This window comes from Trematomus bernacchii, unplaced genomic scaffold (assembly GCF_902827165.1).
Source record: "Trematomus bernacchii unplaced genomic scaffold, fTreBer1.1, whole genome shotgun sequence".
NCBI lineage: Eukaryota > Metazoa > Chordata > Actinopteri > Perciformes > Nototheniidae > Trematomus > Trematomus bernacchii.
The window spans coordinates 1,770,555-1,879,990 of NW_022987581.1; the positions used below are offsets into that span (position 1 = coordinate 1,770,555).

General features: G+C 41.8%; 2 protein-coding genes across 2 annotated transcripts; both read left to right on the top strand.

The window, feature by feature from the left end:
• The first annotated feature begins 3,335 nt into the window (after positions 1–3,335).
• On the top strand, positions 3,336–84,052 carry LOC117479911 (microtubule-associated serine/threonine-protein kinase 1-like). The gene is given in 28 exon segments (XM_034127024.1): positions 3,336–3,453; positions 18,037–18,065; positions 44,186–44,280; positions 45,619–45,694; positions 48,322–48,394; positions 52,674–52,834; positions 53,680–53,755; positions 55,553–55,762; positions 57,473–57,574; positions 60,301–60,433; positions 64,214–64,278; positions 65,188–65,264; positions 66,478–66,686; positions 67,479–67,617; positions 67,704–67,836; positions 68,414–68,579; positions 70,764–70,865; positions 71,929–72,051; positions 73,081–73,190; positions 74,372–74,532; positions 75,376–75,608; positions 76,080–76,304; positions 77,675–77,904; positions 79,421–79,543; positions 80,552–80,682; positions 80,892–81,082; positions 82,403–83,451; positions 83,453–84,052. Coding segments are annotated over 28 exon segments (4,788 nt in total). The 5' UTR covers positions 3,336–3,414; the 3' UTR covers positions 83,780–84,052.
• A 7,133-nt stretch (positions 84,053–91,185) lies between these two features.
• Positions 91,186–104,328, top strand: LOC117480031 (cysteine protease ATG4D-like). Its single transcript, XM_034127186.1, has 11 exons — positions 91,186–91,309; positions 93,904–94,125; positions 95,198–95,281; positions 95,960–96,133; positions 97,758–98,055; positions 98,134–98,198; positions 100,017–100,144; positions 100,251–100,329; positions 100,973–101,049; positions 102,573–102,692; positions 103,885–104,328. Exons 2-11 carry the CDS (start codon positions 93,957–93,959, stop codon positions 104,050–104,052), a joined length of 1,362 nt encoding a protein of 453 aa, XP_033983077.1. The 5' UTR covers positions 91,186–91,309; positions 93,904–93,956; the 3' UTR covers positions 104,053–104,328.
• Positions 104,329–109,436: the final 5,108 nt, after the last annotated feature.

Genomic DNA, 109,436 nt, shown 5'->3' on the forward strand with positions numbered 1-109,436 from the left:
TTCTAGCCATGCCTCATATCCCTCTATTTCACTTCCTGTTTCAAAAGTGCTGATTTGGTATAAAGCTTTAAAAAAAAAAAAGAATTGATACAAATAAAAAAAGAGGGGGCTGAGCTCATGTGGGACCCGGCAGCTACTGTCTAAACTAAATACTGCCGTGATGAAACGCCATATCATGGATTATCAAGGATTATTTCTGAAACAGTATGGAGCTCAAAGGCTTTCTCTCTTGTCGGTTATACCACAAGGTGAGTTCCTTTTTATTTCCTGCTTCTTCACACACATGCTCTCCAGTACAGGTTAGCTCTGAGTGTTAGCGATGCTAATCTAAACACCGACCATATTACGTCCAAAACAGTCGGGCATTGTTTCTGATAGCAACTTTCTGATAGGGCCGTGGGTCCACATTTCAGATATTACGTCATATCGGACGCCAATCTGGATCAGCTCCGTTGTAGCCCGTTTTTAGAGATTTGGGTACGAAGGAAAAGAGAGAGGGTTTTATTTTCTGACGCTGCGTGAGTTCCCCGACACACCGGGGACACATATTTATGTATACAAGACATCAACAAGTGCATTTTGCATGATAGGTCCCCTTTAAGTATTTATTTAAACAAGGACCATGCATACAAATACATTAATCTCAGAAAAGTGAAGAGATTAATTATGCCAGATCTTAGCTAATAGCTCATTTCCATCAGGTGGTAGGTACATAACAATCAATAAACACTTAAAACATTGCATAATCTCTATCACACAAACAATTATAAAACATGATTAAAGTACAGGTCAATAAAACATTACATAGTACAGTTAAAATATAATATTACAATACAATTAGAACTCTGATTACAGTGTAATTAATGGCGGCATGACTGGTTGCTTAATATCAATTTTGTTGCACCATCATTTACTATCTCCAATAAAAATGTCCTTATGTGTTTATGCTATCAATTGCTATTTTTTAAGCGTTATTCAATACATCATGTATTACATGTATATACATCAAATGATGGTCAATCTAGATTTGGCAGTTCATCTTTTAATAAGTACATTTTGTTTTTAGCATGGTTTTTGCCAGAATTAGCATCCCAATTTATACAACAGTTATATAAATATATACATTTTACGTTTGCTGAGTAGCCTAATTAAGCTAGTGTTATGAATACATTCAAACCGTAGCAAGAAGCAGTGAATGTTTGTAATGGTGGTTATTATGGCAATATCTGGTTTGCTTACTGCACATATTTTACATTTTATTGCATTTTATTTCAATGTAAATACTGCTTTATTTTATTTTCTATTTTACTATATTTTTTCTTATTTTTTTGTAATGTTATTATAGTGTTCTTAAAATAGTTCGCTATCTGTGTTTTTCATTTTTGTTTGACTTTTATGTACTGTATGCACCACGACACCACAAGTCAAATTCCTCGTACGTGTCAACCTACCTGGTGAGAAACCTGATTCTGATTCTGATTCTGATTAAATCAACATTTTTTTTTGTGTCATTTTACTGTAATTTGGGGCACTTTCCCATCAATGACTTGCTGTATATGTCGCTGTCTGTGGTGCTGAAGCTCCAACCAGCCTCCATCCACACATTGTATAACAAGCTTGCATGTCATTAATGTGACCTTGAACTATCCCAACCCATGTTCAGGGTATAACATCAACATTATTATCTCCATGTTTAAAGGTCACCTATTATGCAAAATCCACTTCTTCATGTCTCTTCTACATCAACATGTGTCCCCTCTTCTTCATGTCTCTTCTACATCAACATGTGTCCCCTCTTCTTCATGTCTCTTCTACATCAACATGTGTCCCCTCTTCTTCATGTCTCTTCTACATCAACATGTGTCCCCTCTTCTTCATGTCTCTTCTACATCAACATGTGTCCCCTCTTCTTCATGTCTCTTCTACATCAACATGTGTCCCCTCTTCTTCATGTCTCTTCTACATCAACATGTGTCCCCCTCTTCTTCATGTCTCTTCTACATCAACATGTGTCCCCTCTTCTTCATGTCTCTTCTACATCAACATGTGTCCCCTCTTCTTCATGTCTCTTCTACATCAACATGTGTCCCCTCTTCTTCTACGTCTCTTCTACATCAACATGTGTCCCCTCTTTTTCATGTCTCTTCTACATCACATGTGTCCCCTCTCTCATTTACTTCAACATGTGTCCCCTCTTCTTCATGTCTCTTCTACATCAACATGTGTCCCCTCTGTGGAAAGAGACTCTGAAAGTTTCCAGCACAAAGATTCTCTCTCTTTTTGTCCTGATCCATTTATATAAAAACCTGTCTGAAAATGAGCTGATCAGATTTTTGGCCACTTTATGATGTCATAACGATGTTTTGGCTTGAGGAAAACCATTAGTTACCACCTTATCACACTGAATTCCTCCTAGAGCACCATTGTGTTCTTTGTAACCAAATATCTCTCAGAGGGGCGTGGGGAGGGGCTCCTTATTTTAATCTAAAGTAACAGACAGAGAATCAGCACTTTGGAAACAGGGCTGAAACAGAGGGGATTATGGGATGCTGCAATGATCTGTTTGGTGTTTCAGCCAATCAGAGACATGTTCTGTATATATCTGAGACCTGTAATATATTGATGAGAAACAGTATAATAGGGGACCTTTAACTGATCCCAGGTATCTGCTGGTTCCTCCCTCCTTTCATCTGGAGAGGAGGAGGGGCGACAGGGAATCCCAGGACGGGGAACAAATATCGCGTTACTGTGGCTCTCCAGTTCCTGAGGAAGTGGAGGAGCAGTGGGTGCATGAATGAAACAGATGCGAGTTTAACATATTTTTTAAAAAGGGACCAAAGGCAGCAACACACTGTTTTTACTCCTGGTTGTGTTTGCAGCAATGTCAGCCGGAGCGACGATCTCCAAGAAAAAGCCCGTCTGGGGAGCGTCAATTCCGGCGCAGCAGTGTGTGAAATCCTCGGTTGTTTTTCGCCTCCTTTGAGACACATCGTCCTTTGTGAGCCAAATGCGGGATTAATCTCACGTTTCCTGGGGATTTTCTTGTGGATAAACAGAAGGACTTGACTTCGGCTGGTAGTATATGAAACGTTTTGTGTGCATTTGCTTCAAACGGGCCCATAAAACGTCTGGCAAAATGTCAAGGATGCCCCGGGAGGAGAGGCTTTGCGCACCGCAGCATGACTGGCAACCCTGAAATCTGAAGTGGAGCTGGAAGGAAGAGACATTTATTTAAAAAAACAAAACATCCAGATATAATGGGTCTGCTGCTGGGCATGTGTGTGTTTTCCTGGGCTTCTTCTACGTGACAGCAGTGTGTGCAGTTCGGGTGTGGACGCAGGGTCAAACCCCAGATTACCGAGGGGTCAAGAGGTTGTTTTTTAGTAAAAGGAAACCCCCCCTCTTCATTTCACCATGGATGATTCGGGGATAATCCGGCGCAGGAGGCTGCAGGTGAGCTGGTTGGGCTGCATAGCATCACCCTGTTGTGTGTGTGTGTCTGGTTGTACAAAGAAAACCTAAAACAAACATGTCCCATTGTTTCCATCTGAAGGCCAGAGACACCATTAAGATAGTCTTCTTACAGTAGCATGTTATCAAGGCAGGTAAATATCACATACAGATATACATGTATACATATTAACAGTTATCAATATGCATGCCTTTAGAGTGTCTCCAGAATATACAATATGAAATAGACAGAGTCATTTAGAATACACCTTATTAAGCTGTAGACCACAAATTCAAAGACCATTTAGGTTTTCCAAATTGGAAAATAGTTGTGTTACAGCGGTATGTTAACAAGCTAGTTCAAATTAACTGTAGAGAATATACATGTCTAACGAGTATCCTTAGAGAACACAGTAGAAAATAGACAGAATGAGTTAGAAAACACCATCAAAACCAACATACAACTAATAAAATACTCACATAGGATACTAAATGCATTATGTCTCTTATTTATATTAAATGTCCCATTGTTTCCAGCTGTTACCAAAGTATGCTACCAAGACAGTTAAAAATGACATGCATACAAACAGTTAATATCTACATATCAACAATAGAAATAGAAATGTCTTTAGAGTATCTATAGAACACACAATATAAAATAGACAGTCACAATACACTATAATAGAAGGAACTACTACTAAAATATATAAAAATGGGACGCTAAATGCATTGAAACTATTCAAAGTAGTTGCATTTTCATTGCAAAAAGGCTTATTTGTGTATTCAAGTCTGTGTGATTTTTAGTTTTTAGCTCAACAATACAATAGGAAATCCTTTTGGTGCAAGGTGAAAACAATGTACTTTACTGTAAGGTATCAGTATTTATTATGGCAATATGTGCGCAGGTAGCTTATTCACTCTTAGTCAAGAACGAATGGATCCATCTGTCTGTAAAGAAAAGGACATACAGTATAACATTTAGCTTTTTAATCTACATGATCCACATGTAATCGATTCATCTGCTGACTATTTAACTGCATATTCAACGAGATCTTTGACCTGATAAACCTCAGGATACAGAGAGAAGTGAACATTGCTATTTTCCAGAACCTTGAGTGATGTTATACAACTGCTTCTCTTTGTTTCGTGCCAACAAATATTCACCTTACTAACTGGAAAAAGTGAAACACCCACACATAAGCAAAGCTGCAATCATGTAATATTTAGCATTTAAGCCTAAAAATGCACTGAATGGTTAAATTAATACATGACTAAAATAGCTGCCTAGTTATTTAATATACAGCCTGATTGATAAATTAAGCCAGCTCTAATTGCACAATTGTAGTTGCAGAGACAACAAATAAAAGGGTATTCCCACTGTATGTTTCCTGATGTGTCTCCTACAGTGTGTCTCAGGTCTTGACCCCCTTTTTTTTACACAAATCCACATCACACACGTCTAATATTCACACTCTAGCTTTGCTGTTATCAATATGAAGCATTGTTATTTAGTGTAGCTCACACAGACTCTGTTGTGTAGTGAATCGTGGTTCGTGCATAATAACATGACGTGTTGCAATGACTGCGTTCATCCATTATGAAGCAGCCCCTCCACCACGGGTCAAACCCCACCCTCCATATCAATCTGTGGTTCAGTGGAGTGAGAGATGAGCAGCCTGCAGGCGCCAGGTGCATTTGTTTTATTTAATATACAACATGATAGTAGTTTGTTGTCAATGCAAGTTTGAGTTTTCAGCTCCATGTGCAACGTCAACAGATAGTAAGAGAATAAACAGATATTTAACAGAACATTACAATCATCAAATACATTTCATTTGTGATTAAACGCTGTATTTAGTTTTAATATTGACTCATGCACATAAGAGTTCTTCGTTTAAAAAAATTGATTAAATGTATTTTAGTTGTGTATATAAAAAATGAAAAAAACACGAGAAGAGAAATATTAATATAAAAAAATAAAGAAATATATAATAATAATAAATAATATAAATACATTTCAAATAGGGTTCAGAGACATTGTTGGTATGTTCATATTTAACAATAGAAATAATATCAATAATGCTAATAACATGTCAGGCATATCCATAGTTTCTCAACCTATAATCTTTGAGCAGATTTTCAATTGGCGCAGTTTTTAAATTCAAAGCATTGGACAAACGCTTACTCTATAATAACGAGAAATGTGTCTACTGGCTCAGGCGGCAGAGAAAATACGTCCTTTGTTTGGTCGTTTTGCATGTGGTCTTTCCAGGATATCAGTGTGAATATGACGGTACCTGCTGGATGCTTTCATGATGGAGCACAAAAGGGGCTTTATGAGAGGAGAAATTGGGGCTAAATATGGAGAATTGTCAGCCGAGTTGCAGCTCAGGAGTAAATTGACCCCTATTACCGTGAAAAGAGAGAGAGGAAGAGGGTATAAAGGACTCTGGATTAGTACTGAGGTGTGTTTCATTTCCCATCATCCCCCCCGCTCACTGCCTCGCTGCTGTGATGTATGACAGGAGCTGCGAGGGAATTAATCATCGTAGAGTCAGATTCAGAAAGTAATTTTATAGATAAAGGGACGCCAGCTGAATGATTAGGTGTCTGTCTGTGTTTGGGAAGTAGTACTTCACTTGGGTATTTCCATTTAAAGGGGACATATCCTGCTGATGTCCAGGTGTATATCAGTATGTAGTATCTCTACTTTAAAGAGTCCTCTCCTGCTGATGTTCAGGTGTATATCAGTATGTAGTGTCTCTACTTTAAAGAGTCCTCTCCTGCTGATGTTCAGGTGTATATCAGTATGTAGTGTCTCTACTTTAAAGAGTCCTCTCCTGCTGATGTTCAGGTGTATATCAGTATGTAGTGTCTCTACTTTAAAGAGTCCTCTCCTGCTGATGTTCAGGTGGTATATCAGTATGTAGTGTCCTCTACTTTAAAGAGTCCTCTTCCTGCTGATGTTCAGGTGTATATCAGTATGTAGTGTCTCTACTTTAAAGAGTCCTCTCCTGCTGATGTTCAGGTGTATATCAGTATGTAGTGTCTCTACTTTAAAGAGTCCTCTCCTGCTGATGTTCAGGTGTATATCAGTATGTAGTGTCTCTACTTTAAAGAGTCCTCTCTCCTGCTGATGTTCAGGTGTATATCAGTATGTAGTGTCTCTACTTTAAAGAGTCCTCTCCTGCTGATGTTCAGGTGTATATCAGTATGTAGTGTCTCTACTTTAAAGAGTCCTCTCCTGCTGATGTTCAGGTGTATATCAGTATGTAGTGTCTCTACTTTAAAGAGTCCTCTCCTGCTGATGTTCAGGTGTATATCAGTATGTAGTGTCTCTACTTTAAAGAGTCCTCTCCTGCTGATGTTCAGGTGTATATCAGTATGTAGTGTCTCTACTTTAAAGAGTCTCTCCTGCTGATGTTCAGGTGTATATCAGTATGTAGTGTCTCTACTTTAAAGAGTCCTCTCCTGCTGATGTTCAGGTGTATATCAGTATGTAGTGTCTCTACTTTAAAGAGTCCTCTCCTGCTGATGTTCAGGTGTATATCAGTATGTAGTGTCTCTACTTTAAAGAGTCCTCTCCTGCTGATGTTCAGGTGTATATCAGTATGTAGTGTCTCTACTTTAAAGAGTCCTCTCCTGCTGATGTTCAGGTGTATATCAGTATGTAGTGTCTCTACTTTAAAGAGTTCTCTCCTGCTGATGTTCAGGTGTATATCAGTATGTAGTGTCTCTACTTTAAAGAGTCCTCTCCTGCTGATGTTCAGGTGTATATCAGTATGTAGTGTCTCTACTTTAAGAGTCCTCTCCTGCTGATGTTCAGGTGTATATCAGTATGTAGTGTCTCTACTTTAAAGAGTCCTCTCCTGCTGATGTTCAGGTGTATATCAGTATGTAGTGTCTCTACTGGGACATGTCTCCATGCTTTAATGTTCAAAAAGCTCTTTATTTTTCTCATACTGCCTGTGCTGCAGCACCTCTTTTCACCCTCTGTCTGAAACCAGAGCCCAGTCTGCTCTGATTGGTTAGCTGGCCGGCTCTGTTGTGATTGGTCAACTGCTTAGAGATGTCCCGCCCCTTAGCCTATCACATACAATGTGTTGGAGCGCTAGCCAATAGAAGAGCAAGTGTTACATAGTGATGTCATTAGGAGAGAAACATCCTCTGGAGGGAACGCACAGACTTGTATTATATTGCATTATGTTATATAGTATTTTATTTTATTTAATATACATTATTCATCTGAAATTGGGATTTTATTTTGTCAATCAACAGTAGAAAATATATACATTATTATTAAAGTATTTGAAGAATATACAACATAAAATAGAAAGAGTAAGTTAGATTTCACTATATTACTCCAACCTACAACTAAAACTAAATTATACAATCATAGGAATCTAAATACAATAAAAATGTGCGCAATAGTTTTTAAATCACAATTTAAATGCAGTGAGGAAATGTAAGTACAGAACAGGTTTATGAATTCATTTTATATTCATGGAGTTTTTTACCCATTTCATTATATTTCTGTGTGTGTGTGTGTGTGTGTGTTGACGTATGATTGGCTCTCTGTGTCCCATTTAACTGCCTGTCACTCCCCTGGGTCTCATCATCCCAACTGTCACTTTCTCTCTGACACACACACACACACACACACACACACACACACACACACACACACACACACACACGCTTGCAATCATTTTCTCAGCACCATATGGCGACACACCCCACTCCCCTGCAGTCAGGGTCAGGGGTCACACTCCCATGATGCATTGCTTCAACATGACAAATCAACATTTCTGTTTGCCTCGCTGGCACACAAATATGTTCTGTCATGTGTAAATAAAAAAGCAAGTATTTTAAAATTATATAAAGTGTATTAACTTGCTCGAAATTGCAACCAAATTATTGATTGAATATTAAATGATATGCCTTTCATGTAAGGAAAACTGCAATAAAATAAAACACTGAAATAAAAATGCAGCTAGTGTGCATTTGGTTCACCTTTTTTAAGAAGGATAAAGTTGTTTTTAAAACATATTGTATACTGATATACACCTGAACATCAGCAGGAGAGGACTCTTTAAAGTAGAGACACTACATACTGATATACACCTGAACATCAGCAGGAGAGGACTCTTTAAAGTAGAGACACTACATACTGATATACACCTGAACATCAGCAGGAGAGGACTCTTTAAAGTAGAGACACTACATACTGATACACACCTGAACATCAGCAGGAGAGGACTCTTTAAAGTAGAGACACTACATACTGATATACACCTGAACATCAGCAGGAGAGGACTCTTTAAAGTAGAGACACTACATACTGATATGAACCTGAACATGAGCAGGAGAGGACTCTTTAAAGTAGAGACACTACATACTGATATACACCTGAACATCAGCAGGAGAGGACTCTTTAAAGTAGAGACACTACATATTGATATACACCTGAACATCAGCAGGAGAGGACTCTTTAAAGTAGAGACACTACATACTGATATACACCTGGACATCAGCAGGAGAGGACTCTTTAAAGTAGAGACACTACATACTGATATACACCTGAACATCAGCAGGAGAGGACTCTTTAAAGTAGAGACACTACATACTGATATACACCTGAACATGAGCAGAATAGAGCCCCTTCAAATCTATATATTGATTCAGACACACCCTTTAGTTTTCACCAAATATGTCTACAAACAACATTATACTAAATTACATTTTTATGTCAGTTCTGCTTGGACTTTTCACCGTCAGTCATTGGCCATGACGTCCACATGAGTCCACATAAATAAGATAAATAGCTTCCTAAATATAAATAGCAGCAGGCCATCTGGTATGCATGACACTCATCAGCCTCTCCCTCCGTCAGACTCACTGCTGTCAGTCTCTGCTGGAGATGATGACCGTCTCTTGGCAGCTGGGACAGTCTCTGATTGATCCTATTGTTGGTCTGCAGGAACCCACTCCCCGACATTTCTCTCTGGCAGCGTGTCGAGGAAATGATTGGACTGGACGGCTCATCCCGACAGAGCAGCAATACGCTTTACAGACATGCAGCTCAGCTAATGCCATCCCATTATCACTGGGGATTTTCTATTACTTTAGTGCAGGCAGGATGAGCTGAAGGACAAACAGAGAAGGATGATTTTTATAGTGTTCATTATATGGCAGGAAACGTGTACCAGGAGCTGGACTCTGGTTTACTGACATGTTGGATGGATGGGTGGAGATATGGATGGAGAAATACAGAAAGGGAAAGATGGATGGATGATGGATAGGTGGATGGATGTTTGACAGACGATCCATGTATGGATGGATATATAGAAATATAGACGGATGGATGACAGATCAATGAATAACTTGAATTTCCTCATCCCTTTCATCTCTGTAGATTTCTGCCTAAGGTTTTTGTGCGTGTTACCATGATGTATCGAGAGTGACTAGAAACATGAGGCAACCATAAAAACACACACACACACACACACACACACACACACACACACACACACACACACACACACACACACACACACACACACACACACACACACACACTCCTGTCAGTGCAATAGCCTGGGACTAAAGTGGATCAGACAATTTTTAAAAAGCCTCGAACTGCAGCTCACTCCCCCAGAGGACGGAGCTGAACCTTGAGAAAAAGAGCAGGCGAGGAAATAACGCGGAAAGCTGCTTTCTAAGCTGTAGTCGGGGGGCTTGTCGTGTTTGTGATAGAAACCCCCCCATGTGTTGTCAGCAGTGGTGTAAAGTCCCTAAGTAGATTTACCCAAGTACTGCACTTAAGTACAATTTTGAGGTCCATGTTATGCTACATTGTACTTCTACTCCACTACATGTATTTAATACCTTTAGTTACTTCACAGATGTGGATGAATGATGTGAAATATAATCAAGTGTTAAATCAGACTTGAGTTCCACCTGGAGTAAATTCACAAGCTACCCTGCAGTATACAAAGTCATTCAAACTAGCTGCATCTTTACCAGCTTTGAGAACACTTTCATGATCAATCATTATAAAACATATCATATATATTATTCTGAAATGGACCAATCTGCACAATGACTACTTTTACTGTCGCTACTTTCACTATATTTTGATGATAATACTTTTCTACTTATCTTGAGGAACATTTTGAATGCAGGACTTTTAACAGAGTATTCCGACACTCTGGACTTCTACTTTTACTCAAGTACAAGGTCTGAGTACTTCTACTTTTACTCAAGTACAAGATCTGAGTCCTTCTACTTTTACTCAAGTACAAGATCGGAGTACTTCTACTTTTACTCAAGTACAAGATCTGAGTACTTCTACTTTTACTCAAGCACAAGATCGGAGTACTTCTACTTTTACTCAAGTACAAGATCGGAGTACTTCTACTTTTACTCAAGTACAAGATCTGAGTACTTCTACTTTTACTCAAGTACAAGATCGGAGTACTTCTACTTTTACTCAAGTACAAGATCTGAGTACTTCTACTTTTACTCAAGTACAAGATCTGAGTACTTCTACTTTTACTCAAGTACAAGATCGGAGTACTTCTACTTTTACTCAAGTACAAGATCTGAGTACTTCTACTTTTACTCAAGTACAAGATCGGAGTACTTCTACTTTTACTCAAGTACAAGATCTGAGTACTTCTCCCATCTCTGCTTGTCAGTCTGGTGTTTTTTTTTTCACAACATTTCTACATGCTGTGACGTGGGTCGTGCAGCCATGCAATGAGCAATAAGCGTGGAGCTCTTACACACTAATTAAACCACAGGAGAATTAAGAAACAGAAATCAGGCTTCAGAATATGTTGTAGGAGTAGGAGTGTAGAGCGAGGAAATATTTCATTAATAGGATACACTACAGTTTAATAGGATCAAATGAATCACCATGACGTTTTTACCCAGATTGCTTATATTAAGACAATTATTTGTTGTATTGCATTGTTAAATTCTTCTGAAATGTTATTAAATATGTGCTAATGGGCATACATTTCCATATCAGAAATCGAACAATGCAAATTCATTCTGTTTGACATATTAGATTCAAGGTTTAAAACAAATATATATGTTTTTATGAAACGGCCTTTAACCCTCCTGTTGTCTTCGAGTCAAATCTGACCGATTTACTACTTTCATCAATCATAACTTTTTTGTTTTACATTCGATTGCATTAAGGCTTTATGATATCCTTCACAGTAGACATTTGAATATATAAAATTGCTGATCACCACTTTCATTGCATTTTGGATGATTTAGTCAACTTTGTAACACCCATGGTGTGACCGCCATAAAGAAAAGGAATTAGTAACCATCCGGATCAGATAAAACACACACACACACACACACACACACACACACACACACACACACACACACACACACACTAGATGTCCCCCCCCCCTTATGTGCCCATCCCCCCATGTGAATCACACCTGGCACACAAACACACACACACAATTTGACACATTTCCCGCTCTTATGTGCCCATCCCCCCACATGGATCACACCTGGCACACGCAATACATGTTCAGTGTCTATTCTTTGTATATTTACTGCAGTTTTTCATGTATACCAGTAGTCTGATACAATATGTACAGTTTGAAAGGGTGTTAAATGAAATGTAGTGATGATTAATGGTTTTTGTGTTAATGTAATAGCAGTTAAAACAGGACCGGTCAAATTTGACCGCGAACACCAAAGTAAGGGGGGGAAACGAAGACAATAGGAGGGTTAAATACCATTTATTTATGTAAGACTCTACAGGTAAATATGGGAAACCTAGCTACTAGCACTAAGACAATATTTGTTGTTGTTTTCTGAAATGTTATGTTTGAATATCTAAATGAGGCATTATCTGAGCCTACATTTCTAGGAAATCTACAAACACAAATGGAAAAACTTAATGGCAAAATTCTCCAAATTGTCAAAATTGACCAGTGCATTAAACATAATTTTTGCCCTTAGTGTCTCGACTTATATTGTCTTCTTATGTATCTACTTATTTTCGGGAACACTGAGAGTCACAAAGGTAGATTTAGGAGCAAATCGGTCTCCTGCCACAATGACAGCTGACAAAGTCTAAATTGGAGTTGGGAATTGAGTTTCTCACCTTAACAGATTAAACTGGAATGGAGGATTAGGCGGTTAAATTCAGGCAGATACAACGTGACACTGATTACTAAGACTTATAATAAAGTCAGGGTGACAGAGGACTACTTTAATGGAAATGTTACTGGGTTAATGAAGGCCACATCACATGAGAATTGAATAATTGAGCTACAGTAGCACAGGGATGTATACAGTATTGCACAGCGTAGACTTTCACTTACAATTCTGCATTTACCTGTTTACTGTGTGCAACCGTGAAGCAGGGAAAGACATAATGTGAAGAAGGGAAGATGGAAGCATGCCCATTTATTATTTCAGGCACCGGTGGACGGCTGCACTTTGTTTAATGTGCCAACTGGCTGCTTCTTTTTTATTGTCTAGACATGCCTGAGCATTAAAGAGCCCCACAGAGGGACATCAGACAGACAGATAGGGAGCAGATGTTCACAGGTCTGGATTCAGATTCATAAACTGTCAGTCTGCTCCACTGCACCACTGGGTTTAATGAATTTTGATTTTCTTTGTGTGCTTAGCTCCTAATTGACTGCAAAAAACTAATGTTTATTATAAGACTACAACACTTCCTGAAGACATACACAAATACATGCATTTATACTTAGTGTCTCAAGGCCATAGCTAACACCAGATACTGGAGATGGAAAAGTGTACATGTGGTGATTTAAAGCCTTGTTCTTAGCATTTAGGCAGTCGTTAAAATGTTTTTTTTAGGCAGAAGTGACCATTTGGACGAGCTGGGGAAGAGCAAGGCCAGGTACTGTTAGCATAACAAACCCTAGGTTGACAGCTAATGCTAGTGCCAGCCAACTAGCTTAGTTGATAAGCTAGGTAGGCTACTGTTAGCATAGCAAATGCTACGCTAGGTCACCAGCTAACGCTAGGTCACCAGCTAACGCTAGGTCACCAGCTAACGCTAGCACTTATGCTGCGTTCACACCGGACGCGATGCGACTATTCGCTTCGCTCTAATCGCTCCTATCGCATCGCTCTAAACGCTGGAGGTTCACCGCGGCTGCCAGCTGTGTTTACTCGCATCATTCAAACAAGACGCGCTGGCTCGGGAGCTACAACTACAACAAATGAACATATTTTACCGTGATTAAATTGTAATACACGTTTCTAAATGATGCCGAAGTAACAACATACTGATACCGGTTAGTAACAACCATGAATTAAGGCTTTGACAAGTCTGCAGACAAGACGGCAGGCAAAACACCTTTTAAAATGCTTGTTTTCTGAATGAAGATCGGATCGACCAGGCTAAGCTAACGTTGTCTATGCTCATTCCACACTCACAACAACGGCCTACAGACATAAATAAAGCAGCGACTGTATTCACCATGACACAGACAGTCTGTGGTTTGTACTTGTTTAACTTTTGTCCAGTTTCTGAACAGATATGAGGAGCTGTGAGCTCTGTGTGCTAACTGCTAACAGCTAACGGCTGATGTTGTGTGGTTGAACGTCAGTGACGGCGGCTGAGATTCTCACCGCTGATTGGCTTCCGCGAGAACGCGTCACGTGAATTTGACGCTCAAGTTGAAAAAAATTGAACTCTCACGTTTAACGCGGCACCGTTCAATCGCCTCAATCGTGTGATTCGCGCCGCGTCCACCGCTTCATGCGCGCCGTCGGAGCGAATTCGCGCCTGTCCACGTCTCTGCATTGACTTTACATGTAATCGCGCCGCCCCCAAACAGCGCATCGCGTCCGGTGTGAACGCAGCATAATGCTGTGTCCAGTGTTACAAATGTATTGAACATGTACAAACTATTTACATAAAAAATTGACAAACATAACTTGAAAGGGATTAAAATCCTCTAGGGGGATTTTTTTTTTAAATATTGAAGTTAAAAGCATCAATCTGGTGCACTTTGAGAACAACATTAGGAGATCTATGGATACCTCTCTCAACATCCATATGAAACAGATTTTCTTTTTCTTTATGGATATTTTACAAATCACTCACCTAAAGGTGAACTGTATTCTTGTTTTACTGTCATATAGTATTTCATAACTATTTTTCATTTATTCTCTTATTGTTTTATACTGATCATATAAACGCGTGCCTCGGAAATAATTGTTTACATAAATGGTGTCCAAACCGTTTGAGACCCACTGAGATAACAACAACAATGCCAGGTACCTGCGCTCTCTCTCTCTCTCTCTCTCTCTCTCTCTCTCTCTCTCTCTCTCTCTCTCTCTCTCTCTCTCTCTCTCTCCTCTCTCTCTCTCTCTCTCTCTCTCTCTCTCTCTCTCTCTCTCTCGGAGCGGTGCTACGATGCGTACTTCTTTTGGTTTTCTTTTAGCTGATTTACCTCGTTAAAGTAAATAACTTTCATGGGAGCTCAGACTCTCACGCTCAATGCGTGAGGGTTGGCAGCCCTGATATATCAATATTTAAGACATTCTTTAGGTTGTTTGTTCAAAATCTCCTGTTTTCCTTTGGTGGACTTTGGCCTAATGAGCTCAGTAGTTCTAAAACCCTGGCTGTTGAACCGTTTATTATGCAATGCAAACATGAAAGAATACATTTAATTCTGAGTGACATGATGGGGTTTGATATGGCTGTGTTTACACTGTGAGTTTGTGGCTGCTGTGTCAAGTCTATTCCTGTTTTATGTGTTTAGTTAACCCTGCTCATCAGGGGGAAGCCTCTCTTGAAGCCGCTCGCTCTTGTAAGTCATCGTCTCCTCGGCTCTGACGGCTCAGGGTCAATTAGCCTGATCAATGGAGGACGAAGTGAAAAGGGATCAATAGGTTGAATATTCAGCTGTCCTTGTGAGGAGGGATTTGTCTCTGTTAACACGTAAAACCCTCGGGACATGCAGTGGAATAGCCTTGTGACTGGATTATAAGGAAGGCAGGATAATTATTTTATTTTCTCCCTATCGTATGAGTGTTTCGTGATGTGTTGCCTCACTCCTCGGCTTTATCCTCTGGAGGTTATTGTTGTCATAGAGTCAACCTTCTGTATGGTGGCTAGCAGCAACTAAAAACGCTCAACTGCTGAGTTGCAGACCTGTCCTTGTAGCACAGAGCTTTCAGGCACTATAATACATATTTCGTGCTTCAGTGGGGATCAATAGCAGCAGGTCCACACACACACACACACACACACACACACACACACACACACACACACACACACACACACACTCTTTATCTGAAGGTTAACCTAATAATTGCATTGAGTGTGGTTAGCGTGCGGTCGATGCGTCGCTAACAGCATTACCCAGCAGTGTGACAGGAGAAGGTGTGAGGCGGCTAATGCATTAATTATATCTGCTGCTGTATACTCTGTAGTGATGGCTCACATCTGAAACAGCATTTACTACACAGAGCACAGGTGGGAGAAGTACTCAGTCTCAGATCTTGTACTTGAGTAAAAGTAGAAGTACCAGAGTGTAGGAATACTCTGTTACAGTAAAAGCCCTGCATTCAAAATGTTACTCCAGTAAAAGTAGAAAAGTATTATCATCAACAAAGAGTTAAAGTACCAAAAGTAAAATAAGTCATTTTGCAGATTGGACTATTTCAAAATATGTTTTATAATGATTGATCATGAAAGTGTTCTCAAAGCTGGTAAAGGTGCAGCTAGTTTGAATGGCTTTGTATACTGCAGGGTAGCTTGAGAATTTACTCCAGGTGGAACTAAAGTCTGATTTAACACTTGGTTAGATTTCACATCATTCATCCACATCTGGAAAGTAACTAAAGGGATTAAATACATGTAGTGGAGTAAAAGTACACCATGTACCTCTGAACTGTAGTGGGGTAGAAATATGAATTAGCATTAAATGAATATACTATAAGTAAGAAGTTGAAGCCCAGAATACTCCAGGGTTTGGCTGATGGCATGATCCCGCTTCTCTCTCAGCTTCTACTCCACCCTTGTGTACACCCTGCTCCATCCCTCTCTATCGCAGTGTGCAGGGTTTTGTAGAGAGGCTGTGCTGGCATGAGATCTGGCTCGCCTCATGCTGTTTTCTATTCTGTGCACAGAGTGTCTGCTGTTGCTGCGCAATCTACTCCGTCCATCTGGACTCAGGAGATGGGAGGATAGAAAAAGAGAGAGAAATAAGGGGGGGGAGAGAGAGCTGGGGGTGCAGAGGCAGAAATGAACAGCCTGGCTCGTTTGTAAACAAACATGGATGCAAATACATCATACGATAATTTAAATTCTAGTTGCATGTGTTACCTCGTTAGCCAGCTGGGCATCTCCAGGGCCCAAAACCCCCAGGGGCCGCTAACAACCCCGGGCTCAGGTTGTAGTAATTACCCGCTCAGTCAGCCACACCCTGCTGCCTGCCAAGCTCCATAAGGACAGATTACCACTAAAAAACTAATTATTATTTTAAAGATGGTACCTTTTTCAAGCTGGAAACCTTAGATTTGATCAGCTGAAAGGACAACTGTCGCTAGCAGATTTGATCAGCTTTAACTAGTTAGCTTCAGTATTGATGCTAATTTCCACGAGTTGGTTGAAAATGTTATCTCTGGCTGACTTTGTAGGGTTTCCAGCTGACAAGGTTTGAAGAAAAGAGGCCAGTAAAAGGAGTTTTTGATTGTATCAGCTGAAAAGACAACTGACGCTAGCAGATTTGATCAGCTTTAGCTAGTTAGCAACAGTAATGATGCTATTGATGTGATGCTAACGTTATGTCCACGAGTTGGTTGAAAATGTTATCTCTGGCTGACTTTGTAGGGTTTCCAGCTGACAAGGTTTGAAGAAAAGAGCCAAGTAAAAGGAGTTTTAAATATAATTTGATGGTGACAAGACATCATTCTAATACAATGAGGCAACTGCAGTACTCCTGTCAAGGTCCATAAGGGAAGATTACAGCTAAAAAACTAATGCTTATTTTAAAGATGGCGCCTTTTACAAGCTGGAGACCGTAGATTTGATCAGCTGCGATGACAACTGTTGCTAGCAGATTTGATCAGCTTTAGCTAGTAAGCTTCATTATTGATGCTAATGTTTCGATGCTAACGTTATCTCCATGAGTTAAAATGTTATATCTCTGGCTGACTTTCTAGGGCTTTCCAGCTGACAAGGTTTGAAGAAAAGAGCCCAATAAAAGGAGTTTTAAATATAATTTGATGGTGACTTAAAAGAACAACACTAAGGCTAAAGCTAGCTACTGCTGCTACTCCTGTCAAGCTCCATAAGAATAGATTTGCCCCTCAAAAATGGATATATAATTTGATAAAAACAGGCTTCCCATTTCAAGGTGGAGAATGTAGATTTTCCCTAAAATCCCATCATCCTTTTTCAAGTCAAATATCCAATTTAAGAAGGAAGAATCTCTTAAAAGGTTTTTGGTGACTTTATTCAGCATTGGTTGTGTTAATGTCAAGCTTTTCTCATGTGAAAGTGTATTTCTGTACCTGATCTCTCTTTCTCATTCTCTTTTTTTCCACCAGGATTTGCCACTTCCTCGCAAGAACAGCAGGTGAGTGTTTCCCTGATTCATCTCAGCGTCTCTTTCCCCTTCTCTCAGGGGGGAGAGGGCGAGAGAAAAACAATCACACCTAGAGAAGCTGCTAAGCATGATTAGCACGTTGGGTTTCTGAAAGCTCTTAGGATGGTGCTTGTGGCGTGGAGTGTGCAGTCGTTGGATAGAGAGGGTTAGTCTGTTGGCGTCTGATTAAAGCAGCCGGAGCTCTGGAGGCTATCCATGGTGCTGAAATCCATTCTGCTCAGTTACTCCCTCTTCATCTCCCCCTCTTCCCTTCCATTGCTTAGTTATTCATCTGTTTCTCTCGTATTGCCACCCCTCTGGTTTTCAACACAGCTCTGTGATTTAAAGGTCTCCTATTATGCTATTTTTAGGCATATATTATCGGTCTCAGATATATACAAATATATAAAAAACATGTCTATGAAGTGTTTTGCTCAAAATACCAAACAGATCATGCATTCTAGCCATGCCCCATATCCCTCTATTTCAGCCCTGTTAGAGAAAGGATGATTCTGGGGGGGAGCTTGTGCCTGCTCAGAATTATTCGAGATACTCAGCTAAATGCTCAAGGATTCTTTCTGAAACAGTATGGAGCTCAAATGCTATTTCTCTTGCGGGTTTACCACAAGGTGAGTTCCTTTTTTTATTTCTTGCTTTTTTACACATACTCTCTCCAGTACAGGTTAGCTCTGAGTGTTAGCGATGCTAATGTGACACCGACCATATTATGTCCAAAACAGTCGGGCATTGTTTCTGATAGCAACTTTCTGATAGGGCCGTGGGTCCACATTTCAGATATTACGTCATATCGGACGCAAATCTGGATCAGCTCCGTTGTTCCCCCGTTTTTGGAGATCTGGGTACGGAGGAAAAGAGAGAGGGTTTTGTTTTCTGACGCTGCGTGAGTTCCCCGACACACCGGGGACACATCTTTATGTATACAAGACATCAACAAGTGCATTTTGCATGATAGGTCCCCTTTAAATCCCTTCTCTTGGCCTTTTTAATATCTCCATTGTACACACTTAGAGTTTGTCATTTCATCAGTATATACAGTATGTAAGCAGCTCCAGCCAACCCAAGGACAACAGTAATACAGAAAATAAACTACTACAAAACTGCAAGCATACAACGTGATTAAAGCAAATCACAGACGCATTCAGATGCCATTTATCTAAATTAACTATTGTGCTCAACTACATTAATTGATAGCTGTAGCTTCTTTGTAGACTTTTAAATCAAAGCATGTCATTAGAAAATGATGAATGTTCCTTTTATAAAGTTAGTATCACTCCCCACACCCATAAACTCATTATGAAAATCTTAAAGGTCCCATGACATGGCCATTTCTACTGATCATAATTCCATTGTTGAGGTCTACTAGAATACATTTAAATTGTGCAATTTTCCAAACTCACATTGGTTTCTCATACAGCATCTCTGTAAAGTATGTGTATTCACTCTCTGTCCTAAACGGCTTGTTGGAGCTCCTGCCCCCCCCCCCTCTCCCTGTGAGCCCAGTGGCCGTCTGCGAGACAGCGAGACACAGCGACACCCAGCCCGAAACACACACACACACACCCGCAGTCTGGCTGGGAGTTTGTGTGTGTGCTTAGGCTGAGTTCCGCGGTGTCTCGCTGTCTCGCCAAACCCAGCCAGCTCACACTGTCCCGCTCCACGCAGCAGCGAGCCTCGCAACGTCCCGTCGAGTGTGTGCATGTGTGTGTGTGAGGAAGTCCGCGGATTGGTCCAAACGTAACGGCTCCGTGGACGTAACGTAACGGCACCAATCTGCGGAGCCGTCACTATACCCGAAATACGTCACTATACCCAAGAAGTAAACAATGGAAAAAGAGAAATCTCCAACGAGGCGTTCTGGGGCAGCATAGACAGGTCTTTTCTGTGTTAGAGTTTTACTCGCTACAGGGTGTACTTTGAGGGTTTGTGACTCTGCAGACCGTTTACATGCAGAAAAAGCTACATAACACACAAGGGGACGGGTAATAACCAGACATGACATGGGACCTTTCACTGAGGTAATAAATCGAGTCATATTTTCATAGACTTCTATACAATCAGACTTATTTTTGCATTCAGTTGTTTAAATGTTGAACCAGTGCTTTCAGATTATATGTAGCTTTTATAAAGAGACTTTTAAATAATACCAGTAGCCCAACATCCATGAACTCATTATAAAATGCTTACTGAGGTGTATGCCAAGAGAGAAGTAGGGTCATTTTCTCATAGACTTCTATAGAATAAGACTTAATTTTGCAATCACTTCTTTAAATCTTGAACCACTGCTTCTAGTGTCTTTCTCTTTCCACCAGCACTTGAGACATCTCCCATTTGAATGTGTCCTCTCTTTCTCTCTACATAGGATGCTAGTATCATCTATTAGAGTTAGCTTCACATTCAATCTGCTTGCTTCATCCATTCACAAGTGCGCGTGTGTGTGTGTGTGTGTGGCGTGCATCGTCATCCGTGATGCTTTTCTTTTGAATGTTTGACTCCATTCAACATCTGTTTTAGTTATGTAACCGTCCACATGACCTCAGTCACGTCTTCAGCGGAGATAACTTACCTCCCCTTTTTCATTCATTTAGCCTGCAGTGAAAACGCTTTTAACTGCCTGTCGTGTTCTTTGAGTGCACGGACATTGAAAGAATAGAGAAAAAGTCACAGAAGGACACTGTGTACCGTGGCATCTTAGCCTTGAGAAAACGACCCACAATCTCCTGCCTCTCCCTTCTGTTGTTCCTTTCTGAAAAGGCAGACCCACCCTCCCTCCCTCCCTCCCTCCCTCTCTTTCCATCCTCTGGTGTTTGCCCACACTTTGCCCAGCTGACACTATCTCTCATTTGAAGCTTGTGGTAGCTTTTTATCCAAACACATTTCCCAGAAACCTGCTGCTTTCCGTCTGCCGCTCCCCAGACCGACGCCTAGATATCCAGCATGTTCCGACGCACTAAGAGGTACATGGAGACAGTGGTGATTTGTTGTGAGGTGTGGTTGCGCTGGTTTTCTGTTCATTCATCCTCCTCTTTCTCGCACTCGAGTGCCTGCAGTGTACTTCTCTGAGAGGCTCGTGCTGACAGTGTGACGGCTGTGTAAGGTCACTCTGTGTCTGAAAAAACTGAACCGTTGCCTTTAATGAAATGTATTATGTCTACAGATTTCACATAACTGTATTGGGTTAGTTGGAAGCAATACTACCTTACATTACATGTTACTTGTTAGACGCTTTTATCCAAAGCGACTTACATACTCAATACTGTGGACAATTCCCACAGGAGCAATTTGGGGTGAAGTGTCTCAGGGACACAACGACATGCTGACTGCAGTGGGGTTTGAACCTGTGACCCCCTGATCCCAACACCAACGCACTAGTCCACTGCGCCACACGCCTCCTCCAGATTACGTGTAAACAAAAAATATTAGTTTCAACGTAATAGTATTGCTTCCAACTAACCTAATACAGGTATGGGAAACTTGTTGACATAATACATTCAATTAAAGTCAAAATGTCAGTTATTTTCAGTGTGGTTTCAGTATTTTTGGTGTATTTTGTAGCTCTGGGTTTCTGTTCATTCATCTCCTCTCAGTGTCTGCAGTGTACTTTTCTGAGAGGCTCGTGCTGACAGTGTGACGGCTGTGTAAGGTCACTCTGTGTCTGACGTGGTTTCAGATGTCTGCTCTGCTGAATGTGCACGATGAGAGTCTCATACTGTTACTGTAACACTGAGGGATCATCAGTTTTTGAAGTCCCAGCAAAAGACGCATCGTGAAAGTTCCTCTTTTTTTAAATTGCATGATTAGCAGACACTATTTAAGGGATATGCGTTAAGGTAATGTAAAGTTATCTGTTTCAAACGATCACTATTTAGCTAGTAGCGTAGCTCTGTGATGTTTGGTACACACACTCCCCCTGGCTTAAGTAATTTAAAATAAATAAATGTTGACTTTGGGGCACATACAGCAATCAAGTGGATAAAAGCCCTGTGTTTGTTTGACTCTTCCCTTTGCAAACGTACGCAAACATTGATTAGAAACATTAGATAATGAAATTCAACACCAAGCGGATCCAAAAGCTTCCTCTGCACCTCGTGGTTTGGTGCTTATAAGCAAATGTTAGCGATTAAACACGCTGAAGATGCTGAGCCTGCGAAATATGAGCATCTTAGCATTGTCCTTTTACAGATATTAGTATGCATATGTTAGATAGATAGATAGATGGATGGATGGATACTTTAGATAGATAGATAGATGGATGGATAGATAGATGGATATATAGATAGATACTTTAGATAGATAGATAGATAAATACTGTAGATGGATAGATAGATGGATGGTTGGATAGATGGATGGATAGATAGATATATAGATAGATAGAGATATATAGATAGATAGAGATATATATATAGATTAATACTTTATTGATCCCAATTTGGGAAATGTTTGCGTTGCAGCAGCATTAAAAAACAAGACAATGTACATAAGAGAAATTAAGATACAACAAATATTTCTGAAATAGAAAGCAGTCAACTTAAAGCCCAATTGTTTCAAAACGTAGCCTCACAGAGCTGCTAGCATCTTAGTCTGTATATAAGAGATACCGTGGCCATTATTAAACAAGGACCATGCATAACAAAAACATTCGTCTGAAAAGAAAAGAGGTGATTTATGCCAGATTTAGATATGAACTCATTTCCATCTACACACAAAACAATAAACAAGTCAAATGTCCATCTTGTATCATCATACATGACATTTAAACTAGGGATGTCCCGATCACCTTTTTTTGCTCCCGATCCGATTCCGATCATTTGATTTTGACAATCTGCCGATACCGATTTTTCCCGATCCGATCTTTATGCAATGCATTAAGAGAAAAAAAAGGTAACAGATAACGGCTGGTCATCCAACGCGATGAATTCAGCTATCTTGGCTGTTATTTTTTTGGCCTTTTCACTGTTCTGGGGCAGTTTCTCTTTCCTTTTAAAAGTCTCTGAAAGTGTTGGTTGTTTCAGTGCCGTTACCTGAGTGGCCGCTGTGTACTCGTCGTGTTGTTGTTGGTGTTTGTTTCTCAGGTGGCGTATTAGATTGGTCGTGTTGAACGTAGCTCTGTTCTTTCCACCACGCGGAACCTCCGCCTTGCAAACATTGCATCTGGCTGTTACACTGCCTTCGCTTTCAATTTTATAATACTTCCAAACTCCTGACATTTTCTCTGTCCCGACTCCCGAGGCACCAGCTGAACGTAGCCTCTCGTTAGCTTACTGCTACTATTAGACACTGCGCCCACTCTGTTGCCAGATTTGAGAGAAATAAGCAACCAGGTCTATGAAAACAAGCCCAAAAGAAGCAACACATACATGATGTTGTGTAATTTTAAACCAAAACTAAGGCCTCAGGATGACTTTAAGACGTGAACATGGTCATTTTTGTTTTGTAACATTAAATAAAATAAGAAAAATATTTTATATAAAAAAAAAAAAAAAAAGATTCCGATCCCCGATTTTTTTCTCCCGATTCCGATCTTTTGAAAATCACGTGATCGGCTCCGATCCCCGATCACGTGATCGGATCGGGACATCTCTAATTTAAACCCCTGTAAACATGTCCAAAGAAACCAATGGAACAAGGTCTGTGTCTATTATCATGGTTTTGATGACGTGATATTAAGTTATTGAGAGGTGACTCATCGTAGTGACATTTCCAGCAGACCCGTGAGTGACTGATTCGCCCTCTGAAGTGGTCGATGAGTGCATGAGCCAAACATGAGTCAGACTGAAGAATATATATAATTTTTAGATTACTTTATTTTCCTGCAGTGTGATTCACTGGAGAGATGTTTTTACCCAGAGCTCAGAAATCCTACCAACTATTGCGTCTGCATTTTGATTGAATGAAAAGCATGGAGAGACTTTTCGCCGGTGATAAATAGAATATAAGAAACAACAACATGTTTTTTGTCGACCGGATATTTTGTCGGGGTCAATCTGAAACTGTTCTTGCATAGAAGCAGCTCCATTTGCAACATCAACAAAGATAAATGGAGAACCCTAACCCTGACCCTATTCGGCTTTTTGAGGTGTTGCAGTGTAATGTGTTATATAGGTTTTAATACATCAACATGTGTCCCCTCTGTGTAAAGAGACTCTGGAAAAGTTTCAGGAAAAAGATTAAAAAATGACTGCTATCGTTTATATTTAATAATTACAGGGTGTAGACAGAGGACAACAAGCCTTACAGGTCCTTTTTTAATAGAGCGGGGGTGCAGGGATGACGTCTGTTTGTTAGCAGACTCGGATGTTAGCATGTTAGCATCGCAATGGTTCCCTCGACTAAAAGTCAATGGGATTTTTCAAATTGGCTTTTGCACTATTGTGCACATATTCCAGAAAATCAGATCTGTGACGAACAAATGTTGATGATACTTACACGTTTTGTCCAGCAGGATAATCTCCACATATTAACACCACTTTTATAATAGTTGAGGCGTAAATGCTAAGCTAAACGCGGCTAATGTTGGGTGTGATTACGTTTAGTCCAGTGGCGTCGCCTGGCCTGGGCCTTGGGGTCTTTAGCCCCGAATGTTTTTTCTGTAGCCCCGGACAATTCTCCCTCAATAATATAATACATTAACCGTGCTTTACCTGAACCTCATCATGACACTAGAGAGGACGGCAGGATGGTAATTTCCCGTGTTCAGTGAATGCAACAGAGGCAAGACACCAGACCAATCAGAGAGTTGCATTCATAATTTGAAAAATGATTGATTCGAGAATAATATGCTACAGTACAAGTACTTCTGGGTCTCTGTGTTTCATTGAAGCTCGGCTCTGTGTGTGTGTAGCAATAGACAATAGCGCGCCGTAAGAAACTGCTTCTTAATTTCAGTGTCGTTGCTCCGCTCCGGGGCGGGGACTTTACTGGCATTGATCCGGACCAGTGACCTTGTATAAAATTCACAAATTCAGACACTTGCTGACAACCACTTTTCCTATGACACAAAAAGTGAAGTGGGGTATTTATTTACTGTGTTCGTTTATGTCGTGGAACAAAGCGTTAAAAACCCATAAGCTTTTGTGAACCAGATATTGTATTTTAGGCTTCTAACCAAACACACGTTCCAAAAACCAATGATTTGCATCCGAGGGAACCGTTAGTGGTTGAGTCATTGAGTGCTGACTCCTCACTCCTCTCTATTGACTATTAGGGGCTTAAATTGATTCACAACAACACGCCAGAAACAAGCTTTACCTAGTTTGGTCCAAGCCCCATTTTGGTCTTTATCTTTGCTCAGAAACTGACATCCATAGAAAGATTTGGTCTGTTTTTACCAAAGTGTCTTGTAGATTAACTCCATACCTGATTTGTTAAGATTTACTACATTTAGGCAGGATACTAGATGATTAAATCCCTATTTGTTGTCGTCTTGCTGCCATTTTGACTGCAAGGAAGCTTGGGAGGACACATTATATCATGTATTTAGCTGCATGCAGTAACTTTTTATGATCGGAGTACTTCTACTTTTACTCAAGTACAAGATTTGAGTACTTTTACTCAATTTACGAGTTGAAGAAGTTAGGTTTGTAATTCAATCTGGCTTCTTCCACCACCCAACGCAATTATAAAATGAGTTCATGGCATGTTGCTAGCATGCCATAAACTCATTTTATAATTGCCTTGGGTTCAAGCTAGTTAGCTAATGACATGCTAACATTTGCAGTTTACGTTACATAAAACTCAAACAAATGTAGATTTCCCTCACAATTTGACCCTTTTCTTCCCCTAAAAGTGATAAAACACCCTCCAAACTCTCCCATTAACCACTAACTGTTGCAGTATTTTAGCTTACTGGCCCTTATGATACTTATATACTTTAAATAGTACTGTATGTCCCATGTTAGACGCAGTAATTCAGAAGTATTGTGTTCTATTTCCATCTAAAGTAGCAGACAGAGAATCAGCACTTTGGAAACAGGGCTGTAACAGAGGGGATTATGGGATGCTGCAATGATCTGTTTGGTGTTTCAGCCAATCAGAGACAGGCTCTGTAGATATCTGAGACCTGTGATATATTGATGAAAAACAGGGGACCTTTAAATATTAAATTAGAGCAGGGGGGTTTCACCTCACCAGAAGCAGTAGTTGATGTCATGCTGAGTCTCCCAGAGTGACTTCATCCCCCCCGCTGATCAGGGATTAAACAGCTTCTGTTACAGCGGAGAGACTCTCACTCTGACACACCTGAGCCCTGAAAACAACAGGCACACAGAGGGAGATAATGGGAGTCACACCACAGAGGGAGATAATGGGAGTCACACCACAGAGGGAGATAATGCAGGGAGTCACACCACAGAGGGAGATAATGCAGGGAGTCACACCACAGAGGGAGATAATGCAGGGAGTCACACCCTGTTTAATGGCTGAAAAACCCAGGAGGAAGGGTGGTCAAATCCTTTAAATCAGGGGTCTCAAACTCAATTCAATTTCATCGCGGGCCATATTAGAATTATTTAAAGTGGACCTATCATGCTATATTATAATAATATAGTGTAGGACCATACCTATATAAGGCATATTTATACTTTTTTTTTTTCAAAATACCAAACAGATCATGCATTTTAGCCATGCCTCATTTTGCTCAATTTGACATTTTTTAGCTCTGTTTTAGCAAGGGCTGATTCTGTGAGCAACAGCACCATCTAGAGGCCTGGCATATGTACTACAGCGTCTCCAGCGCTTTCGAACGGCAATGGCCGTGGCTGTCTCCTCCTGATTGGTGGAGTTGGCCCAATAGCCGTAGCGCCACCGTCCTGACGTCAGGACAGTGTTCAAATCTGGATCAGTTTTTATCAGATCCGTTGCAGCCCCTTTTTTAGAGATTTGGGTATGGAGGAAAATAGAGAGGGTTGTGTTTTCTGACACTTGGTGAGTTCCCTGGAACACCGGGGACACATATTCATGTATAAAAGACGTACAAAAGTGCATTTTGCATGATAGGTCCCCTTTAAGTGTTTACTCGCATCATTCAAACAAGACTCGCTGGCAAGTGGGCTACAACTACAACAAGATGGACATATTTGACCGTGATTTAATTGTAATACACGTTTCAAAATGATGCCGAAGTAACAACATACTGATACCGGTTAGTAAAAACCATGAATTAATGCTTTGTCAAGTCTGCAGACAGACGGCAGGCGAAAAACCTTTTAAAATGCGTGTTTTCTAAATGGAGATTGGCTAAGCTAACGCAGTATATGCTCCGACCGTCCACACTCACAACAACGGCCTATACAGACATAAATAAAGCAGCGACTGTATTCGCCATGACACAGGCAGTCTGTGGTTTGTACTTGTTTAACTTTTGTCTAGTTTCTGAACAGATGATGAGGAGCTGTGAGCTCTGAGTGCTAACAGCTAACGGCTGATGTTTTGGTTTTCTGGTTCAACGTCAGTGACGGCAGGCTGAGATCCTCACCGCTGATTGGCTACCGCGAGATCGCGTCATGTGAATTTCACGCTTGAGTTGAAAACATTTTACTCGAGCGGTTGTCGCGGCCCCCTCCAATCGCGCCGCGGCATTCGCATCAAACGCTTCATGCGCGCCGTCGGAGCGAATTCGCGTCTGTCCGCATTCTGCATTGACTTTACATGTAATCGCGCCGCCCCAAACATCGCATTGCGTCCGGTGTGAACGCAGCATAAATCATTTTGCAGACATCGCGGTTGCCCCTTGGTTATTCTTTACATATATAACCATTGCTTTTGGTGCATGACATATAGATGATTATAAAGAAACTATTAAATAATACTATATGCATTTTATTAAGGCCTTTAATGTGTTTCATTATGATGTCTTTGCTCCGGTGTATTCACTATATTCCCCTCCTGTTATGGAAAATGGTATCATACTAAGGGAGCATTTAAAGTTCACCATCTGGTCTTCTTTTACAAGTTATTTCAGGTAGCAGCAATAACCTAAATGAGTGGTAACTGGGGTTAGAGCTGTTCAGTGTTGGAAGGTTAGGGTGTTGTCCTTTTGTGAAGTGTAGACGTTTCTCCATTTGCTAGAAGACGTGTTTTAAAGAATCCTATATATAGTATGATGATCTTTTCTGTTTGTCTCAGCCCCTCCTCTTCTATTCTTGGTGTGAATCTAAGACCCTCTGCAGACCTCCTGACTTTTGTACTTCGCAGCAGACTGCTTGACTCTCTGTAAAGGCCGCTACACACCCACCTGAGACCAAAGAACGCGTACCGAAGGCGTCCCGACTTTTACGTCAGCTTCGTCGCCTGCGTCGGCTACGTTGCCCGCTACGCCACCCGCCTACGAACACACCGCAAATACTTCAGCCGACGAGTGGCAATAACTGTCCTTACCAGCAGGCAGCGGTAGTGTGAACAGCCAATCAGAGTGATTGCTTGGGCCGACTTTCTCTGACCTCCCGCGGCCGATTCAACATGGGAGGTGTTAAAAGGTGCCGTTGTAGGTACCATATGTGTTCGGCCTACCAGATGTGTTCGGGGTCCGTTACGCTTACCAATGACGTCACGCATTGGCTGTACGGTAACCCAAGAGGACATTTTACACGGTCAAATTCCGAATGTATTGAAACTCCAGACTCAACGTAAGAGCTTGAGCCTCTTCGGGGGGTGCTAACATTTAAACATACACTTCATTCTTTACTTTGTCCGTTATTATATGTAGAAGATATTACTTTTTTCTCCGTCATGTTGTTTCCATAGCAACAACTTCAAAATAAAAGCATCTAAATAGATTTGTGTTCTACACACCAAAATACGTTATTTGAACACCCCTCTCGATCGATTTACAAGAAAAATTAGTATGGCCCGCCCTAATACACCAACGCAGTTTTTAAAGATATACATTTTTACCTACACCGGGCCTTAACGATTTACCTTCTCGCAAGAATAAACTCCCTAAAAGACTGTCTTATTCCAAGAATCTTCATTTCAGTATAACGGGAAGGTTTCCTCACCATTTTATTATTATTTAGTAAGTTTCCACCACACTCCCTATCAATCCCCTTCTTAAACGTGTTCCTGAAGAGTTAACAGCCAGAGTCACAGCAGGGGAAAGAGAACAAGTTCATGTGTGATATTAGGACGATGAAAGGGAAGGAGGTGGAAAGAAGAAAGGGAAAGTTGTGCAAGAGGGTGAAGAGAGAGCTCTGAGCCTGAGGTGTTTCTGTGTTTCTCCTCCATTAGGGACCAGAAAGCTGAGATTACGTCAGCAGGAAACACACTCAAACTAGCTCACACTGCCTCTATAACTATCTCACTTCTTCATCCTCTCTCGGTTTGCCAGGCACAGAGTGTAGATGTATTGGTACCACTTTACAATAAGACTCATAAGACTTACAAGGATTCATAAAGAGTTCATAAATTAGGTTATGAATTAGGTTGTAAACACTTTATTAATCATTAAGAACCATTTATAAACCAGTTCTAACATAGTTTGCATACATCAACACAGGCTCACTATTTGGCAAGATGACTAAGCCTTATATTGGCTACTTAGAGAGAATCAACTCAGTGAACAACAGATACCAAGGATGCTGGCTGATGAAGAAGACGAAGTAAGCTAGGTAGCCAATATAAGACTTAGCAGTACAGATACACAGGCTCACTATTTGGCAAGATGACTAAGCCTTATTTTGGCTACTTAGAGAGAATCAACTCGGTGAACAACAGATACCAAGGATGCTGGCTGATGAAGAAGACGAAGTAAGCTAAGTAGCCAATATAAGACTTAGCCGTACAGATACATTGGCTCACTATTTGGCAAGATGACTAAGCCTTATATGTGACCTGCTCTATCGAAATCAGTCGCATTGACCCGAAGACACATTTTGAGTTGTATACACTGTTGGAAAGAGGAGATTCCTAGCTTTCTAATGATATCAGGATTGTTGTTGTACTCCAAATATTAAGCAAAATATGTCACATTATATAATGACTAACACAGAGTCATCATTTTGAGAAAAAGGCCTTCAAAGTTTTCTCTTGTCTGGAATCCATCGATCTGATTGATTATTAGCGGAGCAAATTATCAAAGTACTACGGAGGGAAGATATTTTCGTTTTGATTACTGGACTGGGGGAAGCTCACGAGTGTATGTGTGTATGTGTGTATACGTGTGTGTATTTGTGTATTTTTGCATTCGTGTGTATTGTGTTTGTTTCCCGGGGAAAACACTCTCGAGAAACACCGGCTGTGGTTATGCCTGCTGTGACGTCAAGTTACTCCGTTCTCCGCTTGTAAGCTGTATTTATCATCTGAATTTGTCGAAACAAGTTTAATATTCTGAAAGCCAAGACTTTGTTTATTTAAAATCAAATAAAACACCCGAACCCTGAAAAACTATTTTTTTACGCAAATCCACGTTTATTTTGAAATGAGCCGTTGCGACTTCCGACTGATTTCGATATAGCGGGTCACTTATTGGCTACTTAGCGAGAATCAACTCAGTGAACAACAGATACCAAGGATGCTGGCTGATGAAGAAGATTAAGTAAGCTAGGTAGCCAATATAAGACTTAGCAGTACAGATAAATGTGGGCTCACTATTTGGCAAGCAACCGGTCACAGTTGCCCTGTTTATCTCATGTCTTATAAAAGCTTATTAATGATGTATAAAGTGTTCACAACCTAATTAATAAATTAATTACAAACTATTCGTAAACCCTTTATAAGGGTAGTCTTATTGTAAAGTGGTACCTAAACGTTTGTTCGCCACAGAGATTATTTTCTGCAATTATCCAAAAGCCAATGGAGAAATCCCATTAGCTTTTCAATACTAACTTCCAGGTCAGCCTCCAAAAACACGTCATCTCTTCACTGCTCTATTATGTGAGAACATGATGACGTGGATGAGCCGTGGGTTTAATAAACGGCGTGCTCAGAGGGTGCTTCATCTCCCATTAGCTTCCAGTAAAGCCTTCCCTCTCCTCTATGAGTAACTCTTATTCTGTTTGATCCTCCTCAGTGTTCCTCTTACAGGAAAACACTTCTGAGGACTCAGGCTTCTCTGCAGCACTTAATATTCCCGTGTTTGACAGATATCGCTCCCGTCAGCTGCTGCGAAGTTCCCCAAACTGAGACAGAGGAGTAGAGACTACTACATAAGATAAGAGATAAGAAGGAACTTTATGTATCCCCAGAGGTTGGAAGTAGTGGAGTACAAATACTTTGTTACTGTACTTAAGTACATGTTTCTGGTATCAGTACTTTACTCCATGACTTTTTACTTTCTACTTCTTACATGTTGAACACAAATACCTGTACTTTCTACTTTTTACATTTTGAACCCAAATACCTGTACTTTCTACTTCTTACATTTTGAACACAAATACCTGTACTTTCTACTTCTTACATGTTGAACCCAAATACCTGTACTTTCTACTTCTTACATGTTGAACACAAATACCTGTACTTTCTACTTCTTACATGTTGAACTCAAATACCTGTACTTTCTACTTCTTACATTTTGAACTCAAATACCTGTACTTTCTACTTCTTACATTTTGAACACAAATACCTGTACTTTCTACTTCTTACATTCTGAACCCAAATACCTGTACTTTCTACTTCTTACATGTTGAACCCAAATACCTGTACTTTCTACTTCTTACATGTTGAACTCAAATACCTGTACTTTCTACTTCTTACATTTTGAACACAAATACCTGTACTTTCTACTTCTTACATTCTGAACACAAATACCTGTACTTTCTACTTCTTACATTTTGAACACAAATACCTGTACTTTCTACTTCTTACATGTTGAACACAAATACCTGTACTTTCTACTTCTTACATGTTGAACACAAATACCTGTACTTTCTACTTCTTACATGTTGAACCCAAATACCTGTACTTTCTACTTCTTACATTTTGAACCCAAATACCTGTACTTTCTACTTCTTACATTTTGAACACAAATACCTGTACTTTCTACTTCTTACATTTTGAACACAAATACCTGTACTTTCTACTTCTTACATTCTGAACCCAAATACCTGTACTTTCTACTTCTTACATGTTGAACCCAAATACCTGTACTTTCTACTTCTTACATGTTGAACTCAAATACCTGTACTTTCTACTTCTTACATTTTGAACACAAATACCTGTACTTTCTACTTCTTACATGTTGAACCCAAATACCTGTACTTTCTACTTCTTACATGTTGAACACAAATACCTGTACTTTCTACTTCTTACATTTTGAACTCAAATACCTGTACTTTCTACTTCTTACATGTTGAACACAAATACCTGTACTTTCTACTTCTTACATTTTCCAAACAGGCTGGTTCCTTTAGTTTGAATGTGTGTTTGGTGGCGTGATCATTATTATTTAGAGTCATTGCGTGCCTATTGATTTGAACACGATCCGTGTATCCATCATTTCCTGGTCTTCTCTAAAGAAGAGGGACCAATGAAAACGTTGTCATGTTGCCGTTGTTCAGCATGGAAACATTCATTAGCTAACAATGACATTATTGTTCTATTAATATAAAGGGAGGTCAGGTACTCTTTAAAACAGCTGCTAGTTATGGGTACTTTTTACTGAAGTACATTTCAAAGCCCTCTTTACTTTTACTTGAGTAAAGAAGTTTAGTCAGTACTTCTACTTTCACCACAGCATTTTTAAACACGAGTATCTGTACTTCTACTTGAGTAAAGGATGTGTGTACTTTACTCTGTTAACCCCCGTGGGGAAATTCAGGCGTTTATAGCAGCAACGGGGTCAGAGTGAAAAACCGGATTCACACAAGGCAAGAAATCAAGATAAAATAGAATACAAATTAAAATAATAAGACAAAAGTAAAGGGATAAAGTGATATAGTAATGCAAAAGAACTACCAAGGAAACAGGGTCGTTCATCCACGACTACCTAAACCTAACCACATAGCGCTTAGACCTAATGAATCTGTACGTGTTAGCACTTAGAAATGTAGTGTTTATTCAAAGCAAATGCAGTCAAACTTAAAATGTATTGTTTTTTTTTAAAGTGGATGTTCTCGCAGGATTCTGGCTATTTTTCAGATTGTATCTTCAAGCTTTATCACACTTTTTTAAGTCGCTTGGGACAAAAGCTCAAATAAATGTGTGTTTCATTTACGATGTTATTTATTTGAACCCAACTTATAATATTTGTCTTAAACCTAACCACGTAGTTTGGGACTTTAATCTAAATGTATTTTCTTTAAGTATACTCTATCTATGCTATCTTTATGTGTTTTACTGGTAACTGTATTCTATGTAATATACATGTTCTGTGAGATGTCTACTGTGAAGCACTTTGAACTGCACTTATTGTCTGAAAGGTGCTATACAAATAAATTAGGGCTGTGCGATTATGGCAAAAATCCTAATCACGATTATTTTTGGTCAATAATTGATATCACGATTATTAAAAACGATTATCCATTTACTTTGAAAACATCCATTTATTGAAACAAAAATGTGAACAGTATGTTTTTAACAGTTGATTACCCTGAACTTTAAGTATAATTCAACTGAAAAACCAAAAAAAAAAAAAATGTAATTTTTTTTTTTTTATATAAAAATAATAATCGTTTTATTTCGATTACGTTGTTTTCGTAGTCGTTGCAAGCCAAAATCGTAATCGAGATTAAAATACGATTAATTGCACAGCCCTAAAATAAATATTCATCATCAGCTTTATTGAAGAGACTCTCGGTCCATTTTTAAAAGACATACAACACTCAAATACAAATTTAAAAAAGGCAGTTATTCCAATGTTTGCCCAGAGGTGACTGGTATCCGACAGCACTGAGACACGGATTTGACAGCAGCATAATGACAGAATATATATTATTTCAATCAGGAGAGACGGTTTTGATGTAATAATACATATTTATTGCACAGATGCACAAATGAATGTAATGGTAATTTTGGCGATTAGGCCCCGTTGTGCAGGAAGTATCATTCGGGAGGGTAGAACCGATCCGATGAAACCCCCCCGGGGTCTAGACCCTGGTGGTGGTGAATGGATAGTTGGGTCGGTCTGAAGAGGAGGGGCTTAGCTTGACCCTGGATTCAGAGGGACAGGAGGTGAAAAGGGGTGGAGGAGGGTTGCGCCGATTCACCTGGAATGACAGCTGTCAGAGGGGAGAGCAGATTTAAAAGGTTTGACGGAGCGCTATGATAGGCTCTTGGGAATAGAGCGAAGTGATTGGTTAAGCTGAAGAGTGACGCCCCCGGTCACTTATTGAGAGGAGAGAGAGTAGTAACATAGGAATAGAAATACATGAATGAGTAAAGACGGTCTTCCTGGTTGAACTTGCGCTGAGCTTCATATATATACTATATTAACCTAACAAATCTTCAAGTAAAACCGAAAACAATAGCGACTATTTCAACATTGGATGTGTTCCTTCTAATGTGTGCAGTTTGCTCCATCTGAAGCATCATAGTGGTCGTGATAACAACTGGATGATAATAATTGAAACGCGTTGTGGAGAGAAAGCGGTGAAAGGGTCAGAGCATGTCGAGCGTTCCTCGTGGTAATGTGTTGTAGGCCAGAGGATGATTTTGACATTTAACACAACGCTGGGTGCAGGAGTGTGATGGAGCCTCAGGGTTTCATCATGAACACTTTGGCTTCTGTCCTGGCCTTTTACTGTTACAGTTACTCACTAAAAGGTCTGATAGGAATCAATATAACTGTCTTTATCTACACTCTGATATCATCCTCTAGTGCTAGAGTTTGAACGGTTATTGGATTAATTGCAAATCCATGAATTAAAGCACAACATAAATATTGTAAAATGCTTTGTTGGGTTGGGGAGTAACAGATTATATAGTATTACATAATCAAATATGAATGAATGACATTTTGTATTTGGGATTGCATTTAACTATAAGTATCTTAAACGTGTGTTTGCCACAGATCTTATTTTCTGCAATATTTATTTATTGAAACACTTTAATTGTCTTCTCCATGATGTTTTTGTGTTCTGTTGCTTTTACCTCGTAGAATATTTAACAAATGATACGGTGTCCTTGGGTGTCATGAAAGGCGCCTTAAATAAAATGTATTATTATTGTTATTATTATTAAGGACAATGGATACAAATACATTCATCTCAGAAAAGAGAAGGGATGTTTTTATGCCGGATTCCATCTGCAGTCCATTATTGTGTGTCGGGGAATCACAAAATCCAATAAAGAAAAAATGACTTTCTAAACAATGTGAAGTTGCAAAAACTGAGGTTCTCTCTTAGAGCTTCTTTAAAGAACTTTAATACAAATATGGAGCCTGTTTTATATCTTTCAGACACTCTGGATATTATGCCTAACAGATCAGATGACTGTGTCTCGTGTAGAGACACTACATACTGATATACACCTGAACATCAGCAGGAGAGGACTCTTTAAAGTAGAGACACTACATACTGATATACACCTGAACATCAGCAGGAGAGGACTCTTTAAAGTAGAGACACTACATACTGATATACACCTGAACATCAGCAGGAGAGGACTCTTTAAAGTAGAGACACTACATACTGATATACACCTGAACATCAGCAGGAGAGGACTCTTTAAAGTAGAGACACTACATACTGATATACACCTGAACATCAGCAGGAGAGGACTCTTTAAAGTAGAGACACTACATACTGATATACACCTGAACATCAGCAGGAGAGGACTCTTTAAAGTAGAGACACTACATACTGATATACACCTGAACATCAGCAGGAGAGGACTCTTTAAAGTAGAGACACTACATACTGATATACACCTGAACATCAGCAGGAGAGGACTCTTTAAAGTAGAGACACTACATACTGATATACACCTGAACATCAGCAGGAGAGGACTCTTTAAAGTAGAGACACTACATACTGATATACACCGGAACATCAGCAGGAGAGGACTCTTTAAAGTAGAGACACTACATACTGATATACACCTGAACATCAGCAGGAGAGGACTCTTTAAAGTAGAGACACTACATACTGATATACACCTGAACATCAGCAGGAGAGGACTCTTTAAAGTAGAGACACTACATACTGATATACACCTGAACATCAGCAGGAGAGGACTCTTTAAAGTAGAGACACTACATACTGATATACACCGGAACATCAGCAGGAGAGGACTCTTTAAAGTAGAGACACTACATACTGATATACACCTGAACATCAGCAGGAGAGGACTCTTTAAAGTAGAGACACTACATACTGATATACACCTGAACATCAGCAGGAGAGGACTCTTTAAAGTAGAGACACTACATACTGATATACACCTGAACATCAGCAGGAGAGGACTCTTTAAAGTAGAGACACTTAATAGATGATGTCAGAGTATTTTTCTTCCTGCCTCACGCTGCATAGCAACAAGCCGTCATGTGACCTCTCCCTCTCGCACCCCCCTCCAGGGTCATAGACGCCAACTAAAAATCTCCTCTGGCTTTTTGTTCCAGGGAAAAAGTGCTTCGGTCTTTTTAATGCTGTTATAAAACTTAACCACAGATATGAGAGGAAAAATGCTTACATCAGGAAATGGAAATTAAAAAGCATTGTTTGTTTCTGAAGGGGTCGCTTTCATGTTTTCCCACCAACATTTATTTATTCATTTATTCCCTGCTACGCCGACTTGACGATTCTCCTCTTTGAAGTCCCTTTTCGTTCTCATTTGTCCTTCTGTTTTACCCCCTCCCTCCCCCTCTAGGCCTCACATCTACTTCCTATTTCCCTGTGTATAACACGGCGTCATACGTGTGGTTTTATACGAATGAGCTGGTTAGGTTTTGATCAATATTAATGCTCCCTTTGCTGGTAAGTAGAGGGAGGAGTATGAGCATGCAGAGGGTGAAGGCTCCGGTTTGTCTGGCTTTTGTTCGAGCCAAACCCCCCCTCGTCGTGTGTCCTCTGCTGTGAATAATATTCCCCCGTGAGCTGTGTTTGTGCAGTGTGAATATATGTGTGTTGGAAAAAGAAATTAGGTCATGTTTACCTTGCGTTTGTAGGTGATGATGAGCAACACTTTCAACCTGCCTCTCTAACCCTTGTTATTCTCTTTGTCTTCCTTTTGAATTTGCAGTCACTACAGCTGCACAATTAATAGAAATGTTAACAATATCGCATTATGGAGTATTGCAATAACCAAATAACAGGATGCTAAATCTTTGTTACAAGCTGAATATGTGTTAAAATACAAATTTGAATGAAGTATTTTGGAGCTGTAGAGAAATCCCTGGCTATTAATCATATTGAATAGACTCAAAACATATTTTTTAGGTAGAAATTATCTTCAAAACTTGTCATTTTTATATATTTTTCACTGATAGATGGAATAAAAATGCCAAATTGATCACTTCCTCCTATATCATAATCGCTATATCAGTCAATATAAGTTATTAGGAGGATGTGGCTCAGTGAATAGTGTGCTGGACTTCGAATCAGGGGATAGCAAGTTCGAGTCCCACTGCAGTCAGCATGTCGTTGTGTCCCTGGGCAAGACACTTCACCCCAAATTGCTCCTGTGGTTAATGTCCACAGTACTGAATGTATGTAAGTCGCTTTGGATAAAAGCGTCTAACAAATGACATGTAATGCAATTTTTACCAAATTGTGCAGCGCTACCAATCACCCCGAAGCATTTACTTCCCCCTTATCTCTCTTTCACCCCTATCTCTCCACACCTCCATCCCTCTCTCCAGCCCCTCGGCGACAGCACTTACAATCCAGATTTACTGAGTGCTAAGAGTGCTTCTCTCCCTCCCTTACACCCCTCTCTGTTGATCTTGAATGACAATCGAGTACAAAACAGGCCCCGGGTGGGCACCGCTTCAACATTTGGACTGAATTTGTAAAGTAAATAGAGAAGTGCAGGAATGAGTCAGCATGTAAGCATTTCCATGTCCCTTGTCTGGAAAGGCAATGGTTTTTTTAATGTGTTTTTGGTTGTTATAGCATGAAATAAGGTCTGTAGTTAATTCAAGCTGAAGAGATTTTTATTCTACGACATAAAATACATCAGTAAATACCCCACTGGAGGATTTAAAAACTGGGGATGCAAACAAGTGTCTAAATGAGACGACTAAACGTCATCAACATTAGCCACCTTTAGCTTAGCGGTGGTGACGTGAAGTCATGTGACCGTGCTGTAGTTCCTTTATAGCCCAACATTAGCCACCTTTAGCTTAGCGGTGGTGACGTGAAGTCATGTGACCGTGCTGTAGTTCCTTTATAGCCCAACATTAGCCACCTTTAGCTTAGCGGTGGTGACGTGAAGTCATGTGACCGTGCTGTAGTTCCTTTATAGCCCATCATTAGCCACCTTTAGCTTAGCGGTGGTGACGTGAAGTCATGTGACCGTGCTGTAGTTCCTTTATAGCCCAACATTAGCCACCTTTAGCAGGGTTGCCAACTCTCACGCATCTGGCGTGTGACACACGCTTTCACTCTCAATCTCACGCTCTCACGCTGCCCAAACTATTCTCACGCCAAAAACAAGAATACCGAAGACTAGAAACGGTTTTGAAAACTTTTGTCACGTAGTGATCGTCTTCTCAATAGAACATCTTTGATAATGTCGTCTGGCCAATCAGAATCACGATAACGGCGTGGTGTTGTTGCAGGAAGTCCCGACGGAGAATACTTTTGCTGTAGTACATCTCTATACATCGATACAACATTACTTGTTGATAGAAATCAACACGTAATGAAATAAGACCCCACGGTTTGATGATTGATAGGTGTGTGGGCTGTCTTTCATTTTGACACACAGAACAATGGGGGCTATCCACCCTTATCCACAATGTAAAGTAATTCACACAGCCTCTTCCCTCTGTGAGGAGCAGCAGGTTCAGCTTTCAGAACAAAGTAACACAAAACTAAAATGGCATTCATTTTTTTTTTTTAAATATGTCGTGTAGTAATAGATGTATTTATTTTTCTTCTCAAGAGAGTACCAGAATGTGTATTTTATGTTAGTATTTTAAAAAATCTCCTGGGAGAGAATCCCCCAGACCCCCCTGCAGGGGTTGGGTTTTCAGCATGTCAACTCTTTCACCTGTGGGGAAATTGCAGGATTGGCTCCAGGTCGCCCTTTTTATTTACTACAAGACAAATGTGCCTTTTTATTTCATACAGTTCAATTTGGATTGAGACAGGGAAATAATCTAAAACCTCACGCGTGGCGTTTCACTGTCGGGGGGAGCGTGTATGTAATTACATTGCAAATACTGACTTGAGCCCCACCACTGTATGGGTTAGCCCTACCATAGATTACCCAACAAAAATACTCTGGAGCCGCAACTGCCGACCCGTATTGCGCATGCGCAGATCTAAGATCCAGTAGAAATGATAAAAAAGTAAAAGTCTGCTGCTTATTGTTCTACTATAGCCAAAATAGAGTCAAAGAGTATATGAGAGTGAGAGTGTGTTAGAGGGTAGATTTGTTTGTGTGTGTGTGTTTCATGTATAGGCCTCTCACGATAATTAATTTAGTTAATATCTTTAGCTAAGATACATTTTCCCAGAAATGATTGCGATAAACGATAATATTGTCGGCACCGTTGTATGACCATTTTAGACCACTGACATAATGATAATATATAATAATAATTCAAGTACATCCTTTCAAACTGCTAGTCACATCCTCATGTAAATGGCAATTTATCGAGGTCAGAAAAGTTATCGAGTTCATTTTTATTTATCGTACGATAAGTCAATTAATTGCTTATCGCGACAGGCACACAATAAAACAGTGGAAACAAACATGTTTGACTTTCATTAGTGAATGAAACTGTGTGCCCTTTATAGTCTGTGTCCATTATTGTGTATTTGTATATATTGTATATATATCCTATATATATGCTAAGGTCCCGCTGCTGACACGATAGCAGTCATTTCGTGCGCATATGTGGAATTAAACCGAATTAAACCCATGATATCAAAATCTCACTCCAGCCAGGTACCCAAAGTTGGCAACCCTGCCTTTAGCTTAACGGTGGTGACTTGAAGTCATGTGACCGTGCTGTAGTTCCTTTATAGCCCATCATTAGCCACCTTTAGCTTAGCGGTGGTGACGTGAAGTCATGTGACCGTGCTGTAGTTCCTTTATAGCCCAACATTAGCCACCTTTAGCTTAGCGGTGGTGACTTGAAGTCATGTGACCGTGCTGTAGTTCCTTTATAGCCCAACATTAGCCACCTTTAGCTTAGCGGTGGTGACTTGAAGTCATGTGACCGTGCTGTAGTTCCTTTATAGCCCACCATTAGCTGCTTTTAGCTGTATCCTGCTGAACAAAACGTGTATCACAAAAACTATTGTTTGACTCAGAGATCATTTTCTGCAATAATCAAAAATCACGTTGATAAATCCCATTGATTTTGTTGAAGAAGCCCTTTGAAATGCTAACTTCCAGGTCAGCCTACACAAATATGTCACCACTAAACCACTCTTTACACGTCCGTTTAGCATCTTTGTGTTTATCAGTGTACTGTCGGCATTCAGGGAAATTCAAGGCCAAGCTCTGCGTGTGTTTTGTGTTTACAGCCGGCCTCCATTGATTTCCTGCAGCGTGAGATTCCATTAACCTTCTGCTCCGTGTGTTTCTGAAGTAATGAACGCAGTGAAGCTGCTCTCATTGAAGGCATCAGCTCAGGGTTACAGTGAGATTCCTGCGGCTTCAGATGAAAAAGGTTTAATGCTAAAGAAAAACGTCAGGATATAATTGATCCGGCTTAATCAGTGTGAAATGGCACAACAGCAGTTATTGGCTCTGCGCGTTAAATCCAACCTATTGGCTTATGTGATCAATACCCGTAAGGCTGGTTATAGATCTGATCGATTGGGACATCCTGTGTGCGGTTAAATTAATGAAAACAGATTGATGAGATACGGCTGGCTGTGACTTTATTTAATTTTTTACGTTAGCAGCGTCAGGCCAGGCGTGGTATCAATCCAATCAGCTGTCACCATTATTTTAATACGTTTTCACCATTTGTTTGCTCTGTGCAGGGTAAAGCTTGACTGATGTGGCTCATTGTTTGATTTGATTTTAAGCATATGGTTATATTTTGTATATGTGGCATATAAACAGCTGTATAAAACCATTCAATTCAGAAAAATCACATTTGTTTACATATAAGGCAAAGATAGCAGCTTATATTCACACCTCTATGATACAGGAATGGAAATGTATGATTAATTCCCTGATGACAGCTTGTCAGGATGGCTCAGTGTACAGCAGTAAAGATGGCAGGTGTTAACACACACACACACACACACGTCCACATTTATAGGAACAGTGTGGGATTTAACTTTAAGCTATAAAGGAACTACAGCACGGTCACATGACTTCACGTCACCACCGCTAAGCTAAAGGTGGCTAATGTTGGGCTATAAAGGAACTACAGAACGGTCACATGACTTCACGTCACCACCGCTAAGCTAAAGGTGGCTAATGTTGGGCTATAAAGGAACTACAGCACGGTCACATGACTTCACATCACCACCACTAAGCTAAAGGTGGCTAATGTTGGGCTATAAAGGAACTACAGCATGGTCACATAACTTCACGTCACCACCGCTAAGCTAAAGGCGGCTAATGTTGGGCTATAAAGGAACTACAGCATGGTCACATGACTTCACGTCACCACCGCTAAGCTAAAGGCGGCTAATGTTGGGCTATAAAGGAACTACAGCACGGTCACATGACTTCACGTCACCACCGCTAAGCTAAAGGCGGCTAATGTTGGGCTATAAAGGAAACTACAGCACGGTCACATGACTTCACGTCACCACGCTAAGCTAAAGGCGGCTAATGTTGGGCTATAAAGGAACTACAGCAAGGTCACATGACTTCACGTCACCACCGCTAAGCTAAAGGCGGCTAATGTGGGCTATAAAGGAACTACAGCACGGTCACATGACTTCACGTCACCACCGCTAAGCTAAAGGAGAATAATGTTGCGCTATAAAGGAACTACAGCAAAAAAAGTTCTAAAATGCTGACTAATTTTCGGACTTAGAACTCATTCCTGCTTCATTGAATGTGATTCAACTGTTCTTTGTTGTGATGGGGAGAGGAAGATCTTCACTCCACTAAGTGCACTTTTCAAATTGTTCTGTGTCGTAAAAATCCTTGAAAAGCAGAACACATGTTAATATAAGAGGTTTTGTAGATGAGCAGTGTGCATCTTCATGTTGATCCAATCTCACGTCTCTAAGCTGCAAGTATCAATGAAAGAGAGTGTGTGTGTGTGTGTGTGGGTGTGGGTGTGGAGATTGAGAAAGGGAAAAACCAATCTCTTTATATGTCAGTGGAGATGAGACGGTGCCGTTTGTTATCGGCTGTTTTTATTTGCCCCTCACTACCCTGGACACCAAAGCCCGAGGCATTTTAAAAGCATCTTATTAAATTGCACTTATGCAGTGTTCAAAATGCAAAAATAAGATCACATAGAAAAAGCTATGAGATACAAAAAGCCTGCTCAATTTACTACATCATTTCATTTCATTTCAAACCTTTATTTAACCAGATTGGTCCCATTGAGATCATAGATCTCTTTTTCAAGGGAGACCTGCAGCATATAGGTTCCACATGAAACATAAAACAATAAAGGACATCATACATTATATTTACAGGTACATTTACATAGTTATCGACATTTACAAGTACCCATAGTATCAACGAGCATTTCATTTAGCCTATAGCTTTAAAAACATGCAGAGGAAGATTGCTCAGTTTCAATTCTTGCTGAAGATTGTTCCAAGCAAGTGGAGCTGCGCACATAAAAGCTGTCTTACCTAAGACAGTCCTTGCTCTTGGCACATCTGACATAATGGTGTGTGAGTCAGATACAGTAATATTGGGTGTGAATCAGTATTGAGTCCACAGGCAGATCGGAGGTGTTTCAGTGTCAGTGACTGCTATTCAGCTTTTAAAGGGACCCTATTGTGCTTTTCGGGGTTTTCCGTCATGTTAAATTGGTATTTGTGCATTTCAATGGTCTGGAGAGGCTGAAATCCCAAAGATCCAGAGCTTAGTGACATCATTTTGTAACGGTTGCGCTCTTATTGGCTGGCGCTCCAGCACATTGTACGTGATAGGCTAAGAGGCGGGACATCTCTAAGCGGTTGACCAATCACAACAGAGCCGGCCAGCTAACCAATCAGAGGGTTTCAGACAGAGGGTGAAAAGAGGTGCTGCAGCACAGGCAGTATGAGAAAAATAAAGAGCTTTTTGAACAAAGCATGGAGACATGTCCCAGTAGAGACACTACATACTGATATACACCTGAACATCAGCAGGAGAGGACTCTTTAAAGTAGAGACACTACATACTGATATACACCTGAACATCAGCAGGAGAGGACTCTTTAAAGTAGAGACACTACATACTGATATACACCTGAACATCAGCAGGAGAGGACTCTTTAAAGTAGAGACACTACATACTGATATACACCCTGAACATCAGCAGGAGAGGACTCTTTAAAGTAGAGACACTACATACTGATATACACCTGAACATCAGCAGGAGAGGACTCTTTAAAGTAGAGACACTACATACTGATATACACCTGAACATCAGCAGGAGAGGACTCTTTAAAGTAGAGACACTACATACTGATATACACCTGAACATCAGCAGGAGAGGACTCTTTAAAGTAGAGACACGTAATGCTAATATCAACCTGAAAATGGGCCTCTAACACATAATTAACTGAGGCTATGGAAGATGGATGTTTCCTTTTTTACCATCTATCCCATCATTTCTCGCTTGTCGCCTCTATTCTCTCTCACTCTTCCTCCCTCTCCTCTCATTCCACGCTCTCTCTCTCTCCTCATTTATTATCTCGGCTGAGAGGAGGCAGACAGGGATGAATGACTGAGGAAATTGAATTCCTCTTATCACCGCTGTGCTCCTGCAGTGAGCCGTGAATTTGCACGTCTGCTTCTTCCACACCTGTTTGTGCACACAGACACGGCACACAAACACAACTCTGCTGTGGATACCTGTGATTCAGTATCTTCTTATGTTGACTTGCATCTCTCTGTCTTTTTCTTTTCCAGTTGCAGAACGAGCAACAGGAAGAGTCTGATCCTGACCACCACCTCCCCCACACTGCCTCGCCCTCACTCCCCTCTCCCCCTCCCTGGACACCTCGGTACGTGGAGTCACACATCACCTCTAAGCTGTGACCTTTTAGTTATTCAATTACTGATATATAGATAGATAGAATGGAATAGAATAGATAGAAATGAAAATATAGATATAAAAGGCTAACTTTAAAGGTCCCATGTCATGGCCATTTCTACTGATCATAATTCCATTGTTGAGGTCTACTAAAATAAATGTATATTGTGCAATTTTCCAAACTCACATTGGTTTCTCATACAGCATCTCTGTATAGTATGTGTATTCACTCTCTGTCCTAAACGGCTTGTTGGAGCTCCTGTCCCCCCCCCTCCCTGTGAGCCCAGTGGCCGTCTGCGAGACAGCGAGACACAGCTAAACCCAGCCCGAAACACACACACACCCGCAGCCTGGCTGGGAGTTTGTGTGTGTGCCCAGGCTGAGTTCCGCGGTGTCTCGCTGTCTCGCCGACCCCACACCAGTGAGCCAGCTCACAGTGTCCCGCTCCTCGCAGCAGCGAGCCTCGCAACGTCCCGCAGAGTGTGTGTGTGTGAGGAAGTCCGCGGATTGGTCCAAACGTAACGGCTCCGCGGACGTAACAACCTGTTTTAAGTATGTACGGAAGAGAATTAGAGCCACAAGTAAAAATATTTTTAGTTCTGAGATTAAAGTAAGAATGTCTCCAAATTCTGAGATATTCCCCCAAAAATAGAATTAATCATTTCTCAAAATTCAGATTTTTTTTACTCACAATTCTGAGAAGAAAAAATCTGAATTTTGAGAGAAAATTATTGAGTTTTTCTTATTATAATTTCTCTTAAAAGTAAATCGCCCTTTGGAAGTCGACCCCCTACAAAGATGCTAAAAGGCAGCCCATCGCTCAGGTTTTCGCTAGAAATGTGAAATTCGAAAGTTATATCTAACATGTTCAGACGCACAAAAAAGCCTCTTGGAAGCCTGTCCTAAAACCAACAGGATGATGGCCATTTTGAATTTGATGTGCAACTTTAGGATTGCATTTTTCATTATCTATGAAAAAAGCCCCATATCAAATCTCTCAGCCCATCAATCAAAACACCCACATTACTGTCCAAAAAGAACAGGACAAATGAAAAGCTTTGCCCTCCAAGCATTCATCAGTCAAAAAATCAATGCTAGGCCTTCAGTTCACATCAGTTTCACAACCCCCCCCCCCCCCCAACCCTACCCAATGATTATGGAAAGTCACACTGTTGTATTGAACCATGGAAGGTCTACTCTAAACTGTGCTTTGAATTAAATTGCTGGATTAATCTTCTCAAATCCCCACATTTGTGTCCTGCTCTCTCTCGTGTCTCATCCTCTGTTTTACGACTTTTTGTCCCAACAGGAAGCAGCCCTCTGGACAGCCCTCGAAACTTCTCCCCCAGCAACCCTGCACACTTCTCCTTCGCCTCCTCCAGAAGGTGACTGCTTTATGTCACTGCTGTAATGAGGTGGTTAGGAAAGTTAGTCACACGATACAGAGTGTCTAGTAAGGAGGGATCTTCTTTAAGGTTTTATTACAACACAATATGGAAACAGATGAGCAGGCATTTTTTGTAAGGAGTATTTTTTTAAGACAGAAGTTAGCATTGCAAGGGCTCCCTTAAAAAAAACCATTGACTAGACGAGGGAAACTGAATTGATAAATGCGAATACGTAACAATATTTAAACGGATGCTTTCATTATCAGTTAGCAGCTGTGTGGTTCATATTTTTTCATTTTCTGATTTTTATACTGCCTTTTTAGAGAAAATAGATTTGATTAGAGTTTACTGATAATTAATTAGTTTTCCTAAAATCTGAAATATTCCTTTGACACTTATAACATTACTTTGCAAGGTACGCACAACCAAAATAAATCTGTAAAAGCCTGATTTCGAACACTGTTTTCTGTGCTCCTACAATATTTGTTTATTTACTGTTTCCTCGTTGGTTTGGAGCGGCACTTGAACCCTCCACACGAAGCACAAAGTGAGACGAAGTGGGGTTCAGTCGTTTTTTGAATTTGCTCATACATCTGTTTAGTTTAGTTTATTTGTTTATAGTGTCGTGGAAAGTCCCCATCGATCACAGTAAATGGAGCATTAGCTTTAGCCAACATGCTCATTTCCAGCTGTTGTCCCCGACCAGATGATAATAGACACCTTTTTAAAATCACAATACATCAACAGCATTAGTTATAAAGAAAGGATGAGAGACAAGTAGATAGAGGAGAAAGGATAAAAGAGAACAATAAAATGCAAACAACACACGTTACTACATACATGTCACATATAGCACATCACAATCACACAACAGAAACGAGGGGTCCATGATCGCAACATGTAACACACACGCTATATCCAGGTTCTCAGTGAAGCATGTTTTTAAGTGAGCTGTAAAGGTGGTATTTGTATGTATGTCTTTGATTTGAGTGGGTAGAGAGTTCCAGTTTTGTATCGCTGTGACGGAGAATGATAACTGACCAAAAGTTCTCTTCCTGAATGGGACTGATAGGTGTTAACTCCCACTTGTTTTTGTGCCTGAGCGGTGGGACAGAAAGTGAGACAGACGAGAGGAGACAGGCAGAAGTGAAGTCAGTGTGAGACACGGAGAATAAGTGAGCATCAGAGAGGAGGTGTTGTTGTGTTCGAGGTCTCTCATATCCTGGACAGCAAGCTCCTGCAGCTCCTCACAGTGAAACAGGCTGACTCATGTTCAACGGGCATTACACTCACTGTGTCTCTGTGTTTACTCAAGCTGCTCTGCTGACACGGTGTGTTTGAGTGTGTGTGAGTGTGTGTAGACTGTTGGCCATGAAAGTGCATCTGTTCCTATGAGGTGAACATTTGAGTTGTATAGTAACTGGGGATGCACAAGAAATGTAAGAACATGATCAAAATGAATTCTTCTGTCAAGCAAATACTTGTTAACATGGTTTGTTATTGTAGTACTTCATATGTTTTGTGTGTAAAAAGCTACATTTGGGAAGTAACTAGTGATTAGTTATATAATTATAGTAAAAAGTACAATAAATCCGTTTGAGACTCTGAGTAGAGTAGAAGAATACAATTCCACAAAAAAAGAATAGTCAAATGAAGTGCAAGTACCTCAAATGTTTACTTTAAAGTGGACCAATCATGCTATATTTGAATAATATAGTGTAGGACCATACCTATATAAGGCATATTTATACTTTTTTTTTTTCAAAATACCAAACAGATCATGCATTTTAGCCATGCCTCATTTTGCTCAATTTGACATTTTTTAGCTCTGTTTTTGCAAGGGCAGATTCTGTGAGAGCAGCACCATCTACAGGCCTGGCATATGTACTACAGCGTCTCCAGCGCTTTCGAACGGCAATGGCCGTGGCTGTCTCCTCCTGATTGGTGGAGTTGGCCCAATAGCCGTAGCGCCACCGTCCTGACGTCAGGACAGTGTTCAAATCTGGATCAGTTTTTATCAGATCCGAGCAGCCCCTTTTTTAGAGATTTGGGTATGGAGGAAAATAGAGAGGGTTGTGTTTTCTGACACTTGGTGAGTTCCCTGGAACACCGGGGACACATATTCATGTATAAAAGACGTACAAAAGTGTATTTTGCATGATAGGTCCCCTTTAAGTACAGTGCTTGAATAAACATACAGTCTACCACTACCCTAGTATGAATGCATAAGCAATAACCTTCACTGTCATGGGTTCTTTAGGCAGAGGTGTGTGTGAAAAGGACCAATCAGACTGGTATTTACCTCTCTCTCCCCTCAGTGTAAAGCCCCTGTCTTCATTTATCAAAAACGTCTGTCACTGTGCGATCGAGGCACACAGAAGCACAATGAATGAGTTATCATCCCTTTTGAGAAAAGCCCCTGGGACAAACTGGATGTGTTATAAGTCAATGGTCTGCTGAAAGTCATATTTCATGTGCAGCTGAAATAGACATGTGTCTACTGTCTAATGTTTTTACGGATCATATTAAAGTGAATCCAAGAAAGCCAAGCTAATATATTCTGGATTTAATGGCAAAATGTGTGCATTAGTTTTAAAGTGTTGTTATATTTGTGTTTTCTGCAGAGCGGACGGACGGCGGTGGTCTTTAGCATCTTTGCCTTCTTCTGGATATGGCACCAACACTCCCAGCTCAACGGTAAATATCTTCACTTTCACATAAATGCATTAATGCTGCGGACAATTCTTAGCAAAAACTAATCAAACAGTTACTTTATACATTATATATAGTTACAGTTATAGATTCTAAAAGTTAATTCAATGTATAAACAGTTGATATTGTTAGCTGAAAGTATTGTACTCCACAGTCTGTGGTGTCCTCAGCTGGTTTGGGAGGGCACTCCACAGTCTGTGGTGTCCTCAGCTGGTTTGGGAGGGCACTCCACAGTCTGTGGTGTCCTCAGCTGGTTTGGGAGGGCACTCCACAGTCTGTGGTGTCCTCAGCTGGTTTGGGAGGGCACTCCACAGTCTGTGGTGTCCTCAGCTGGTTTTGGAGGGCACTCCACAGTCTGTGGTGTCCTCAGCTGGTTTGGGACGGCACTCCACAGTCTGTGGTGTCCTCAGCTGGTTTGGGAGGGCACTCCACAGTCTGTGGTGTCCTCAGCTGGTTTGGGAGGGCACTCCACAGTCTGTGGTGTCCTCAGCTGGTTTGGGAGGGCACTCCACAGTCTGTGGTGTCCTCAGCTGGTTTGGGACGGCACTCCACAGTCTGTGGTGTCCTCAGCTGGTTTGGGAGGGCACTCCACAGTCTGTGGTGTCCTCAGCTGGTTTGGGAGGGCACTCCACAGTCTGTGGTGTCCTCAGCTGGTTTGGGAAGGCACTCCACAGTCTCGGAACAGCGGAGCAGAAGGCTCGGTCTCCCATGGTTTTCAGTTTTGTCCTTGGTGGAAGGAGGAGGTTTGCCTTTTCTGAACGTAGGTTCCTCGTGGAGGTTTGTGGGGTGAGCAGTTCTTTGATGTAGGAGGGAGCATTTCCATGTATGCACTGATGAGTGAAGAGAGTGATTTTGTAGTCAATCCTGAGTGAGACCGGGAGCCAGTGCAGTGATTTGAGGATGGGTGTGATGTGTTCGTACTTCCGTACTCTCATCGGGATCCTAGCAGCGCTGTTCTGGATGTATTGCAGCTTCTGGAGGTTCTTGCTAGCAATCCCAATGAGAAGTGCGTTACAGTAGTCCAGCCTGGAGGAGACAAAGGCGTGGACAAGTTAGCTTAAAGTAGGCTAATAAAACATTAGCGAAAAAAGTTAGCTAAAAGTTACAAAGCCATATAAATAGTTCCTAACATAATGAAACAAATGGAATAGTTAGCTTTATAAATAGCAGTTAAACGAGCTAAAAGTAATTAAACCATTGAAATAGTCAGCTAAAATAATACTATGTTTTTAATAGTGGGCTAAAAGTAATACCACTTACTGTAAAGGTGGGGTAGATAATTTTGGAGAAACCAGCTCGAGTGCGCTAGAATTTGTAAATACACAGCCGGAACAAATCTGCCACTTCCTTACAGAGCCCCTCCTCCAACACACACGAACGCGCACATGACCAATGAGGGCACGAGATAAGTTTGTGCACAGATGGAAGGCTGACAGGCAGGTAGGCCATCCAGTTATTTTAGCCGGGCCGGCTCAGATGATTGGTCGTGCTTTTTTACAGTACTACGGCTTCCACAGATGACATTTTTTTTATGGATTTTTTGTCAAAGCACTTAAGATATTCATTGCTATCGGGATGTTGAGAGCATTCCATGGAATATAACAAAAAGTGTATCTCGAGCCGGTTTCTTAAACTTACCTACCCCACCTTTAACTTAATTAACCCAAAAGTAACGCTCAAACAGTTGATATTGTTAGCTAAAAGTATCGAGACCCTTACAATGGTTAGCTTAAAGTATGCTAATAAAACGGAAGAACATTTTAGTTAAAAAAAGAAACATTAGAAATCGTCAGCAAAAAGTAAGGAAACCATAGAAGTAGTTAGTTACTTAATTAACCTAAAAGTAACGAACAAGCGGTTTCTAAGGTTAGCTTAAAGTAAGCTATGTTCTACCACTAGGTGCAGTAACAGTGGTACAAACACAAAGTCACCTTGAACTTAAAGCACTGGTATTTATCCATTTACATACATTTGGCCGTTTTAGATAACATGTTTGCTTCAATATCACCCTTGCAATCCTATACTTATAACGCTCACATCACATTTAAACGTGATGTATCTCCAGCATGTCGTCACTTCTCTGTCTCTTCCTCCTGTCTTCTGATGTCTTGTTGCGTAACATCAGGCCTGGAGGGTCAGAGGATGAAAGGGAAGTAATGAGTGCCGGCCGCTGGGATGAGAGGAGCTTTGGAAACATGGAGAGGAGACTCTGGCATGAGATGGATTACATGGAGCGCCACAGTAATTTAACCACAGGCTTAATATAGCCAGATACAAGAAGATATTTCATTAACATTAGTGCGGTGACATTTATTAATGTGCTCAGTGTTCCCTCCAGATCTGTCTGCTCTTCTACTGCATTTTGGATCTAATATCGTACTTTTTAATCCACTGCATTTACAAAATAAGTAATGATATACTGTAATATATTATTGTAGGTAAAAATATACAGCAGCAGTATATCAAATATATCAAATTAGCTCCACCTTTACCAGCTGTGCTGATCGTAATCCAGTCATTTAGTACAAGTATTTCTTCTAAAATGGGTTTACGAACAATACGTACTTTCACTTTTGGTACGTTAAGTATACTTGGATTTTGAATGCAGTACTTTTACTTATAACAGAGTATTTACAATTTAGTATTGCTATTTTGAAGATTGAAGATTCAACTTATTGTCATTACGTAGTACAGGTACTATGTAACTAAATGGTTTCTCTGCATTTGACCCATCCTAGTGTTAGGAGCAGTGGGCTGCCATTATGTACGGCGCCCGGGGTGCAGTGTAGGGAACGGTGCCTTGCTCAGGGACACCTCGGTAGCACTTGCTCTTTCCGGGACTTGAACTGGTGACCTTCCAGTTGCCAAGCCAAGTCTCTATGGACTTCGCCACCACCGCCGGTGACTTAGTTTACTTTCTTTTAAGTAAAAAATCTGAGTACTTTTCTCACCTATGTATAACACACAAACTTAATCTCTTCTGTCTACTTGGAAATTACCTAAAAGTGTGTGAAAGTATGAAAATAATCTGTCAAATTACACCAACAAATGTGACCGTAAAGCCCACTGATAGCTGCAAGTCAGTCACAAAAACAAAAAGAGTGACACACCAAAAATTAAACCAAAAATCCAATTAAAAATATGTCAAAGTTCTGCAGATGCTTCTGTCTAAAGCCTGCTTTAGACATCAGACACTAACCGTGACAGTGAGAAATGGATAAGTAAAGCAACCTCAACGCAATTAGTGGATTTACCAGAAAAGTAGAAAATCTTGGGCATGAAGCAGACAAAGAAAAATGGAGTCTTGTTCCGTCCTTTTAGTCTGTCACCTGGGATTGATCGGCGATCGATCCTCCGGTTAGCAAAGTAAGTGGAGGAAGGTCTCATCGCTCTAATGAAGGCAAACGAGAGACGATCTTTGTCTTTGAGAAAGATTGATGGGTCTGACCCGAGGCTCGTTGGACACCTTTGTTAACATTTAAAACCTCAGTTGGTTTCTGTCGGTGCCTGTTAACAGATCCGGGAAGATTTCTAACTTCCTGACAAATGGAAATAAGTGCAGTCAAATATTATGTGTACTATCTATTATTGAGGTTGAAAAACAATAAGTGGGAAAGAACGACGTCTACAAATAATTAAAACTGTTAATGTTAGCATTTGAATTGCTAACTTAAAGCAGGCAAATGAAACTGTTAGCTGAAAGTAATAACACCATTGGTTAATTAATGAAACTGTTAAAATATGCACAATGTGTTAGCTTAGGGTGAGTGTATGTATTATTCAAAATAAAAATAACCTTCTCTGTAACTCTTAAAACATAGAATTGTTCTCAACTTTAGGATATATTCTTAGATAGAAAGAAAGAAAGACAATAAAAACTATTTATAAACAAACCAAAATGCTTCATTCATAACATTTTTTTTTTTATTATGTATTATACTATGTCAATACTAGACAATTTATACATCCGACAAATGAACACATACATATGTTTATATATAATTTTGCTGATTTGTGTGCTTTTTTAGGTTGTGCTGTCCAAAGAGACAGATATTTCTACAGAAACAGAGCATCTGGTGGACAAAAACATGCCTCTCAATGAATGCTAACGGTACTTTGTGTTACTTGTGTAAAAGTACATTTCTCCCTCTGCTTTCCCTCCTCTTCCTCTCACTCCTTATCCTCTCCATCACCTGCTTCCTCTTCCTCCTCCACCCTTTTCTCTTGCCTCCCCTCCTCTTCCTCTTCCTCTTCCTCGCTCCAGTCGTCCAGCTCCTCTCAGGAGAGGCTGCACCAGCTGCCCTTCCAGCCCACCATGGATGAGCTGCACTTCTTATCCAAACACTTCGGCAGCACGGAGAGCATCACGGACGATGACGGAGGAAGATGTTCTCCACACATGCGCCCACGCTCTCGCAGTCTCAGGTCAGCAGAAACAACACGTCTATGAGATTTAACAGTGGCTTTAGCTGCCTCAAAGCACTTTTTAAAATGACTTTCAAAAGCACTTCTAGAATGGTTGATCTGGGCATTTCTTTCACATAACATACTGAAACATTTGTAAGTATATCAAGGCAAAGTCATTACTAAAGTGAGACTTAAAACAAATCCACATCCTCCTATGGTGGCTAATTTTAGCTTACGTTAGCAAACTAACATCAGCTCAAATTAGCTAGGATGGAAGGATTCAATATTAAAACTAGTAGGCCTATGTGGGCTTGTTGAAGAAGATATTACACATTTCTTTCAAAGACAATAATGTTTTATTTATCATTTAAACTGTGTGTGGGCAGAGAACTTTATAGATATTGCCCAATAACCACAATTTAGCTGCCTATTACTTTTCCCGCCTTGCGCATGCTAGACTGCTTTAGCATTAGCATTATCAGTTCACCAAAAATGATATGGACTCACTTTAAATAATTTATATAAAACTGTTACTTTACCTCACTTAAAGCAAGGTTAAGTGACAATTGTGAGGAGGAATAGTGATATCAACAAACGGTGTCAGTTACAAAGCAAGAGATACTTTAACTTTGCTAACGTAGCTAACTAGCTAAGTAGCTCATATAAGCTACCGAAAGCTAACAAAGAGAGCTACATGAAAAGCAGTTAATTCAACTGGAAAAAGTGCACTGATGCCTACTATTCATGACTTTAGAGCATAGTTCAGACCTGCAATTCACAGGTATAGCTATATATATATATATTTCTTTTTTTTCGCAAATTGTTTTGACAGTATTCCATGTTTTTCTGCTTTTACCCGACAGCCCAGGACGTTCCTCCTCCTTCTATGACAACGAGATAGTAATGATGAACCATGTGTACAAAGAGCGCTTTCCAAAGGTAAAACGCACACACACTAAGCTGCATTGTGATCAAAATCATATTCCATAAAAACAGACACAACGTAATCCTTAAGCCTACAGAGCATTAACCAATCTTTCAGCCAAAAAACAGCCTAATCCTATTTAGACAGAGCTTACATTTTAGGGAAATAAAAAAGGGATTTAAAGTATGATTGAGCATTTTCAGAGATGACAAATGCACAGTACACACAGTTAAAACCCCCCAGAAAAAGGAAGCCATAGCAGCTGTTAGACCAAAGCAAACACGATTATGTGCCGCTGCCAAGTCGTGATATGATTATCCTATCAGAGAGAAGTTTTTAGTTTAATCACTGCACTTAGAAATAGTGCCAGAGCTATGAACAATGAAAGTAAAAACTGCTTTCTGTTATCCTCATTTTGATCCCTTTCACTCTGAGGTTGCTATGAAAAGGAAATGGGCTGACAGCTTCCACAGAGATAAAGATCAAGCATTAGGAAAATTGGCCTTTTTTGTTTTGAGTTCATTTGAGGTAAAAGCTCTTTTGGCTTGTCCTCACACAAGTCAATAAATGTTATCCACAAACAGTAAAGAAATACAAGTATACTCATAGGACAAATGGAGATGTGTATAGGCTATAACAATAGGGGCCAAAACAGAAAGTATTTTAAAATGTATCTTACTAACACATCTGGATTTAGGGAGAGTTCATGTATTATACTGAAACATTACAAGCTAAAAACACTAACCAAATATCCTAAAACTACTCTAACCTCTACTACAAAATGGTCCTAAAACGTTGGTTTTATTAGTCTAAAGCAGGGGTCGGCAACCTTTTTGATATGAAGTGCCATTAGAAAAAGAAATTGGGATCAGTGTGCCGACGATCGTGAACTGTCAACGGGGGGGGGAGCCTCGCTGCGGGGAAGCAGTGTGTGGTCCTCTTTCACCTGTCAGCGCTACTTACATGACACATTTAAATAATTGGTTTAAACGGCATAATAATAATGACGACCGTCGGTTCTGTGATTCTCCAGAACACACAGATGGCCAGTCCGCCCCTCTGTAGCATATTACTTTCGATGAGAGATGAGCAGATATCCACTGGGCTTTCAACTAAAGACACAGCCATGCGAAAACTGGGGCATTTGTACCTTATGGGTACTGCAATTTGTGAAGTGTCGTTTCACCACGGAGGAAAGCAGCAGCAAGTCGACTGGAGTTAAAGAGAGCGGGGCTGCGTTGCGTGCATGGCTTCCTTCTGCAGGTAACGGGGAGACGCGCTCTGGCGGCGGGCTCGTTCAGGATCCGAAAATACAATTGTAATATTTTGCACACTTATTCCACTTATTCCTAGTGTGCCACTGGTTACGGTGCCAGGTCTAAAGTTGCCGAGCCCTGGTCTAAAGATTAGTTTAAACATGGTAAGACATGGTATATATCCTCCTACAATTTTGAAAGACACCAGAAGAAATCAAGAAGTTGGATCTTATTCCTAACAATATAATTTCTTAAAATACAAATAATAAAATAATAATAATAATAATAATAAATAAATAAAAGCAAAAAACCTATAAAATAATAATATGAAAAATAACAAAATAGATGTTATTCTTTAAATAAGTAAAAAAACAATACAATAATAAAGAGAAGACGACCAAGGGAAAATAATGGAAAATTACAGGGAAAAAAGAACATTGCATATAATTCAGTGTAAAGCAACAGAGCATCCTAATCTCTGTCACTTCTTCTTCCACTCCCAACTCTTCCTGTGTCTTTCCCTGACTTCATGTCTTCTTCGTCTTCCTCCTCCAGGCCACAGCGCAGATGGAGGGGAAGCTGGGCGACTTCATCCAGGAGTTCTCTCCTGAAAACGTTCTTCCTCTGGCCGACGGGGTCCTCAGCTTCATCCACCATCAGATAGCAGAGCTGTCCAGAGACTGCCTGGCCAAATCCCGCGACGGCCTCATCACCTCCGTCTACTTCTTCGAGCTGCAGGAGAACCTGGACAAGCTTCTACAGGATGTAAGTTTAGAAAATATATAAAGCCAACAAACTCGTGTAAGAGCAATAAAGATGTAGCTGTTCGTAGTTTTAAAAAGTAACAGTTTAAATTAGTTGCATTTACAGTTGCATTAAAAAAAATGATATTAGCAAAATGAAAAGTGTTTACAATTGTGTATAAAAAGTTCTGGTTGCTTCTACTGATATGAGCGAAAATAGAAAGGTACTTAAAGAGGGCAGACCAGATGAAATATCTCGCAACGTTTACAAAAGTAATCGTAACAACAGTAAAATAAATGTTCGGCGCATGATTTGGAGTTCATGGATATCAGCCATGGATGTATAATAAGAACTGGATACAGCGTGGGAGGCGGGGTCTCGTTCTTTCCTATGAGAGCTGCTCATTGGCGCATGAAGGCAAAATGGCCCCAACTTTTGAGAGAGCGAAACGTCACAGATTACCCATCATGCCTGGGTGTCAGAGCAGAAGAACCCGTATGTGCGTTCACAGAGCATGCGCCCCTTAAGCCCCGCCCCCTGAGCTCCCACTCTCGGCTCACTAGAATGAATGGAGAGACGTCTCTTTCCCGATGTTAGTCAATGGGAAAAAGTCTTTCTGGGCCGGGTGACGTCACGGACTGATACGGAAATTGTAGTACCGCCGTTTGGACACAACGAATATTTTCCTCAGAGTCCGGCGCACTTCCTGGGGGCTTGATATCAGCCATTAGCTTTTTCTTAATCTTGCTAAAGACAAACAAACTAAACCAAAACATTTCTGTGCAGTTCCCCTCAGCTCTACGAAGCGTTTAAGCATCTTACAGCTCATTGTTATTGATTAACGACCAAAACTCAACAACCGTATTTTTAGCAGAAGCTGTTTTGGTCAAAATATCTCTGAAAACAAACTGTGTGCCACGGGAACATCACCAAACAGCAGATATTACAAAGTTAGCAACTAGCTAGGGAATGTAGCGTAGCATTTAGCCGCTAAAATGCCAGATATTTCCCTTTAGGAGATGGTGGGGACCAAAAATAAAGCTTAAAAGTTCAGTAAAAAAAGGGACGTACATTCATCAGATGGACGAAAACATGTGGCTTTTAGTTTACTGGATATTTAAAAGGAAACTGCTATGCAAACAGGTTTCTATCAGCTTCATGTGGTGATAATATGTTAGTGTTTACAGCTTTTTGTGGCTGGGAAATCTATGAATTAATATTAAAATTACACTTTTTCACCGACTTTGAAATCTTATACTGTAGTAGTCAAAATGAGAAACACAATACAAAAACCCAGGTATCATATTCACAGTAGCATTATGAAGCTTCAAATGATGATGGGTAAATGAATCCTATCCTCTGCTCAGGTAACTGATGGACAGGTTGAGCTCAAGTCTTCTAATTTCATTAAAACTCGTGCTGCCTTTGATGAGAGACGAGATTGAAATGGCTGCGTTAAATGGAGGCTAATCATGCTCCGAGCAGATAACGAGTATCAGTCAATTTCATCTCTGAACTCATTTTGACGGCGTGATTAGATCGCTGTGAAGCCTGGGCTTTACTTCGATGGCATCAGCTGGGTTTTTCATGATCCATTTTCTCATTTTTCGCAGCTTTTAATCTCTCTTTTAACTCCCTGCAATGCGTCGCCTGTATATTAATAGGGATTTTACAGTGTCTGACGCCGTAAATGTTGATGTTTATCTGTGTCTATATGTCTTTCTCTGTCAGGCCTTCGAGCGTTCAGAGAGCACAGAGGTAGCCTTCGTCACAGAGCTGGCGAAGAAGCTTCTCATCATCATCTCCCGACCTGCCAGGCTCCTGGAGTGTCTGGTAAAGATAACATTACTTATCTTTAATGGTTATGTTATGTTATGTTTCCCAATGTCCTCTTTTCCTTCTGGCCTTTAATACACAGGTAAATCATAGTGATCAGACACTTTACAGAAGACTTTTTTCCAGTCTTGATGTGCCGTTTAGTTTGTGGTTTATTGCACATTACCATGTTTTCCAATTCTGAAGAGTTGTTCGGTCTGTCTGTAGGTCTGCATTAGATCACTTACCTGTGTAAAGGTAGCAACTGTAAAAGAGGACGTATAGTGGTGCAGGAATAAGTCCTTAAACCCAGAAATGAGTCAGCATTTTACAGCTTCCTGATCCCTTGTGTTGAAGTCAAGGTTTTTTTTAACGTGTTTTGGTTGTTATCCTGAAATAAGGTCTGTGGTTAACACAAGCTTAAGTTATTTTAACGTTTTGTTCTACGACATAAAATACATCAGTAAATACCCAACTGGTACATTTTAAAACAGCGGTTGCTAAGAAGTGTCTAAATGAGACGACTTAACGTCATCACGCCCAACATTAGCCTCCTTTAGCTTAGCGGTGGTGACGTGAAGTCATGTGACCGTGCTGTAGTTCCTTTATAGCCCAACATTAGCCACCTTTAGCTTAGCGGTGGTGACGTGAAGTCATGTGACCGTGCTGTAGTTCCTTTATAGCCCAGCATTAGCCACCTTTAGCTTAGCAGTGGTGACGTGAAGTCATGTGACCATGCTGTAGTTCCTTTGTAGCCCAACATTAGCCACCTTTAGCTTAGCGGTGGTGACGTGAAGTCATGTGACCGTGCTGTAGTTCCTTTATAGCCCAACATTAGCCACCTTTAGCTTAGCAGTGGTGACGTGAAGTCATGTGACCATGCTGTAGTTCCTTTGTAGCCCAACATTAGCCACCTTTAGCTTAGCGGTGGAGACGTGAAGTCATGTGACCGTGCTGTAGTTCCTTTGTAGCCCAACATTAGCCACCTTTAGCTTAGCGGTGGAGACGTGAAGTCATGTGACCATGCTGTAGTTCCTTTGTAGCCCAACATTAGCCACCTTTAGCTTAGCGGTGGTGACGTGAAGTCATGTGACCGTGCTGTAGTTCCTTTATAGCCCAACATTAGCCACCTTTAGCTTAGCAGTGGTGACGTGAAGTCATGTGACCGTGCTGTAGTTCCTTTATAGCCCAACATTAGCTTTTTACTTCAGAAATCATAAAGTGGTATTAATATGTGGAGATTATCCTGCTGAACAAAACCTGTAAGTATCATAAACGTTTGTTTGACACAGAGATTATTTTCTGCAATAATCCAAAATCACATTGAGAAATCTCATTTGCTTTTTTTTAAGGAACCAAGGTGATATTAACTTCTGGGTTGGCCCACAAAAAAAAGCCATCCACAGTTATTAGGATACAAAATAGCCATTACATTAAGTGAGAACTGTGTGGCTTCTTGTGCCTTCCCTTCCATGTCAATTATGCCCCAAATTATGCATCTAATTATCGCCACCAAGTGTCCAAAATAATATAACATGATGAATCACAACAAGACAAATGGCCTCCTCTCACACTATCATATTACTATGTTGACAATCCTCATCCAGCCCCACTTTTTTTCTTCCAGAACATTTCACAGTTCACGTCCCTCCTGAGGACCGGCTGATTGTCTTTAGATAAACACGGGCACAGATACTCATTTGCCCATTAAGAGCATTTAGGCTCTCTGATGGACCACACAGCATTGGCAGAAAATAAAACAAAGCTGAAGTATTGAAAAGCCGGTCCAGTCTGTCTGGGCGTGGAATTCATTTGCATTTAGATTAAAATGTGCCCATGCCACGGTACGACTAATGCCAGGGCCGCCTTCAGTCTGACAGACCGTGAACATGGTGTCAATTAATGTGTGTGTGTGTGTGTGTGTGTGTGTGTGTGTGTGTGTGTGTGTGTGTGTGTGTGTGTGTGTGTGTGTGTGTGTGTGTGTGTGTGTGTGTGGTGTTGTGTGTGTGTGTGTGTGTGTGTGTGTGTGTGTGTGTGTGTGTGTGTGTGTGTGTGTGTGTGTGTGTGTGTGTGTGTGTGTGTGTGTGGTGTGTGTGTGTGTGTGTGTGTGTGTGTGTGTGTGTGTGTGTGTGTGTGTGACTTCTGTCTGTCTGTGTCTTGGTTTTATAACAGTTTGTGTCCCACTCGATGAATCATGCCACAGTTTTTGATTATAGGTGGCAGCTGAAATGAATGACGAATTGATTTGTCAATCATTATTAATTTTTCGCTTAAATTGTATTATATATTTTAGCGGTATATAACAAGGACCATACCTTTGGAGAAATAGAAATAACTTATTGAGTTACAGTGTCTAAAAAAACACATACTGTAACCCTTCATTTCTTTTTATTTTGGTTAATATTATTATTTATTTATTTAATTAATATGTCTTCATTGAACAAGGACCGTGCATACAAATACAAAAAGAGAAGAGATATGATATATGCCATATTTTAGCTAATAGCTCATTTCCGTCTGCAATCAATATCATTTTTATTTATTAACAAAACAGCCTGCAGAAGTGCTTCATCCCTCTCTTCAAAGATTAACCAGCTTACCTGGAAGCAATTAGTGAAATATAGAACAATGTAATCCTCCCACAGAGTCATATTTAATGTCATTAGTTCAGTGTTAATGCACCAGCTTGAGTAACTTTCCCTCTGATGACATTATGTTGAAGTTTCCCTGCTCTTGTTTTCCAGGAGTTTAACCCGGAGGAGTTCTACCACCTGCTGGAGGCGGCGGAGGATCACGCTAAAGAGGGTCATCTGATGAAGACCGACATCCCCCGATACATCATCAGCCAGCTGGGGATGACCAGAGACCCTATCGAAGGTGAGGGACTGTTGGACAAATCTCACTGGTCCCCGGCTTGAGCTTCAATCTCAGGATCCATGTATTTGTGATCCTCTCCAGAATGGAAGTAGTCATCACATCCAGAGCATCAACTAGTTCCTGAACAGTGTCCTTCACATGCTGATATCCAAGAGAGGGAGTTACACAGTCACAAGATGGAGGAATAGAAAGCAGTATTCAATGTTTACTTCAGATTAGCTCCACGTCAGAAATGATCATGCTTGTCATATGTCTATCTCCATAGAGGCTGAATCATCATGTTAATCACATAGCTATCATATGCCTCAAACAGTCCTGATGCTCTTCTAGGTAATCATACATCCTGTCATGTTCACAGCTACAGTTGGGATACCTTTGTTGTGTGGACTCTGATATTGGAAGAGGACATTCAGTATTTTCCCAACAGGGAGGGAGACAGGAGCTTTCAGAATCAGAATACCTTTATTAGTCCCACAGAGGGGACATTTACGTTGTTACAGCAGAAAAGAGCCAAAGACAGCTTCATGTTACCTAAGGAGCATGCATAAAAAAATATTAAAGACAAATACACATCCTGTAACAGTTCTGAAGATATAGCAGCTAGGTATATATTGCACAGTTATTAACGGCATACTGTCTATCTATCTATCTATCCATCCATCCATCTATCCATCTATCCATCCAGCGAGCCAGCGAGCGAGCGAGCCAGCCAGCCAGCGAGCGAGCGAGCCAGCCAGCCAGCGAGCGAGCGAGCCAGCGAGCCAGCGAGCCGGCGAGCCGGCGAGCCGGGAGCCAGCGAGCCAGCGAGCCAGCCAGCGAGCCAGCGAGCGAGCGAGCCAGCGAGCGAGCAGCCAGCGAGCCAGCGAGAGCGAGCGAGCGAGCCAGCGAGCCAGCGAGCCAGCGAGCAGCGAGGCCGGCGAGCGAGCCAGCGAGCCAGCGAGCCAGCGAGCGAGCCAGCGAGCGGCGAGCGAGCGAGCCAGCGAGCCAGCGAGCCAGCGAGCCAGCGAGCCAGCCAGCGAGCCAGCCAGCCGGCGAGCGAGCCAGCGAGCCAGCGAGCCAGCGAGCCAGCGAGCCAGCGAGCCAGCGAGCCAGCGAGCCAGCGAGCCAGCGAGCGAGCGAGCCAGCGAGCAGCCAGCGAGCCAGCGAGCCAGCGAGCCAGCGAGCCAGCGAGCCAGCGAGCCAGCCACGAGCCAGCGAGCCCGGAGCGAGCCAGCGAGCGAGCGAGCCAGCGAGCGAGCCAGCGAGCGAGCGAGCCAGCGAGCGAGCCAGCGAGCGAGCCAGCGAGCCAGCGAGCGAGCCAGCGAGCCAGCGAGCGAGCCAGGAGCGAGCCAGCGAGCGAGCCAGCTAGCCAGCGAGCCGGCGAGCGAGCCAGCGAGCCAGCGAGCCAGCGAGCCAGCGAGCCAGCGAGCCAGCGAGCCAGCGAGCCAGCGAGCGAGCGAGCCAGCGAGCCAGCCAGCGAGCCAGCGAGCCAGCGAGCCAGCGAGCCAGCGAGCCAGGAGCCAGCCAGCGAGCCAGCGAGCCAGAGCGAGCCAGCGAGCGAGCGAGCCAGCGAGCGAGCCAGCGAGCCAGCGAGCCAGCGAGCGAGCCAGCGAGCGAGCCAGCGAGCGAGCCAGCGAGCGACAGCGAGCGAGCCAGCGAGCGAGCGAGCGAGCCAGCCAGCGAGCGAGCCAGCGAGCGAGCGAGCGAGAGCCAGCCAGCGAGCGAGCCAGCGAGCAGCGAGCGAGCGAGCCAGCCAGCGAGCCAGCGAGCCAGCGAGCGAGCCAGCGAGCCAGCGAGCCAGCGAGCGGAGCCAGCGAGCCAGCGAGCGAGCGAGCCAGCCAGCGAGCCAGCGAGCCAGCGAGCCAGCCAGCGAGCCAGCGAGCCAGCGAGCCAGCGAGCCAAGCGAGCGAGCCAGCGAGCGAGCCAGCGAGCGAGCCAGCGAGCGAGCGAGCGAGCCAGCCAGCGAGCGAGCCAGCGAGCGAGCGAGCGAGCCAGCCAGCGAGCGAGCCAGCGAGCGAGCGAGCGAGCACAGCCAGCGAGCGAGCCAGCGAGCCAGCGAGCCAGCGAGCGAGCCAGCGAGCCAGCGAGCGAGCGAGCCAGCCAGCGAGCCAGCGAGCCAGCGAGCCAGCCAGCGAGCCAGCGAGCCAGCGAGCCAGCGAGCGAGCCAGCGAGCGAGCCAGCGAGCGAGCCAGCGAGCGAGCGAGCGAGCCAGCCAGCGAGCGAGCCAGCGAGCGAGCGAGCGAGCCAGCCAGCGAGCGAGCCAGCGAGCGAGCGAGCGCAGCCAGCCAGCGAGGCGAGCCAGCGAGCCAGCGAGCCAGCGAGCGAGCCAGCGAGCCAGCGAGCCAGCGAGCGAGCGAGCGAGCCAGCCAGCGAGCCAGCGAGCCAGCGAGCAGCCAGACAGCGAGCCAGCGAGCCAGCAGCCAGCAGCCAGCGAGCGAGCAGCGAGAGCCAGCGAGCGAGCCAGCGAGCGAGCGAGGAGCCAGCCAGCGAGCGAGCCAGCGAGCGAGCGAGCGAGCGAGCGAGCGAGCCAGCCAGCGAGCGAGCGAGCCAGCGAGCGAGCCAGCGAGCGAGCCAGCGAGCGAGCGAGCGAGCCAGCCAGCCAGCGAGCCAGCGAGCCAGCGAGCGAGCCAGCGAGCCAGCGAGCCAGCCGAGAGCCAGCGAGCCAGCGAGCCAGCCAGCGAGCCAGCGAGCCAGGAGCCAGCGAGCCAGCGAGCGAGCCAGCGAGCGAGCAGCGAGCGAGCCAGCGAGCGAGCGAGCGAGCCAGCCAGCCAGCGAGCGAGCAGCCGAGCGAGCGAGAGAGCGAGCGAGCGAGCGAGAGCCAGCCAGCGAGCGAGCCAGCGAGCGAGCCAGCGAGCGAGCCAGCGAGCGAGCGAGCGAGCCAGCCAGCCAGCGAGCCAGCGAGCCAGCGAGCGAGCCAGCGAGCCAGCGAGCCAGCGAGCGAGCCAGCGAGCCAGCGAGCGAGCGAGCCAGCCAGCGAGCCAGCGAGCCAGCGAGCCAGCCAGCGAGCCAGCGAGCCAGCGAGCCAGCGAGCCAGCGAGCGAGCCAGCGAGCGAGCCAGCGAGCGAGCCAGCGAGCGAGCGAGCGAGCCAGCCGCGAGCGAGCCAGCGAGCGAGCGAGCGAGCCAGCCAGCGAGCGAGCCAGCGAGTCGAGCGAGCGAGCCAGCCAGCGAGCGAGCCAGCGAGCCAGCGAGCCAGCGAGCGAGCCAGCGAGCCAGCGAGCGAGCGAGCCAGCGAGCCAGCCATCGAGCCAGCGAGCCAGCGAGCCAGCGAGCGAGCCAGCGAGCGAGCCAGCGAGCGAGCCAGAGCGAGCGAGGCGTAGCCAGCCAGCGAGCGAGCCAGTCGAGCGAGCGAGCGAGGCGAGCCAGGCGAGCTGAAGCCAGCGGAGCGAGTCGAGGCGATCGATCCAGCGAGCGAGCCAGCCAGCGAGCCAGCGAGCCAGCGAGCCAGCGAGACCGGGCGAGCGATCCATCTATCCATACTACCATCGAGCCATCTATCACGTCTATCTATCCATCTTATCCAGTCTATTCAGTCTATCTATCCAATCTATCCTATCACCATCCTATCCATCTATCCATCGATCCATCTATCCATCTATCCATCTATCCATCTATCCATCTATCCATCTATCCATCTATCTATCTATCCATCTATCTATCTATCCATCCATCTATCTATCCATCTATCTATCTATCTATCTATCCATCCATCTATCCATCTATCTATCCATCTATCCATCTATCTATCTAACTGTCTGGAAATAAAGCTAGTGATTTGAACTCACATGTTTGTTTCTTATCAGAGATAAACCTGGACAGTTACGACAGCGAAGGACCGCTGACTCCAGAGACTGATGACTCGACGGATGTGAGTTTGGAGATGAATCCTCAATGTGATCATTTCTTCAACGCCTTCTCCACATTTATACATCCTTATTTATATTTTTCCTGAGCAACAGTATAAAGTCTGGCTTGCCAAGGTCTTTGAAAAGTCTGCTTCATCTGCTAATGACTTGGCTTACGGCTAATTTAGTTAATTTATGCTGAAGTACGAAAAAAACTGAAGAGCAGCCTCCTTACTCTGGGCCATCCCTCAAGCATTAGGCACGCTTCCAACTCCCAAATTAAGATAAATAGGCATATAGGACTATATAAGAGGGAGGGGGGTATAGTTAGAGGGTGATAAGAGCCTCTGTAGTTGAAACAAAAAACATTATAATTAATATTATGAGAAAAACTCACAAAATACATTTTAATTTACAAGAAAAAGCCTCACAAATTGGCCAGAAAATACACAAATTTGACACAGAAAAACCTTGAAAAATGAATGTGCATCAACAAATGGTAAATATACAAGAACAAATTACACATTTGCCAGAAAAAAAATATATTTTCTTGTCAATATTCACCTTTTATCTATCCAAGTTACCTCTCATAATATGACCTCCTTCGCCAGGCTCCATATTATTATAGTTTTTACCCACAATGACATTAATATGCCATCTTACTTCATCCAACACTGAAGACCCCTTTACGGGTATTAGTACAGATTATATAAATGTGCATCACCGAAGTAACAGTGGCCAAAAAAGAGGTGATTGTTCTGAGACTTGTTAATAGACCATCTTAAGGATTTATGTAATAATTAATTGACGTATTAATATTTAATCCTGACGCTGTGATCTTGGCCAGAGGACTTGTGTTTTATGTGAAGGCACTTTGTAACTCTGTTTGAAAGGTGGTATATAAATAAAGTTTATTTGTATGTGATCTGCAGAGTAAGATGAGAGCGATGAAAGCACCAGAGGAGGCGGACTTTCAGACCATCAAACTGATCAGTAACGGAGCGTACGGGTGAGTTCCTTTACTCAAGTAGAAGTACAGATACTCGTGTTTAAAAATACTCTGGTAAAAGTAGAAGTACTGACTAAACTTCTTTACTCAAGTGAAAGTAAAGAGGGCTTTGAAATGTACTGAAGTAAAAAGTACCCATAACTAGCAGCTGTTTTAAAGAGAAAGTACAGGTATTTGTGTTCAACATGTAAGAAGTAGAAAGTACAGGTATTTGTTTTCAAAATGTAAGAAGTAGAAAGTACAGGTATTTGAGTTCAACATGTAAGAAGTAGAAAGTACAGGTATTTGTGTTCAAAATGTAAGAAGTAGAAAGTACAGGTATTTGTGTTCAAAATGTAAGAAGTAGAACGTACAGGTATTTGTGTTCAACATGTAAGAAGTAGAAAGTACAGGTATTTGTGTTCAACATGTAAGAAGTAGAAAGTACAGGTATTTGTGTTCAAAATGTAAGAAGTAGAAAGTACAGGTATTTGTGTTCAACATGTAAGAAGTAGAAAGTACAGGTATTTGTGTTCAACATGTAAGAAGTAGAAAGTACAGGTATTTGTGTTCAACATGTAAGAAGTAGAAAGTACAGGTATTTGTGTTCAACATGTAAGAAGTAGAAAGTACAGGTATTTGTGTTCAAAATGTAAGAAGTAGAAAGTACAGGTATTTGTGTTCAACATGTAAGAAGTAGAAAGTTCAGGTGTTTGGGTTCAAAATGTAAGAAGTAGAAAGTACAGGTATTTGTGTTCAAAATGTAAGAAGTAGAAAGTACAGGTATTTGAGTTCAACATGTAAGAAGTAGAAAGTACAGGTATTTGTGTTCAACATGTAAGAAGTAGAAAGTTCAGGTATTTGTGTTCAAAATGTAAGAAGTAGAAAGTTCAGGTATTTGTGTTCAACATGTAAGAAGTAGAAAGTACAGGTATTTGTGTTCAAAATGTAAGAAGTAGAAAGTACAGGTATTTGTGTTCAAAATGTAAGAAGTAGAAAGTACAGGTATTTGTGTTCAACATGTAAGAAGTCAAAGTAAAAAGTTGTCAGAAAAATAAGTAAAGTACTGATACCAGAAAAATGTACTTAAGTGCAGTAACGAAGTATTTGTACTCCACTACTTCCCACCTCTGGCTTTAAGACATACTGACACTACATCTGTAAGTCAGGCATGGAGGAAAATAGTTTTTTGGCCACATATGAAACATCATCTACGCCTCTGTGTGTGTTTCAGCGCTGTGTACCTGGTGCGTCACCTGGACACCCGGCAGCGCTTTGCCATGAAGAAGATCAACAAGCAGAACCTGATCCTGAGGAACCAGATCCAGCAGGCCTTCGTGGAGCGAGACATCCTCACCTTCGCAGAAAACCCCTTTGTGGTGTCCATGTTCTGCTCCTTCGAGACCAGAAGGCACCTCTGCATGGTCATGGAGTACGTGGAAGGTGAGGAAACTGTGTGTGTGCCGACCATACACTGTATAAACGTCATGTTATTAGCATTTACACTTTTCTCAAAGATATTGAAGTGACTGTTATTTTGTAAATATTGATTATTGTGCTTTTATTTATGTCTTAATGTGTGCATATGTATAAATGTGTCTATTGATTGTGTATATACAGGTATATACATATTTGTATACATCTTTTTATATATATTTGTTTTTGTATTCGGGATTGTGGGAAACAATAAAGTTGACTTTGAATATAGCTATAGTGACCGAAATCGACTAAACAAACAAATTTTTCATGCAAATTAGCTGCAAAAAGATACAAACAGACTCACAACGACTACGAAAAAGACCACAAAGACATGCAAATGTGAAATATAACACAAAAGAATCATCTGACAAAGAGGGACATACAGACAGAGGCAGAATAATACAAGATACACATTTACAATATCCCTCACAATGTACAGGGGACACATAGCAGTCGGCTCAAAGAGAGATAAAACTACAAAGCCTATTGTTGGGGAATCATTTGCTTAGTTCTTCAGAATTGATTGTGGCATCTCAACCGTGTGGCCCGTGACATGTCGTGTCAATTCTCCGGCCGAAGCTCCAAATAAACCGTCAGTGTTTGCCATCAAAGCTCCAGCTCTCCATCGTGTCTCTCTTTGAGTCCTGACTCCAATTGCTTCAGAAGTTTCCCCCCCCACACACCTATGACATTAAAGCCTTCAAATCTTGAAAATATGATTTCTAATGTCATGAATTATTGATTGTGTGTCTGCAGGTGGAGACTGTGCGACTCTGCTGAAGAACATCGGAGCGCTTCCTGTTGAAATGGCTCGGATGTACTTTGCAGAAACTGTCCTCGCTCTGGAGTATTTACACAACTACGGGATCGTCCACCGGGACCTCAAGCCTGACAAGTGAGACGGAGTTAATTCATCTGCTGCTGATACTTGATGGACACACAGGAATGAGTTCTTTTATAACTTGTGTGTTTCTGCTCCAGCCTCCTGATCACCTCCATGGGTCACATCAAGCTCACAGACTTCGGCCTCTCTAAGATGGGTCTGATGAGTCTGACCACCAACCTGTACGAAGGACACATCGAGAAGGACACTCGGGAGTTCCTGGATAAACAGGTACGACAAAAACAACATGGCTGTGTGCTCAAATCCATCTGAAATCAATCCGGTTTACACGATATGAGAAGAGGTGAAGTAGAACTCTGTTAAACAATCTGAAATCAAGACAGGTTCAGTTATTTTATGCATGCATTTCTATAAAGCACAGTGTAACCAAACATTATTTGTATTAGTATTATTATTATTATATTATTATTTGTATTAGTTTTATTTGTATTATTATTATTTGTATTATTTATTTTCTTTATTATTATTATTTTTGTTATTTTAGTATTATAATTATATTATTATTTGTATTTGTGTTATTATTATTTTTATTTATTCTATTTTTATAATTTGTATTTTCATTATTATTATTTTTATTTTTATAATTGTAGTATTATAATTAAATTATTCGTTTTATTTGTATTATTATTATTTTAATTATTTCTATTTGTATTAGTTTTAGTTTTATTATTTCTATTAGTTGTATTTTAATTATTATTATTTTTGCATATTGCACATAATTCACAGGAGGTAAAGTGGTACATTAATGAAACGACTGATAGAATAAAGAGTGTTTCCTGTGCTCCAGGTGTGTGGCACTCCGGAGTACATCGCCCCCGAGGTGATCCTGCGGCAGGGCTACGGGAAGCCGGTGGACTGGTGGGCGATGGGCATCATCCTGTACGAGTTCCTGGTGGGCTGCGTGCCTTTCTTTGGAGACACTCCGGAGGAACTGTTCGGACAGGTCATCACAGGTGAGGGGCTCAAGTTGGAGAGAGTTGGAGTCATTAAGAGACTCTGGTTAAATGAGAGGTGGGAAGTAGTGGAGTACAAATACTACGTTACTGTACTTAAGTAAAATGTTTTGGTATCAGTACTTTACTCCACTACTTATTTTTCTGACGACTTTTTACTTTGACTTCTTACATTTTGAACACAAATACCTGTACTTTCTACTTCTTACATGTTGAACACAAATACCTGAACTTTCTACTTCTTACATTTTGAACACAAATACCTGTACTTTCTACTTCTTACATTTTGAACTCAAATACCTGTACTTTCTACTTCTTACATGTTGAACACAAATACCTGTACTTTCTACTTCTTACATGTTGAACACAAATACCTGTACTTTCTACTTCTTACATGTTGAACCCAAATACCTGTACTTTCTACTTCTTACATGTTGAACCCAAATACCTGTACTTTCTACTTCTTACATGTTGAACACAAATACCTGTACTTTCTACTTCTTACATGTTGAACCCAAATACCTGTACTTTCTACTTCTTACATTCCCAAACAGGCTGGTTCCTTTAGTTTGAATGTGTGTTTGGTGGCGTGATCATTATTATTTAGAGTCATTGCGTGCCTATTGATTTGAACACGATCCGTGTATCCATCATTTCCTGGTCTTCTCTAAAGAAGAGGGACCAATGAAAACGTTGTCATGTTGCCGTTGTTCAGCATGGAAACATTCATTAGCTAACAATGACATTATTGTTCTATTAATATAAAGGGAGGTCAGGTACTCTTTAAAACAGCTGGTAGTTATGGGTACTTTTTACTGAAGTACATTTCAAAGCCCTCTTTACTTTTACTTGAGTAAAGAAGTTTAGTCAGTACTTCTACTTCTACCAGAGTATTTTTAAACACGAGTTTCTGTACTTCTACCCGAGTAAAGGATGTGTGTACTTTTGCCATCTCTGGGTTTAATATTGAGAATATCTAAAAGACATATTGAGTTAAAAGTACGATTTATGGGCAACTGTCGCTGTAAGGTGGATTGGTCGTCGTCCAATCAGAGGTTCAGTGGTTCGATCCACGTCTCTGCAGTCAACATGTGGATGTGTCCTTGTGCAAGATACTTCAATTGCTCCCAGTGGCCAATGGGAGTGTGTGTTTTGTTACTTTCCCTTGGCAGGTCACACTTGTATGAATGGGTATGAATGAGTGAATGCTGACTTGTATATTTAAAGTGCTTTGAGGGGTCGTACAAACTGGGAAAGTGCTAATGAAATATATATTATTTAAAATGTAGACAGTTATATAATCTAGTATTTATATGACATGTTTAATAATTGACACACTTTTTGTGAATGACCTGTATTAGTATTTAAATAGGCGAGTTAGATGGCGGAAAAGCTACAGTTTGACGACCCGTGATGTTGTGCAATATTTAATTTTGCACATTATTTTACACATTATTTTACAGTAGGTTGCCTCATTTTTGTATTTGTGCTTGGATTTTATTTCTCAAAGGTCAACATGCAGTTATTGTTTCATAAATGTTTTCAATCTAAATCTAAACGGCATCTCTGTGCACGTTGTTTGGAAAAGTGTAATGGACCTTGCTCCCCTAAGCTCAGGTGGCTTCAGAAGAGTAAACTGTAGTAATACTAAACAAGAGAGAAACATTGTCTGATGAGCAAGAAAACAGTCTTTCCACTGATATGCGTTTGACCTTTTATTTGCAAACGAAACAAGCAAACATACAATTGTTTCGAGTCCAGTATATTATTGCGTATGCGGTCAACAAAAAGTGTCCTTCTTCCCCAGCTCACTCCCCCCGCATCTATGACAAAGTGCGCAGGTAAGAGCAACCGGATATAACCGCAAACGTCACCACACAAATCCAATAGACACCACCTATAGTGACTCAAAAAATGTGACGTAACAAACACAGACAAATACTTTACTCCTACAAGTATTATTGAACACACTTTTCTCCCCTTTTTAATAATAATCAATTTTATTTATAAGCGCACTTTTTATTTGAGTAAACAAAACTGAAGTGCTACAGAGTAAAATGGTTGAACAGCAAAATAAAAGCAGCGACGTTTACGCCGGCATGGCAACAAGTGGGGGTTTTAAAAAATCTAGTAAAAGGCTATTCTAAAAAGATCCATTTTCCCTAATGTTCCTGTCTCCTGCAGATGACATCGTGTGGCCTGAAGGAGACGAGTCCCTCCCGTTTGACGCTCAGCACCTGATCTCCTCCCTGCTGCAGACCAACCCTCTGGGCCGGCTGGGAACAGGTCAGTTGCTTTTATATTGCTACCCCTTGGACAAGAACAAGCTGGTAGTTTTAACCCTTTATCTGGGTACCTCTCCCCTTGTTTTAGAGTCACTGACCTTAAACACTAACTCTCTTCCTGCCTGTATGCTCACAGACTTAGTTTACGTGAATAAGTCGACTTCCATCTTGGTTTACCTTCCAGAGTCCTTTTTCATTTTTATCCCTGGTTTGTTTTGGCTTAGATCAGTGGTTTCCTTTTTGATCTTTAGAGTTCAAACATGTTATTCATACAACTGAAATGCAATGTTGTGGTTTTCATTCAATTTATTTTCTAGATAAATATTTTAACCAATTAGCCGTTTTTTTTTTTTTTCAACCATATGGCTAAATGTTTAGCGCTATCTGCTCGTCTGCTAACCAGTTTTCTTTGGCTCTCTACTTAAAGGTGGGGTAGGTAATTCACTTCAGAAACACTTGTTATGTTCCATGGAATGCTCTGAACATCCCGATAGCAATGAATATATTAAATGCTTTGACAATAAATATATACAAATATTTCATCTGTGGAAGCCGCAGCGCTGTAAAAAGCACGACCAATCATCTGAGCTAAAATAACTGGATGGCCTACCTGCCTGTCAGCCTTCCATCTCGTGCACAAACTTATCTCGTGCCCTCATTGGTCATGTGCGCGTTCGTGTGTGTTGGAGGAGGGGCTCTGTAAGGAAGTCTGAAAGAAGGGGCAGATTTTTTTCGGTTGTGTACTTTCAAATTCTAGCGCACTCGAGCTGGTTTCTCCATTCTTACCTACCCTACCTTTAATGCATTTTTTGATGTTTCTTTCAAATTGTATTTTTAACTACCTGAGCTTCTTTACAATGTTATGACTAATCTCTTGCATCTACAAACGTACCCACTGGAAAACGTGTTTGTAGTTCACTGAATATCTGCCTCTAGGCTCACAGATTCAGCTTTACCTAAATAAGTCGACTTCTCTCCCACTCAAAATGCCTCTGTCTGTCTTCATCTTCCTCTCCTCTTCCTCTCTTCTTCCTCTCTTCTTCCTCTCCTCTTCCTCTCTCTAGGAGGAGCGTTTGAAGTGAGGCAGCACTCGTTCTTCACGGAGGTGAACTGGAACAGCCTGCTGAGACAGAAAGCTGAGTTCATCCCTCACCTGGAGTCAGAGGAGGACACCAGCTACTTCGACAGTGAGTCTACAGCACATAAGATATATTAAAGGTCCCCTATTCTGCAAAATCCACTTCTCCATGTCTCTTCTACATCAACATGTGTCCCCTCTTCTCCATGTCTCTTCTACATCAACATGTGTCCCCTCTTCTTCATGTCTCTTCTACATCAACATGTGTCCCCTCTTCTTCATGTCTCTTCTACATCAACATGTGTCCCCTCTTCTTCATGTCTCTTCTACATCAACATGTGTCCCCTCTTCTTCATGTCTCTTCTACATCAACATGTGTCCCCTCTTCTTCATGTCTCTTCTACATCAACATGTGTCCCCTCTTCTTCATGTCTCTTCTACATCAACATGTGTCCCCTCTTCTTCATGTCTCTTCTACATCAACATGTGTCCCCTCTTCTTCATGTCTCTTCTACATCAACATGTGTCCCCTCTTCTTCATGTCTCTTCTACATAAACATGTGTCCCCTCTTCTTCATGTCTCTTCTACATCAACATGTGTCCCCTCTTCTTCATGTCTCTTCTACATCAACATGTGTCCCCTCTGTGTAAAGAGACTCTGAAAGTTTCAGGAACAAAGATTCTCTCTCTTTTTGTCCTGATCCATTTCTATAAAAACCTGTCTGAAAATGAGCTGATCAGATGTTGGCCACTTTATGATGTCATAACGATGTTTTGTCTTGTGTAACCATTAGCCAATCACCAACCAAGGTAACCCCCCCCCCACCTTATCACCTGAATCTCCTCCTAGAGCACCATCGTGTTCTTTTTAACCAAATCTCTCTCAGAGGGGCGTGGGGAGGGGCTCCTTATTTTCATCTAAAGTAACAGACAGAGAATCAGCACTTTGGAAACAGGGCTGAAACAGAGGGGATTATGGGTAATGCTGCAATGATCTGTTTGGTGTTTCAGCCAATCAGAGACAGGCTCTGGATATATCTGAGACCTGTGATATATTGATGGAAAACAGTATAATAGGGGACCTTTAATTATTCTCAAAATATGTTCCCATTGTAACGCTGTGATGTTTTGTCCCCAGCCCGATCTGAGCGCTACCACCACGTTCAGTCGTACGATGAAGACGACACCAACGACGACGAGCCGGTGGAGATCCATCGCTTCTCCTCCTGCTCGCCTCGCTTCAGCAAGGTCAGACCAGACATTCATGTTCAAACTTCACTTTGTATCCACTGTGATGGAAATGGTGGTGATAAAGGTGTTTTATATGTAACATTAAAGAATCTTGAAGTATTGTAAGATGTTTAATGTTTACGGTTTACACTGCAAGATAAGGGTCCGATATTATGTCACCCTTTCGTGTCTCAAATCGCGTACTTCTTAACTTACGTTTGCTATTTTGAAAGCATAAGTATGCTTAAATGCACTATGAGTACTTGGATGGTGATTTCTGTGAAAAAAAACGTTGCTAGCTTGCTTGATAGTTAACAGGGTTTGCTTTGAGACAACGCTACACAGTTGAAATGCATGTGTTCACAAAACATGGCAGCGTCCGAGTATATCTACATTAACTTGCACATTTATTGTTTATGTCTTATGTATATTATTATATACTATTTTAGATTCTCCTTTCCAAAACGACACAGTAGCTATTGTGGATATGACAATACAGGAGGTTTATGTACTCGCGGTGCTCACTCACTGCCATTCTTAAAAGCATTAAAGATGAATTAATCTACAAAGATTGTGTTTCATGCATGTGTTGCCTCACTCATCCCTCTCTAGACGGGGACGATACGATAATACTTTAATGTTCAGATCAAGTCTGAAATGCTCCTTGCATCACAGCAGCTCCATGTGTAACATCAACAGACAAATATCAAGACACAATACATGGAAAACAAACATTTAACATAACAGCACAATCAGTGAGAGAAAACATGCTCAAAGAGCCTTGAGCGTGCATTTGGCTGCGAGGGAGTACGGTAGTCGCCCAGCCCATGCAGTCAACATGTCGATGTATCCTTGGGCAAGATACTTAACCTTGAGTTGCTCCCGATGGCCAACGGTGTGTGAATGTTAGGTCCTAGAGTAAGGTACACTGCTCTATGAATGGGTGTGAATGGGTGAATGACATGTAGTATGTAAAGCGCTTTGAGGGGTCTTAAAGACTGGATAAAGCGCTATATAAGTACAGTCCATTTACCATTTGATCTGGATTCAGCTCTGTGTTTACCGAGAGGATCGACTGGAGCACAAAGGATGCTTCAGTCTGACTTTATTGAATCGAGGGACCCTGATTTGAAGTTTTGCCACGAGATAACATAGAACGTTTTGAATAACCCCTCAGTGTGTTGCTGTGTGTGCTGCAGGTGTACAGCAGCATGGAGCACCTGTCTCAGCTGGAGCAGAAACACCCCGGGGTGACGCTCCGAGAACACAAAGTTCCCAGAGAGGACCGAGTGGCCAAGAGAGAGAGTCTGGGCAGCCTGACGCTGCGAGACAAGAGCTGGAGGACCGGCTCCCCGGAGATGTGAGTGCAGACACACACTGTCACATTGAGATGAAATGAGTCTGAGAAAGACTCCATAAAAGACATGTTTTTTGTTTCTTGTCAAAAGAGTTTTTACGGCAGCCCTGAGATGTGAGAGTGTCTCAGTTCCTCTACTTGTTTTATTACATTTGCTGTTTTCAGTGCATAAGTGCGTTCCAATGCAAAGTATTGCAAAATGCATTATGAGTATGCAGACGGTGGAGTCATAACACGTAACGGTACGTCCACACGGTTCCGTCGCGTTGAAGCTTCATCTCCCGCCCCGGACACACAAGCAGGCAGTTTGATTGGCTAGAGCTTGTACTGGCATATGATTTGATTGGCTGACGCTTCCGTCGACGCTTGAAAAGTTTAACTTTTCTCAACTTTCGAAGCGAGCAATGGAGGGCAAAGCGACGCGACGGAACCACAATGCAGTTCGGCAAAGCGTGACGTCACCCCATTCAAAGTGAATGGGAAGCGTCTCCGTTGAAGCACGCGACGGAACCGTGTGGACGTACCGTAAAAGAGTCAAGAACGACCGCCATCTTGGCTATGTAATGGAAATTGTGGGACCAGCCCAATACAAATATAATATATAGTTTTCATTTTTTGTATGTTAAATACACGTACCACTATACTCATGTCAAAGAGAAGCTACCATTTATTTATTGAGTTAATTGAGCAATTTCTGTCTATCCTGTCAGATAGATGTCTTTGATATCAAATACTTATACCTAAGTACGTCTGTTTTTCTCAGGAAGCATCTATCCTATCAAAGTATTTCTACCGTCTAGTATTACTACTTTAATCCGAGTACTTTCTCCTCCTTGTGTTCCCCAGGAAGCGTCTGTCCTGCTCCGAGTCGTCCTTCTATGAGAGCGACTCCAGCCCCCCCTCAGGGGCTCGGAGGCGTTTCTCCGCTCTGATGGACTCCCACCGCCTGGCCTCGCCTCTGGAGACGGACTCTGAGCTGCCGCCGCCCAGCAGACTCTCTCTGAAGAACAGAGGGGCTTCTCTGGAGGGAGACCTGAGATCAGTCCTTAAAGACAGCAACGGGCTCACAGCGGCAGTCGGTGGGTGATGGAGATGTTCTTGTTGGTTTGTATGAGTGGAGATGTAATATTATTGGATGAGAACCATTTTTCGTGTCGTGTTGACATTTTAAATTGAGTGTATTCAAACATCTACATCTCAGTAAAAGTAAAATCACACAGAGATAAAATACTTCATGTCAAGATTGAAGTTTTAAACCTGTATTTGGGAGACCTGAGATCAGTTCTTAAAGAGAGCAACGTGCTCACAGCTGCAGTGATGGGAATAGCACTGAATACATTAAATGCTTTGACAATTTTTTAGGATGTGAAACTTTCATGTATTCAAACCCATACTCAATCAGTAAAAAAGTATTATATAGAGAAGGGAGGAGGCTCCTGATGTGATGGGGTCATGTCAGATCAGGTTTGAAGTTTTAAACCTGTATTCGATAACAGTTTATATCAAGAGTGATTCATCGTTGGGTTTTATTTCTCACTTATACCTCACAGATAAGGTTCTGAGACCTGCTGATGCTCCGCAGCCTCTCCCAGGCAGTAATGCTCCTGCTCTGGGTCTCCCGGACCCTCAGGGGCCTCGAGGGGCCGCGACTGACCTGGTGCTGAGGAGGGTCCGACACCACCAGCTCTCTGAGGGAGAGAAAAACAACTCACGACCTGGAGCTAAAGTCATCAAATCTGCTTCAGCTACGGCTCTGTCCGTCATCATTCCTGCAGGTTAGCAATACATATGACACGCTCTATTAAAATGACTCTTCAAATAACCCTGAACATTTTGCACATATTGTACAAACACTACCTCACTGCATTTACATTTTAAAATGTTTAGAAAACTGCAACTGCTTAGCACACTTTTATATTGTATTCTATTCTATATATATATTTTTTTGTAGTAGATTGGTCTATTTTAAAGAACTCATACTGTATCGTAACAATGTGTATTCTTTAGATACTTTAAACCACATGTGTCAAACTCAAGGCCCGGGGGCCAAATCAGGCCCTTGGTGGATTTAATTTCGGCCCGCAGGATAATTTCTAATTGCTATTAGATCTGGCCCGCCGGTATATTGCACGCACACCTTCACTCAATCCTGAGGGTCTCCTCAGCTCAGAGCCTGACCCCAAACATTGATGAACTTGCACCCAAGATGAGATGCCAAGTATCTGGCTTGAGCTAGCATCACAGAGCAGCACACTGAGTTTACATGGATGTTTCCTTCTGCACTTTGTTTCTTGAGACAACAGGGCATGTTTGTTTTTCTCTTTGAGGGAAATAGTTTTTTTGAAGCTGTTGTTGGCCTGTGGAGAAATGTAATCATAAGAAATGGCTAAATGACTATTTAATGTTTAATGTTGTTTTTATAGGCAATAATTTAAGCTTTGTTAGTTCCAGGTTTAATATGTGCAATAAGTTCATTTCAATAAGTTCTGCAATAAACATTGAACCAGTCCGGCCCTCGACTAGTACCCATTTTTTTAAATTTTGGCCCACTTTGTATTTGAGTTTGACACCCCTGATCTATAGCTATATATATTTCTACTGTATGTATATATTAACTGTTGTGTTTTTATTTTAATCTCTTTTTATTACATTTTTTAACATGTGGATCTGACAGAAAAATAATAATTTTGAATTAGTAAAGTTAATCTAATCTAATCTAAAGTCAGCCATATTGAACTTTTCTAACTATGAAAATGCCTTCAAAGTTTGCAGTCATTCGTTTACAAAAAACTAGCCAAAGTTATTTTATATCTCATCAGTGAACACAGCAGTGTAGAATTAAAGGTTATACACGTGTTGTTTTTCCACAGTTGGAAAGGTTTTCAATCAAATCTTTCATGTTTTTGTTTTCTAAATATTAAGCCATGTAACATAGCCCCAGGCACGATTATGAGCCAAAGTAATACCCCTTGCACTCTGGGTCAATGTAATGTCAGCTGTGGACAACTCTCCGTCAGAAAACACCATGGAATACTTTTTAAATATTAGAAAAAGAACGAAAAAACACAAGAGACGGAAATAGAACTGTCAAAAACACATGTAGAAATAACTGATGTGATCTAACCTGAACTCTCTCTCTCCTCAGTGGAGCAACACGTCGCCTCCCCCTTAGCGAGCCCCATGTCTCCTCGCTCCCTCTCCTCAAACCCCTCCTCCCGAGACTCCTCCCCCAGCAGAGATTACTCCCCCATGGTGAACGTGCAGCACTCCCCCATCATCATCCACCGCGCGGGGAAGAAGTACGGCTTCACCCTGAGAGCCATCAGGGTTTACATGGGAGACAGCGACGTGTTCAGCGTGCATCACATGGTCTGGGTAAGAGAGGAGGAGGAGCCATAATCAACTTTATTTATACGTATACCGCTAAATGTGTGAGGGAAGCAGGATTTTGGGAGGGCAGGCCGATGAACAACAGGTTTATTAGAATGTAAACTCACTTTTTGGTAAGCTTTCAATTTGGAGAAAAGCAGGAGGAATGCTAGCTTGACTCTGAAAAATATTCAGATGGATGCAGAGTGAGTGCGCTGGTGGACTTTAAGATTAGTAGCATGAGAAAAGGTTTCCGCCAGACCAGGGCTGAGAGGTCACGTGACTTGAATTTTGAATTGAGCCGTCCCTTATAGATACTTTCTCTTTACGTATTAGTGATGGGAATTGCGGCTCTTTTTAGTGAGCCGGATCATTTGGCTCGGCTCACTAAGAAGAGCCGGCTCTCTCGGCTCCTAAGCGGCTCTTCATGTTACCTCAGTTTCGCCGCTGCGAGGCTCCGGCGCTCGCAGTTCACGCGCGTGCTCCACTAGCACCCCCCGTCAAGGCTCGCCGGCAGTTTACTTTCCGTCACAGGAACACGCTTTGCTGGCAGCGAAAAGAATCCCACCAGACTCCTTTGCCCCTCCAACAGAGGGATGTCCTTGTCCTTTTTCCTTTTCGTCATTTCAAGCGATAAAAACTCGATCTTCTCTCTAATTATTAATTTTTTTGGATGCCCTCGGCACGAGTTCAGGGCGTTCCGAGCTGAATAAGGGCGTCAAATGACGGCAAGACGCCCCCCAGGCGGAAACACTGCCCACACTCTTTAAACAGCAAATAGTAAATATTCAGTAATATACATACTTAATGTATTTACATATTATTTCCAGTGGATAAATGCAATCCTACTGACATAGTTGTCCATTTTTGTCTGTTTTAGAATTAACATCAACATTAGATCTTTATTCTCATTTCATTTTAAATACTTTAAACTGTAGACATTTCAACTTTAAGATTTTAAATGTGGTTTCTTAAACAGCAACAGCCATTGGGTCATTAGGCACTAGCAGTATCTGCAGAGCTTTGAAACACAGTGTTGTAATATATGGCTGAGCAGAAGCCTGTATGATTAAAAAAAATTGAGCGGACCGAGTATAAAGCCCTGTGGAACACCATAGGTAATTGATTTCATAGTTTGCACTGAAAATAAACCACCTAGGGTTGCACGATTTGGAAAAAACTAATTGTGATTGTATTAACTGAGATTGCGATTACGATATCAAGGAGTTTTTATTTAGGTTGTAGAATACCAGGACTTCTCTGCAGCTCCACAATACTACATTCAGATATTCTTTACATATTGTCCCTTTAACAAATATTGCACTTACTGCGTTTTGGATAAAGGCGCTAGTCCATATTGGGATTTTGATGAAATTCCAATTAATTAGTAGTATCAAATGCAGAGCTGAGATGTTTCTTCCAGAGTTAATATATGTTTTTCTTTGTCTCACCAGCCCCATTAGATAAAATGCATTTCTGGTAAGTGTGTAAATGTGTTTCATGAAGTCCTTTTGTTCTACAGCATGTTGAAGACGGAGGTCCGGCTCAGGAAGCTGGACTCAGCGCCGGTGATCTGATCACTCATGTGAACGGAGAGTCTGTCCACGGTCTGGTCCACACGGAGGTGGTGGAGCTCATCCTGAAGGTGAGGAACACACATCTAATCTACTTAAATCAGAGGTGGAAAGTATTGGAGTACAAATACTTCGTTACTGTATTTAAGTACATTGTTCTGGTATCAGTACTTTACTCCACTACTTATTTTTCTGACCACTTTTTACTTTTACTTCTTACATGTTGAACACAAATACCTGTACTTTCTACTTCTTACATTTTGAACACAAATACCTGTACTTTCTACTTCTTACATGTTGAACACAAATACCTGTACTTTCTACTTCTTACATTTTGAACACAAATACCTGTACTTTCTACTTCTTACATGTTGAACACAAATACCTGTACTTTCTACTTCTTACATGTTGAACACAAATACCTGTACTTTCTACTTCTTACATGTTGAACACAAATACCTGTACTTTCTACTTCTTACATGTTGAACACAAATACCTGTACTTTCTACTTCTTACATGTTGAACACAAATACCTGTACTTTCTACTTCTTACATTTTGAACACAAATACCTGTACTTTCTACTTCTTACATTTTCCAAACAGGCTGGTTCCTTTAGTTTGAATGTGTGTTTGGTGGCGTGATCATTATTATTTAGAGTCATTGCGTGCCTATTGATTTGAACACGATCCGTGTATCCATCATTTCCTGGTCTTCTCTAAAGAAGAGGGACCAATGAAAACGTTGTCATGTTGCCGTTGTTCAGCATGGAAACATTCATTAGCTAACAATGACATTATTGTTCTATTAATATAAAGGGAGGTCAGGTACTCTTTAAAACAGCTGGTAGTTATGGGTACTTTTTACTGAAGTACATTTCAAAGCCCTCTTTACTTTGACTTCAGAAGTTTAGTCAGTACTTCTACTTTCACCAGAGTATTTTTAAACACGAGTATCTGTACTTCTACTTGAGTAAAGGATGTGAGTACTTTTGCCATCTCTGCTTTGAATGATTTTTACAAGACGGCTGAAATGAACGGTACTGATAAAATGATGTGGTTCATTTGTATGTAATCTACAGAGTGGAAGCAAGGTGACGGTGACAACGACTCCATTCGAGAACACCTCCATAAAAGTAGGTCCCGCTCGCAAGTCCTGCAAATCCAAGATGGCGCGGCGAAGCAAGAGGACGGGAACCAAGGAGGGGCAAGAGTGCGTTACTGCAATGCTTTTTATTAGAATACTTAATAGTTTTATTTATTAGCTTATTTATTATTTTAATATATTTATTTTTATGTTTTTATTTTTATTTTATTTGCCTATTTATTATTCTCATTTTAGTTAATTATTTTCAGTTTGATTATTTTAATCTTTCATACCTTCATTCCTCTCAACAAATCATATCTGTTTGTCTCTCTCAGGAAGAAGCGCAGCTCTCTGTTCAGGAAGATCACCAAACAGTCGAACCTGCTCCACACCAGCCGCAGCCTCTCCTCTCTGAACCGCTCTCTGTCCTCTGGAGACAGTCTGCCCGGCTCCCCGACCCACAGCCTCTCCGCCCGGTCCCCCACCCAGAGTTACCGCTCCAACCTCACCGAACCCCCCTACCTGGGTCAGTAATCAAAGTCAACTTTATTGTCAATATTTCAATTTGTGTGTACAGACAGAGAGATAGAAATACCGTTTCCCACAATCCTGAATACAAGAATACAAATATATATAAAAATATGTATACAAATATGTATATACCTATATATACAGGGGTGCACATAACTGTCACTTGTCTCACTAAGCGCATTTGCGTACCGGCAGACTTGTTGTGAAGCATTTCCACTGGACGACAGAGCCGGTCGCCGTGCGTACAGACGGGGCTGCTGATAACGTCGGTGTGTACAACGGAATTGTGCCACAACTTCCGGCACGAGTTCCACGCGCGTGCTCCACTAGCGCCCACCCCCACCCCTCCCGTCGACGTTCAATACCACACCCCCACCGACACACCCCGTCGGCGGCGTTCGCGAAACAGAGGGGCTGAACACATAACCTTGCGTGGGCAGCCCTGAGTACCAAACATTGTCTCCTGGTACTCATCTGAGTAACTCACTAAGAAAGTTATGTGCACCCCAGTATATACACACAACAGACACATTTTGTATAAATGTGTCTGTTGAGCATAAAAAACGTGTCTGGTGCTGGATTTTGATTTCTTTCTTGTAGCAATGCTTCTTGGCAATGAATCTTATACCATTGGAAAGCCTGTTTTCTTATACCTTAAACATGTTGTGAGGAACAAGCATTTGTGGGATGGAGTATTGCCAAAAAGCATTGATGCAACAAAGAAATAGTCCTTACTTTTTGTGTTAAGTTTAGAATACATCCAATCACGACACAGTACAGTAGGCCGGTGCCAGTGTCAGTCCAGTGTTTCTGTTAGCCAATGAAAATCTGTTGAATATAAATGTATATATTTCTTTGTCTGTTGACGGCATTTTTTCAATTGTATTTATTATGTATTGATGTCATGCTCTATATAGCCTCACCATCAACATTTTGGTAGCTCAAAAATAAACACAGATAATATTTGAGCAGAATTGCTACTATTCAGCCGGGACTTTGAAATGTATATAGAAGTATATAAGGATATATAGAGATATCCAAAGATACGTTAAGTTATACAGGGGTATTTACAGGTACAAAAGTGTGTATGAATGTGTGTATAGAAGTATATAAAGTTATATATAGATATATGAAGGTATATTTAGTTGTTTAGATGTAAGTCGATGCACATTAGTGTGTTTGAATGTGTGTATAGAGGTTTGTCGACGTATATAAAAGTATAATATGTTACAGGTATAGTCCTTTTTTCTCCATGACAGTAAGTGAAGAGTAACATGTTTATTTTATAACCGTTATTCCCTCTCTCCCCCCTCAGGCACCTCCTCTCAAAGCAGCTCTCCGGCCTCCAGCACCCCCAACTCCCCCGCCGCCTCCGCCTCCTCCTCCTCCTCCTCCCACCACATGAGACCCAGCTCGCTGCACGGTCTCTCCCCAAAACTGCACCGTCAGTACCGCTCCGCTCGCTGTAAATCAGCCGGAAACATCCCTCTCTCCCCCCTGGCTCACACGCCCTCCCCCACCACCTCCTCTCCTCCCCCTCTCTCTGGTCACACGGTGGGAAGCTCCAACACGACGCAGACTTTTCCCGTAAAACTTCACTCCTCTCCTCCCGTTTCTCGCCCTCGACCGAAAAGCGCCGAGCCGCCGCGATCCCCTCTCCTGCAGCGGGTGCAATCGGCGGAAAAACTCGGGGCAATTCTACCTTCCTCCTCCTCATCGTCATCCTCGCCTTCCCCTCTTACAGGCGGGGTTTCGTTGCGTAAACACAGCCTGGAGGTGGCGCACGGCGACTACAGAAGAGACTCTTTTCACTGCGAACACAGCCTGCAGAGTCTGCTAGAAATGGAGGGAGAGAACGGACCAGCTCCACCTTCACCTTCATCGTCTTCCTCACCTTCTCCTCCCATGGAGATCGGAGGGCCGAAGCCCATCAGGAGGATGGGGAGGCAGGAGTCTCCGCTGAGTCGGGACACTCTCATCCCGTCGAGAGACACTAGAGAGAGTGCTGTGAGTAAAATATCAAACGCTGAGGTGTTGAAGAAAAGTGAAGCAGCGGAGAAGCAGAACCCGGGGGAGAAGGCTCCGAAAAGTGCTGAGTCGGCGGACTCTAAGGGTAGGGATGAGAAAAATGCAACTTCAAAGGGTTCAGACAGTAAGCAGCAGACAGACAGTGGAGCTGTGGCGAAAGCTCAGGAGGACAAAGGAAAGGAAAAAGGGAACGTTCAGGAAGCTGCCGAGCAACCGAAGCTACGAAAAGGCTCAGAAAGCGGCGAAAAAGCTGTGGAAACGGTCAAAACTAAAGCACCCGCTCCACCGATTCCCACCCAGGCTCCTCTCAGATCTAAAGTGTCCAACAGCTACCGGGGGGGGGAAGGAGGAGAGGGCGCACCTGGAGGTCCTGGAGGAGAATCCCACCTCCCCCTCCTCCCCATCCTCTAATAAACCCCGCCCCATGTCTCCCGGAGAGAAAGCCAGTTTCGTCACTCAGCTCACCACCGTGGCCAAAACCGTGCTGAAGGGGGGGGCGCAGGAGGGGGCGAAAGGGAAAGATAACGGGATGAAGACGAGCGAGGAGAAGAAGGGGAACGTGGGGAAGGCAGAGGGGGCGTCTGCGGGGGGGCGAAGGGGAGGGCAGGCGACTGTGAACATGGCCGACAGAGGAAACATTCGCAGCTCCAAACATCACTCGTGATAAAAGGAGACGCCCATATATGGAGGTAGATCTGAGCAATGGGGTTTGTGTGAGCAGAGAGACAACTTGCAGATCTGCATTTTAACAAATGACAAAAACAAGGTATTAAGAACCTTTAATTTTGACTACACTGTAAATAAAATCCATTCAAAGTAGAAAACCTTCATTGAGGATGGTAATTTAGTAGAGGGTTTAAATTATAACAGAACATGAGCAGGAGAGGACTCTTTAAAGTAGAGACACTACATACTGATATACACCTGAACATCAGCAGGAGAGGACTCTTTAAAGTAGAGACACTACATACTGATATACACCTGAACATCAGCAGGAGAGGACTCTTTAAAGTAGAGACACTACATACTGATATACACTTGAACATCAGCAGGAGAGGACTCTTTAAAGTAGAGACACTACATACTGATATACACCTGAACATCAGCAGGAGAGGACTCTTTAAAGTAGAGACACTACATACTGATATACACCTGAACATCAGCAGGAGAGGACTCTTTAAAGTAGAGACACTACATACTGATATACACCTGAACATCAGCAGGAGAGGACTCTTTAAAGTAGAGACACTACATACTGATATACACCTGAACATCAGCAGGAGAGGACTCTTTAAAGTAGAGACACTACATACTGATATACACCTGAACATCAGCAGGAGAGGACTCTTTAAAGTAGAGACACTACATACTGATATACACCTGAACATCAGCAGGAGAGGACTCTTTAAAGTAGAGACACTACATACTGATATACACCTGAACATCAGCAGGAGAGGACTCTTTAAAGTAGAGACACTACATACTGATATACACCTGAACATCAGCAGGAGAGGACTCTTTAAAGTAGAGACACTACATACTGATATACACCTGAACATCAGCAGGAGAGGACTCTTTAAAGTAGAGACTCTACATACTGATATACACCTGAACATCAGCAGGAGAGGACTCTTTAAAGTAGAGACACTACATACTGATATACTCCTGAACATCAGCAGGAGAGGACTCTTTAAAGTAGAGCATCGGCAGATAATCTGAATAAACTCAAAGTAAAGATTGGTCCCTACTTATATCTCAGCACTGATTGGCTCATGTCTCTCCTGCTGTCGACGTGGATTTTCAAAATAACAGCATGGTATCTCTGCTCACAAACACAGCATTGAGACAGATCCCCTCCATCGTGCCTTCTACTGTAGCATCACTCTGACATATCAATTAACTCTGAGTGGAGGCGGAGAAACAGAAACGCCTGAAAACCAAATAGCCGACTCGTGAAGAAGCGTCGGCCATGTTGGGATCCTACTGTAGGCCTGTGTGTGTTCAATGTGTTGTTTAAATATATATAGAGGAAACAATGCATACGTCTCAATGCATGTCTGACACTGTACATGGAAAATGATGGAATATTTAAAAAGAAAAAGCAGACCTTCAGGTGGAGAACACTGTGAACAACTCTTCAAACTGTTAGCAGGTTACGTTATTAACCTAAGGCATTTATCATATATCATTCATTTAGTCCAGATTTTAAAGGAACAACACACCGTTTTTAAAAGAGTTTAGGCGCTGTAATGAATAACTTGACAACATGTGAAGCATTTTTTACTTTATTACATTAGCTGACTCCATAATAACACCCGCATTTTCGAATAAACCGCTTTATTTACAGCTAAATGCAATATATAATGCATTTCCCCCCCATTTTCTAATACATCCTTACATATTTAAGAGTTGAGTTAAGTTGTTTTTACATTATGCAGGAGATGTAATCATGCATGCATTATGTAAAAACCAAAATAGATTCCTTAATCTTAAAGTTAAGGAATTAAGTGACACCTATTTTTTTTGGGCATCCAGTGATAAGTATGTATTCATTTTAAAATCAAATCAAATCAAATCAGGTTTTATTTATATAGCACATTTAAAAGCGATTTTTGGTCGAGCCAAAGTGCTGTACATGTAATAAAAACACATTACTACAATCACAATAAACGACAATAAGTTACAACAGATATATATAAAAAAAAAATGATAGCATGCTTGTAAACATTAAGATGAGAGTAACACCTACGTCACTTCCGGGTGAAAATTACGGCCCCGCCCACTTTTGGGGGAAAACAACGCTGTCATTTGAATGGCGGTCGATACAAATTCTGAAGTTTTTGCCAATCCGATCAGAAATGTAAGAAAACCGTGGATTTTCTGATCTTCAAAGAGCCCGATTACGATGGCCAGTCAGGCAAACAATTACATTAAATCATTAGAAATTGACGATCGGTCTCGATATATGGTTAAATTAAAATCAGTAGGCGAGGCTGTAATTTCTCCGTCTGTTACTCTCATGAGCGAGGCGGAAAATAATAGTTGTATCACGCCAACAAGCTGCTGTGTCGTTCATTGCACCTCAAACATTAAAACAAATCCAGAGTTCAGTTTTTCTGTACTTCCTCTAAGAAGAAAGGAGCTCTGTGGCTTCAGGCTCGATCACCATTCAAATGACAGCGTTGGTTTCCCCCAAAAGTGGGCGGGGCCGTAAAGTGACGTAGATGTTACTCTCATCTGTGGACATCGATCGCCTACTGCTATATTTAACCATATATCGAGCCCGATCGTTGATTTCCAATGATTTAATGTAATTGTTTGCCTGTCTGACCATCGTAATCAGAGTCTTTGAAGATCAGAAAATCCACGGTTTTCTTACATTTCTGATCGGATTGGCAAAAACTTCAGAATGTGTATTGACCGCCGTTCAAATGACAGCTTTGTTTTCCCCCAAAAGTGGGCGGAGCCGTACTTTTTGCCCTGAAGTGACGCATGTGTTACATCCATCTATAAGGATTTTTATGATTGAATGTTAACATTTGATTATATTAGTATCTTTAATCCCACAGAACTGCATCACTTTCCTCCTTAAATATACCTATAATTGTAGATTTTGTTTACATAATGCAGGATTTATGACATTTTCATTCAAATAAACACTGAATATTAAATAATTCATATTTAATTAAACAGTGGGGAAATGTTTTACATGTTGCCGTGCGGTTGGATATAAGGGCGGCACAATTAAACTCAATTATATAGAGTAATACTTTAGGCAAAATAATGTTTGTAAAAACGTAATAAAAGTACAGTATTTGGTACAAATCACACTTTGAGCATTTTCATATATTTTTTATGTGAAAAATGTTTTTAAAATGTGCAATTCTCTCAAATATCCAATATATTTCATTATTTTTTCCATATTGTGCAGCCCTAATATTTACTGACACGTCTTGTAGTTATATAAGGAATATTTTAAAGGTCACCTATTATGCAGAATCCACTTCTTCATGTCTCTTCTACATCAACATGTGTCCCCTCTTCTTCATGTCTCTTCTACATCAACATGTGTCCCCTCTTCTTCATGTCTCTTCTACATCAACATGTGTCCCCTCTTCTTCATGTCTCTTCTACATCAACATGTGTCCCCTCTTCTTCATGTCTCTTCTACATCAACATGTGTCCCCTCTTCTTCATGTCTCTTCTACATCAACATGTACAAAGATTCTCTCTCTTTTTGTCCTGATCCATTTATATAAAAACCTGTCTGAAAATGAGCTGATCAGATTTTGGCCACTTTATGATGTCATCACGATGTTTTGGCTTGTGTAACCATTAGCCAATCACCAACCAAGGTAACCCCCCCCCCCCCCCCCCCCGATCACCTGAATCTCCTCCTAGAGCACCATTGTGTTCTTTGTAACCAAATCTCTCTCAGAGGGGCGTGGGGAGGGGTTCCTTATTTTCATCTGAAGTAACAGACAGAGAATCAGCACTTTGGAAACAGGGCTGAAACAGAGGGGATTATGGGTAATGCTGCAATGATCTGTTTGGTGTTTCAGCCAATCAGAGACAGGCTCTGGATATATCTGAGACCTGTAATATATTGATGAAAAACAGTATAATAGGGGACCTTTAATATCAGTAGACTTATTATAAAGCCATTTGGAAAAAATAGAGTGCGCTCAAAAGGTTGATAACTTATTAATGATATTTAAAATCCCAATTTCTTATTTTGTCCAAATGATGCTGCGCTGCTATCTCTTACAAAAATGTGGGTGTTATTACATTACAAGTGGAAATGCTTTACATGTTGTCGAGTTATCACACAGAGTCTTGATGTAGGAAGGATTTCAACACGTAAACTGGACCAAGAAACCAAAAGATGTGCAGCGATGGAATTAAGGGCTGAATATAAGTGAAAATGAACGAGGAAGATTTGATAAACTTGCACAGGGACGCTTAGCAACGAGCTAACAATGCTAATGTCTTAGTGGGTGTTTCTCAATGTCGAGGACGCTTCCTTGGTAGGACATGTCCCTCCGAGTCAGCAGGTCCTTCAGAAGCGAGGCAAGAATCCTTCCTAGCCTCGGAAAACAAAGAATGGTGGAACTAGCAGGTGTGCGTCATATACGAGGCCCCGCCTTAAATGGAGCGCCATTTCCGCCAAAGATTTTGGAAATTGGTCCGTGCGCAAAGCATTGTGGGGATTTTAAGACCGCGGAGGATACACATGTGCAGCCTCGAAATTTCCCGCAACGAAGGACGCCGGCCTCGGTAGAATTCCAAGTATCCTAGACATTGGAACAGTCCTTCGGCGGCACTCGATGACGTAGCATCCTTGAAATAGTGGCTCTGGAGCAGCCTTCCGGGGTGTTTCTCAATGTCGAGGAAGGCTGCTCCAGAGCATCGTCATCGAGTCCCGCCGAAGGACTGTTCCAATGTCCAGGATCCTTGGAATTCTACCGAGGCCGGCGTCCTTCGTTCCGGGAAATTTCGAGGCTGCACATGTGTATCCTCCGCGGTCTTAAAATCCCCACAATGCTTTGCGCACGGAACAATTTTCCAAATCTTTGGCGGAAATCGCGCTCCATTTAAGGCGAGGCCTCGCATATGACGCACACCTGCTAGTTCCACCATTCTTCGTTTTCCGAGGCTAGGAAGGATTCTTGCCTCGCTTCTGAAGGACCTGACTCGGAGGGACATGTCCTACCAAGGAAGCGTCCTCGACATTGAGAAACACCCTCAGTGTCCCCGATTACTGCGTTTACAGTGAAGAAGAAGAAGAAGAAAAAGGGTTGCAATAAACACATTTTAGTCTCAAAGCGTCGTCGTAGTAAACATGTGCAATTATATATTTTAGGAAGTGAGTGTGTGTTAGTGAGGAGAGTTTAGGCTAGATTCACTTTTTGCTATTTATGCAGATGTGTGTGTCGTGAAGGAAAGTGCCAGTGTTTATTTTCTGTGTTTAATGTATAATAATAATAATATGCAATCCAACAGTGCCCAGTTTCATAAAACAGAGCACCCAACAGTTAAAGCAGAGCGAGGAGTAGATATATTGAGAGCATCTTAGAGCTTAAAGGGCCCATGTCATGCTTTTCTGGTTATTACCTGTCCCCTTGTGTGTTATGAAGGTTTCTCTGCATGTAAACGGTCTGCAGAGTCAAAAACCCTCAAAGTACACCCTGTAGCGAGTAAAACTCTAACACAGAAAAGACCTGTCTATGCTGCCCCAGAACGCCTCGTTGGAGATTTCTCTTTTTCCATTGTTTGCTTCCTGGGTTCTGTGACGTGTGAACACCCAAATCAACAACAAATGACCGGATTGGCCCAAATGGACCAATCCGTGGAGCACCTCACACACCAGGATCCCTTGGCTAACTAACAGGGAGTCCCCATTGACTTGCATAGAGCTCCCTGAACGCTGGTAATAGACGAGTTGGGATGGTGGAGAAATGCTCTCCGCAGACCCATTCTCACAGCGTTACAAACCTTTTTCTTACTCAATATCAAGCCACACTTATTGTTTTTACTTCGGCTGTGAATGTTTGTGTGTGCTCAGGATGAGTTTCGCTGTGTCTCGCTGTATCGCCGTCCCGGAAAGCTGTCCGCTCCTCGCAGCAGATCGCAGCAACGAGCCTCGCAACGTCCCGACCAATCAGAGCACACTGGGCTCACAGGGAGGGGGGCAGGGGCTCCAACAAGCCGTTTAGGACATAGAGTGAATACCTGGTGAATACACATACTATACAGAGATGCTGTATGAGAAACCAATGTGAGTTTGGAAAATTGCACAATATAAATCTATTCTAGTAGACCTCAACAATGGAATTATGATCAGTAGAAATGGCCATGACATGGGACCTTTAAGTCATGTTTTTTTAATTAAATATAACAGAAAACACAAGGCTCCGATTGGACAATGGACATAGATCGCCACCTTATGGATAAACGTCACATTACACCACATGTCCTGAGGTAAAAAGAAAGACTTGTGTACATTTTTCCATTTAATACACAATGCATTATTGTTTTGTTGCAGCCTGAGCTTTAACAGTTTAATTTATTACAATATTTTCAGACATTTACCCAATGTGTTGGTGTTTTTGTGTGAGAAAAATTGCACTTTATTTACAATATTGTTATTTACCGGTTTATTTTTCTATTTATAAGACTTTTTTTATTTATTATGTTTCACATGTCATCAGTTGGTGACTTTCTGCTTTACTACTGAAGTGAGTTATTTATACATTTTGCATTTAGAGAAATGTGTGTGTTCCCACTGTGACCCCTTTCTGTCTGGAGCTGTGATTTTGCTGTTTTGTGTGTTGTTGTTTATTTTTACTGCAGCAACCCTCTCTGCCTGTTGTTGTTTATTACATTGCTTCATGTTTATTAGCCACCATTGTGAAAAAAAAGCAATGCAAAAAAGCCTAAAGTGCAGAACTGTAATAAAATGCAGAGAAACCCAAACCTTTGTCTGACTTTTCTTTATTAACATGCTTCATAATTTAAAAAAACAATACCTTACCTCTGAATTGTAGTTGGGTATTTCCCTTTTTATGCTACTTCATACTTCTACCCCACTACAGTTCAGAGGTAAATGGTGTACTTTTCCTCCACTACATGTATTTAATCCCTTTAGTTACTTTACAGATGTGGATGAATGATGTGAAATATAATCAAGTGTTAAATCAGACTTTAGTTCCACCTGGAGTAAATTCTCAAGCTACCCTGCAGTATACAAAGTCATTCAAACTAGCTGCACCTTTACCAGCTTTGAGAACACTTTCATGATCAATCATTATAAAACATATCATATATATTATTCTGAAATGGACCAATCTGCACAATGACTACTTTTACTGTCGCTACTTTCACTATATTTTGATGATAATACTTTTCTACTTTTACTTGAGGAACATTTTGAATGCAGTACTTTTACTCAAGTACAAGACCTGAGTACATCTTCCGCCTCTGTTGTTACCTCACTCTCATTGGTCCTCTATTATCCAATCACAACAGTGCTCCTACGTGACAGGTATAAACAGGAAGTGAGTGCAGAGATTAACTCCGCTTTCTACGGAGCGGAGATTCTTCAGAAACTGAACACAAACAGAGGAGCTTCTTCAGAGAAACTCATTAAGTAGCTTTCATTAAAAGGAGACACCATGACGATACCCGAATGAAGGTAAAACATGAATGTCATGCTTTTAAAATGTCATAAATCCTCATTTTTACCGCGAGTGGACTGTATTTAAAATATAGGATACGGAAAAGTTTTATGACAAATTAATTAAAAATGAAGGATTTGAGGCCGGTTTTCAGTTTTAACCTACATTTCTGTTCGACCTTGAGTTATTTTTAATTAGTAGTATCCTATATTCCTGGTTGTTAAATGTACATTTTATGTTTTTATCGTGTATTTACGTTGTATTTGTACCTGTTTGTATTAACTTCAGTAAGCTAGCCAATGTTTGTGACGTACTTCGTCTTATAAATAACCAGTGGTGGACTAGTAAGTATATTTACTTAAGTATAGTACTTAAATACTGTTTTAACACACTTAACTTGAGTATTTCCATTTGATCATACCCTCACCTGCTACTCCACTAGATGTGTTTTTTACACATGAAAACATGATATGATTTGATGAAGTACTGTACTACTAATCCACCCACTATTTAAAAAAGTATCTTAAATTGAAAAAAAAATCATAAAATGAAATATGTTTGACTTGTAGTAGAGTATTTTAAGTAAAGGATCTATCTCCTCCACCACTGTATATAAAGTATAGTGCAGTATTTCCTTTTAAAATGGATGTAGATGAATTTAGGTGCCATGTTATTTTGAAAGCAGTTTATCAGTGGATGAACATGTCAATGGCCACCTTTTGCCTTAACATGATTACATATTAAACAGAGTTCAGTAGCATACTTGTGTACAGTATACTGTTTGAAAGTGAGGCTTTTACTGAGCGACATATCAACACTTTTTCACATAACTAAGAGCTTCATACATCTAATATTTTAACCCATATATGATTGTTATGGATTATTTTACTCATTATTTTTGAAATGTGTTTTTGAGAGATAGCTTAGTTATGACATGGACACTTTTAATGCATTAAACAAAGTGGAATCAACACCTACTGGCCTACTCTAGAACTTTGATGTACTTTACAGTATCACCTTTGTCTGCTAATGTACACTCATACCCCACTTAAGGGACATCTAGTACTCTTTTCACTTCACGTTATGCCTTTACCAAACATTGCACTATATACTTTTACATTACGATTCATTGTGCAGCCCCGCTAAATATGGCGTCCTGTTAGTACCTCAGTAACGCTCTAGTGCACATGTGTCAAACTCAAGGCCCGGGGGCCAAATCAGGCCCTTGGTGGATTTAATTTCGGCCCGCAGGATAATTTGTAATTACTATTAGATCTGGCCCGCCGGTTTATTGCACGCACACCTTCACTCAATCCTGAGGGTCTCCTCAGCTCAGAGCCTGACCCCAAACATTGATGACCTTGCTCCAAAGATGAGATGCTGCACGATATTGGAAAAAACTGACATTGCGATACGAGTTTTCCTTTTGTAGCAAGCAGCAAAATAATTGTAACATGAGGTGTTTGAGTTCATTTGCATACTTAATATCTTGAGACAACAGGGCATGTTTGGTTTGTTCTTTGAGGGAAATTGTTTTTTTGAAGCTGTTGTTGGCCTGTGGAAAAATGTAATCATAAGAAATGACTCTGCAGATAGAGCCATAAGAAATGAATGCAACTGATTATTTAATGTTTAATGTTGTTTTTATAGGCAATAATTTAAGCTTTGTTAGTTCCAGGTTTAATATGTGCAATAAGTTCATTTCAATAAGTTCTGCAATAAACATTGAACCAGTCCGGCCCTCCACTAGTACCCATTTTTTAATTTTGGCCCACTGTGTATTTGAGTTTGACACCCCTGGTCTAGAGGAAGCAGCCAAACGTGCCTGAGAACGTTTCTCCAGCTTCTCTGCTGCGGCTGAACGATCTCTGACATTCCTGGAGTCACAGGACGCAGTCACATGGTTTCTCTTAATGTCACGGGAGAATTATTGACTTTACTGCGGTTAACATCATCCCTTCAGTTCTGGGTCAGATCTTAAGAACAATAACTCAAATATAAGGAGTAATTGATCCAATCCACAACAGCTGCCTCATGGATGTTGTGTCACATGTTTAGTGTGGATGAAAGAGAAGGGTGAAAGGTTAGACAAGTGTCAAAAGAACTATAATTTCACGGGAAGACTAGGGGTAGAGGAATGTGAGAACTTGGTTAGGGGTCTTGTCAAATATCTGGAGCAAACAGGTCCGCTGCAACTCTGACTACTTTTAAATCCAGGCTGAAGACTTTTCTTGTTGCCGCTGCTTTTAATTGAGCTATTCACATCTCACACTGCACTGTAACTTTTATTCATGTACCTGTTATTCATGTTTTATTATCTTTGCTTTTTCTAATGTGTTTTATGCTCTTAATGTCTTTCATTTTTGTAAAGCACTTTGAATTGCCTCGTGTTGAAAAGTGCTCTAAAAACCATGGCCTTTGACCCCTGCAGTCCCCCTGCTTCCACTCCTACTGCTATTTATTTAATATTTTACTTTATTATTTGCCCCTTTTGTTTGTTTGTTTGTTCACCATGTAAAGCAGCCTTGGGTCCCTTGAAAGGCGCTATACAAATTGAATCTATTATTATTATTATTATAAATAAACTTGCCTTGCCTTGTGTTTCTCCCAGGCTGAAATGGAGATAAGGAGAAATTCTTCTGGTTTCGATCTTCTCCTGTCGGTATGAACCCCAGCACCTCCTCCCAGCCTCCTGAGGAAGAGGAGGGCGACTGGCTCTTCCTCTCCTCTGAATCCGCCCAGCCTCCAGGACCCAGCCGGGAACCGCAGGAGACGGAGGACCGAGGACCACTCAGATCCAGGTTCATCTCAGCCTGGAACAGCGTCAAATATGGTCTGTTTTTACCAACAAGGGCGGCAAGATTTGGAACAAAAAATACTATTATTTTGACTAAATTGTTGTGATATGAATTACGACAGTAGAGGGAATTACACCTCATTCACAGGTTCACATATTTGACCTTCTGAAATGTAATCTAGGAACTATATCATAAGAACACTGTAGCCGCTTTCACACCAAGTACTTTGCCGTACTTAGTGCCCAGCACTTAGTTCCCAGCACTTAGTTCCCAGCACTTAGTTCCCAGCACTTAGTACCCCCATGGAACTAAGAGCAGATCGCGTTCACACCGGAATAAGTCCCTGAGGGAGGATTACGCAAATTAAGCCGCTGACGTCACTTCTTCTTCTTCTGCTTTGGGTTTACTGGCAGGCCGCAAACAACTTCACGGCGTATACTGCCACCCGAAGTCCCCGGCCGGAAGTCCCCGGAGTTGGGGACTGGCTTCAGTAGAAGCTGCTGGGACTCCCAGCAGCTTCTACTGAAGCCTTCCGAGTAAATCGCCAGAACGCCGACACCTCCTCATCTCCACCGCTCCCATGTTTTCTTTTGTGTTGCCATAAGTTATTCTCTCTCCGTTGGTGCGCCGGGCTAATGCTAATGCTAATAATGCTAATGCCAGCAAATACAATGGCGGCTTCAAAACACTTTTCAGAGTTTTACGGGGCGTGGTTTGCAATTCGCCCAGCCAATCAGAAATTGGAACTTTTTTCTCCCCAGGAAAGTACCACCTCTCTAGCAGGGATTAAAAAGGGGGTGAAAGTTCTCATGAACTAAGTTCTCTTTTTGGTGTGAACGCAAAATCCCAGGAACTATCGGAACTAAACGGGAAAAGTACTCCGGTGTGAACGCGCCTATTGTTCTCTTTCAGTTTGTGAGATGAAGATTTGGAACAAAAATACTATTATATTGACTAATATTGCAATTACGATATGAAGTACGATATTAGAGGGAATGAAACCTCACATATTTCCACATACCTTCTGACATTTAAACTAGAAGCTATATCATCAGCACAGTTTGTTCTCTTTCACTTTGTGAGGTGAAACTGTTCCTCGTTTCTCAGGTTGGTCCTTGAAGCAGAAATCGAAGTTCAGTAAGAGGTCTCCTGTCATCATGTTCGGACAATCCTACGAGCTCAAGGATCACGGTGAGGCCGCCTGAAATGTGTCTTCATCTCAATCAATCCAGTTTTGTTTAGGGTGGCTGTGGCTCAGTGGATAGTGTGCTGGACTTCGATTCAGGGGGTAGCAAGTTCAAGTCCCACTGCAGTCAGCATGTCGTTGTGTCCCTGAGACACTTCACCCCAAATTGCTCCTGTGGGGATTGTCCACAGTATTGAGTATGTAAGTCGCTTTGGATAAAAGCGTCTAACAAATGACATGTAATGTTTATGATGCCCAGTCTCACTAACTACACATTCATCTCACGGGGTTTCACAGTTAATACAAAGTACGACACCCTCTGACCTTAGACCCTCGCAGGAAAAACTCCCAAAGAAAGCCCCAAAAAACACACCATGCCCGAAAAGGAGCAGGGAGAAGAACATCATCTTATATTACCTGCCCCTTTCTCAAAATGAAGAAATAAATATAAATAAATGGTCTGTCCTTCATAAGAGATATAAAAAAAGATGGACCACTGAACGGGTTGTCGCGGGGAGGAGGTGCTGCCGTACTGACATTTATTGTTTGTTATTGACATTTTTGTTTTAGCTGACTGGTTTTCTGTGCTGGTACATGCTCTGATAGAATAACTGTATGCTGTTGAAAAGAAAAAAGAAAGATGGACCCAGGAAGATGTCTGAAATGTTCCCCCTCTGTTTCAGGGGACAGGGAATGTTTCCGCCGCGTCTTCTCCTCCCTCCTGTGGCTGACGTACAGACGGGGTTTCTCTCCGCTGCCCGGCGGCGCTCTGACCTCAGACAGCGGCTGGGGGTGTGTGTTACGCACCGGGCAGATGCTGCTGGCCCGAGGCCTGCTGCTGCACCTCATGCCCCCAGGTGACACACACACACACACACACACACACACACACACACACCTGCACACAAACAATGTCGAAAAAATACATATATATATATTGGATTTTTCAGCCTGAACGCTTTCTATTCAAAGAAGATCAATGTGAAAGCAGATTTTTACTGGTTAGCTTAACAGAGAAACAATGAAATAAAAATATATTTGAACCCTATATCACAAAGATACCTGGTGACATTGAAAACTCTCGTGTTGTGACACAAGTACTGGACATAAAATACACACTGTTTTCACACATACATGTAAATATTAGGGGTGGGCAATACCACAAAATCTGGATTCGATCCGATACCAAGTATTTCAGGGCCAGTATCGCCGATACCGATACCGATACTTTATAACAATACATAGTGGCCACAGTAGCGAACTGCCTTCTTGCTAAGTTTTCATTGACAGTAGTGCAATAGCTCCACACAACGATCCTCTTTCTCTCAGCCATTGTGTGTGTGTGTGTGTGTGTGTGTGTGTGTGTGTGTGTGTGTGTGTGTGTGTGTGTGTGTGTGTGTGTGTGTGTGGTGTGTGTGTGTGTGTGTGTGTGTGTGTGTGTGTGTGTGTGTGTGTGTGTGTGTGTGTGTGTGTGTGTGTGTGTGTGTGTGTGTGTGTGTGTGTGTGTGTGTGTGTGTGTGTGTGTGTGTGTGTGTGTGTGTGTGTGTGTGTGTGTGTGTGTGTGGTGTGTGGTGTGTGTGTGTGTGTGTGTGTGTGTGTGTGTGTGTGTGTGTGTGTGTGTGTGTGTGTGTGTGTGTGTGTGTGTGTGTGTGTGGAGGAGGACAGCAGTGGAGCGAGAAGAAAAGAGCGCATACTTGTGTTCGTCTGCACATGGTTTTTGATGAAATTGACGAGTAGAGGAGAGGGGGGGGGAAAGTATAAAAGTATTGATCCTATTGGCTCTAGTATCGATATTTTGAAACGTATCGTAATATCGGAAGTATCGATATTTTGGGATCGATCCGCCCACCCCTAGTAAATATATCTAACTAGTATATATGACCCAAATATGTATATATGTTCATTTAATTCATTTCTTATTTTAAAGTTACTTAAAGGTGGGGTAGGTAAGTTTGAGAAACCGGCTCGAGATACACTTTTTGTTATATTCCATGGAATGCTCTTAACATCCCGATAGCAATGAATATCTTAAGTGCTTTGACAAAAAATCCATAAAAAAAGTCATCTGTGGAAGCCGTAATACTGTAAAAAGCACAACCAATCATCTGAGCCGGCCCGGCTAAAATAACTGGATGGCCTTCCTGCCTGTCAGCCTTCCATCTGTGCACAGACTTATCTCGTGCCCTCATTGGTCATGTGCGCGTTCGTGTGTGTTGGAGGAGGGGCTCTGTAAGGAAGTGGCAGATTTTCTCCGGTTGTGTATTTTCAAATTCTAGCGATCTCGAGCTGGTTTCTCAAACTTACCTACCCCACCTTTAACTGTATATCATTTTATTTGTTACTTTATTAATCTCTAATCTGTGCTGTCCTGATTTTCATTCTCACCCTGTTGCTGTTAAACTACTGAATTTCCCCACTGGGATAATAATAAAGGTCCATCTTATCTTATCGTATGTTACTTTATCCTTCCACCATGTTGAGGCTGGACTTGGTGTGTGAGCCACCATGCGGTCAAAGACGACCTGGAGCTGCTCCGCTCCACAGAAAGTGCAGAGAGCGGACAGCAAGTGAAGGAAGGACCCACCAAGAGGAGCAGGAAGCTGAGCCTGGGCTCCCTGCTGGACCGACCCATGGAGGCCACTCACAGGCGGGTGGTGTCCTGGTTCACAGACCACCCCTCTGCTCCGTTTGGGATTCACCAGCTGGTAGAGTTAGGGAAAAGCTCTGGGAAGAAGGCCGGGGACTGGTACGGTCCGTCCATCGCTGCTCACATCCTCCGGTGAGACATGAAGACGTGACGGCACAGCACAATTATCCAATTTATCAAGATGTTGCTAAAGATAACTTGTTTTTTCAGGAAAGCAGTGGCAGCATCAACAGATATTCCCAATCTAGTCGTGTATGTCGCACAAGATTGTACTGGTGAGTCTTTTCTGTTAAAGAGTCCTCTCCTGATGATGTTCAGGTGTATATCAGTATGTAGTGTCTCTACTTTAAAGAGTCCTCTCCTGATGATGTTCAGGTGTATATCAGTATGTAGTGTCTCTACTTTAAAGAGTCCTCTCCTGATGATGTTCAGGTGTATATCAGTATGTAGTGTCTCTACTTTAAAGAGTCCTCTCCTGCTGATGTTCAGGTGTATATCAGTATGTAGTGTCTCTACTTTAAAGAGTCCTCTCCTGCTGATGTTCAGGTGTATATCAGTATGTAGTGTCTCTACTTTAAAGAGTCCTCTCCTGCTGATGTTCAGGTGTATATCAGTATGTAGTGTCTCTACTTTAAAGAGTCCTCTCCTGCTGATGTTCAGGTGTATATCAGTATGTAGTGTCTCTACTTTAAAGAGTCCTCTCCTGCTGATGTTCAGGTGTATATCAGTATGTAGTGTCTCTACTTAAAGAGTCCTCTCCTGCTGATGTTCAGGTGTATATCAGTATGTAGTGTCTCTACTTTAAAGAGTCCTCTCCTGCTGATGTTCAGGTGTATCTCAGTATGTAGTGTCTCTACTTTAAAGAGTCCTCTCCTGCTGATGTTCAGGTGTATATCAGTATGTAGTGTCTCTACTTTAAAGAGTCCTCTCCTGCTGATGTTCAGGTGTATTTCAGTATGTAGTGTCTCTACTTTAAAGAGTCCTCTCCTGCTGATGTTCAGGTGTATATCAGTATGTAGTGTCTCTACTTTAAAGAGTCCTCTCCTGCTGATGTTCAGGTGTATTTCAGTATGTAGTGTCTCTACTTTAAAGAGTCCTCTCCTGCTGATGTTCAGGTGTATATCAGTATGTAGTGTCTCTACTTTAAAGAGTCCTCTCCTGATGATGTTCAGGTGTATTTCAGTATGTAGTGTCTCTACTTTAAAGAGTCCTCTCCTGCTGATGTTCAGGTGTATATCAGTATGTAGTGTCTCTACTTTAAAGAGTCCTCTCCTGATGATGTTCAGGTGTATTTCAGTATGTAGTGTCTCTACTTTAAAGAGTTCTCTCCTGCTGATGTTCAGGTGTATATCAGTATGTAGTGTCTCTACTTTAAAGAGTCCTCTCCTGCTGATGTTCAGGTGTATATCAGTATGTAGTGTCTCTACTTTAAAGAGTCCTCTCCTGATGATGTTCAGGTGTATTTCAGTATGTAGTGTCTCTACTTTAAAGAGTCCTCTCCTGCTGATGTTCAGGTGTATATCAGTATGTACTGTCTCTACTTTAAAGAGTCCTCTCCTGCTGATGTTCAGGTGTATATCAGTATGTAGTGTCTCTACTTTAAAGAGTCCTCTCCTGCTGATGTTCAGGTGTATCTCAGTATGTAGTGTCTCTACTTTAAAGAGTCCTCTCCTGCTGATGTTCAGGTGTATATCAGTATGTAGTGTCTCTACTTTAAAGAGTACTCTCGCTTAGAGATGTCCCGCCCCTTAGCCTATCAACTGCATTGTGTTTGAGCGATTAATTTAACTGTAATTCAAATGCATTGTGGACACAGACATATTTCGTGTGTGTGTGTGTGTGTGTGTGTGTGTGTGTGTGTGTGTGTGTGTGTGTGTGTGTGTGTGTGTGTGTGTGTGTGTGTGTGTGTGTGTGTGTGTGTGTGTGTGTGTGTGTGTGTGTGTGTGTGTGTGTGTGTGTGTGTGTGTGTGTGTGTGTGTGTGTGTGTGTGTGTGTGTGTGTGTGTGTGTGTGTGTGTGTGTGTGTGTGTGTGTGTGTGTGTGTGTGTGTGTGTGTGTGTGTGTGTGTGTGTGTGTGTGTGTGTGTGTGTTCAGTCTACCTGGAGGATGTGAGGAGGCTGTGTGAGCGCCACCCCCCTCAGGCCTGGAGGTCCGTCATCATCCTGGTACCCGTTCGCCTCGGAGGACAAGAGCTGAACCGCTCCTACATCTCATGTGTCAAAGTAACCGAAAATTATTTAATGCAGTCACTATGATGAGCAGTCTGTTGACACTGAGTGGGGAATTAGGATACATAATAAATAACCCTCTCTCTCTTCTCTCCTGTAGAAACTGTTGACATTACAATGCTGCATTGGGATCATCGGGGGAAAACCAAAGCACTCGTTATTCTTCACTGGATTCCAGGGTAAGTGCAGTCACAACGTGCATCAGATATAACCCTGCTGTTTGATGTCAGTCAATCACATTTAGCCAAAGACACATTTCCATTATTTGTAAATTAAAGTGGACCTATCATGCTATATTTGAATAATATAGGTTAGAACCATACCTATATAAGGCATATTTATACTTTTTTTTTTTTCAAAATACCAAACAGATCATGCATTTTAGCCATGCCTCATTTTGCTCAATTTGACATTTTTTAGCTCTGTTTTAGCAAGGGCAGATTCAGTGAGAACAGCACCACCTACAGGCCTGGCATATGTACTACAGCGTCTCCAGCGCTTTCGAACGGCAATGGCCGTGGCTGTCTCCTCCTGATTGGTGGAGTTGGCCCAATAGCCGTAGCGCCACCGTCCTGACGTCAGGACAGTGTTCAAATCTGGATCAGTTTTTATCAGATCCGTTGCAGCCCCTTTTTTAGAGATTTGGGTATGGAGGAAAATAGAGAGGGTTGTGTTTTCTGACACTTGGTGAGTTCCCTGGAACACCGGGGACACATATTCATGTAGAAAAGACGTACAAAAGTGCATTTTGCATGATAGGTCCCCTTTAAATGGACAATAAAGTAAGTTATGAAACTGAATTTTCTTTTCTTTCTGTCGAAGACGACCACCTGCTGTACCTGGACCCTCACTACTGTCAGCTCACTGTGGACATCACAAAGGAGAACTTCCCCCTGGAGGTAAAACACCTTTGTAACCAGTGGTACGACATACTATTGGTGTTCCAATCCAACTTTATTTAAACCTCCAGACCAAAGTACTGCACAGAGAAATACAAAAATCACACAGCGCAGCTCACAAAACAAAAACAAATGGATAAGATGAGAACACAAAATAAAAACAAGGGTAAAAACCACAGCCATATAGTAAAAGCAATATACCATTTAAAAGCAACAACCTACAAAGTGCAGAACGCTAAGGAGAAAAGGTGGGCTTTAAAACATGGTTTAAAGGGCCCATGTCATGGCCATTTCCACTGATCATAATTCCATTGTTGAGGTCTATTAGAATAGATTTATACTGTGCATTTTTCCAAACTCACATTGGTTTCTCAAACAGCATCTCTGTAAACTACATGTATTCACTGAATTTCACTCTCTGCCTTTAACGGCTCGTTGTAGCTCCAATAGCTCCAGCCCCCACCCTCCCTGTGAGCACAGTGTGCTCTGATTGGTCGGGACGTTGTGAATCGCGCAGAGCTCCGTGGAGGTGTTGTTTCCTTGTTTAGGATACATAGCGAAACACAGCCAAACTCATCCTGAGCACACACAAACTCACAGCCGAAGTAAAAACAATGAGTGTGGCTTGATATTGAGTAAGAAAAAGGTTGATAAACGCTGTGAGAATGGGTCTGCAGAGAGAATTTCGCCGCGATCCCAACTGTCTGTTATCAGCCTGCAGCCAGGGAGGAGAAATCAGCTGAGCTGCCTGCTCCCTGCACACAGATGTGTGTGTGAGGAAGTCCGTGGATTGGTCAATTTGGACCAATCAGCGGGGGCTTAACGTAACGGCTCCGCGGACGTAACGTAACGGCTCCACGGATTGGTCCATTCCGTTCCGGGTACGGGTTGACATCATGCCGTACCCGGAAGAATCAAATGGGCAGTGACGTATCTCCAACGAGGCGTTTTGGGGAGGTATTTTCTGTGTTAGAGTTTTACTCGCTACAGGGTGTACTTTGAGGGTTTTGACTCTGCACACCGTTTACATGCATAAAAACCTTCATAACACACAAGGGGACGGGTAATAACCGGAAAAGCATGACATGGGCTCTTTAAAAACTGACCTGTCTGATGTGGAGGGGCTCCACAGTTTAGGGGCCGCAGCAGCGAAAGCACGGCCCCCCTTTTGAGCTTGTTATTGGCACATTCAGGAGCAGGTGATCAGCTGACCTGAGAAGGCGTGTAGGGGTGTAGCAACTCAGAGAGGTAGGGCGGGGCCATTTAGGGATTTATACGTAAATGAAAGAGTTTTAAAAAATGAAGGATCAATATGACGACATCACAAGGACATATCCTAGCCCCCTTTGTATACATTATATCATCATCATGCCTAATCTAACTCTAAACTTCCCGTGTTTTAATTTTGTATCATCTCAATTAAATAAAAACATAATCTCCACATGAGATTTATTACAGGATTATTATTACTATGGAGCGATGTCCCCTGATTTAATATTCTTTCCTCTTCCCTCCTCTTGCAGTCGTTTCACTGTAAATATCCGAGGAAGATGTCTTTCTCTCGAATGGACCCCAGCTGCACCATCGGCTTCTACGCTAAAGGCCACAGAGACTTTGAGTCACTCTGCACCGCCGTTAACGAGGTATGTGGTATTTATCTTCATGCAACTACCTATGTGACATACAACATATATACACACATACTTATATACTTTTTATAATCACATTTCCTTTATTTTAATACATTGAATTGTTATTTTACTACTTCTACTTTTCTTTTAAGTTTGCTAGCACTATTGAGTTTATTTTTATTATTTATTGTTATTAAAGGGGACCTATCATGCAAAATTCACTTGTTGGTGTCTTTTATACATCAATATGTGTCCCCGGTGAGTCAGGGAACTCACGCAGCGTCAGAAAATAAAACCCTCTCTCTTTTCCTCCGTACCCAAATCTCTAAAAACGGGGGAACAACGGAGCTGATCCAGATTTGCGTCCGATATGACGTAATATCTGAAATGTGGACCCACGGCCCTATCAGAAACGTTGCTATCAGAAACAATGCCCGACTGTTTTGGACGTAATATGGTCGGTGTTTACATTAGCATCGCTAACTCTCAGAGCTAACCTGTACTGGAGAGCATGTGTGTGAAGAAGCAGGAAATAAAAAGGAACTCACCTTGTGGTATAACCGGCAAGAGAGAAAGCCTTTGAGCTCCAAACTGTTTCAGAAAGAATCCTTGATAATCCATGATATGGCGTTTCATCACGGCAGTATTTAGTTTAGACAGTAGCTGCCGGGTCCCGCATGAGCTCAGACCCCTCCTTTTTTATTTTTTAAAGCTATATACCCCAAATCAGCACTTTTGAAACAGGAAGTGAAATAGAGGGATATGAGGCATGGCTAGAATGGGTGATCTGTTTGGTATTTTGAGCTAAACACTTCATAGACATGTTTTTTATATATTTTTATATATCCTATAGACCTATGCTATTGCCTAAAAATAGCATGATAGGTGACCTTTAATACATACTTTTCTTTATGTATTGTTATTATTATTTTATAAATTATTATTTGTTGATTTATGTTCTCAAAGTTTGCTAGCACTATTGAATTCATATAATTTTTGTTTATATATTAGTCATTATTATAACGTAATTCAGGTGCAGGCTGCAAAAAAGCCCAGGGTGGTTTCTGCCTCTTTCTGCCCTTTTATATATTATTTGTTATCTGTTTTATTTGCTAACGCGTTGCTTTTGGATTTGCTAATAACAGTCTCAGAATTCATTTTGATTTTACAAAATGACTAATAAGGTGTATTTGTTCCCTCACAGGCTCTCACCACATCAGCATCGACGTACCCCATTTTTATTTTTGCAGAAGGCAGAAGTCAAGAGGAGGAGGAGAGAAGCAAAATGCCAACAAACAACATGGCGTACATCCAGAGGAACAAAGGCATGAAGAGTGTGAGCAACAGCATGGATGAGTTTGTTCTGTTATGAAAAGAAGAAGATACAATCTGTGATCAATGATCAAACATGGCCACTACTGAGCTTCATAAACAACGTCTATATGCAATAACCCTTAAGGACACTATCGTAACTGACACTACTTTATTTTTACTGCTGGTTTGTGCACTATTTTTATTCAATGTTTTAAGAGATCATATATATATGTATATCATTCCAGTGAAGGATTTTGATGGATGTTTTCTAAAGGTCATGTTATATTTAATCTGTTAAAATAATAGAAATGGAATAAAAATATGTTAAAACAAACTTAAAGGGGCCCTGTTATGCTTTTGGGGGTTTTCACTTCCTGTGATATAAGTTTTTGTGACATTTATGTAACACTCCTGCTCCTATTGGCTAGCGCTCCAACACATTGTACGTGATAGGCTAAGGTGCGGGACATCTCTAAGGAGTTGACCAATCACAACAGAGCCGGCCAGCTAACCAATCAGAGCAGACTGGGCTCTGGTTTCAGACAGAGGGTGAAAAGAGGTGCTGCAGCACAGGCAGTATGAGAAAAATAAAGAGCTTTTTGAACATTAAAGCATGGAGACATGTCCCAGTAGAGACACTACATACTGATATACACCTGAACATCAGCAGGAGAGGACTCTTTAAAGTAGAGACACTACATACTGATATACACCTGAACATCAGCAGGAGAGGACTCTTTAAAGTAGAGACACTACATACTGATATACACCTGAACATCAGCAGGAGAGGACTCTTTAAAGTAGAGACACTACATACTGATATACACCTGAACATCAGCAGGAGAGGACTCTTTAAAGTAGAGACACTACATACTGATATACACCTGAACATCAGCAGGAGAGGACTCTTTAAAGTAGAGACACTACATACTGATATACACCTGAACATCAGCAGGAGAGGACTCTTTAAAGTAGAGACACTACATACTGATATACACCTGAACATCAGCAGGAGAGGACTCTTTAAAGTAGAGACACTACATACTGATATACACCTGAACATCAGCAGGAGAGGACTCTTTAAAGTAGAGACACTACATACTGATATATACACCTGAACATCAGCAGGAGAGGACTCTTTAAAGTAGAGGACACTACATACTGATATACACCTGAACATCAGCAGGAGAGGACTCTTTAAAGTAGAGACACTACATACTGATATACACCTGAACATCAGCAGGAGAGGACTCTTTAAAGTAGAGACACTACATACTGATATACACCTGAACATCAGCAGGAGAGGACTCTTTAAAGTAGAGACACTACATACTGATATACACCTGGACATCAGCAGGAGAGGACTCTTTAAAGTAGAGACACTACATACTGATATACACCTGAACATCAGCAGGAGAGGACTCTTTAAAGTAGAGACACTACATACTGATATACACCTGAACATCAGCAGGAGAGGACTCTTTAAAGTAGAGACACTACATACTGATATACACCTGAACATCAGCAGGAGAGGACTCTTTAAAGTAGAGACACTACATACTGATATACACCTGGACATCAGCAGGAGAGGACTCTTTAAAGTAGAGACACTACATACTGATATACACCTGAACATCAGCAGGAGAGGACTCTTTAAAGTAGAGACACTACATACTGATATACACCTGAACATCAGCAGGAGAGGACTCTTTAAAGTAGAGACACTACATACTGATATACACCTGAACATCAGCAGGAGAGGACTCTTTAAAGTAGAGACACTACATACTGATACACACCTGAACATCAGCAGGAGAGGACTCTTTAAAGTAGAGACACTACATACTGATATACACCTGAACATCAGCAGGAGAGGACTCTTTAAAGTAGAGACACTACATACTGATATACACCTGAACATCAGCAGGAGAGGACTCTTTAAAGTAGAGACACTACATACTGATATATACACCTGAACATCAGCAGGAGAGGACTCTTTAAAGTAGAGACACTACATACTGATATACACCTGAACATCAGCAGGAGAGGACTCTTTGAAGTAGAGACACTACATACTGATATACACCTGAACATCAGCAGAAGAGGACTCTTTAAAGTAATAATAATAATAATAATACATTTGATTTATATAGCACACTTTAAAAACAACGTCATCTCAAGGTGCTTCACAAAGCTATAAGGAACAATAAGTAAAAAGTTATCTAAAGGAGCATATTGGATAAAATATGGCAGTATAAAAATAAAAATAAAAGGTTAAGAGCATAGAAGGTTTAAAAAAATAAATAAAGTAAAGGACAGTCAGTAAAATGCGGCGTGGAACAGGTGGGTCTTGAGGCATTTCCTAAAAACTGAGAGTGATGCTGAGGTCCGTATGTTCTCTGGAAGCTGATTCCACAGACGTGGACCCAGGGAGGAGACAGCACGGTTTCCCATGGTGACCAGTTTTGTCCGCGGGACAGCCAGGAGATTGGAGCTGTCTGACCTGAGTGTGCGTGAGGTATGTGAATGTTTTCTGGTTAGCAGTTCCTGTAGGTAGGTGGGGCCAGTGTGGTTGATGGTGTTGAAGACCATTATGAGGACTTTGTAGTTGATCCGGTGTGTTACAGGGAGCCAGTGGAGTGAGTGAAGGATGGGGGTGATGTGCTCTGATTTGCGTGTTTTTGTGAGTATCCTGGCGGCACAGTTTTGTATATATTATAGTCTCTGAGTGGTTTTTGCTGGAAGGCCTGCAAGCAGAGAATTGCAGTAATCAATGCGGGAGGTGATGAAGGCATGGACCAGTTTTTCTGCATCCGGTTTGGTGAGGGAGTGTCGCATTTTTGAGATGTTTCTTAGGTGGTAGTATGAGGCTTGGCAGACCGTCTTTATGTGTGCTTGGAATGAAAGGGATGAGTCCAGTTTCACACCTAGGCTCGTTACAAGCGGGGAGAGGGGAATGGAGTGGCCATTGATGCTGCTATGAGGGATATCAGTTTTTTGTGTTTGATGTGGTGTTCCAATCAGAATGGCCTCTGATTTGCTGCTATTTAGTTGGAGGGAGTTGTTGCTCATCCAGTGGTGTATGTGTTCCAGGCATCTTGAGACATTTGAAAGTGCCAGATGTTTATCCGGGGCAGTTTGGAAATAAATCTGTGTGTCATCAGCATATGTGTGGAAGCTGATGTTATAGCTCCTCAGTATTTGTCCCAGGGGCAACATGTAAATTAAAAAGAGCAGTGGCCCAAGGACTGATCCTTGGGGTACACCAGAGGTGACACAGTGTGTGTCGGAGGTGCTTTTTCCAAGACGGACATATTCCTGTCTTCCTGTGAGGTACGAGTGGAAAAAGTCCAGAGCCTTGCCAGCGATTCCCACCTCCTGGAGTCGCCGACACATGATGCGATGGTCAACAGTGTCAAATGCTGCACTTAAGTCCAGCAAGATGAGTAGGCTTGGGAAACCAGAGTCAGCCGCCATCAGCAGGTCATTTAGAACCCTGACCAGAGCTGTTTCAGTGCTATGTGCTGGTCTGAAACCAGACTGGAAGGTTTCATAAGCGGCTTTCACACCGGCGCTTTTCACTTTCTAGCTCCTCGCGAGAGCTTTTCTGGTTCAGCTCCCGTTTCCCTTTTCAGCTCCCGCTCTGTTCACACTGCCCAGAGCTGCCGCTGCTGCGTCATGACGTCAAAGTTTACGTCGCTGATTTTCTCCCACAACAACAACGGGCCGGGGACTGCATCGGGTCGTGTTGCTTTTAATCATACGAAGCCAGATTAAATTAAATAACGACTTCTCCAACCTTATACTTTTCTCCAGAGTGCCGTGGTTCATTGTTTATTAATGTGTTTCAGCGGCATTTACCGACCGCTGCAGTGGCTGCACTTCCACGGGAGTTTATTCTCCCGTTAGCTCCGGGTTAGCTCACACGGCTCTAAAGTATTCACTGTCTGACTGTCACACAAGCAGCTGATACATATCCCCAGTTCCCCTTAAGTGAATGTGTGTCAGTCTGAATTGACGCTGTTTGGCATCACAACGCTGTTATGAAAGTTTCTCTGGTATAACATGGGTGATGTTAGCATAGCAACCGAAGCTAAACTGACTACTTGCTAAGCCGTTTTCTATAGGCACATTTTACCGGCGTATTTTTCATTATGATTCTACTTCTGATAGTCGGACATGACAACCTGTATAGCCCATGTATCTCCACAATGATCAATAACAGCGAACGGATGGTCAAAGTAAGGTTTCCTGCACGCCTCGACGTAAGCGACGCCGCGTCATAGCTCCGAAGCTCTTGCCTCTGGACCGACAATTTTTTGGAGCTGGAAGTGAACCGCTTTCTGGAGCTATGACGCGCCGCCGCTGCGGTGTGAACAGGAAAAACCGGCGCTTTTCAGGCTCTAGCTCCCAGCAGGAGCTGGAAAAGCGCCGGTGTGAAAGGGGTAATAGAGCTCATGAGTATGGAGATGTTCGTGAAGCTGAAGGGCAACAACTTTTTCCAGAGCTTTTGCTAGAAAAGGCAGGTTTGAGATGGCGCGGTAGTTTGTGAGTACCTCAGGATCCAGATTGTGCTTCTTGAGGACAGGTGTGATGGCTGCCAGCTTGAGGGAGGGGGGGACCTCACCACTCAACAAGGATTTGTTAATTATGATGGTGGCAGTTGGAATAATGGATGGAGAGCAGGTTTTCAGTAGGGAGGTGGGGATAGGATCAAGGGCGCAGCTAGATGAGGTCATAGCTGAGATAATTTTTGAAAGCTCCATAAAGCGGTTGCAGTCATCAGTTGTAGGAGTGGTTGATGAGGGATAGGTGCTTGGGTTTGTTTCGATTTGTCTCAATCAGATTGGAGTAGTAGGCTGACCTGGTTGCTCTCAATGCCGAGGAATAGGCCTTCTGGTGATCTCTAAAAGAGAGCAGGTGGACAGTTAGGCCAGTTTTCCTATATCTGCGCTCAATCTTCCGACCCTCTGATTTTTGCGCTCTGAGCTGGTCAGTGTACCATGGGGCAGAGCGATGGAAAGACACCACTCGGGTTATTTCAGGTGCCAGCCTGTCCAGGCACTCATGCAGGGTGTTATTATACCGGTGCACATGCTCTTCAAGTGAGAGTGCAGCATGGGGCCTGGATAGGGAAGAGGAGAGGGCAGACGTTAGCTGACTATGGTCTATGTCCTTGGTCTTACGGAAGGTTATGGTACGTTTTTTGCCAGGATCCAATGGGTGAGACATGACATCCAGTAGCACCATCCGGTGGTCTGACATGCCAAGCTCAAGAGTGTGGGTTTTGGTAACCGTGACATCACCAGTGATGGCAAGATCAAGGGTGTGGCCATGTTTATGAGTAGGCTCTTGTATATGTTGGGTAAGAGGGAGACAGTCCAGGAGGTTGAGGAAGTCTGTGGCCAGTGAGCACTTAGGGGCATCAACATGAATGTTAAA

Excerpts from the sequence above, each read along its gene's own strand:
- LOC117480031 (XM_034127186.1), top strand. The coding sequence starts at position 93,957 with ATGAACCCCAGCACCTCCTCCCAGCCTCCTGAGGAAGAGGAGGGCGAC. Across the intron at positions 98,056-98,133 it reads ATCGCTGCTCACATCCTCCG|GAAAGCAGTGGCAGCATCAA; the intron begins GTGAGACATGAA and ends TTGTTTTTTCAG. Across the intron at positions 100,145-100,250 it reads CCTACATCTCATGTGTCAAA|AAACTGTTGACATTACAATG; the intron begins GTAACCGAAAAT and ends TCTCTCCTGTAG.